The 144,179-nt window shown below is 36.2% G+C and overlaps 1 protein-coding gene and 1 non-coding gene across 7 annotated transcripts; both read left to right on the top strand.

Moving 5' to 3' along the window:
- The first annotated feature begins 33,458 nt into the window (after positions 1–33,458).
- On the top strand, positions 33,459–137,952 carry LRCH2 (leucine rich repeats and calponin homology domain containing 2). 6 transcript variants are annotated; one of them, XM_085008242.1, is made up of 22 exons: positions 33,459–33,684; positions 33,792–34,486; positions 64,662–64,806; positions 68,524–68,650; positions 72,613–72,718; positions 72,802–72,938; positions 81,993–82,126; positions 89,600–89,687; positions 89,973–90,084; positions 90,825–90,922; positions 91,019–91,077; positions 93,499–93,606; positions 101,679–101,744; positions 110,021–110,069; positions 110,146–110,262; positions 118,367–118,408; positions 121,081–121,131; positions 123,649–123,706; positions 124,457–124,569; positions 125,333–125,470; positions 125,634–125,711; positions 135,190–137,952. In XM_085008242.1, the coding sequence occupies exons 2-22, from the start codon at positions 34,060–34,062 to the stop codon at positions 135,307–135,309; spliced, it is 2,373 nt and encodes a 790-aa protein (XP_084864368.1). In that variant the 5' UTR covers positions 33,459–33,684; positions 33,792–34,059; the 3' UTR covers positions 135,310–137,952. The 6 variants fall into 6 exon arrangements, with proteins under 6 accessions (XP_084864368.1, XP_084864367.1, XP_084864369.1 ...); XM_085008241.1 differs by lacking the exon at positions 33,459–33,684 and adding an exon at positions 120,213–120,269 and having other exon boundaries at positions 34,060–34,486; XM_085008244.1 differs by lacking the exon at positions 33,459–33,684 and adding an exon at positions 120,213–120,269 and having other exon boundaries at positions 34,431–34,638.
- LOC146394757 (small nucleolar RNA SNORA35) lies at positions 121,458–121,587 on the top strand. The gene has a single exon (XR_014835943.1). It is a non-coding gene; the product is annotated as a small nucleolar RNA SNORA35 (small nucleolar RNA).
- Positions 137,953–144,179: the final 6,227 nt, after the last annotated feature.

The raw sequence follows: 144,179 nt of genomic DNA, 5'->3' as shown, positions 1-144,179 counted from the left end.
TTTGAACATAATTGCTGAATTTTCTGCAGGAAAGAATGCGGGTTATAATCTTGTAGAAATTACATTTGTGCATATGTTTCAAATGGAATTTTTCTGAGAAGATGAATTTAAAGGCTAATCTTTCTAACAATTACTAATTATCCTATCAGATTTTTTAAAAAACATTTTCTCCTAAGTACTCTTCCTTACTACTTATTAGGTAGCCAAGGAGGTTTTCAAATATATGGCGTATTTGGTAATATATGAGTATACAATCATATAAGGAGAGGATTACTTAACTCTTAAAGAGAATAATACAATTTTACAGTACACTATCAAAGTTCATGTTCACATTTTTCAAAATTGCACGAGTGTTTTCCTAGAATGTAAATCATTTGTTATTTCCTGCTATGTTGCAATTCTACTTTACAAACCTAGCTAATGGTAGATAACAAATAGAACAGAAATAAATGGGACAAGCATTCATTACTCCTATAGGGAATTTTTTTTTTTTTTGTCTTTTGTCTTTTTTGTTGTTGTTGTTGTTGTTGTTATTGTTGCTATTTCTTGGGCCGCTCCCGCGGCATATGGAGGTTCCCAGGCTAGGGGTTGAATCCGAGCTGTAGCCACCGGCCTACGCCAGAGCCACAGCAACACGGGATCCGAGCCGCGTCTGCAACCTACACCACAGCTCAGGGCAACGCTGGATCGTTAACCCACTGAGCAAGGGCAGGGATGGAACCCGCAACCTCATGGTTCCTAGTCGGATTCGTTAACCACTGCGCCACAACGGGAACTCCGGGAATTTTTTTTTTTATGTTCCACTTTCTTATTTCTGACTTTCCACTGAGGGTATTAGTGTAGGGGAATTTAAACTCTGAAAAACAAGAGAAATGAAATAATTCGTATAAATATATACGAGTAGAAGTTACAAAAGAATAGAACTCAACCTTTGCAGTTACACTAATTTTTCCCACACAATTGAATTGTAATATAACATACACTGAAATTTTTTAATTTTATTGCTATTGAAGTTGACTTTTTATTTTATGTCTATTGGCTACTTGCTCCTTCTCCTCTTGCAAAATCTGTTTACTTGTTTTTCAACTGGGATATTTATATTTTCTTGACTTTAGGAGCTCTCTAAAGATATGTATATTAACATTTGATCAATCACATTACTGGGAATCCAGTATTTTATATTCATTTAATTGTCTATAGAATGATGGAGACTTAATACATTTATGTTCTCCATTCCTTACCCACTTCCTTCAGTATCACCTTCTCACATGAACACTACTTATCTAAGAAGCGAAGAGAGCATTTTGATGGATAGCCATGATTTTTCCGATATGCATTAGAAAAATATTTGGATTTGTATTAAGCTTCACCTTTATTATATAGACTTTATATAATATCCGAATTGAACATCACAACTATCTTCTTACCAGGTCACCAGATTGTTATAATTTTCAACTAGTTTACTCCCTAAAAGGGCAACATTGTTTTGTTTTGTAGGAGAAAATGTCCCAATAAAATGTAGAGAGACCCCAGCCATAATGACTAAGCAAAGTCTAGCCAACTGCCCCAACCAGTCCTCCCCCATACATCTGCTTCTGTAAATTTGTTTCCGCATCCACTACCTTGCCTGACGTCACTCCAGTCCAAGCTTGGACCTGGAAGACGTAGCCCATAAAAGCCTTGTGAAACCCTTCTTCCGGGCTCAGACTCTGGAGAGCGATCTTGTCTGAGCCCACCGGCGTAATAAACCTGAGTTTTCCAACTCTCTGTGTGCTCCCTTGGTTTCTCACCGGGTAAAAGAGCTGATCCACTACGGCCACAGAGCTACTGGAGCTGGTACGCTACAGCCACGGGGCTGTCACCAGAGCTGATACGCTGCAGCACAGGGCTGCTGGGTATCTGCTGTAACAGTTTCCATGTTTTTAGAAGGATATACACTCATCGATTTAAATCTGCAATGCTTTTTTTTTTTCTTAGCTAGGGTAATTGTTTAAAGATTGATCTAATGGCATTTCCTTTACATGGAAAAGCCAAAATAAGATTTTAGAGATTATTCTATATTTCGTTTTGTTTAATAAAAGAGAAGATGGTAAAATCATTGATCGATTTAGAAATGTAAACTGTTTGTTATAATAGAATTATTTAGCATAAAACTTACCATCTTAAGCATTTTTAAGTACACATCCACCTCAGTTGTATTAAATGTATTTACATTGTTATGCAATAAATTTTCAGATTTTTTTTTCATCCTGCAAATCTGAAACACTATAGCCATTAAACAACTCTCCCTTTCCCTCTCTCCTCATACCCTGGTCATTATCTTTCTACTTTCTCTCTCTATGAATTTGATTGCTCTAAGTACCTCATATAAGTGGAATCATGCAGTACTTGTCTTTTTGTGACTAGTATATTTCCTTAGTATAATGTCCTTGAGGACATCACCCAACCAGACCACAGTATGTGACAGGATTTCCTTCCTTTTTAAAGGCAGAATGATATTCCCTTGTATGTATAGACCACAATTTGTTTATCCATTTATTTGTTGATGGACATTTGGGCTGCTTCCACCTCTTGGCTCTTATGAAAAGTTCTGCTATAAACATAGATGTGCAAATATTTCTTTGAGACTCTGCTTTTAATTCTTTTGGATATGTACCTAGAAGTAGGATTGCAGGATCATATGGTAGTTCTAAAGTTCTATTTTTACTTTTTTGAGGAAAATTCATACAGTTTTCCATAGCAGATGTACCATTTTACAATCCTAGCAACAGAGCATAAAGGTTCCAATTTCTTCACTGCCTCACCGACAACTGTTATTTTCTGTTCTTCTTCTTTTTTTTTTTTAATGGCCACATCCTTGGCATGTGGAAATTCCGAGGTCAGGGATCCATTCTGAGGCACAGTTGCAACCTGTGCCACAGCTGCGGCAATACCAGATCAAACCTGCATCTCTGCAGCAAACCCAAGCCTCTGCAATGGGATTCCTAACCCACTTCACCACAGTGAGACTTACCTCATCCCTCCCCCTACTTTTTTCTTTTTTGATAGTAGGATCTTACTTGTTGTGAAGAGATAACTCATTGTAGTTTTGATTTGCATTTCTCTGAAGATTGGTGATGTTGAGCATCTTTTGTGCCTTTTGGCTCTCTGTAAATAAGTTCTTTTATTTTTTTAATTCACTGTTTTACAACTCAATAGAACTATTTTAAATTAATGTCTTTGACAATACAGTTGATGGCATTGTTTTTCTACTGGTATGCAGTACAACTGCAAAGTTTTTCTATTAGTATGCAATAATGCAGATTTCAGTAGTTAATTTGTAGATGAAATGTTTTTTTCATATCTAGTTTTAAAATTTATTTTGTTTAAAATTTCTATTGTGGAGTTCCCATCATGGCTCAGTGGTTAATGAATCCGACTAGGAACCACGAGGTTGCGGGTTCAATCCCTGGCCTTGCTCAGTGGGTTAACGATCCGACATTTCAGTGAGCTGTGGTGTAGGTCGCAGATGCGGCCTGGATCTCCCATTGTTGTAGCTCTGGTGTAGGCCGGTGGCTACATCTCCAATTGGACCCCTAGCCTGGGAACCTCCATATGCTGCAAGTGCGGCCCTAGAAGAGACAGATTTCTATCATATATGATATAGAACCTTTGCAAGTAAACCATCTTTTGCATTAGAAAATATATGTAAAATATAAGGCACAGTGGCTAGCATATAAAAGAAATACAATAAATATTATTTTCCTACTAATTAATACTTAACAATTTTATTTATTCTTTGGGATTTTTACAAAATATACCTAATTTTCCTCATGAACATTTTCCATGGTTGAAAGTTCAAAATAGGGTTAGAGGAGTTCCCATCGTGGCACAGTGGTTAACGAATCCAACTAGGAACCATGAGGTTGCGGGTTCGGTCCCTGGCCTTGTTCAGTGGGTTAAAGGATCTGGCATTGCCGTGAGCTGTGGTGTAGTTCACGGACGTGGCTCGGATCCCGCGTTGCTGTGGCTCTGGTGTAGGCCGGTAGTTACAGCTCCTAGTAGACCCCTAGCCTGGGAACCTCTATATGCCTCGGGAAGCGGCCTTAGAAAAAGGCAAAAGACGAAAAAGAAAAAAAAAAGGGTTAGAAAAAGAAAGATTCTTATCACAAATATATATATATATATATATATATATATATATATATATAGAAAATTATATATTGAAGAAAATAAAGTTATGAAAGGCAGGAAAGTGTTTTCCACGATTCTCTTAGGGTCTCTGATTGGGTCTGAAAATTAAACTGACAAAGACAAATAAAAGAAGTTTTACATGACACAGGAGGTTTCACAAGGAAATAAAGACCTAAACAGTTAGAATTGAGTATTTTATGATAGACTTGATGAAGAGTGGACAGTCCTGGAGGAATATGATAGGTCAAGGAATATGAGGTGTTAAAAGATAAACAGAGGCATAGTACACATTTTAAGAACTTATTTGAGCTTTTATCCTTTCAGCATTGTATCAGATGTGGTTAGGGGCACTCCACCAACGGGAGCTAGGGAAAAGATTTATAGAGAGTCAAAGAAAGGAAATTATTTGAATGGCTAGAGCTTAAATCCTGGTTGGTTGTGATTGGCTGTCCTTAGCATTTGATTTTGCAACATTGATGCATTTATAGGCTTAGATTTTGGTTTGCTTATATAGGATGCCATGTCATTAGAGCCGCCTCAGTCTAATGGCCTCCTTGTTTAATTAATTTAACAGGAGATAATTGTAGTAAAGTGAGGGAAACTTAGCAAGGTCTGCTCGTTAGGATTCTCTTTTTGTTTTTGGCGATGCCTGGGTCATGCATAAGTTCCCGGAGTGGAGAAGGGATGGAGCACATGCCATAGCAGCAACCTGAGCTGCAGCAGTAACACCACCAAATCCTTAATTTCTAAGTCACCAGGGTACTCCTGTTTGCTAGGATTCATGTTGGCATCTCTTTGTCTTTGGAGATAAGCATAGGGGTCCTTTCCTCTGGGTATAGAGATGACACAGTTTCATATGAGGGTTTTATGACCTGCTTCAGCAGAGAGACCGTGGTGGTGGTGGTGGTGATGGTGGGGAGTGCAGAATGACATTCCTACTTCTGCCGTTTTCTCAAACACCTTCAGTTTAAAATATTCAATATGGCCAAGGTGCGGTATTTTAGGGTAGTATGTCCTGAATCCCATCAGTTACAAAATGCTTCTTTGTAAATTAGTTCTACATTGGGATCTAACACATTTAAGACTAGTACTATTTCTGAAATGTAGTTTTCTTGGTCAACATGTGTAATGCCATTTTTTGCCTCACTAAGATTAGTTTTTAAATTGAGGTAATGACATGTCTTGTGTGTAGAATAACAAAAATAAGATTTCAGAGGTTATGTTCTATTTCACTTTGTTTAATCCAATTTGTATTGAAAATTTTTTAATTTAATTAAAAAAAATTTTTTTTCTTTTTACAGCATCACCTACAGCATATGGCTTGCCTATGCAAGTTCCTGGGCTGGGGTCAAATAGGAGCTGCAGCTGCAGTCCTATGCCACAGTCATGGCAACACAGGATCCGAGTGGCATCCATGACCTGTCACAGCTTGTAGAAATACCTTATCCTTAACCCACAGAGAGAGGCCAGGGATTGAACTCTCATCCTCACAGATACTATGTTGGGTTCTCAATCTGCTGAGCCACAATGGGAACTCCTTAAATTTAATTTTTAGAAAATAAAATTCCCTAGGAAGATAGTTATAAGTTATTTTTATCTACTCTTAAAGAGAAAAAATTCATTAAACTCTTGAAGACAATTTAATTAGGTTACTATTATTTCAATTGTTACTTTCATTATCTGAATGTCGGAAAAAGTAAGTTATTCAATTTTTCCTTCTTGGCTTTATCCATTTTCATGATGGCAAAGAAACACTTTTTTAAACCCTGGAATTCAAGTCACATTAAGCATCAACTTGTCTTTAGATATCATAGTGCTTTTTATACCAAAATACCAGAAAAATGTATCCCATGACTAAATGTCACAACTGAAGAGTATGGAACGTTCATAGCATGTGTGACTTTGAAAATTCCCTTTTGCTAGGAACACAGGAAAGCAATTCTCAAATGGTACTACTAATAAATATCACATTTGCCATTTAAGTGTTTTTAACAATGTTTTGTACTCCTAAAAGAAGTGAACTTTTAGTAAAAGATTTAAAATTAATCTTCCCCAAAATGGAGGCATTCTGAATATTATAAATTGTATTACAAAATAATGCAATTATATGCTACTAAATAAACAGAAGTTCAAGAAACTATATATCTCTTATGTGCATTTATATGCACTTGTATTAGGAGACCATTGACTGAAACTGCCCACCTTGACCAGACATGCTAACAGCCTCTTGCATGAACTCTCTCACGACAGGAGGTCCTGATAAGGAACAGGGTGCTGCCCTGAAGACTAACTGGGAGGATTTGGGAGGGGCCAATAAGAGGGAGAAGATGACTAACATCCCAGAATCCTTGGTACTGAAACCCGTCTTGGCTGAGAGGTGCATATACCACCAAGAAGGACCTTGGGCCAAACCAAGCATGGGCCAAGCAAGATGATTGGCCAGAGACAACCCAGAAACTAACCTCATTACCAAAAAGCCTGAGATTGTGAGCCATGGCAGAGCAGTTCTCCTGGGTTCCCTTATTCTGTTGCTCTCCACCCAGGAGTTGGGGTTGTGGTTGGGGGGCATTCCCAATAAAGTCTTTTGCTTTGTCAGCACATGTGTCTCCTCGGATAGTTCATTTCTAAGTATTAGACAAGAACCTATTATTGGGCTCTGGAAGGGGTCCCCTTCCTGCAACATTTTGATAATTCAAGTCTACAATTTTTTTTCCTTGAATAACTTGATTTGGATTTTCTAACTCATTTTCTTCTGGGTCTCTCTTTTGATCTACACTAAGTAGGTCCAGCTTAAAAAGAGGAATAATAATTTTTAAAAGGTACAGAAATTTAAAATGGAAAGAGTCCTGTGGATGGTCCAGTCCAACCTTGTCATTTTCAAGACAAAGAAACCTAGCACCAGAGAGATTAGTTCTTTGTCTCACAACACACAGCTAGGAAGGAATTAGCCGAACAAGACTTGAGAACTAGCTTCCTGAGTCACACTATACTACCTATCAGGGTAAACTTGTGAGAGGAAGATGGTAGGATATTTTATTTTTATTTCTTAATTGTCAAAACATACCTAGAGCATCTTAAAATTTAGAAAAGCTAGCCAAGAATTTTCAATTTGGAGTAATAATTTGCTACCATTTTGAAATATCTACCCTCAAATAAATGAGAGGTGAAAATAAATGCATCCAACAAATGAAATTGGACAAATAGTCAGTTAAGCTTGCTCCTTTTCTTATCCCTTGTATTTTATTCTGTGTCATTAAAAATATCCATTTCATAGTTATATTTGTTACATCAATTCACAAATCTTCATGAAGTCATAGTAAGGTTTTTCATGAGCAACATGCTTCACATGTTCTCATGTACTTAAATCTACTGTCTTTGCTTCGTTTCTCTTTCCACTACATGGGACATGGTGTCTCTTCTCCTTCATCACCAATCTTTTTTCTCTCATTCAGATCACAGGTTTATGAGTTCCATTATTTAATCCTAGACACAAGAGAAAAGGCATAGTTGAGGTCCTTCCTAAAGAGTAGAACTCAGAAAAATAGGCATTTCTTCTTTTTCTTCTTCTTTTTTTTTTTTTTTTTTTTTTTTTGGTGCTTCATCTTTCCCATGTGATGAATAGAAATAGTTTGTGGCAGGTCCTCCTGTGCTTACACTGATACACAGCTGGTGAATTGTTTAGCATTTGGCATGTAGCCTGACCTGCACCAACACCCAGAGCTGGGGCCAGGGCACATAGCTTCTGTCATAGTTGCATGCAGAAAACACACAAAGCACAATCTGGAAAATGAGAGTGTCACAATATTATAAGTATCGGATATTCAAATTTCTTTCTTTCAACATGCTTTCTTTATATATGGCAAGTCTTACTTTCCATTATTGACTTAACTACAATTTCCCATTGATTAAGCAGGTTATTTTGCATTTTCATAAAAAAATAAAACCACAATAAATCTGCTGTCAGAGACTTTTTTCCTATTTGTTGACAACACAAGTAAACAAACACAAATTCACCTTCTGTATCTAGGCTACTGAAGAGAGATTATTTTTCACAATGATAATCTAAAAATGTACCACATGTTCAAGCATAAAAAAGCTTCTTTTGGTTTTTATTAATCTAATTCAATTGAATTTGGTTTTATTAATGTTCATTTTAATGTTAATTTTATTATTCAACAAAAATTGGAACGAATATGAATTTAGCTGCATTTCAGCAGAAAATCGATTTGGTCAAGACATCCTTATTCCCTGAGCATTTGGTTCAAGTTTCTTTTTTTTTTTTTTTTTTTTTTTGTCTTTTGTCTTTTTAGGGCTGCACCCACAGCCTATGGAAGTTCCCAGGCGAGGGGTCTAATCAGAGCTGTTGCTGCCGGCCTATGCCAGAGTCACAGCAATGCCAGATCCGAGCTGCATCTGCGACCTACACCGCAGCTCACAGCAACACCAGATCCTTAACCCACTGAGCAAGGCCAGGGATCGAACCCTCAACCTCATGTTTCCTAGTCAGATTTATTTCCACTGCACCACAACGGGAACTCCTGGTTCCAGTTTCATAATTTATTCTATATCCCTTAAGCCATCTTTCAGACATGATATTTTAACAATGAAATTCAAAGAAACTTTCTTTTTTTTTGGTCTTTTTGTCTTTTTAGGGCCACACCCACAGCACATGGAGGCTCCCAGGCTAGGGGTCTAATTGGAGCTATAGCTGCCGGCCTATGCCACAGCCTCAGCAACGCCGGATCCCCAACCCACTGAGCAAAGCCAGGGATTGAACCTGCAACCTCATGGTTCCTAGTCGGATTCGTTCCCACTGTGCCAAGACAGGAACTCCAAAGAAACATTTTTTTAAATAGGAAAACTATTTTTTAGTTCTGCCATATTTTCAATTATGATGTTAAAATACCTTATGTTTGGGGAATAAAAGAATGCATTTAGTGAGAGGTCTATATCCCTCATCAATGTGACTGCTTTATTTTCTGGGCTGCATTGTGTCTGTTTCTCTCCTGCATTTGTATATCCAGATAAGTTATCTACTTTCATAAACTCAGTGAAGCATTACTAGCTGTATACTTAGGCATATATGAGTATGAGCTCTTTGTTAAGAGACTTTTGCAAATGAATAGGAGGGAACACTTTTTAGTTTCTCTACTATTGTACAAAATACCACATAATAATAACCGCAATTATCTTCTTTCATTAAACATTTCACGGAAAATCCATTCATGCTTAAGTACTTTTGTTAAGTTGCAGTCACCATTTGTCCTGATTTTTAACACAAAAAGTTCGCCATAATTGCTGCCTTACATATCAAATTGATGTTTTAAAATAGATGCAGTATCTTTTGGTTTTCATTTTTCAGAACACAGAAACAAGTAAGAAACAAAGGAATTGCAACGCCTTAAGGGATATCAAATCAGTACATTCACCTTGAGCTTTTGAATTTAGCTATAAGGGCCCTTGGGCTTATTCTTTGGTTTTGATAAGAACCAATGCCTGCTTTCTAGAAGTTGCTATTGCTTTCCTTTAAGTGACTCATATTGTGCAGTAGCATGTGTGATGCTATTTGTGCACATACTTTTGTAATAGTACCACGTACCTAGTAAATGTGGACACTCACTAGGACACAGCAACTACTGAAACCGAGCAGGGCCCTGTGGGGGTCCTGGGAACAAAAGCATTTCTGTGTCCCCTATTTCTTGCTTTTAGGAAATGGGCCTCATTCAGCTCCATGGTCTTCCCAGAGTTCCAAGGGGCAGGTTCAGACAGCTGCTGATCAGGGAAGGAAGGGGATGCAAACCCAAGGGAGGAATAGTCAAGAAACAATAGCACAGCCTTGGGACAGGATCCCTCTTCCCTCTCTAGGGATACACACCATGATGTAGGCATCTTATATACCTAAGAGAAAAGTTATATTCCTTATGCCTCTTTTAGAAATGAATACTTTAAAATTGAATAGCTTGGAGTCCTTCCTTATCCTTCTCCCTTGTTTGATTGCACCCTAAACACAATCACTCTAAGTTAAAGACTAGGCACCCTGAGCACAACTGCTGGTGGGTTAAACATTATAAGCACATGATGTTTTTCAGGAACTTCCTAGTTTGCTCTAATCTCTGATCAACATGCCCTTTCCATAAGTATTGTTATTCTAGAAAAAGTTAAGATGCCATAACCCAGAAGACCACCACCAGGATCATACTGAGATTTCCTGACACCAACTTTGACGACTAAAATTCCCTGAAGGAAATAAGAAAGCATGTTTGCCCCAACCCTGCTTCTTATCTGAAACCCCATTTTTCTTCTTTTAAACTATAAAACTCCCTTTAAGTCTTCTCCGAAGGAGGACACAGTCTTTAAGGCATTGGCTTGCTGTGGCCTCCTTTGCCTGGCAAAGCAATAAAAGCTATTTTTTTTTTCTCCTTCACCCAAAACTCTGTCTCCAAGTTTTTATTTGGCACTGGTAGACAGAAGCTGAGTTTCAACAACACTACTCCTAACTCCCTTCACCTGCAAAGGCTTCCTACACGTTTCCCTTTCCCCTAAAAATTGGTGGATTGTTTACAGCTATTGTAGGGGAGGAAAAAATAATTTTCCCTCTACCTTTCTGAGTTCTTGGATGAGACCACCCCCTCTCGTTAATAAAAGGTTTAACAAAAGAAAAACAAACAGAACTTTATTAACATGTATTCATGGGAGATACCCAAGAAAACTAAATAACTCCCCAAGATGGCCCAAGCCTTAAATAAATACCATCTTCAGTTAAATACAAAAGAAAGATTTTGGGTGTGGGGGGAATCAGTTATGGGAGGTGACTGGGAAAAGCACAGTAAACAAGGGTAAGGTTTGTTATGCAGATTTAAGTGGGCATCTTCTCTATTGATGAGACTCTCTGGATTTAGTCTTCCTTCTTTTCCTAGTACAGAAAGGGAGACACAAGTGGAGATTTACTTTATAATTGTAAATTTCCCTACAAAAGAGTAATTTCTCTGCTTTCAGAGCTTCTCCTGATTCTGCTGTTTCTCAAAATAATCCATATGCCAAAGAGGCATATTATGGGGTTGCATGTTCGGCTATACTTCACTACCTTAGTTTATTTTGTGTGGGAGAATTCAGAATCCATTTACCTCTACATGTAGAATTTGACTAACCTCTGAACTGAATATTCAATTTGAAGTATGTTACAAAATGTTCAAATGAAAAGCCTGTGTACACGTACACAATCACTATACTATACCAGGCTTTTCAGCGATAAAGAAAAATTAGTCAGTGATGGAAATGCATCCCAGGAAGAGAAATTAAGCTCTCAGACCTCTCCATTGCTCTGTGTCAGGAATACAGAGCAGGTTATCTGGGTGTTGTAAACTTTGCAATAAGAAGCAATCATTGGCGCATCTTCCTTCGGACGGCACAGCTGTAAAGGTGCACGTGCACATTTATTTAATTTGTTATTATTAATATAGGAAGGCAAAAAAGAGGACACTATAGTTCTGTAAAGACAGAGGTCAGCACTTTGGATTGCCATCAGAAGCAAGTATATGAGTTAAGCACATTATAGTTCACCGTTGTTAGATGCTCCACATTGATAATGCCTAAAAGTAATCAAGCTGCTGTGTCTAGTGTTATTGGAAATTTTTCAGATGCTTTCCAGGAATATGCTTAAGAACAATGCCTAGTGGTAGAAGGAAAAATGAACCCAGAGAATGTTATTTCCCTAATAACATATATGGAAAGGAATGCTCTCAGTCAGAAACATTATCTTATGTGCTTCATTCATTCATTCACTAATTCAATATACACATATTAAGCCAGATACTGTCCTAGGTTGTATGAATACAGCAGTGAGGAAAGAACACAAAAATCGCTGCCCTCATGGAGCTTACATTCTAGTGAGGGAAGATGGACCATGAACAAAACAAGTAAGTAAAATAAATAGTATAAGTGGTGCTAGGGGGGAAAAAATGGAGGATAAGAAGTTGCGTGTGTGTGCGGATTTTGTAATATTAGGTAGGATGATCAGGAAATACCTTGATGAGAAGTGACATTTGAGCAAAGGCCTGAAGGAAATGAGGGCATCGGCTGTGGAGAAATCTGGTGGCAGAATGTCACAGGGAAAGAAAATAACCAAATGTAAAGATCCTGAGGTGGGGAGAGTGGCTGGTGTGTTAGGGGAACAGCTCAGAAGAGTATGGGGTGGGGGTAGGAGGGAAAATTGTGCATAGCTAGGCAGGAACCATCATAAAAGTTTTGGCTTTTTATGTGACTTAGATGGGAAGCCATTTGCAGGGTTTTGAACAGAGGAGTCAAGTAGTGATTTGATTTATGTTTTAAATATAAATCACTCTGGCTGCTGTTTTAAGAAAAGACCTACAAGGGCCAGAGCGGAAGCATGGGAGATCTGTTAGGAGTGTGATAGATGATGGTAGTTTGGAACAATATATTGTAAAGTGGTTGGATTAGGAGTATGTTTTGAAGGAGCCAAATTGTATGTGGAGTGTGAGAGAAATGGAAATACCAAGATTGTCAATGTTCTACATTTTTAAAAGTTACTCCTCACTTTAAGTATTATAAACATTTCTAAAAAGTTGTATATATAACTGATTCACATTTGAAATCTATTAGAGCAATTTATTATTTATAATAAACACACAGTGAATCTATAAGAAAAAGGCTTTAAAAATAATTTAAGAGGGTAAATCATTATATTGTACATCTTTAAAAAATCACATAATAAAAGCTAAATATATAAATTCTTTTTTTTTTGGCCACATCCACAGCATATGGAAGTTCCCAGTCCAGGGACTGACTACGAATTGCAGCTGCAACCTATGCCATAGCTATGGCAATGCCAGATCCTTAACCCACTGAACTGGGTGGGGATCAAACCTGCGCCACTGCAGAGACGCTGCACAGCAGTAACTCCTAAATATATACAATTTTTATTTGCCAATCATCTCTCAATAAAACCAGAAAAATTAAATAAATGAATGCATCTTACATTTTATGTAAAATTTGGTGTATCTTGCTTTTAGAAAAATCAATAGCATATATAAACAATGACACCAAAACCAGAAATTAGGGAATTAATAAATTATTATTATTATTATTTTGATTTTTAGGGCCACACCCATGGCATATGGAAATTCCCAGGCTAGGGGTCGAATCAGAGCTACAGCTGCTGGCCTACGCCACAGCCACAGCAACATAGAATCTGAGCCACATTTGCGACCTACACCACAGCTCATGGCAATGCCAGATTCCCAACCCACTGAGTGAGGCCAGGGATTGAACGGGCATCCTCACAGATTCTAGCCAGATTTGTTTCTGCTGCGCTACGAAGGGACCTCCTGAGTCGGAGTCAGGAGGGAACTCCTTATTTTCTTCATTTTAAAAATTATTAATATTATTATTATTATTTTCAGCTGTGCCCATGGCATGCAGAAGTTTTCCAGCCAGGGATCAATCCCAAGCCACAGCAGTGACAATGCCAAATCCTTAACCACTAGGTTATCAGGGAACTCCCATATACTACATTTTCTTTATCCATTCATCTGTAGACAGAAACTTAGGTGGTTTCCATATCTTGACTATTGAGAAGAATGCTTCAGTGAACATGTGTGTGGAGATATATTTTTGAGATGGTGATGATTTCATTTCCTTTGGATATAGACCCAGAAGGAGGGAGGGTTGTTGCATCATATGGTAGTTCTATTTTTAATTTTCTGCGGAACTTATTGTTTTTGTAATGGATGTACCAATGTACGATAATTTTAATTTCTTCAATACTTTTTGAAAATAAGAAATATTTTTCTTGGGAGTTCCTGTCGTGGCGCAGTGGTTAACGAATCCGACTAGGAACCATGAGCTTGCGGGTTCGATCCCTGCCCTTGCTCAGTGGGTTGAGGATCTGGTGTTGCCGTGAGCTGTGGTGTAGGTTGCAGACGTGGCTCGGATCCTGCGTTGCTGTGGCTCTGGAGTAGGCCGGGGGCTACAGCTCCGATTCGACCCCTAGCCTGGGAACCTCCATATGCCGCGGGAGCAGCCCAAGAAATAGCAAAAAGGCAAAAAAAAGAAAATAATAATAATAATAATATTTTTATTGAATGGAGTTTTAGAAGTCTATTCTCAATGACAGAGCAACAGTTCAAGTATACCTATGTTTTACATAGAGATGGCACAAAGTCTAGCTGACTGCTAAGGCCATATCTTAACAGGATGTCTGTACATGTTAAGGGGGTGGAGAGTCACAGTGAATACAGAGGTCTACTTATCAAGGACTTGAGAGGCAATGTTCACAATGAGGAATATGCTAGATAAAAGCCTCCTTTAGTATAAAGGAAGTGTAGAGGACTGATCTACCATAATGGCCTAGTGTAATCCAATTATAATAATTAGAAGCATCCATTGCTTCTAATAAGAATGGAGCTGTCAAAAAGAATGGAATTCTTGGAGTTCCTGTCATGGCGCAGCAGAAACGAATCCAACTAGGAACCATGAGGTTGCAGATTCGATCCCTGGCCTTGCTCAGTGGGTTAAGGATCTGGCGTTTCTGTGAGCTGTGGTGTGGGCCAGCAGCTGCAGCTCCAATTGAACCCCTAGCCTGGGAACCTCCATATGCCACGGTTGCAGCCCTAAAAAGCAGAAAGAGAAAAAAAGAATGGAATTCTTCTTCAATTCTCTCAATTGCATGGCACTGGAGAAATGGACAAATTGCTGTACTTCCTTACTTTAAATATATCTATCAGTCATCAAGACTTTTCTTCCATTTTAAATTTTCTCATGAAAGAAATATTTAAATGCTCTTGATTATAGTTCATTGTTATATTTAAAATTGATACCATCTTTTAAAGGGGGTACTTCTGACTTAGGGAACTTCTAGTCCAATGTCAGCATGCTCAGAAGTCATCTCTTACATGGGCTGTTTTCCTGAGGTTATTTTCCTAGATGATTAATCTTGTCCATTTTTTTTTTCCTTTTTGATCACGCCTGCAAGGTGTGGAAGTTGCCGGGACAGGGATCGAACCTGCATAACAGCAACAACCCGAGCCACTGCAGTGACAAGGCCAGGTCTTTAACTCGCTGAGCCACAGAGAACTCCCATTTGGTTTTGATTATTTTAATTTTCCCATTCAGACCGTAACATTACCGACCTCATCTAAGAATTTGGGGAAAGGGGTGGATATTGTATTCGAAGCCTAGTTCTTTTGACTGAGAACAGTTCACATGGAGAAATCTATTTTTTTAAATGTATATAATGAATTTCAGACCACTAAAGGATTGAGAAAGACTTTCACATTCTTTGTTTTAGCTAAATACATCCTGAGTTTCTGCCAGGTCTTACCCACAGTAAGGTATGTTCAAAAGCTGTTCCTCTGGGATTAGTCATGTCTCACTGACTTCACTCACTGATTAACGGGCCGAGTAAAGGTCAATTGCTTTCAAGGAGGCCGATGAAGTATTTCCATGCATTTTACCAATTTCTCAAATCGTAATATGAAACCTGCCAAGGAAGGATTATAAGTGGAAAACAACAGAGATTTCTTTAGTTTCAATTCACTACATTAAATCTTGTCTTGCCTCAATTTAGTTAGCTTTTTAATGATGCTGAAAGGTAACCAAAAAGTGTTGGAAATTTTAAAGTTAAAAAATACAACCACTTTTTATTCCTCTAAAATAAAGAACACACAAAAAAACGGCCATTTGAGGACATCAGAAGAAGCACTTGCCCATATTTCTTTATTAACATTTCTATGATTACAGCTTATATTTACTACTTATATTTTGTGAGACTATTTCAGATTTCCAAATGCTCTCATGTTTTTATCTTTTCTGTACTATAATCACTAGTTATACTTTGTAGTACTTGAAAAATTATATTGCTCTGGATTTTAAAAATTAGGTAGTTTTTAATATGTCGATTCCTCTGATAATATGTTCCTGAAGGTGTAGCATGGTTTAAACTTGTTTTGAAGTTCAGAAACTGAACATTACCTAAGTACTATGGCTGACCCATTATTTTTTAATGTGCAAGCCTTTTAATGATGAATTTCCAAATCACTCTATGGGAGTTACCATGGACACTAAGAGGCACTCCAGTGCCAAATCAGATAGATAGAAAACAGTTCTTTTATAATATATTTCAGGTATCTGCAGCCTTCCAGAACTGGTTCTGTCATAAATAAATGGGACTTAGCCTTAATTTATCAGAAATTTTCTGACAGCATTTCGGCTACACATTTTTGTTTCATTCTCTTCTTGCATTCTCCCTCAGTTTGTATTTGTGAAAGGCATTACAGCGAAGACAGGATAATTTCCTAAATGTTAGTTAGCTCAGACAATAAGGCCTGTATTCAGCATTGAACTGACAGATAAGGAAATGAGAGATTTGCTTAGTGTGTCTTCTCCACAGAAAGACCTATTAACTCTTGGAGAGAAAGACTTTTTCTGCCTACACCCTTTCATTTGGTAAGTGTAACACTGCATGCATTCTTTCCCATGTATTTTTGTGATTGTTACTATATATACTCTAAGATAATGAACTTATCTATTTATGTTCTTCAGATGATCTTTGTTAGGGATTTATTATGTACTCCAGCTGATAGACTTATGAAGCCTGTTCTTCTCTGAAGAGGTTTGATATATTGAGAGAATATCATTATGCAATTATTTTTTACTGTAACATGCATTTTGCTTTCTAAAATCTCCTTTAATTAAATATTATGGGATAAGTTAGGACAAAATAGGGCTGGCTCTCTACGTATTATGCAATAATTAGATATTTTCATATATCATCAAATATTTCTCAAGTATTTAAATAAATTTATTTATATATATTACAATTTTGCTTCTATAATAGTGTTCTAAAGCTGATCTATGATGGTGAGCTAACCAAGGTACTGACAAAAATTTATGTCTTTTCCTCATTTAATTATTTTCATCTTTGGACAAACTAAAGTTTTTATTACTCTGTTAGGCCTACCTACACAACTTTAAATCCTGTCTCTATGAACCACTCTATGTTTCTTTTAGAGATTAAGCCTTTAAAGATACATAATTCAGCAAAGTGTTATATAACATTCTTTGTTTTACCATATCAATTACCTTTATTTAGGCCACTTGTTCAGAATTTCACCTCTATTGGCAAGATTATTGTTTGTTTTCACTTCTACAACATAAATGTACCAACAAATACATTAGGAAAATAGGCAGACAGCTGGTAAACAGACTCATTCCCTGCCTCAGGGCTGACAAAGCCATTCACCAAATTCATCTCCCCTTGTTCATTTCACATCATCACTATTTCCAAATCACCTGCTTTTGCCCTCTAAGGATTGGAGGACATCTAATATATAAAAGCAGCTGAAACTAAACTTGTACTTCACCAGTTTTGATATTAGTTGACAGAGTTTTATTGTATGAAATTCTGTACTATGCTTCCTAGTTTTTGATGGCTCATCTAATTTCAAAGATTATTATGAAGGTTGCAAACAATATGTTTCCTAATAAAATGAATTATATGTTTTCAGCATTAATCTCAATACATTAGAATTTTTTTTTCTTTTTTAGCCTCCCCATGGCATATGGGGTTCCTGGGCAGGGATCAGATACAAGCCACAGTGGTGGTCCAGAGGTGGAACCTGCATCCCAGCACTCCTAAGATGCCATCAATCCCATTGTGCCACATTGGGAACTCCTAGAATTTTTAAAATTATATTTTAATTAATCTTTTTGGTTAGGATGAAATCAGAATCACAGTTATAGAAATAGAACATTGAAATCATTACCTAGTGTTGAGGCAACTGGCAATCTCATGCAAAGGAAAAGAAAAGTCAGGTTCAGCGGCATCCAGCCACAACTGCAACTTACATTAGAGCAGGGAGATAAGGTGATGCTCCAGAGCCAACAGTAATAAGGCATCAATGATAATGACAGCCACTATTTGTGGACCTTCGCTATGTTGCAGGCATTATACTTGTTATGTAGTTATCCCTTTAAGTACAAACATCAACAGTATGTGCCAGAGTCCCCATTTTGTAGATTCATTATCCAATCAACAAATATTAACTGAGTAATAAAGATGTACCAGGTTCTAGGGATAGCATAGTGAACGAAACTCTTGTCCTCATGGAATTCATGATCTGGTGGTGATGAACCACTTACTGAGTCTTAGAAAGGTTGTATAACTAGCTTAAGATCAGTCTGTGTGCCTCCACACCCATATATTTACCTTCTACTTTATATTATGATGGACATGGGGAAATAATCAGAAACAAGTGGTAGTCACAGGAATCTTTGTGCCAGAGATCAAAACCAGTTGGACACCAGATAAGCAGGTAAATTTCCAGAATTTTGCTACTGAAAGTCAGAGAAAGAGACTGGTCTGTGTACTAAGGAATGGTTTTTTTTTTATATACTGTGTATTTGATCATATTATTTCTTTTATTAAAACGCTTCAATGGTTCTCTATTGCCTTTGGGATAAAAGCCAAACATTTTATTATAATCTATGTGGCCCAAAGAGATTTGGACCACATAGATTATATGCCATTTCGGTCTCATTGTGTGTCTTCTGGCACTTCTGCTCTAGCCATTCTGAACCACCTTTATTTCCCTGAATGGGCACGCTGTCTCTTGCCTCCTGCCCTTTGTACAAGCTCTTCCCTTGCCTTGCTAACCCCTGCTAATTGTTCAGTTTTCAACTTAGATATGTCTCCTCCAGAAAGCTTTCCCTGACTTCCAAATCCAGTTAGGTATCCTTTCTCTCTCTCTTTTTTTGGGGGGGCCCGCTTATGGCATGTGGAAGTTCCTGGGCCAGGGATTGAACCCACATACAGCAGCAATCTGAGCTGCTGCAGGGACAATGCCAGATCCTTAATCTGCCGTACCACAAGAGAACTCTTAGGTACTCTTTCTCTATGTTCCTTTAACACCTTATATATCCTCCACCACAGTAATAACCACTCTGTAACTGTACTTTTTTTTTTTTTTTTTGGTTTTTTAGGGCTGCACCCACGGCACATGGAAGTTCCCAGGTTAGGGGTCGAATCGGAGCTGCAGCTGCTGGCCTACACCACAGGCACAGCAACGTTGGATCCTTAACCCACTGAGTGAGGCCAGGGATTGAACCCGAATCCTCATGCATAGTAGTCGGGTTCGTTAACCACTGAGCCACAATGGGAACTTCTGTAACTGTACTTTTACCCTTTACTCAGCACACTATAAATTCCATGAAGATAGGAACACTGTTGCCTGTTGACCATCCTAACTTTACAGGTTCGTACAGTGTTCAGCATGTAGCAGTTGCTTATAAATGGATGCTTAAGAAAGGAAATTTCAAAAAGACTAGGATGATCAACTTTGGAGGTCATGACATAACCTTAATGGCTTGAAATGTTTTGTATAAATTCATCAGATATAAGAGATAGAGGGACTCAAAGAGTCACTTTGCTCAACTTCCCACTTAATGTAAGAATCTCTACTACATCATCCCTTAAAGAGAACCCTCTGTCCTCCATATATGAACACTTCCGGAGGTAAAGAATTCACTGTTTTGCAAGACAGTTACTAGATCTATTGATGGCTATGTCTAATTGCTTAAAAAAATATTTGGGCACTTTCCTGCTCCAGCTTTCATGCATAGTTTAAGTTCTGCCTTCCTGAACAACACAAAACTAATCTTTCCCTTTCTTGAGCAATTCAAATTTAATTTTTTCCCTTTTCCATATAAGAACCCTTACAAACAGTTGAAAGCCATTATTATGTACTTTGTAAATCATTAGTTCTCAAGCTTTAGTGTACAAAAGAATTGTCTAGGGAACATGTTAAAAATCCAGATCACCTGGTCCTATCCCCAGAGACTCTGATTCAATAGGTTTGGGATGGATCTTAGGAATCTGAAAATTTAACAAGCATCCCAGATAATTTTCATTCACATGGTCCATAGACTACTTGTCAAGAAATACTGCCCAGGAAAATATATTTCAAAAATTTCCCAATAAATGGTGTTTGTAACACTTGACCTTCAAACTCACCGAATATTTTTATTTGTTCTCTGCAAGTGTAAATCTCATGCTGGAACAAAATATTCAGTTGTAATTTAATTTAAAAAAGTAAAGATATTATTTCCTTTAACCTGATTCATGTACTGCTATTGAAATTGTACACAATTTTGTACAATTTTCAGTAGATGTGTCATATTATTTACTGTGATTTTGTTATTAACTAAAGCCTATTAGGGGAGGAATGAATTATAGGGAATGGATGACCCAGAATCGCAGGAAAGAAAAGAGGGAGTGAGATGAGATGACTGTACATGAAGGTATATCCTGAAGAGGGGTAGCAATATTTAGTATTTCCACCAAGGGTGACACATAGACTTCTCAATAACTCCAGTTTCCCTCTCCCGCAGCCCATGAGGTTTCCTACTGCCAGCCATGTGTAAGAGCTGCTGCTCACTCTCATCTACTGATCCTCTCTCTGAAGTCAGCAGATTAACAATCTGTTGCTCCTTATTAGAAAGCTGGTAGACCTGCTTAACCTACAATAAGAATCTGCATTCTGTAATCAGTCCTGCCACATAAGAAGGAGTTGGAACCTTGGCACATTTCTTTGGAAACATTTTTGATCTCTAACAGACTACTGAGGGTACCTTGGCATATTTGTGGAAGGTGACCTAAAACTCTAAAAATAGCTATGAGCACAATTCTCCCACATGCATACAATTTGAATAGGTTTGGCAAGATGCTTTTAAGCTCATAAAAATGTCATAGAATGTTATGAATTGGCTTTACATGCTTCAGTACACACGGTGTACAGATTAGCACTTTCTGTTATGACACCCAGGCTCTGTGCCCTCTACTCCAAACAGCAGGAAAAATTTATGAGCCAGAAAACTTTTCTTGGATTTGGCCTGAGGGCAGTAAGTGGTGGAATTTAGTCACTCACAAGGCTGGAGTCCGAGGCTCCCAGAAACTGGGGGAGAGGGCAGTCACATTGAGTAAAATTGGCTGTTAGTGTCTTTAAATGGAAATATAAGTCTTAGAAGGTACCAGGGTTGCAAATAATAAAGCTTTGAAACATGGCAACTTTGTGTTAAATGGAAGGATAGAGTTGATCCCAACTATGATGTGGAGAAGGGAGGCTTAGAACATAATTCTGAGAAAAAAGGATCATTTTATTGCAGGTGTTAGGATTAAATGATTTAAATTCTCATACACAGATATATGTGCCTCAAAATGGGTTGGGATTACATTGTTTTAAGTGGTACCCAGGAGCTAAACATAAAGTGTTTATCCTAAGGCTTATATGGTAGTCATATTTGCATTTCTCTATTCTGGAACAAATATTTGGAGTATCTACTCTGTGCCAGGACACAAATATGAATTTGACAAAGTCCCTGTCTTTTGGGAGTTCACATCTGAGTGAGAGGAAGCAAGACAAAAGGTGATAACAGTGAACTGGAGGAAAGCCAACTGATGAGAAATTGAAGAAAGACTTTTTGGAAAAGTGATGCCTGAACTGAATGCTGAAGGATGAGTAGAAGTTAATCAGAGGAGTTTGGGGAGGTTATTTGTGTCAAGAGAAGCTGCATGGCGTGTGTCAGGAAAGGCAGAGCATAAAGTAGAAAGCCAGTGAGTGGTGAGAGATGATATTGGAGAAGCAGGCAGGAACCAAGTCATGAAAGGCCCCTACGCCATGCAAAGGTGGCTGGACGTAGTGAAGCAGATACGTGACCATTTTTGATGAGTCACTCTGGCAGCAGTGTGAACAACAGAAAGGACCAGAAGCAAGACCAGAAGCTGGGAGACTAGTTAGGAAGTTGTAATTATCCAGAAGAGAGATGACTAGGGTCTGAACAAAGGGGTGCATTGTGGATGGCAGGAAAAGGACAGGTTTGAGTTTGAGACTGTGAAGAAGCATTTTGTTGTTCTTGTTTTGTTTTGATCCAAGACCGAGTTTGACCCTGAGATCAAAATTGTTGATGTGGAGGTAGTAGAAAGAGGGTAATTGGATGGTGTGATTTAGCATTATAAAAGCTTATTTCAGATAAGATATTTGTTGAAAATTTCTTCTGAAAGTGTTATTTTCAAAGAATACTCTTTTCTGCTCAGCTTTCAAGGTAACCATTTGCTGGAGATTGGTTGTTTAGCCTGTTGGGGGTTAATAACTCATGTGGTTTAGCCTGCTCTAGACAATTGTGCAGTGGGAATAAAAAAAGTTAAGGTCAAAACGAGGGGTAAAGGCTCTGCCAGCTGTCTCTTTTTCCTGTCTCCAAAAGCACAAATACCCTCTAAGCAATCTCAACAACAAAAAAAGAAGCTTTCTGTGCCAGAATCTGTTTATTTTGCAAAGACAATCCAGAAGACCATACGGAATGCAATTGATGATGATATTCGTTTCAGAATATATAAGAACAGAAAGAAGAAATGACTAGAACAAATGGTAAATTGTTACTGCATAATACTGAATCAGAGAATTAAGTTTAAAATACTAAAAACAGTTTTTAAAATTAAGGCTATCTCTATTTAAAAATGAATCTTGTATAAAAAGAAAAATCAGAATAAACTGTATCAGATTATGATATCAGTATAAGGTTATGATAGAACACAATCATACAAAGCACATTAATGAAACTGAACTCAGAATTCTTAATACTGAATAAATTAATAAGGAAGAATTGGATGATATATTATCCTTGAATAAGAAAAGAACCCAGGCTTAGATTACATAAATTTGACTATGTAATTATTCTTAAATATAGATGCAAATGTTAAATTAACACCAGATATCAATCAAATGTCAAGGAGACAAGGAATAAAACTACTGATGTGAGGAAATAAATATCTAATCCATCTCCAAATCCTGTTGTGTCCTCCTATAAAATCTCTTGAATTTGTCTTTTAAACGTTTCTGATACCACTACCTTAGTCTAACATTAACAGTTTATCTCCCCCCTCTCCAGTTTCCCTCTGCTTAAACTCATCGAGCATAATGCTGCTGGATCCCCTTTGAGAAATTTATCTAATGAATACAATCTAATCCCGTCTTTCTGACTTCAAGACCTTCTGCAATCCAGTTCCATCCTACCTATGCAAGTTTATTTACCATTCACCCTAATGTGCCCCCTTCGCTCTGGTCAGGCCATGGTGAATATTGTTCCTAAAGCACCACATGGTCGTTTCTGTGTTCATCCCTTCCTAAAGCGTCATATCTCTTCTGCTCTGTCTAGGCCATCATTCTTCAAGGCTCAGATCAAGTTTTCACTCCTCCACAAAAGATTTCCTTAACTCTATTCTCTGATTTCCCAGTACAATTATAAATGGAATCACATATTTTATAGTTTAATTATTATTTAACTATTGTGTTCAGGTCTTGCTTCTATAACCACATTGCAAATTCATCAAGGGTATATAATTTTGATTATCTCAATTATCCCAATCAGGTCTAGGCAATTTTTATTCTAACATTTTGGGCCATTTTGATATAGTAGATATTTGGACTCTAAGAACATGTTGATTTCTTAAGTATATGTACAAACATTTGATTCAAAATTACATTTCACTATTTTTGTCAAGAAAGCATATTTAAGAGTAAACTCAACTCATTTAATTCTTTGATCAATTTTATACTAAACGCTATTAAAACATTTAATTTTTATATCAATTTCTATTTTATTGAAATTTAATTTTTTAATTTTTAATTTTTGCTTTTTAGGGCTGCACCTGTGGCATGTGGAAGTTCCCAGGCTAGGGGTCAAATCAGAGCTGTAGCTGCTGGCCACAGCCACAGTCACAGCAACGCAGGATCCAAGCCTCATCTGAGACCTACACAGCTCACGGCACTGGCTCCTTAATCCACTGAGCGAGGCCAGGGATCGAACCCGCATCCTCATGGTTGCTAGTTGGATTCATTTCTGCTGCACCACAATGGGAACTCCCCTGAAATTGTAATCTTAAAAAATCTTTTCCATGTTCATTTTACAATGAATATTTTTTGTCAATTTAAACATTTTTATAAAGGTATAATTTACATATAATAACTACATATGGAACCTGTAAATTTGATAAACTTTGGCATATGTGTACACCACCCATACAACAATCACCACGATGAAGATAGTGAATATACCTATCACCTCCATGAGTTTCCTTGTGCTCTTTTGTGATTTCTCTCCCCATGCTCCCAAACTCTACCTGCCCCCAAGAAACCACTAAACTACTTTCTGCTCATATAGATTAGTTTGCATTTTTTGAGTTTTATAAAAATCAGATTATCTATTATTTACTCTTTTCCCTGGCTTTTTTCCTGTCTTTTTTCATTCAGCAAATTTATTTTCAGATGCATCCTCATTATTATGTTCTATCAATAGTTTATTCTGTTTATTACTGAAAGGTATTCCATTGTATGGACATAATCCAATTTGTCCTTTCTTTTACTGATGGACATTTGGGTTGTTTTCAGTTTTTGGCTATTCCAAATAAATATTCTATTAATATTTATGCATAAGTCTTTGTAGGTATGTAAGCTTTCATTTCTCTTGAGTAAATATCTAGGAGTGGAATATCTGGATCACATATTTGGGGGCTGTATGTTGAACATTTTAAGAAATTGCTGTACTGTTTTCAAAGTAGTTCACCATTTTACATTTCCAACAGCAGAGTATGAAGGTTCCAGTTTCTCCAGATCCTTGTCACCACTTGGTATGGCTAATTTTTTTAATATTAGCAACTCTAATAGGCATGTAGTAGTATCTTGTAGTTTTATTTTTCATTCCGTATTAACTAATGATGTTGAACATCTTTTCATGTGCTTGTCTGCCATCTAGATATTTTCTTTGGTAAAGTGTTCAAATCTTAATGCTCATTTTTTTATTGGGTTGTTTATTTTCTTATTATTGCTTAATATAAATACATCTTTATCTTATACATGATTTGCAAATATTTTCTCTCACTCTGTGGTTTGTCTTTTCATTCCCATAACAGTGTTTTTCAAAGAGCAGAGGTTTATAATTTTCATGAAGTCCAATTTATCAATTTTTTTCTTTTATGGACTGTGCTATTGGTGTCATATTTGAGAAATCTTTGTCTAAATCAAAGCCATAAATATTTCCTCCTATGTTTTATTTTAAGCTTTAGGTTTCACACAAGTCTATACCGTATTACTGGTAAAGTTTTATATGTTATATGAGGTAAGCATCCAAATTTGTCTTTTTTTACATATGGATGTTCAATTGTGCTAGCAGCATTTGTTGAAACTGTCTTTTCTCCACTGACTTTACATCTTTGTCAAAAGTTATTTATCTACAGTAGGAATTTATTTCTGGATTTTCTATTCTGTGCCATTGATCTATTTCTCTATTTTTACACTAGTACCACTCTGTCTTGACTAGTGTAGCTTTGTAATAAGTCTCAAATTTTCGTAGTCTTCCAGTTTGGTTTTCTTTTTCCAAATTGTTTCCACTAATCTAAATCTTCTGCGTTTTTGAATTTAAAGATTAATTTGTCAATTTTTCCAAAAAAGTCCTGCTGAGGCTTTGGGGAGAACTGGCATCATATCAATATTTCTTGCAACTCATGAAGATGATATAACTCTCCATTTATTTATGTCTTATTTAATTTCTTTTACGTATGGTCTGTAGTTTTTGGTGTACAGATCTTTCACATATTTGTCAGATTTTCTATCCTGCAACTTTGCCAAATTCACTAATTTGTTCTTATAGCTTTATTGTAGATTTCATTTGTTTTCTGCATAGATGATCACATCATCTGTGAATAAAGACTCTTTTCCAATCTGGATGCTGGCCTACCTGCCTCCTTCCCCCTTCTTTTCTTCCTTCCTTCATTCCTTCCTTCCTTCACCACTTCCTTCCACCCTCCTACATCCCCTTTCCCTCTTTTCTCTCCCTCATCTCTCTCCCTCTTTACTTCTTCCTTCCTTCCTTCTTTCTTTCCTTCTCTCTCTCTCCCTTTCTTTCTCTCTTGTCTTCTTACTGTCTGGAAACTTTAGTTCAATGTTCAATGAATCAGTGAGAGTGGACACCCTTGTCTTGTTCCTGATCTTAGAGAGAAAACCTTCAGTCATCCACCATCTGGTTTATTGTAGGTTGTAGGTGTTTCATAGATCCTCTTTTTTCCTGTTGAAGAAGTTTCTGGAAACTCTCTCAAAGCACTAAGATTGGGCATTTGCAAGTCTCATTTCATTTGTGTCTCATATCCTAGGTATTACTGTTTTTGTTGGCCGATATTCAGTATTTTAAAAACCACAGTTCTCTATATGTTGTCCAAGTTTTGGGTTGTTTCAGGTAGGAGGGTAAGTCTGCTCCCTTTAGATCATGTTAGCTTAAAGCAGAACCAACCCTCTTTTTTTGTGTGTCAGATGTAACATATTAAAGATATTTAAAAACGGAACATTCCCAATACTGGCAAAAATATTCTTGTTTATATTGCTATTGACAATGTAAATTGGTACGAATATTTTGGAAAGCAAGTTGGTAATGTTTATTAAGAGACTTAAGGAATTCCCTTGTGGAGTAGTGGGTTAAAGATCTGGTGGTGTCACTGTAGCTGTTTGGGTTGCTGCTGTGGCACGGGTTCAATCCCTGGCCCAGGAACTTCCACATGCTACAAGCACAGTCCCCCCACCAAAAAAAAAAAAAAAAAAAAGAGAGAGAGAGAGAGACTTAAATATTTTTACCCTACGATTGAATAACTGAATTTCTTGGAATCTAACATAAGGGAACAGTACATAGGAAAAATTCTTTATTAATAATAATCTTTTTGGGGGGAATTCCTATTGTGGCTCAGTGGGTTATGAACCTGACTAGTATCTATGAGGATGCAGGTTCAGTCCCTGGCCTCGCTCAGTGGGTTAAGGATCTGGCATTGTTGTGAGCTGCGGTGTAGGTCGCTCATGGCTTGGATCCTGTGCTGCTGTGGCTGTAGCGTAGGCCAGCAGCTGCAGCTCCTATTCAATCCCTTGCCTGGGAACTTTCATATGTCACAAGTGCGACCCTAAAAAAAAAAAAACAAAAACAACAGAAAGGTTATACATAATAAAGGAATATTGGTAAGGACCTAAATATCCTAAAGCAGATGTACATATCAAGTAGTACGTGGTTATATAATATAGAAAACTATATAATATGTGGGATATAGTTATAATACCTGTAAAGAATATGAAATAATAGCAATTCTTATATGATTTTCTAAAACAAAATATTGTAAATATTTATAAATAAAATAAATATATAATGAACAAAATAAAATTTTGTGCTACCTAGCAGCTGGTAAGCACTTTTTAATGGATATAGTTTGGGAGGAGTTAAACAGCTAAGAATTTTTGAACTGAGAAAAGATACTAATGCAGATAGATTACTTCCAGAAGTTACAGAGGTTAAAAGCCTCGGCTTAGTCAGGCATGCTTCTCTTCAAATTTTTGCTTTGCCACTTTTCAACTGAGACCTTGAGCAAGTTACTCAATTTCTCTGAATCATAGTTTCCTCACTTATAAAAATGCAGATAATAATAATATCTACCTCACAGGACCTTTGTGCAATTAAGAGAGATCATTTACCTTTCACTGCTAGATATTATTAGTCAGTGGAGTGTGTTAATGATGATAATGACAATGATACTCACTAAGGTTCTTTGAATTCCTACTATGTTCTAGATAATCCTCTAGGGGCTCTACATGTATTAAGTAATTCTAATCTTTACAATATCTCTATAAGGTAGGTAGTATTATTATCCTTATTTTTCAGATGAGAAAACAGAGGCACAAAGCCCAAGGTCACATAATTAAGTGGTTAGAGGAGTAGAAGCAGAAAAGCAAGTTAGGAGGCTGCTGCAATAGTCCAGAGAAAACAGTGACTTGGGTTAAGGTTATGGCAATGGAGATAATGCTAGTAGTCAAAGAGTATGGTGTGATTATATCTTCATTTTTGCCAATCTATTTAAAGTCTATTGCCTATGAACAGTAGAAGTCATAGTCAGCTAAGAAAATTTTAAACTTTTAATCTGGAACTTCATGTATGTGTCCTGGAAAAAGGGATTTATACTAAGTAGAGGTATTTAAGATGGAGATTTTATTAAGAAGTGTTTAAGAAATACAAAACGAGCAGTTCCCACTGTGGCTCAGCGATAACAAAACTGGTTAGTATCCATGAGGTCACAGGTTTGCTCTCTGGCCCTGCTCAGTGGATTAAGGATCCGTCATTTTGGTGAGCTGTAGTGTAGGTTGCACATGTGCCTCAGATCTGGCATTGCTGTGGCTGTGGTTTAGGCTAGAAGCTACAGGTCTGATTGGACCCCTAACCTGGGAACTTTCACATGCCATGGGTGCGACCCTTAAAAAAAATAAGAAAGAAAGAAATACAAAATGGAAGAAGTGGATGAAGTCATCAATGAAAACCCAATTGTTTACTAATTAGTACCTCAGAATTATCTACCCCATTATATAATGACTATGGTTAGAAGAGACTTTTGCGGAGTTCCCGTCGTGGCGCAGTGGTTAACGAATCCGACTAGGAACCATGAGGTTTCGGGTTCGGTCCCTGCCCTTGCTCAATGGGTTAACGATCCGGCGTTGCCGTGAGCTGTGGTGTAGGTTGCAGACACGGTTCGGATCCCGCGTTGCTGTGGCCCTGGCGTAGGCTGGTGGCTACAGCTCCGATTCGACCCCTAGCCTGGGAACCTCCATATGCCGCGGGAGCGGCCCAAGAAATAGCAAAAAGACAAAAAAAAAAAAAAAAAAAAAAAAAAAAGAAGAGACTTTTGGGAGTTCCCTTGGTGGCACAGAGGAAATGAATCCAACTAGTGTCCGTGAGGATGAGGGTTTGATCCCTGGCCTCACTTATGGGTTGGGGATCCGGTGTTGCCATGGGCTGTGGTGTAGGTCATAGACACGGCTCAGATCCTGAGTTACTGTGGCTGTGGTGTAGGCCGGTAGCTATAGCTCCAATTTGACTCCTAGCCTGGGAACTTCCATATGCTGTGGGCATGGCCCTAAAAAAGCAGGAAAAAAAAAAAAAAGAGAGAGAGAGAGAGAGACTTTTAAAACCACAAAAGTGCCAACCAAAAGTATGTTAATTTGTTTCCTACATTAATACATCTGTTAGAGCCTGGAAGTGTGAAACATGAAGTCATCACAACCAATATATTTTCTCCTAATTTGTGGAATCATACCATAATTGTAGACAAAGTACCAAAGCAGAAGTAAATATCTTCTTGCCAACCTAAACCTATAACATAAGTAAAAGTTGAAATTTATGACTGCCTCACCAAAACAAAAGTGATCTAAAAGATCCTGCAGTATTTGACCACACACTCTCTTGTTTAGGGAACAGAACTTTGACCCTTCCTTCTGACAACCCACAAATGGGCTAACTGGGGTCATGATCATGACCATGCTCAAGAAGAAATAGTCTTGTTGCCACAAAGAGAGAAATATTCAATTTTAGGGTCACACGTGACCCAGTTATCACTTGAGAGCTTCAGGTTTACAGATTTAGTCTTTGAAAGAAATTTTGTCATCAATGGCAAACAAAACCCCACCTTATAATTTAGGTGCACCGCCACCAGGCCCAGAGTCATTTCGGAGTCCTACAGAGATTTATGTCATACGTTTATTTTTGTTTGTTAGAGAAACAAACAAATGAAAATAAACCTATAACAATCACACTTTGCATATATAGTGATGAAGATTTGAAGCAAAATTTAAGGTAAACAAATATAATTAGACTTTGGTAGATGCTCCGACTTGATTCTTCATCATTTCATTACAACCTTCATTTTATACACAGATTTTGGTCCACATGTTTCCATTTCATTTTAAGGAAATAGAGAATCTAAACCCTTTTGGGATTTATATTTCCTCCTGGGACTTTAATCTATCTTGATATCGTAATTCCTTTAATAGGCTTTACTGAAATGCCATTAACTTCTGTTTTTCTCTCACAGATATAGCCTGTTCAGAGGTAGTATGATAGTTGCCTAGACTTTCCTTTTCGGAATTTGGATTTTGTTTGAAAAGGCCCTATTTTAGCATACTTTCTCACATACTGCAAGAAGAGGGTGATAATTATATGACAAACTTGCCCAAAAGGTACATGGCATGTTTCCAAGTTTATAAAGAGGAGACTTTCCAATGCTAGAGACCACTGAAAAAGACTAAAAAATTTTCCTCAACATTTTTTTTTCTAATCGGACATAACAGGTTTAATAACTGTGATGTTTTATTTACTTTCTTTTGGTCAAGCTAAACTAAACAAAACTCAGCAATCTCTATCTTCTACACACTACTTTAATACGAAAATTCTTCAGGATTTTTAGTAGACCTGTGTTGCTTACACAAAGCAAACCATTTAAGGTATATTTTAAAGGAGGATTTGGAACAGATATTTCAATGGATTTCATGATATCAGGTTAACATACTAGAAACATGGACTTCAAAATCTGGGATTGCACTAGACATGGTAGACAAAAATTGGAATCAAGTTATTGAATCATATAGTGAAAACACAAAAGTTAGAAGAGGCAGAAACCTGGGGTGAGTCAATGAGAATTTTTTTTTTTTTTGGTCTTTTTAGCTATTTCTTGGGCCCCTCCCGTGGCATATGGAGGTTCCCAGGCTAGGGGTTGAATCAGAGCTGTAGCCACCGGCCTACACCAGAGCCACAGCAACGCGGGATCCGAGCTGCGTCTGCAACCTACACCACAGCTCACGGCACCGAGCAAGGGTAGGGACCAAACCCGCGACCTTATGGTTCCTAGACGCATTCGTTAACCACTGCGCCACGACGGGAACTCCAAGAATATAACTTTTAAGGGCAGTACAGGAAAACATCTATTAGTTCTGGTAGCACGATAGTATCGAGGAATTTAAGAACTACCGCACTGATAATTCATGATACACTCAGCTCAGTTTCTATTGGCAAAGTGAATCTAGAAAAAAAAGATAATAATAACCATTATAATATAGGTGTTTTATATAAATATCTCACATAATCCTCACTAAAATCTTATGAGATAGCTAATAATGTTATGATATCTGGTTTATAGATGAAAAATCTGGGGCTTTGAGAGCTTAAATGACTTGTTTATGTTGCATCTTGAGCCAAGATAGAAAATAATAGTGCTTATTGGCATCAACATTGAAGATTAGGTATGTAATAGCTTCTTTTAAGTAATAGTGATCACACATTTGTCCAATCCCTTTTGAATTAATAAATATTAAATTTAGAATTAATGAGTTGGTTAGCATTGGTTAAAGTAGCACAATGAATTGGTTAGCATTGGTTAAAGTAGCACAAGGGTAGAACCAGGGACCGACAGTGAGGGGAAGGAGGATCAAGGGTGTTGTATATAATGTACTATAAATTACCCTAAAATAAGTTAATGTGTAGTCCTCCAAAGATTCCACACCATAACAGGGATTTTGGAAGGGACTGAATATCAGGTTACTAGAGAGATGAGGGCCAAGTAAATATCTCATTCCCCCATTTCTCTAATCATTTTTGGTGTATTTCTTAGGGCTTTCTTTAATTCAGGACTTGTGCTGAGACTGCAGTGAGCAAAACTTTCCATCATATTCCAACAGCAGATGTAGAATAGTTCAGTATGATGGAAATCAATATTTTTCAGGGTTTCTGATATATGTCTTGGTGATACTCAACATTTCATTGTTTTTTTCCCTCTGTTGAGTTTAGTATTCAATTGAACTGATGCTTTTAGGAAACACACTGCAGAGATTCCCATGGCTTATTCCTGGATCCTGATCAGGATTTAAAAAAAAATTCATATTCTAGTTCAATCTAGTTAATCCCTAAGTTCATTGCCTTGTTCTAGATCTTGAGATAAAACATATATCACTTTTGATTTATAGGCTGGTAAGAATGTCCTTTAGTCTATCCCAATATTTTGATATGTAATAGAAGAATTTGGTGCTTTGGACTGTGCCTTTCCTTACATTATTTATAAATGTTGGGTAACTACCAATTTGCTTGAAATAGTGGTGACTTTAAACTGGCCTGGAATTTCAAAAGTCCCCTCTAGAGTTCTTTTGAATACAAATCACATTTGTAGTTGGCCAGTGCTTTATTTAATAGAGGCAGCATATTTTGTTTAAAATCACTTGTTTTCCTTCTATAATCTTTGATATGTGTCCTTTAGCCCTGGTGATTTGTCGACATTCAATTTGTAAGTTTGGCTTGGATAATTCTGTGTATCATCTGTAATTTAATCAATACGAACATGTTCACATCAGGAATAACACTGAAGTGATTATCACTGTAAAATATCCTCTAGTATAGACTGAAACAAAAAAAAATCATGCAATATGTCAAATATCTCTTTGCCTATAATTATCAAGGAATTTTATGTCTGCACCTGTGGCACATGAATTCCTTCTTAAATTCGTTTGTACATGGCCTTTTTCACTTGACAGGTATCCTGATCCTGAGGACATTTTTCCAACACATTGTTTTATATAATCACAAAATTTTTACTGGGTAATTATTAAATGTTCCTTTCTTAATCTTTTCTCTATCTAATGAATTCCAGTTTCCCCTTTCACCCCTCTTGATTCTCGATGTTCTCAATTAATACTTGATTTGATTTGCCACATAAGAAAGATGAGATATAAGGTACAATATTCTTTCCTGACACCAGTGGGTTTAAATAATTTGATTTGACTTGATAATTCATTACAGAGGTCTGAATCTCAGTTCTGTGCCTTCTGTGGGTTATGCATCTGGCAAATGTAATTGCTTGCAACATAATTATCTTGGTTAACCTATATGGCCACAAAGCAATTCACACAAAGTGTAATTCTTACCTGTATTTTTTTTCCAAAATAGAATTTTTTGCGGAGATTTCTCCAAGAAAATGAGACTGTTGACATATTGCTCAAACTGAAAAGGATGTAAAAGAGATGCCTAGGATATTCAAGTTTATGATAACTGAACATGACCAAGCATTCTGATAGTTTTCTTGTGTAGCTTTTCTATTAGCAAAAAAAGATTTGAATAACTCTAAGTAGGAGTGGAGGGATGGCAGGGGCCTAAATGGTTGGGTTCAGGGTCTAAGAATGAACTGCTAAACATCCAAGACTGATTAGTTTCATATCCCCAGTATTAAACCTTCAGAATTCAACCTAAAACCAAAACCTGCATTTCAAAAATAAACCTTAAGGTTGTTTGATGATCAAAGAGTTTTCCATCAGCCATACTGACATGATGAGAAGAAACTTGAGATATTTTGGAGATCTTGGCACAACTTCAAAGACTTATAGAACAGAATGCAGAGAACTTTTCCAAGTTTTGGAAGGCAGCAGTCTGGCTGAGACCCACACACACTGAAACGAGAGGTTTCCTTGAAGACATTTAAAAAATCTTTTCCTATTTTGGAATTCTTAGTTATGGCAAAATTCATATATGCTTAAAGCTCACTTCTGCACCAATTTTCCTGCTCAAAGTTCCTCTCCGTGTTAACACTGCTAAACGACTCCTGAGACATTTGCGGTAAGCGTTTCAATCAGGTAGTTGAAAGTCCTTCTAAATGCTGTTTCAAAAGATCCTGAAATGAATCTCTTTCATCGCTATCTAATACATTTGCCTTTGTTTTGCAGAACCCAAAAGGTGAAGCGACTTGGAGATTTGGGGGCATATCGCCAAATGACCTATAGTTAAGCTGGTGTCACTTTGCAAGATTTTGGTACCCAAAGCAGCGGAACCGGGCTTTAGCATCCTTTATCTGATCACACATTTCTTAAAGCAAGCGTTCTGCACGCTTGAACATCGTCTTCACCATACCCAACACGTCCTCCCAGCCCGCCCCCTGGTTGCTTCCCACCCTCTACCTCGCACCCCCCCACCCCGCCCGCCCCCAGTTTGCGCATGCGTCCTAAGAACCCCCTACACTCGCGGCACAAGCTGAGAGTATTGTCGGGGGCTATTCTCTCTCCCAGGAACATGGCGGCGAGTCAGGGAGGTGGTGGTAACAGTGGGGGCGGCGGTTGTGGTGGAGGTGGAAATAGCGGTGGCTGTGGCGCGGCCGGAGGGGGAGGCGGCGGAGCCGGCGGGGGAGGCGGCGGCGGCGGCAGCGGGACCCTGGTGGTGCCCATCCCGGTACCGACTCTTTTCGGTCAGCCGTTCCCCAACGGGCCGCAGTGGAACCCGGGGAGCCTGCAGCCTCAACACACGGTGAGGAGCCTGGACCGGGCCCTGGAGGAGGCGGGCAACTCCGGCATCCTGAGCCTCAGTGGTAGGAAACTCCGAGACTTCCCGGGCAGCGGCTACGACCTGACGGACACCACCCAAGCAGGTGACAGGACTGGGAGGGGGAGGGGAAGCGGGGCTAAGAAGGAGGAGGTGGGGGGAGTGGGTGGCTGCGTGGCTGCGTTGTTGGACTTGGCTGGTCCCGGAGGTTGCGTGGGGGCGGCGAGACTGACAAAGTCGGAGCAGCCTGTTCTGAATGTGAGGGGCAGAGAAGGGTATGGGTGGGGGGCGGGAATGCTGACGGAAAGGGTGTATGGAAACCGGGTGGGATGTGAAGGGTGAAAGAGCATTATTGTTAAAAGCGAGTTTCCCCAGTTAGGGGTGGGAAGGGAGGTACTGACACCTTCCTGAATGCACTTCTTCCAACTCTCCTGGATGTTCTTTTCTTTGCTGGAGGGGGAAAAAAGAAGACAATACACATCTTAATGTATACATATTCCTTAAAGGCATACGTGTCTGCAAGAATGGTATATTCCTATCCCTGGTACAGCAGCAGTATTGCCACGGTTTTTGTGTCCTTATTTTGTTTGTGTGTATTTTAATTATCCTAGAATATTCTTGCCTTCTTGTCACGTATGCCTTTAAAACCAGATTTTTCATTTTTCTGGTGTTGGGGGAGTGGTGGTTAAATTAGTATTTGCTGCAATGGCAAATTAAATCATCAATCACTTACGTGTCTGGTTTACTAGGGGGGGAAATCCTTGTTTTGAGTTATGTTAGAGTCTTAATTTTTATATCAGATATAACCAAGAATTTTAAGGGCATTTCTGAGAAACAGAATTAACAACATTGTTTTTGGAGTTGTGGGTTAATGGTTTATCATTTTGGATGAGAAATTTGCTATTGTAATGCTCTTCATATACTCTCTGGCACTCTTTGTTGTGGATGGCATTTTTTGTTATGAACACATTCTCTATCCCCTCTGCCTTATAGCCAATGTTGATTATTTTAGGTGTGTTTTGGTTTGATGAAGGTTTTTTTTTTTTACTTTTCATAATCTTTAAATTTGTTATTTATGTTTTTTTCATCTGCTTTGCTGGTAGAAATCATGTAAAAATTATTTTAATAGATTTAGTGATTTTTGAAAAAATATGGTAAGTAAATTCACTAATAATGAGAAGTAATAAAAGACCTCATTTTCAGAATGACACTATTTCATTGTGTTGCGTTTCCTGCTGTTAAATCAAGGTGTGTGTTTGGATGAGGGTGAGGAGATGAGGAAAACCTCAAATTGAAGCCTTCTACCCCGTTATTCCCTTAGGAATTATCTAAGAACTATGAATGCGTAATTGATCAATGATTTGTATTTTGGGAAGCATGCTTGAGTATTTCGTGCTTCACTCTGAACAGATTTCCTAAACAATATGTTCACATATGCATGATATATTGGCAAAATATTATCCTACTTGGTATGTTCTTCAAAGGCTTCAAGAAAAATAGTTTCAGACTGCATCATTATTAGGGATATGTTGTTTTGCTTGTTGTTATTTATAACCTTAAAGGATTTCTCTATCTATAAGACAAAATTTTAAGCATCCTAGATTGGCATATAGGGCTTTCACTGACCGGCTCCAATTTATTATTACAACTTTACCTCCTCAAATGCTCCTACATAGAACCCTCTGTTCCAACTAGGTCAGATCCCTGTCCCTCAAATATATTTGATGCATTTCTGCCTCATCTTTGCAGAAGGTCATCTACATGTTTGAGATTTCTTTATTTTTTTTTTTTAAAGATTTTTTTTTTTTGTCTTTTTTTGCTATTTCTTGGGCCGCTCCCTCGGCATATGGAGGTTCCCAGGCTAGGGGTCCAATTGGAGCTGTAGCGGCTGGCCTATGCCAGAGCCACAGAAATGCAGGATCCGAGCCGTGTCTGCAACCTACACCACAGCTCACGGCAATGCCGGATCCTTAACCCACTGACTGAGGCCAGGGATCAAACCCTCAACCTCATGGTTCCCAGTCGGATTTGTTAACCACTGAGCCACAACGGGAACTCCTACCGTTTATTTTTGGCCAAATCCAGCCATGAACTAGTTAAGGGCAATGTTCTTATATGTAGAGACTAGTATCCATAAACGAAGGTAGGTACATTGGAACTAAAGAAAAATAAGAGCATGTTTGAGATTGTGCATACATACATACACACAAACATATAAATATGTATACATGGTATATTCTCTGTTTGATAACAGTTCGGTTTGTTGATATACCTAAAATAACTTTCAGTAGGATAATGTTTCAGTACCAAATTGATTAGTTAGACAAGCATATAAAGTTTTATTGGGTTGGGAAGAGACGGGAGGAAGGAAGAATCAGTAGGAAGCTATTTGTTAATCTAGGTGTGAGGTGGTCAGAATCTGGGTTAAAACAAAATTGAATTAGATGCGGCAATTGATAAATTTTGAAGGAATGGGGAGGGCTTTTCAGTGTTATTTTGCTCTTTCTTACATATGCATAAGATGAAATAGACCAATGGTTTTGCACCTTGGCTGCATGTTAAAATCATAAGGGAGTGTTGTTTTTGTTCTTGTTTTTTTAAAAAACATATGTCTGGGCCCCACCCCAGATCAATTAAATCAAAGTCTCAGGGGCCCAAAGAGTTTTTTTTTTTTTAAAAAAAAGTATTCTCAGATGATTCTAATGTGCAGTCAGGGCTGAGAAAACTCTAAAATAGCTCATTTTTTAGGCACTCAAGAAATAGTTATTGAGTGAATGAGAACATTGATAAAAGTTTGTTGATTAACCTAAAGCCACTTGTCAAGAGGGTCTAAACCAAAGTTAGGAACTAAGTGTTCTAGTTCAGTATTCTTTTTTGTATTACTCAATGGATTTTATTACATTTATAGTTGTGCAACGATCATCACAACCCAGTTTTATAGCATTTCCAACCCCAAACCTCAGCACATCCCCTCCACAGTATTCTTTTTGATAGACTTATGTGAAGCAGTTATTTTGTTTTTCATCATATTATGTCTTTAGTGACTAGAAACTTACCAGGAAGCTATAGTTTCTCCAGTTCCCTTGTGTAATTCTGGTTTATATTTAATACTGTTTGATAATTTTGCATTAGGAAAATAGTGCCCCTAAAATGTGCAGCAACAAAATCTTGTTTTCTCTGTTAATAGTCCTCTTGTGAGGAAAAATGGGTAACTGTGCACAAAGTTTATCTTTGGTATCTTTTTACTTCTCTGCCGTTCTTGTGTCTGTTCTTCTTCACTTTTTCCCTCCCTCCTGCTGCCCTCCTTATTTCTGTTACCCTTTTCAGCCTCACTCCCCTTCCTTTCCTAAGATGGAGCTCAGAGCTAATTATGGCAGCCTTTTTAGGTGATTAACATTTAAAAGGGAGAGGTTGCCAATTTACTTGACTCTCCAGTTGTTGGTTTGTGCTCCTGACCTTTTTTGAATTGATATGCCTTGCAGATACTTCTTGATTAAAATCCTCACCCACATAAAGAATAAAAACAGGGATCAGAAAGTTAGTAACCCATTTCAGGAAAGTAGCTGATTCTGGTTGTACTGTCTTGTCTTTGGTGGTCCGTGGGTAGACTTGGCAAGACAAAGGGAAATTGCCTAGAACTTTTTAGTTTGTCTGGATACTGTGATAATTTGACTTTAAGAGAGCTTGAAAATGATTTTAGTGGCTACCCAAAGAAATCCTGAAACTTTACATATTTGGCTTTGTCACCAGTGCTACAATTAAGTCTTGGTCTAGTTGCAGCTGCTCCCTCTGTTTCTTCATACCTCTTTATGTTCATAAACAATAGGTCTGTGAAACAGATTTAGGAATTCTTTACATTAGATTATGCTGTGTCCTAGTTTATCACGTGTTTTCCTGTAAACCTGGAGTCAACTCTAGTATTTCCTACATGTGCTGGCTCACCTCTTCAACTGTGGGGCATGGTGCATTGTGTTGGCTTATAAAATGGAGCCAGATAAACTTTGCAGCATCTAATTTTGTTACATAGGTGAAGGCCATCTTAGTGCATTCAGTGGAATGAGCTTGTGATTTTGTGGCCTGGTTCAAATATCTTCTTTGCTTTATGTAATAAATATCTTACTGAAAAATTGAGAGTGAATGACATTTTGGACGGTTGACTTGGATTTTAATTGCTTTAGATCAAATTTGAGTTGCTGAACCTTGTAGTAATTTATTTTATTCAGTGATTAATTCTTTTATAGCATAAATAGTTGCCCCTTAATTTCTTTCTTTTGTAAGTTCACATTTTTTTATTATTATTATTATTTGTCTTTTTAGGGCCACACTCATGGCATATGGAAGTTCCCAGGCTATGGGATGAATCTGAGCTGCAGCTGCCAGCCCATACCTTATACCACAGCAATGCAGGATCCAAGCTGCATCTTCCACCTACACCTACACCACAGCTCGCGGCAACGCTGGATCCTTAACCCATTGGGCAAGGCCAGGGGTTGAACCCACGTCCTCATGGATACTAGTTGAGTTCGTTACTGCTGAGCCACACCGGAAACTCCTGAGTTCACATTTTAAAATAAAATGTTATCTTTAATTGGAGGGTACATTTATCATTAAAACAATACCATTTATATAGCTCTTTATAAATTCTAAGCACGTTCTTATGTATTACCCCATGTATCCTAACAATGACCCTGTGAGCTCTGCAGAATGCATAGTAATTACTCCTTATTATTGAGAGAGTTAAGTGATTTGCCTAACGTGAAGTGGCTAGTATATGGCAGAGAGTGTGTCAGAGGCTAGGTTTTTCAGTTCTACCACTATTTCAGTGTTATTTCCATTGCAGCACTTTCTCTTCTTATAACAAAGTTATTATTAAAATAAACACTATGCTAATAAATAGGTTATTTAATGTGAAAGATGAAAAACTTATTTAACTTAATAGATTACATAGTTTTTGTTTGTGGTACAGTGTGTTTTGTGCATGGTATTTGCATAGCTTGTCTTCATGAGTTTCAGATGATTTTAGAATAGGTTCATTAAGATTTAAGAAAAGCTTCCACTATTTCTGAACTCCAACATTGGAAACATGATTATGGTCAATAGGAAGAGAAATGTGGAGTTCCCTTATGGCTCAGTGGGTTAAGGATCCAGTGTTGGCACTGTAGTGGCTTGGGTTGCTGCTGTGGCATGGGTTTGATTCCTGGCCTGGGAACTTCCACATGCCACAGATGCAACCAAAAAAAAAAAAAAAGAGAGAGATGTGGTTCTTGTCCTTGAAGCATTTATAAAATAGGTGAATGTGTACAGAAATATGTGTAACAATAGAACAGATTTATAATATATAACACTATTCAAAGTTGTATACTTTTATAAACTGTACAAATAAGTGATGTGAAACTATGACACAAGGCTTAATTTTATTGGGGGTTAAGTTTGGGAAAGTTTCCTATGAAGTTAGGTATTTCTGAATCCTGAGTTAAATGATCAGTATATGATTAGGCAAGAGGGAGAGTTGCAGACTTTCAGGTGAGAAATTGCCTGGATATGGAGTTGAGAATGGTATTGCATGTTAAAGGCAGATGTTAACTGAAGGTTCACTCTATATTTTCTCAAACATACTTGGAAGCTGAGAGGAGGGAACTGGTAGAGAGTTCAGTGTTAAAATGCAAGAGGAGGAGGAAGAGTCTTCATGGACTGGGTGGGGACTTGTTAGCAATGGAAGGGAGGAGTTACCTGAATTATGTGAAGGTGAATGGGAAAGTAGATATCTGGGGACATTAATGTCCTAAATTTTAATCTTAAGTTAGGGAGTGTCATCTGGGAAAAAGAGGTTATGAGCAAAATAAGAGGTACTCAGTAGAGCAAAATAAGGAGTCACTATGGGAGAATAAGCCACAGTTTTAGCATTAGAACTGTGTGGCAAGCAGCTAAATTAGTTGCTTTTGAAAAATAGGAGCTTGCCTGTTTTCTGAAAAAACTATTATATATACTGCATGACAGGTAAAAGAACAGAAGTGGTTGATTGGTATATTTTAGAATTGGGGTTTGCTTAAAGTTTAAAATTTAATATTTTTTTCTTTTTTATTGAAGTATGGTTAATTTACAATGTTGTGTTTCAAGCAGCAGAATGATTCACTTATACATATACATGTATATTTATATAATCTTCTTTCAGATTCTTTTTTCCATTGTAGGTTATTATAGGATATCGAGTATGATTCCCTGTGTTATAGAGTAGGTCCTTTTTGTTTACCTCTTTTATATGTGGTAGTATGTATATGTTAACCCCTAATCTGTAAATTATCTCCCTCGCCGGCCCCCACTATCCACTTTAGTAACCGTGAGTTTGTTTTCTATATCTGTGGGCCTATTTCTGTTTTGTAAAGAAGGTTCATTTGTATCATTTTTTAAGATTCCACATGTAAGTGATACATGATATTTGCCCTTATCGCTCTGATTAGTTCACTTAATATGATAATCTCTAGGTCCATTCATGTCGATGCAGCATTATTTCATTCTTTTTTATGGGTGAGCAATATTCTATAGTATATATATCATCTTTATCCATTCATCTTGATGGACATTTAGGTTGCTTCCATGTCTTGGCTATTGTAAATAGTGCTGCAGTGAACATTAGGGTGCAAGTATCTTTTCAAATTATGGTTTTCTCTGGATATATGCCCAGGAGTGGAATTGTAGATCATATGGTAACTAATTTTAGTTTTTTAAGGAACCTCCATACTGTTTTCCATAATGGCTGCACCAGTTTACATGCCCACCAACAGTGTAGGAGGGTCCCCTTTTCTCCACACCTTTGATAGCATTTAATATTTGTAGACTTTTAAATGATGGCCATTCTGACTGGTGTAAGGTGATAACCTTATTATAGTTTTGCTTTGCATTTCTCTAATATTTAGTGATATTGAACATCTTTTCATGTGTCTCTTAGCCATGTGTGTATCTTCAGATAAATGTCTCTTTAGGTCTTTTGCCCATTTTTTGATTAGGTTGTTGTATTTTTGGATATTAAGCTTAAGCTATATGAGCTCTTTTTATATTCTGGAAATTAATCCCTTGTTGGTAGTGATATTTGTGAAGATTTTCTCACATTTTGTGGGTTGTCTTTGTTTTGTTTATGGTTTCCTTTGCTGTGCAAAAATTTTTAAGTTTAATTAGATCCCACTTTTAATTTTTTTAAATTAATTAATTTTTTTTTGGCTGCACTTGCAGCATGCAGAAGTTCCAAGGCCAGGAGTGGACCTGTGCCACAGCAGTAACCAGAGCCACAGCATTGACAATGCTGGATCCTTAACCAGCTGAACCATCAGGGAACTCCCCTATTTCTTTATTTTTATTTCTATTACTCTAGCAGATGAAAGAAATACTGCTGAGATTTATACCAAGGAGTGTTCTGCCTATGTTTTCCTTTAGGAGTTTTATGATATCCAGTCTTACATTTATGTCTTTAATCCATTTTGTGTTTATTTTTTGTATATGGTGTTAGAGAATGTTCTAGTTTCATTCTTTTACATGTGGCTCTCCAGTTTTCCCAGTAACCAATTATTGAAGAGACTGTCTTTTTTCCATTGTATATTCTTGCCTCCTTTGTCATAGATTTTTTTCTTGGCTGCACCCACAGAATATAGAAGTTCCCAGGCCAGGGATGGAACCTGTGCTACAGCAGCAACCCAAGCTGCTGCAGTGACGCTGGATCCTTAACCCGCTGAGGCACCAGGGAACTCCTAGTGGGGAAACTTAACACCTCACTTACATCAATGGATAGATCAATCCAGATAGAAAATCAATAGGAAAACACTGGTCTTAAATGACACATTAGACAGAATGGACTTAATTAATATTTAGGGAGCATTCCATCTGAAAGGAGCAGAATACACATGTTTTCAAGTGCACATGGAATATTCTGCAGTAGAGATCACATGCTGGGCCACAAAGCAAGCCTCAGTAAATTTAAGAAAATTGAAATCATATCAAGCATCTCTTTGGACTACAGTGCTATGAGATTAGAAATCAACCACAAGGAGTTCCCGTCGTGGCGCAGTGGTTAACGAATCCGACTAGGAACCATGAGGTTGCGGGTTCGGTCCCTGCCCTTGCTCAGTGGGTTAACGATCCGGCGTTGCCATGAGCTGTGGTGTAGGTTGCAGACGCGGCTCGGATCCTGCGTTGCTGTGGCTCTGGTGTAGGCCGGTGGCTACAGCTCGGATTCAACCCCTAGCCTGGGAACCTCCATATGCCGCGGGAGCGGCCCAAGAAATAGCAACAACAACAACAACAAAAGACAAAAAGACAAAAAAAGACAAAAAAAAAAAAAAAAAAAAGAAATCAACCACAAGAAAAGGAAAAAAAAACTGTGGGAGTTCCCTTCATGGCTTAGTGGTAACGAACCTGACTAGTATGCATGGGGACACAGGTTTGATCCCTGGCTTCACTCAGTGGCTAAGGATCCCTTGTTGTCATGAGCTGTGCTGTAGGTCGCAGACATGGCTCAGATCTTGCATTGCTGTGGCTGTGGTGTAGGCCGGCAGCTGTAGCTGCAATTCAGCCCCTACTCTGGGAACTTCCATATGTTGTAGGTGCAGCCCTGAAAAGCACCAAAAAAAAAAAAGAAAAAAAGAAAAAACAAAACAAAACAAAACAAAAAAACTGTAAAAAGCAAAAACATGTAGAAGCTAAACAAAATGCTTACTAAACAACCAATGGATCACTGAAGAAATGAAAGAAAAAATCAAAACATAACTAGAGACAAAGGAAAACAAGACACAATGATCCAGAACATATGGGATGCAGCAGAAGCAGTTCTAAGAGGGAAGTTTATAGCAATATGAGCTTACCTCAAGAAACAAGAAAAATCTCAAAACAACCTAACCTTATGGCTAAAGCAGCTAGAGAAAGAAGAACAAACAAAATCCAAAGTTAGTAGAAGGGAAGAAATTGTAAAGATCAGAGCAGAAATAAATGAAATAGAGACTGAAAAAAAAGAGAAAATATCAATGAAACTGAAAGCTGGGTCTTTGAAAAGATAAACAAAATTAGTAAACTTTTAGCCAGACTCAGCAAAAAAGGGAGAGGGCCCAAATCAGTAAAATTGTAAATGAAAAGGGAGACGTTACAAATATCACAAAATACAAAGAACATGAGAGATACTAAGAACATGAGAGATACTAAGAACAACTATATACCAGTAAAATAGGCAACCCAGAAGAAATAGACAAGTTCTTTGAAAGGTATAATCTCCCAACACCAAACCAGGATGAAATAGATGAAATTATGAACTAGCACTAAAATTTAATCGGCAATTGAAAAACTTAACAAACAAAAGTCCAGGACCAGATGGCTTTACAGGTGATTTCTGCCTAACATTTAGAGAGAAGTTAACATCTATCCTTCTGAAACTATTCCAGAAAATTGCAGGGGAAGGAACACTTCCACACTCATTCTTTGAGGCCACCATTATCCTGATACCAAAACAAGATAAAGATACCACAAAAAACGAAATTACAGGCCAATATCATTGGTGAACATAGATGCAAAGATCCTCAACAAAATGTTAGCAAACTGACTAAAATTTAATATTTTGATTTAGGTTATTTATAGTATAAACTAAGAAGCATTTATAATATAAACTAGGAAGCATTTATTTTTCATTAAAAGAAAAGAGATGGACAAGGTCCAGAACCCCACTGACAGCGTGAGAGAGAATGTTAAGGACACTTTTCACAAATAAAAATAATAGAAGACTTAGAGCATGTTGATTGCCTGGGCAGTGGTATTTAAGTTCCAAGACATACAGTGAAACTTTGCAAAAGGGCACATCATTCTCTTAATCTGTCTCAGCAGCACATTCTAAGGGATACTTATGCTGTGTGATACCCACCCCCATTGTTCAGAAGCTGCTCACCATCATGATCTAGGATGGGAAATCTTTTCGTTTTCCCAGGCTAGGGGTGTAGTCACCTGAGCCACTACTGGAACTCCATGTTTGGGTATTTCTTGAAGCATTGTAATATGCTTATAATCAGTTCTTTGAAAAGTTTCAGAAAGTTTTCTCTGCTTCCTTTACAGAAAAATATACCTTATACTCCAGGGAACTATTTAATGTAATAAAAGAAGACTGTGGAGTTCCTGTCGTGGCTCAGCAGTTAGCGAACCTGACTAGCATCCATGAAGATGTGGGTTCATTCCCTGGCCTCGCACAGTGGGTTAAGGATCCGGTGTTGCCGTGAGCTGTGGTATAGGTTGCAGATGCGGCTTGGATCCTGAATTGCTGTGACTGTGGTGTAGGCCCGCAGCTGCAGCTCAGATTGGCCCCCTAGCCTGGGACCATCCATGTGGCGCAGCTGTGGCCCTAAATGGCAAAAAGACAAAAAGAAAAAAAGAAGAAAAAAAGACTGTACAAATGTTTTATAAGAATAATTTAAGCTTGTTTAGTCTCACTTCATTGTATTCAGTCTGCAAAAGGTCTAACTTTTAATTTGTACATTTTCCTGTTTCAAATAAATTACAAATTGATAGAATTCCACTTACAGAATACCAGTTAATGGACTGTAATGGATAATTTAAGAAAAATATATTGTCTTACGTATTTTTTGATAAGAAATTTTTTTAAAGTTTTTTTTTCCAAATAGCAAAGTAAATTCTTCCCTATTTGTGGACATTGTTAATCTGTATGTTCTTATAATTTGTGACAGAGATTGTTGTCACTTTTAAATTAATTCTCTTTCAGTTGAATTTTATGTATAATAGAGATCCAAGGTGACAAGAAACAGAAATAAAATAACTGTGCCATAAATTTTATTTGAAGTCTACTGAGATTAACCAGTTCTAGAACATTTGTGAATCTGGGTTTCATTCAAAAATGACTTTATTAAATGATTATGTCCCTAAGAGACTCTAGAGTGTGCAGCCTAGAAATTTTCCTCTCTTCAAAAAGTAATTACAATATATAAATTCTTAATACTTTGAGCTAATTGGTTGGGGATGTCTGTGTCAATGGAAAGTCAATTACTTTTAAAACTATTTATAAATTAAAGGAGTTCCCTGGTGGCTCAGTGGGTTAAGGATCTGGTGGTGTTGCTGCTGCGGCTGGGTTGCTGCTGTGGCACGGGTTTGATCTCTGGCCCCAGAAATTCTGTGTGCCATGGGTGTGGCCAAAAAAAGATATTTATAAATTAAAAATAGTAAATTGATCATAGATAATGTAAGAATGGATTTGTCGGAGTTCCCGTCGTGGCGCAGTGGTTAACGAATCCGACTGGGAACCATGAGGTTGCGGGTTCGGTCCCTGCCCTTGCTCAGTGGGTTGGGGATCTGGCGTTGCCGTGAGCTGTGGTGTAGGTTGCAGACACGGCTCGGATCCCGCGTTGCTGTGGCTCTGGCGTAGGCTGGTGGCTACAGCTCCGATTCAACCCCTAGCCTGGGAACCTCCATATGCCGCGGGAGCGGCCCAAGAAATAGCAAAAAGACAAAAAAAAAAAAAAAAAAAAAAAAAAAAAAGAATGGATTTGTCATTATCTGTTTTATGTAGTGGACAAAGTGGTAAAGTTTCTGCCTTGAAGGAATTTATGATTTCATAGTGGTATAAAATAGTGGTCATGTATCTATTATATAGGCTAGATCAGTGGTTTTCAAGGGGTGGGGGAACTTGCCCACAGGGGATATTTGTTATGTCTGAAATCAGTTTTGATTGTCACAACTTGTGGATGCTACTGACATCTAGTGGGTAGAGACCAGGAATGCTGTGAAGCACCCTACAATGAAAAAGACTGCCCACACAGCAAAGACTTACCTAGTCCAAAAAGTCAATGGAGCCAAGATTGAGCAGTGTTGGGCTACAGTAAGATACATGTCATAAATGAAAGCAAAGTTATGTGCAAATTTGAAGAGAGAGAGGTGATTGTGTTGTGTTGTGGTAGAACATCAGAAAGGGCTTTAAAGTGGAGATGGAGGATGGGCTTTGAAGTAGGAAGGATCAGATCTTGTACTTAATCATAAAAAGAGGAAACTACATGATTATGGACATCCCAGAGTCTCTTCAGACTCAAAATATAAAAAAAAAAAAAACCCGAAAAAACCCCAAAAAACCCTCCCAACTTTTGTCATTGACCCTAAGCCCTCTCGTCTCCCAGACTAGAAACTTGAAACTTATTTTAAACTCTGATTTTCCCCCACCCTATATATCTGGTTAGGAACTAAGACCTCTTAATCATAACTCTTTGAATAGCTTTTGGATCTGTTTCCTTTTTCTCAGTTCTCACTCCCATTATTGTTCAGGTTCTCTTCTATTCCCCTTTAAGTAGACCTATCAGCAGTTTTCCCAAATGATCTCTGTGCCAAATGATCTCAGTTTGCTTCAAGTCCAGTTAGTCCTTCTCGCTGTAGCTATTGTGGTCTGCCTAATATGTAAATATGACTGTAAATTTATTGCTCCTAAAACATACCTGTGAGCCAGTTAGCTGACTCCTTAATAATACATTGTTTATTCCTTGTTTTGAACTTTTAAAAACGTAAAAAAGCTCATGGAGTTCCCGTCGTGGCACAGAGGTTAACGAATCCAACTAGGAACCATGAGGTTGCTGGTTCGATCCCTGGCCTTGCTCAGTGGGTTAAGGATCGGCGTTGCAGTGAGCTGTGGTGTAGGTCGCAGACGCGGCTTGGATCCCGTGTCACCGTGGCTCTGGTGTAGGCTGGTAGCTGCGGCTCCGATTAGACCCCTAGCCTGGGAACCTCCATATGCAGTGGGAGTGGCCCTAGAAAAGGCAAAAAGACAACCAACCAACCAACAAACAAACAAAAAACTAAAAAAAAAAAAAATGTAAAAAAGCTCGCATATAACTCTTTGTTACTGGTAATTTTTATATTACTTAATATTAAGTTGCTGTGATTTATCATTTATTAAGTTGTTGCATGAAGCTGTAGTTTATTCTTTTTGATGGCTGCATTATCTTTTGTTGTGTGACTATAGCACTCTTATCCACTTTCTCACTCATGGCCATTTGGGTTCTTAACATATTTTTGCTCTTGTGAACAGTGCTGATATAAGCATTATTATACATCTATTGCACGTGTGCAAGAATTTCTCTTGTGTATATACTTGGGAGTGGAATAGCTGGGCTATATGGTATTTTAATGTTCAGTTTAGAACATAATGCCAAACTGGTTTAGAGTTTACATTTCCATCAATGTGTATAAGAGATGCTATGAATTCATATCTCCTCCAACACATAATTTTGTTAGATTTAAACATTTTGGCCAAACAAGTTTAAAATGGTAGTTCAGTGAAGTCTTTTTTGTTGTTGTTGTATGAAACTTATATTTTATTGAAGTATAGTTTATTTACAATATCTTGTTAGTTGCAGGTGTACAGGAAAATAATTCAGTTATATATGTGTGTGTGCATATATACATATATATATATTCTTTCTAAGATTCTTTTCCATTATAGGTTATTATAACATATTGAATATAGTTTCCTGTGCTATTTATTTACTTTATATGTAGTAGTGAGTATCTGTTAACCCCAAATTCCTAGTTTAGCCCTCCCCCCTCCTTTTCCCTTAGGTAACCATAAGTTTGTTTTCTATGTCTGTGAGTCTGTTTCTGTTTTGTAAATAAGTTCATTTGTATCTTTTTTTTAAACTCCACGTATAAGTGATATCCTATAGTATTTGTGTTTCTCTAACTTACTTCATTTAGTATGATAATCTCTAGGTCCATCCATGTTGCTGCAAATGGCAATATTTCTTTTTTATGGCTAAGTAATATTCTACTGTAATATTCTGTGTAACACACACACACACACACACACACACACGCACACATCTTCTTAATCCAATTATCTGTTGATGGCACTTGGGTTGTTTCCACGTCTTGGCTATTGTAAATAGTGCTGCTATGAACACTGGGATGCATGTGTCTTTTCAAATTAGAGTTTTCATATTTTCCAGATATATGTCCAGGAGTAGCTTTGCTGGATCATATAGTAACTCTATTTTTAGTGTTGTAAGTAGCCTCCATTACTGTTTTCTGTAGTGGCTGCAACAATTTATATTCCCATGAACAGTCTAGGAGGGTTCCCTTTTCTTCAACCATCTCCACCATTTATTACTGTAGACTTTTTTTTGGCTGCACCTGAGATATGCAGAAGTTCTAGGGCCAGGAATCAAACCTGCACCACAGCAATGACCCGAGCCACAGCAGTGACAATGCCAGATCCTTACTCCACTGAACCACTAGGGAACTCCTTTTTGACCATAGCCATTCTGACATATGTGAGATTTTCATTTCTTGATTTACATTTCTTTGATCACCAGTTTTGTTAACATACTTTCAAGTGTCTTGATTACCTGGCCACATGTGTTTCCTGTACTGTGAAATAATTTATTTTGCCCAATTTTTATTGGGCAAAATACTAATACTATATTAATCATTTGTCAGTTTTGTATATTGTAAATATCTTCTCCTAGTTTATAACTTGTCTTTTTGCTTATTAAGGAGTCTTTTGCTGAATGAATGTTCTAAATTTTATTATAATCAAATTTATGTCTTTTTCAAAAAAATTTTATTGGGAGTTCTCATTGTGGCTCAGCAGGTTAAGGACCTGACGTAGTCTCTGTGAAGATGCAGGTTTGATTACTGGCCTTGTTCAGTGGGTTAAGGATCTGGCATTGCTGCAAGCTGTGGCATAGGTTGCAAATGCAGCTCGGATTCAGTGTTGCCATGGCTGTGGCATAGGACTCAGCTGCAGCTCCCATTTGACCCATGGCCTGGGAATTTCATATGCCACAGGTGCAGCACTAAAAAGAAAAAAAAAATTACTGGAATATAGTTGACTTACAAATTTGTGTTAATTTCAGGTGTATAGCAGGGTAAATCAGTTATACATATACATATATCCATTCCTTTGCAGATTCTTTCCCCATATAGATTATTACACAGTTTTGAGTAAATTTCCCTGTGCTATACACTAGGTCCTTGTTACCCATCTGTTTTGTATATAGTAGTGTGAACATATCAATCCCAACCCCCTAACTTATCCCCCCCCCATGTTTCCCCTTTGGTAAACTTAAATTCGGTTTCAAAATCTTTGAGTCTCTTTCTGTTTTGTAAGTTCTCTTGTATAATTTTATTTTTGGCTACACCTGTGGCATATAGAGGTTCCCAGGCTAGGGGTCGAATCAGAGCTGTAGCGGCTGGCCTACGCCACAGCCACAGCAACATGGGATCCAAGCTGTGTCTGTGACCTATACCACAGCTCATGGCAATGCCGGATCCTTAACCTACGTAGTGAGGTCAGGGATTGAACCTGCATCCTCATGGTTGCTAGTCTGGTTTGTTAACCACCGAGCCACTATGGGCACTCCATATTGTATAATTTTTAATAAGATTCCACGTATTAGTGATCTCATATGATATATCTTTCTCTGTCTGATTCATTTCACTTAGTATGATAATTTCCAGGTCCATCCATGTTGCTGCAAATGGGGTTATTTCATGATTTTTCATGGCTGAGTAATATTCCATTGTATATATGTACCACATCTTTATCCAGAACTCTGTTGATGGACATTTAGGTTGCTTCCATGTTTTGGCTATTGTAAATAGTGCTGCAGTGAATATTGGGGTGCATTTTTTTTAGGGCTGCAGGTGCGGCATATGGAAATTTCCAGGCCAGGGGTCAAATTGGAGCTATAGCTGCCAGCCTATGCCACAGCCACAGCAACACTAGATCTGAGCTGTGTCTGTGACCTACACCACAGCTCATGGCAATGCCAGATCCCTGACCCACTGAGTGAGGACAGGTATGGACTCTGCACCCTCATTCATTTCTACTGCACCACAATGTGAACTCCCACAAAATTTAAAAATTTTGATGAAGCCCATTTCATCTGTTTTTTTCCTTATGTTGCTTATGCTTTTCATGTCATATCTAAGGAGCCATTGCCTAACCCAGGATTATGAAGGTTTATTCTTTTGTTTTCTTTTGAGTTTTATAGTTTTAGCTCCTACATTTATATGTATTACCCATTTTGAGGTTTTTTTTGTGTGTGGTGTCAGGGCCCAACTTCATTCTTAAGGATATGTGTATCCAGTTCTCTCAGCACCATTTCTGGAAAATTTCTTTCCACATCCAGTTTTATTGTTACCCTTGTTGAAAATCAATTGATCATAAATGTGAATGTTTACTTCTGGGTTTTCAATTCCAATCCATTGATCTATATTCCTGTTCTTAACTTGGTACCAGTCTATCTTGATTTCTATAGCTGTGTGTTAAGTTTTGTAATCCAGAGGTGTGAGTCTTCGAACATTGTTCTTTTTCAAGATTGCTTTGGTTATTCTGGGACACATGAATTTTAGGATAAGCTTGTCATCTTCTTCAGAAAATGCAAGTTGTGATTTTGATAGGGATTGTTTTGAATCTGTAGATCAGTTTGGGGAAGTTTTGTTGTCTTAGCAATAGTGAGTTGTCCAATCCATGAGTATGGGATGTCTTTTTTTTTTTTTTTTTAATGACTGTACCTGTAGCATATGGAAATTCTCAGGCCGAGAGTTGAATCCAAGCTGCAGCTGCGACCTACGCCACAGCTGCAGCAACACCAGATCCTTTTAACCCATTACGCTGGGCTAGAGATTGATCCTGAGCTTCTGCAGTGACCTGAGCTGCTGCAGTTTGAGTCTTAACCCACTGTACCAAAGTGGGGAACTTTGGGATGTCTTTTGATTTATTTGTATCTCTAGTTTTTTTCAACAATATTTTGGAATTTTATATAGTAATCATATTTGAAAATCATATTTGTAGATGAAATCCAGGAAAAATTGTGAGATGAATGCCCATTTTGTTTTGGGTTCAGCGTTTTTTTTTATCTTTGTTTTTTGTCTTTTTTGTTTTTTCTGGGGCCGCACCCATGGCATATGGAGGTTCCCAGGCTAGGCGTCCAATCAGAGCTATTGCTCCCAGCCTACGCCAGAGCCACAGCAACGCCAGATCTGAGTAGCGTCTGTGACCTACACCACAGCTCACGGCAATGCTGGATCTCCAACCCACTGAGTAGGGCCAGGGATCAAACCTGCAACCTCATGGTTCCTAGTTGGATTTGTTAACCACTGAGCCACGAAGGGAACTCCGGTTCAGCAGTTTTTGCAGTAGTATAGCTCTAACATCATTTCTCAAGTTTTGGTCTAGTTTTCTTGTCTTACACTGGCTTGCTGTCCTTCATTTGTCATAAGCCCTCTCAAATAATCACTCTATATATTCTTTCTTTTTTTAAGGCTGCACCTATGGCATATGGAAGTTCCCAGGCTAGGGGTCAAATCAGAGCTGCAACTGCTGGCCTATGCCACAGCCAGAGCAACTCTGGATCCAGACCGCATCTGTGACTTAAACTGCAGCTTGCAGCAACACTGGATCCTTAACCCACTGAACAAGGCTAGGGATTGAACCTGCATCCTCATGGACACTATTTCTGGCTTTTAACCCACTGAGCCACAGCAGGAACTCCAGTTGCTCTGTATATTCACTGCTTCTCTTCATAAGTCATCACCTCATGATTGAATGTTTTCTCAACATTAATCTATGTAATGTTCCTTTCTTTTAAAGTCTTTCCATTATAGTCTATTGTATACTTTTCCAAATTGTTCTAAGAGTTTTCTTTATGCTACTGTTCCACTGAAGAAATATGTTTTATAACATGATTTTTAACTACTGCCTAATAGTCTGTTGTATGTATGTACCGTATTTTATTTAACCATTCCTCTATTGTTAGATGGTTAAGTTATTATTTAAATATGAGTATACAGCCAGGTGCAATTGTGCTCTTAGCTTTACATTATTTATCCCAAGATGAGTTTAAACTCTTTGAGGGCAGGTAACACTTTCTGTACAAAAATACCCTACAGTTTTCTGTTGGCTGCTGTGTATCTCTGCAACAGTTGATAGTAAATGCTTGTCATATTTCTAAACTTAAAATTATGGCAAGGAGAATGACAATTTTATATGTTGACTTCTTGTTATATTTGTGTGACTGTAAACTAGAGGGACAGCTTTGCCGTGGTATCTTGGTGATCTCACACATTTCCACATAGTCCAGATAGGCAAGACTGTACCATAATCTGACTCAAATCTTGGGAAAAGACTCTCTGATCGATCCTTCCTGGTACATGGCAAGATAGATGACAGGTCATTTCACCTCCCTATTTTGTGGGAGGCTGCCTCAAGATAGTTTATTATTTCCTTCCTTCATTGTGAGACATGGGACAATCTTTTAGATAAAACTGTGAATATAAATTTGCAAAGCTGTCTAGAGTGGTTCTCAATGATAGAGCAACCTACTGTGCATGTTTTCTATCATTTGATCCCTCCCTCCAGTTTGGTTTTGTACTGTGGGACTAGGGACATGGGGAACTGACACCATACTGATCATGCTTTCTCTGTTTGTGTTAGTAATAAACTGTCTGAATCCATTTGGTCTTACTGGTTACTTGCCAGTGTGCTGCTGTGTAGGAGCCGCTTGACCACTTAAGATAAACTAATGGGGTTTTCTTTGGCCTGGTTTGTGGAATTTGTCATTACTTTGTAAGTAGCTTACTGTAACTTGCTTTTGATTTCGGCATCCAGTATTGAGTGCTTTTTTTGTTGAATAGCTCAAGTAGGGATTATCCTTGCTCTATAAGTACAGTATTTTTTAAGGGGCACAGTTGACTGGCTTTAAAATTTGTCATAATCTGGATACATCAAAGAGGAAGCAGTTAGTTTTGTTTAGCATAGTAACTTGCACTTTTTTTTTTTTTTTAACTGTCCTCCAGGACTACTTTTGTTTTGGAATTCAAAACCTGTTAAGAGTTATCTTGGTAAGTCAGTTTGATACAGATAGTTCTCATGTTACATTATACTTTCCTTTCTCATGCAGTAGAAACATACTAAGGTATCATAATTAATGCAAATAAAAAGTATACTGTATACTTGTCTCTTGGTATCCACTGGGCATTAGTTCTAGGATCCCCGGGGGTACCAAAATCCACAGATGCTTAAGTCCCTTATGTAAAATGGCCTCATACAGTTCGTCCTTCCTGTCTGTGGATTCCCCATCTGTATAAGCAGATCCATTTAATTTTCAGTGACTAGTTGATATTGACCTAGGCAGAGAGAACATCAGCATTAGATTAATCATACATCAATTCAGATGTCTTAGGTATGGGCAGGTTGACATATTTTGTCATTGCTTATTTCATTAATCAGACTATAACAATTCAAATTGTATAGTTTCTTGGTTTTTGCTTTAAGAAAATAATTTACATGAGAGCATGATTTTTGGCATTGAAAGTTGCATACTTTCTTTGTAATTTGCATTTAAAAATTATGACATATAGTAGAATAGCAATAAAACATGACAGCACAGTGATAGATGTTTAGTAGCAGACCAAGTTGTGCCCCATAAAAACAAAATAATTGTATAAAATACTAATTTGTAATTAGCTTACAACTGTCTGTATATATCATTCTTATGAATGGAATATATATGGTTAGAATTCAATTTACCTTCTGGAATATAATATTAAAAATATTGTAATATTGTTTTCTTATAACAAAAGCAATACTTGCTTATCATAGAAAATTTGGAAAATAAAAGCATAGAGAAAATACAGGTCACTCTTATTCTACCCATCTTGAGTGAATATTAACATTTTGGTGTATTTCCTTAATACCCCGACACTCATCACCTTGCACATACCTGTAGGTCTTTATTTGTATAAAATGTAAATTTTTTTTTTAGGGCTGCACCTGTGGCATATGGAAGTTCCCAGGCTAGGGGTTGAATTGGAGCTGTAGCTGCCGGCCTACCCACAGCCATAGCCATGCCAGATCCTAGCCGCATCTGTGACCTATACTACAGCTCACAGCAATGTGGGATCCCTAACCCACCACCTCATGGATACTAGTGAGGCCAGGGATTGGACCCACCACGTCATGGATACTAGTCATGTTTGTTACCTCTGAGCCACGATGGGAACTCCCTAAAATGTACATTTTAAAAGGAAATGATTGGCTTATAATGGGATAAAGTTTTTTATATTTTGTGTGTTCTAGCTATTATCCTGTGAGCATTCTTATTTCCATATTAGGAATCAAGTCTATAATATCATTTTTAAAGACTACAGGCTATATTCCGCTTTGAAGGTTTACCATATTTTATTTAGCCTTTATCTATTGTTGGACATTTGTTTCTAATTTTGTACTCTTTTAAATAACTTTAAAATGTACCTAGTTTTTTATGCATCTTTACTTGGTTTTAAAAATTGCTTGTTTGAATCCTTGGATCAATTGCTATGAACATTTTTAAGGACCTTGATTCATATTGCCATATTGCTTTCTAGATAGGTTACCTTATGTTGAAATCACATCAGTGGTGTGTGGGGACGTGCCCAATTCAAAGTAGCCTTGCTAACACTGAATAATAGTTTAAAAAACCTTTAAATTTGATGGGTGAATTTTAGTGTCTTATTCTTTACATTTCTTTTTATTAGCATTGAGGTTGAATGTATTTTTATATACATCTTGGTCTTAAATATACATCATTGATAATTTTCTATTTGAATCTGTTTATGTCCTTGGCCAGGTTTTATCTGTGAGTTTTTGGTATCATTTTTGCATTTTTTCTTTTTATGTAGCTAAATCTAGAAATCTTTTATTTGTGAATTATTTCTTTATTTGGTGCTTTGAAAGTCCTTCCCCAATCGAGAATTTATTTTTGTAAAAGTTATTTGATGAGGTTATAACATTTGTCTTTTGAAAATAGAAGTTTTTCAAGAACTATTTAATAAATAATACTACATGGGTTCAAAATGCCAGATTTACAGTATAATACATTTTATAGGGTTGAAGTATTGTGCCATTCTCAAACATCACTTAAATGTTTGAATGTCATTACACTGCATTATTTCTTGGTGAAATTGAAACATTTTGTAGAATTTCCTATGGACATGGAGCTGCCTCTCCCCCTCCTTTAAGAAAAATAAAGTCTTGTCCTTCCACGTGGCTTAATAGTTGTATGACTCACAGTCCTATTCTCACTGAGCATGAATGTAATCTGCCCTCTGGTTAGCAGCTGTGGTTTCTCCTTGCAGCATCTGTTTTTGTTTGTATCCTTGCTTCTCTAAGTGCCTCTGCTCAAAAGGAGCCTTCCATTATTGGTTGCTGCAGGTCTGCTTGTTATTATTTCTCATAACTGTTGCCTTTAAAACATTTTTGTTCACTTTTTCTAGTATCTACTTCACACTTTTTTCTTTCCACTGTACTTATGGTTAATATTTTAATTCATCATAGAGTAGCCTAAAAGTTCTTTAGCTATAAATCTTAATCATTCAACAAGCCCTCAATGTTATAGTCTGATTTTTCACTATCTTGTTTTAAATGACAGCCCAACACCCTTTTAGGGAATACTGAATCAAGAAATCGCCTGTCTTTGCAGAAGGCATCTGTTGAAAGCAGATGCCAGAGCCATGGGGTTGTCATTTCCCATCAGGCTCCAACATCAGAGTCAAAGACGATCTCCATTCTTGCATTGACAGACAGCTGTGGTGCCTCCTGTTTTCTTGTTGTATGTGTTTTTAGTCCTGAAATTTCTTTTAGATGGAAAATAGATAAGGAATCCTTAGTATTTGAGAGCATATTAATCAGATTTTACGTATTGTAACTGCTCGCATTTGAATAATGGCAATTACTGAAGAGCACAGAAAATTAATTTTTTCATTTTCATGTTAGGTAATAAGTATCCTAGTTGGTTGATTTTATGCACTCTCCTAAAGACATATAATTCTAGCATATATTTTCCATGTCATAAGACCTAAACGTAATAATCAATTTCCATCACTTTGTTTTGTATCTTTATGAACAATTATATATCATCAGGTGCAAATTGCTAATTTTCCTTTCTTTTCTATTGCTTACTTCCTTTAGGAATTTTATATTTTTGCAGAATGTTTATTCATTTCCAATAGCTTTGAGATAGTGGGAGTAGTAATTAATTGATTTTGGCAATGTTTTATATTTAATCATCAGTAGAATTAGAATATAGTTCAGATATAGTCTAGTGCTCAGCTACCAGTTATCCCTCATTTTTCAGTATGTAAGACTTCTGTAAACTATAAGGTATAACCCCAAGATGATAAAGAATTGGTCCCATCACAATAGCTTTGTAAAAATCACAATTTTAGTTGAAGTGGAGGTAATTTTGGGGGGTATAGTTCCTTTCACTGAAGTGTTATTATCTAAGCAAGTAATATTTGGTGCTAGAGTGGAACAGTAATTGGGATTGCTTAGGGTTGGTATCTGACTGGCTTTTTACCTACCCTAACATGTAGTGCCTAATTCATGATGCTTAATGGAATTTTGAATGAATGACACAGGCTATAAGTCAAGTCAGGATGCTGGCTGGGAAATAAGAATGAGGCTTGGAAGGTGAGAATCAGGATTAGCCTGCCTCTGTCTTAGAGTCTAAGTGCAGGACCACAGAGAATTTGATGCTTATGATATTATTTTATCTTGTATATTTTCTGTGATGAGGCTACAACTTCTAATCCCTGCTCAATAATATGTTCATGATATGATAGGGAGATAAGTTTTCCATGGGTCTCATGTTTCTGAATATCTTGTACGTGAGACACTAGTTGGTGCCCTTTGTTCAGGACTGTCTTTTGGAAGAATGAGAGTTTTTTCCTCTGGAGCAAAGGGCAGTCATTACTTCTCTCTGGTAAAATAGTGTCTCCCTTCAAACACAAAGTGCAGGCATGAATACTGTTTATTATAAAAGATTTGTGTTCCCTTACCTCAGAGTTCCTCTCGAATAATGTGATATAGTGCATGTGCAGGCATCCATCTATACCCATATATGTTGCTCCTGTGACATTTGGGAAGCAAGGGGAACTGATACAGATATGCTGCTCATGCCACTTGCTATGCTGTGAGTAATAAAGTCCTTTGACTCACATAGGGGTCTCATGCTTTCTGCCAGTATCCTCTCAATTTATTGCTAATTTGTTTGTTGGGTTACAAAGTAGACAAAAGTCTCAGATCTTTTAGAGTTCTTGACAGGTACCCATCACAGTGGTTTTGCCTGTAAGATGTTCAACTCTTTTGAAGAAACTTGATTTATTTTCTTTAATACTCGTTTATTGAATTGGTCAAAAATATTGAAAAATTAGTAAAGGTCCACTCTTTAAGCAGCCAAGAAAGCTATGTGTTGGTTCAGACTAAACAGTTCTGAAATGGTAAATTGGGAATAGCTGAGAGCTTTATAATGGAGTTATTTACTTAATTAAAAATTGACACTTGGAGTGAGGTTTATGTTCTGCTTCCTAATGCAAGATGAAACCTAGGATGTGAATGTAGTTAGAAGATTTAGAATTTATCTGACCCTGCTACGTGGTTCCAGTGGAACAGAATATTTGAAATCTGTGAGTGGAAAAGCACACATAGAACATGGACTTCGAAGTCACATATGAGTTTACAACCCCTCTGCTGTCACTTATTACTAGTTTTTTTAATTTATTTTTTAATTTTATTATTATTATTATTATTTTGGTCTTTTTGCTATTTATTGGGCCGCTCCCTCGGCATATGGAGGTTCCCAGGCTAGGGGTCAAATCGGAGCTGTAGCTGCTGGCCTACGCCAGAGTCACAGCAACATTGGATCCAAGCCGCATCTGCAACCTACACCACAGCTCACGGCAACGCTGGATCGTTAACCCATTGAGCAAGGGCAGGGACCGAACCCGCAACCTCATGGTTCCTAGTCGGATTCGTTAACCACTGCGCCACGAAGGGAACTCCGTAGTTTTTTTTTTAAAAAAACATTTAAGGTTGCTATTCAGTCTGTCTTTGATTCATATGCATAATGAGAAATAGTAGCTACCTCATAAGGTTGTTATGAGGATTAGAAATAATTATTCAAAGCCTATAGCCTTCTGATCTAGCATGTGTGGAGTGTGTGTGTGTGTGTGTGTGTGTGTGTGTGTGTGTGTATATGTGTATGAGATAGTTAACTTCAGTTCCATTGAGGTTATTGTTGATGTGAATTTAAAGTTCTGATTTCAAATTATTTCTCCACTTAACTGTCATTTTTTATGCAGAATATTCTCTATCTGTGTTGATGAGGCTGTGTTCCAACAACATACTTAATTGTTAGAAGCTTTTCCAAAGGTGAAAATGTGACAGATTTTCAAACATTATCTAAGATTTTGTTTTAAAAAATAGGAGGAAATGTAACAATCTATATTATTAAATAAAACCCAGAGAAGACTCATGTGTCTTAGATTAATAATTTGTCACAAAAGTCATATAGCCTTTTTGTACACTGAATAAGATAAAAACTGTAATTAATTAGTACAGTATAGTAGTATACTTTCTGGAAGTCATTTTCTGTACTTTGGCAGAAATGCTAGCCAGTGGGCCAGGAATTGCACTGGGCAACAGATGGACCTTTCTGTGGCACTTGTGGCTGCAGCTTGGGAGGCAGCAAACAGATTTCCATTCCATCTGACTTCTCTCCTCCCTTCTCTAGCTTCCTTGACCTCTGAAGCTCAAGAGTGATACAGAACATAATTTAGATCAGATTATTTAAAATGATCTATCAATACCTCTTAATGGGCCCCCAGCAGTTTTACCAGGAATGATTTTAAGGAAGGTAGGAAACAGAACACAGCAGTCTGTTTACTGTTGAGTTATTGCCAGTACTGCTTGATAGAATTTATGACAAAAACCAAGACAAAAGAAAAATAGTTCAGTGGTTATAAAGGTGCTTAAGAAAAAAATGCACAACTAATAATTAAAATTTTTTGCAGGGATTCTGTTATTCTGATAAACTGTTTTTGAGAAATGTGTTTCCTGTGACATTTGTAACAAATGACCGCAAACTTGGTGATTTGAAACAACAGAATTTGTCTAGTTCTTGAGACCGGAAGTCCAAAATAAGGCTTTTGAAGCTAAAATCAAGGTTTCAGGAGGGCTGTAAATCCTCTGGAGGCTCTAGGGGAGAATCCGTTCCTTGCCTCTTTCAGCTTCTGGTGACTCTTGGCATTCTTTGGCCACATCATTCCAATGTCTGTCTCTGTCTTCACATTGCCTTTTTTCCTCAGTGTGTCTGTCTCATTTCCCTCCGTCTTCCTCCTATAAAGATACATGTGATGACTTTTAGGGCCCACGTGAATGATGCAGGGTAATCATCATTGCAAGATATTTAATTACATCTGCCAAAATTGGACCATATAAGCCAACATTCACAGGTTCCAGGAATTAGGACCTGATACTTTAGAGGGCCACTGTTCAGCTCACTACAGGAAGATAAGGAGCAAATTTCTTTTTTTGTTGTTGTTGTCTTTTTAGGGCCGCACAGCGGCATATAGAGGTTCCCAGGCTAGGGGGTCTAATCGGGGCTGTAGCTGCTGGCGTACACCACAGCCACAGCAACACCAGGTCTGAGCCGTGTCTGCGACCTGCACCACAGCTCACTGCAAGGCTGGATCCTTAACCCACTGAGCAAGGCCAGGGATTGAACTTGGGTCCTCAAGGATACTAGTCAGATTCGTTTCCACTGAGCCATGACTAGAATGCCAAGGAGAAAATTTCAATTTCCTTTTTTTTTTTTTTTTTTTTGTAGGAGAGGTGAAACATCTTTATAATTGTCTTTTCCTGAGTCCTACTGGTCCCTTAAGAAGAGAAACTTTAAAGCTGTTGTGAAAGGAATCTCCCCATAAGGAATAAATTAACAGTTTGTTTTCCCATCTTTAGATGGAACTGTATTAAACAAAATACAAATTTGCATGTATTTCTTGAGTATAATATGTTCTTTTTTATTCATATCATTCTAGTTGCCCTAGTGCACATTTAATTAAATGATTTTTAATGTTACAAAAACTTCCTTATGGTTTAATTGTACATCACAAGATAAAAAATTTAGAATTTAGGAGTTCCCTAAACTGGCAGCTGGGGACTCAGTGAAGGTGCCTGGCAATTGGGGACTCAGTGTTGTCACTCTGTGGCTCTGGTTCCATCCTTGGTCCAGGAACTTTTGAATGTTGCTGGCGCAGCCAAAAAAAATTTAGAGTTTAAATTTTATGCATTATATCTGTAAAAGTTAATTTTCATTTTTTCGAAGGAAAATATGATATACTGTTAGTGTGAGATAGTGCAAGAAATTAAAATACAGACCATTTTGTGTTATTGCCTATCTTTGGCTTCCATATTTTTCTCTTGGCATTGTTATTCTCTTTACCCAATTCTTTTTTCTTTCTTTCTTTTTTTATTCGTGTGTGTCTTTTTAGGGCCGCACTCACAGCACGTGGAGGTTCCCAGGCTAGGGGTTGAATTGGAGCTTGTAACCACAGCCACAGCCATAGCCACAGCAACACCAGATCCGAGCTGCATCTGCGATCTATACCACATCTCACTGGAACGCTGGATCCTTAACCCACTGAGCGAGGCCAGGGAGCGAACCTGTGTCCTCATGGATGCTAGTCAGATTCATTTCCACTGAGCCATGACGGGAACTCCTACCCAATTCTTTTTTTTTTTTTTAAATGTTTTTATTATTATTTTTTCTTTTTTACAGCTGCACCCACAGCATATGGACGTTCCGGCCTAGGGGTTGAATTGGAGCTGCAGCTGCCCGCCTATGCCACAGCCACAGCAACACTGGATCTGAGATGCATCTTTGACCTATGCCAAGGCTTCTGGCAACGCTGGATCCTTAACCTGCTGAGCAAGGCCAGGGGTCAAACCCGCATCCTCATGGACACTCTGTCAGATTCTTAACCCCTGAGCCACAACAGAAACTCTGCCTTTACCCAATTCTTAGAAAGGATGTTTATACAGTTTTAAAATCTGAAAAAGCCTAGAACGAGATTTCCTTATTAGAGGACTTGTAATAGTTTGAATTTTAATTTCAACTTTATTATGTTTTATTTGCTTTAACTCAGTTAAATTAGAATAATAATTGTAATCTTAAGTGGTGTTTACTAAATATATTAGCTCATTCAGAAAATAGTTTATAAATGCAAATTTAATTAAATTCCCTAAGAGAACTTATATTACTTTGAAATTTAACTAAATAATCTTGGTTTTGGAGGGGAAAGAATGTAAAGCATCACACAATAATGTATAAATTATTAAAGTAATATATCGATATTATTTTAATTACTAAGATCACTCTTGTTATTAATTCTGATATTTTGGCTTTTTCTCCAGTTGCTTCTCTGAATATTCTCTTTATTGTTATTATTGTGTTTTCTCTTGACCATTATTTTCAGTCTTCTCTGCTTGCTGTTTTTTTTTTTTTTTTCCTGCTCAGCTTGTAAATGTTGGTGTCTGGATGGGCTAGTCTTGAACTTTCTTTCTAACTCAGTGCTCTGATTCAGGTGATGTCTTCCATTTCTATGATTTTATAGTACTAACCACATTCCCACAACTTTCAGTTTTCTCTTTCTATCCCAGACCTCACATCTGAGATCCAAAATGATCTGATTAACTGTCCATTTCACAATCCCCTATTGGATCTCTTTCAGACATCTCAGTTTTATACAAATATAAAATTGAACCCTTTATTGTAAACTCTGCCTCAAAAAACAAAAGAAAAGCCCATCAGCAAAACCAAGAACAAAAATGCTGTTTCATTCCTCACTCTTAATCTTACTTAAATGATTAAGTAGCATCATTTAGTTGCCTGGGCCAGAATCCTGGGTGCCATCCTTGATTATTACTCCTTATGTATCTCACCTAGACAATCACTTGCCCAATTCTTATAAGTACTCATATAAAATATATTTCAGATTCTATCTACTTTTTTAAAAAAAATTGCCATTCTTGCAATATCAAGGCAAGCTGCCATCATCTTTCTCTAAGACCACCGTATTATTTATGAATATTTACTAGATACCATACAGAGTAAAAAACTGGGCACACTTTTGTTTTTAGGATTTCAAATTAATTGTAAGCAGTAATTTTCAACTCCCAGGATTCTGAAGTTATATGAATAAGAGGTAAAATCCAAAAGTAAAAGAAGCATTCTAAACTTAAAAAAAAAAGTGACTTAATTTTTCCCCTTCATTGGAACTTCATGATGCTTGGGTGTCTAGATGAGGAGAGTCAGGAAATTAAAAACTTCTATTTCAAATTCAGATTTTGGTTTCTGATAATTCTGTCTGTCCTTTTATTTAGTTATTCAGAATCTTTTTTTGTCTTTTGTCTTTTTTTTTTTTTTTTTTTTTTTTTTTTAGGGCTACATCTGTGGCATATGGAGGTTCCCAGGCTAGGGATCGAATCAGAGCTGTAGCTGCCAGCCTTCACCACAGCCACAGCAATGCTGGATCCAAGCCGCGTCTGTGACATATACCACAGCTCATGGCAGTGCTGGATCCTTAACCCACGGAGTGGGGCCAGGGATCGAACCCGCGTCCTTGTGAATACTAGTTGGGTTCATTAACCACTGAGCCACAAGGGGAACTCCTAGTTATTCAGAATCTTATGGTAAGAGAAAGAAGAATCTAAATTAATTTTTATATTATATAATCCTAACTAATGTTTTCTTTAGCCAATTAAAAAATTTTATATTGAGTAAGTGTATATGTATATACACATATATAAAACATATTAATACATGTATATTAAGATTCTGAGTAGGGAATTTACTATATTGCTAAGTAAATAGGTTTCATCCCTCAGAGTGGGGGAGATGAGTATTGGTAGGTAGGAAGCTGTTCTTATGAGGGCAGACCAGATGCTAAATGAAGTACAGTGGGCTAAGCTACACCGTAGATATTTTTCTTGAGAAAGGTAAATGATATTCTTATGTTTTTAACCAAATAAGTATAATTAAGTAATGTAAGCAAAGTATATTCCTATGATAAGATAACCACTTTGATAATTGTTCAGGCAGTGGTTCTTAACTGGGGTAGGAGAATTTGTACTTCAGGGGACATTTTTTGGCTACCGTGACTAGAGGGTGTTACTGGCATCTAGTAGGGGTGCTACTAAATATCCTACAGTGTCCAGGATAGCCCCATGTAACAAATAGTTATGCAACCCAACAGCTCAGTAGTACTTTGGTTGAAAAGTTCTTAGCGTATTTTTTTTCAATCTGCCACATGATGTCCTAAGTATTTTTCAAAATTTTATAAGACAAATAAACCTTTACTGGAGATATAGTGATTATAATAATTCCACGATTTTTGTTAAAACTTGAATGGAAGTGTATTTGTGTGTACTTGAAATAATTTAGGAGAGGAGGGAATCAAGGGTGAATGCCAGGTTTCTGGCTTGGAGCATCTTGCCAGGAGGATATTGGTGACGTCATCTGAGATGAGGGAAACAGATGTGTAAAAGATCTTCAGTTCAGATTTTATACTTGTGGAGCTTCAGTTCAGATTTTACACTTGAGGAAGTCCCAAAGATCAGAACATAGTTGTTCAAATATATATTTAATTTGAAATTTGTCAATATATGATTTTACACTTGAGGAAGTCCCAAAGATCAGAACATAGTTATTCAAATATATATTTAATTTGAAATTTGTCAATATATGAATACTAACCCTGCTATTGGACAAAATCACCTACTGGGTTGTTTTGTTCGTTTTTAAGGAAAGAGTACCTTAGGTCACAGCTCTTAGTAACACTAACATTCATAGCATGGGTAGAGGAGAATCTAGCAAGAGACTAAGAAGTAGCCAGGGAGATAATAGGAAGTGATCCAGAAGTGAGGTCTTCCAAGCCAAGGGAAGAAAAATATTTCCAGATGGATGAGTGGTTATTGATGTGCAGGCTGTTGGTGACCTTGGTGGGCATCACTGAGAGTGAATAGGAAGCAAATTACACTGGGTTTAGAAGTTCATGGTAAGTAAGAAATTTAGTTATATTGCAGATTTATGTAAGAGAGTCTGTGAAAGAGGAAGTGGATGAAGGGGTTGTGGGATCAGGGAGGTTTTTTGTGTCTTTAAATATCAGAGAGAATCCCTCATTGGTATTTTTAAAGATAATGTTGAAAGATATTGAAGTATATTAAGTACAGTTTGTTAATAAACAGACTTCCCATGAGTATATTTCTGTGGTTTTTTTTGCTTTCAAGTTTACGGTGACCTTGAGGGCAAAAGATCAAGGTCAATATTTTAAATTTTAAATAGTTGCTTCAATTCTAAGTGATTCAGCAAGTATGAAAATAGTTCTGTTAATTACCATGGATACAGGTATATGTTTGATACTCAATTATTATTTTTGTTTTTCAGATCTTTCAAGAAATCGTTTTACAGAAATTCCTTCTGATGTCTGGTTATTTGCACCTCTTGAAACATTAAATTTATATCATAATTGCATCAAAACCATTCCTGAAGCCATTAAAAACCTGCAGATGTTAACATACCTTAACATTAGGTAAGGAAACAATTTTGGGGAGGTAAATTTTGTTTTATATTACAATTTGAATCCTTTTTAGTTGTAAAGAAATGTGTTTGGTTTGGCTATGTAGCCTATATCTCAACAATATCTTATTTGTGTTTTTTATATGTCCTCATTACTTTATAGGCTTTTGGTCTTATTCTTGAGAGTGCTGCTTCTCAAACTTTAATGTGCACTGAAATCAGATGCAGATTCTGATTCCATAATCTGCAGTGGGGTCAGGCATTTCTAACAGTCCCCTGGTAATGCACATGCCTGCTGGTCCTTAGATCACTTTGAGTTGCAAGGCCTTTAGATTAGAAATATTTCACTGAAATCTTAGCACCACAATACAGATTTAATTATATACATTATCATTTAAAGTGAAACATTATAAAGAAATAGTTCTAGAGTTGTATTTTTCACTCTGGTGATTTCTTGTTGCTACTTCAAGGATGGATAGATTGGGATGGGAATATTAGAACATTAGGAAGTAGGTAACAGTTGATGTTAATAAGTGCTTACTGTGTGCCAAGCAGTGTTACAAATACTTTACCCCTATTACCTCATCTTGATAACAGCATTTTGAGGTACATGGTTATTATCCCTGCATTGCAGATGAGGAAACTGAAGCACAGAGAGAGGTTAACTATTTGTACAAACACATATATATACACACACATATATATATATATACACACACACACATATATATATGTATCTTGCAAATGGTAGAGCCAAGATTCAAATCAGAGCAGCAATATGACTGTAGAACTCTCATTCTTAGCTATTACCTTGTATTTATAATAGAGCGAACATTTAGTAAGTATAAGAAAAAAATTCCCCTGACATTGAATGGAGACTGGTATATGTGCCTTAATTTTAGAATCATTTTCTTATTTTTCTTTTTTGTTTTGAGTTGTAAGGGATAATTTCTTCCCCCCTTCCTTAACAAAGTTACTTGTCTAAATTCTCATGTAGGAAAGTTGTAAATATAATTAGTATATATAAATAATAATGTTTATTTTTCTCTGTGATATATTAATTATTATGAATATCTCCCCCAGTGGTGTCTCCTGGCATTACATACTACTTTAACTGAAACCGCCTTAAAATGTGTGAGAGGAATTTTCTTCCATAGATGTTGGTCATTTGGGTTACTCATTTCTCTCAATTGGGTACATAATATCCTTGGCTTGGCTTGGGAGAGCTTTGAGGAAAGTGAGGTATTTTAACATTTTTATCTTTGTTTTTTGGTTTAGTTTTTTTCTTTTATGGAAGAACAAGATTTGTCAAAAATTGAATTGCATTTCTATATACATGTATGGTATAGCTTAGAATAATTTTACTACAACTTTCTGTGATTCTTTCCCATTTTGATCTCTAAAAGTTGACTCCTGATTTTTATTTACAGTCACAAAAATTTTTGAACACACTATATTGAAAATAGCATTTGTTCTAGTGGCTGACTTTCCTTTGACTATCTTTAAAACATGTAGCAAAAAAGTGAAGACTGATGACTTATTAGTTATGTATAAAGAAATCAGATTCTGAAGAAGGTTGACTGCTAACTCAGGAAATCTGCTTCTTAAGGGAAGAAAAGAAGCCAGTTTTTTTGTTTTTTGGTTTTTTTTGTTTTTTTGTTTGTTTGTTTTTTTTTTTTTTTTTTTTGGTTTGTTTGTTTCTTTTTTTGCTTTTTAGGGCTGCACCCATGACGCATGGAGAGTTCCCAGACTAGGGGTCAAATCAGAGCTACAGCTGCCACAGGAAAGCAGGATCCGAACCTCGTCTGCAACCTACACCACAGCTCATGGCAATGCCAGATGCCTGACCCATTGAGCAAGGCCAGGGATCAAACCCACATCCTCATGGATACTAGTTGGATTTGTTTCTGCTCTGCTACAACGGGAACTCCAAGAAGCCAGTTTTTAAATGTGTTTTGGTCTGAGGGAGATTAGAATGAGTTTGTATGTTCCAGTATTTTCCTATTTATTTTTTATTTTGGTGGAAAATATCTTGATAAACTTGTAAGACAATTTTTAATCTGTCTTTCTTCCTGTATACTATTCTCTTTTTCAGTGAAATCTGCAGGAAGATCCTTGTATCTCCAGATAGACCACTTTCCCAAAGATCCTTCTTGATCCTAAAGTGTCAAGTTGTGACAAGCTCCTAGCATATTTGACAATCCAACAGTCTGGCCAGGATTGCTGGTCTAGGGGCATTGTCCTTTTTTATAAAAGTCTGTGCCATGTGATAAAAGCCAGTCTAATGTTTCTGGACATCCTCTGCAGGCATAAAATTGTGTGAAAGGTCTTAAATTCCCCTTTTGGTGTAACATTGATGTACATATTATACAAAATGCTAGGTACAAATCTATAAATATCACTTTGAAAAGCAGGAAAAATAATAAGTAATTGCTCGTGCATGCTTGATAATATGTAAAAGTAATGGTACACTTTATATATTTTGGTAGTAGGATTGTCTAGTCTATTCATGCTGCTATAACAGAATATCACAAACTCGGTGACTTGTAAATAATAGAAATTTATTTTTCCCAGTTCTGGAGGCTGGGAAGTTGAAGATCAAAGTGCCAGCAGATTCAGTGTCTGGTGAGGACCTGCTTTGTGGTTCATATTACTGGCTGTGTCCTCACATGGCAGAAAGAGCAAGGGAGCTCTCTCTAGGGTCTCTTTTATAAGACCGCTAATCACCTCCCATCCCACATTGGGGATTAGGTTTCAACATGATAGTTTTGGGGGAGGACACAAACATTAGGTGATAGCAGGGGTCATTTGGGTCAGTCTGTACTGGCATGTAAATTTGACCAAAATTAGTTTGAGAGTAAGGGACCCAGAGCCAAATTGCCTGGATTTGAATCCTAGCTCTCCCACTTACCAGCTCTGTGACTTTGAGTATTTGACTTAATCTCTTTTAGACTGTTTCTTCATCTCTAAAATGGGTACCATCATAGTTATCTATCTTCCTAAAGTAGGTTGTTGTGAGGGTTAGTCAAATTAATCATGTGAAGTACTTTGAAAGATGGCCTGACACATAGTAAGCACTCAGTAAATGTTAGTTGTTCTTATATTTAAATGTATTCACAGAGACAGGAATATTGTATCAACTCTGAGCTGAGATTAAGGTGCTAGTAGGCTGTTCTACCATAACCCCCCCCCCAAAAAAAGAAAGAGAATAGTTTAGGGTAACTACATGTTTTTAAAGATATAATCTTATTCATTCTTTCATAAGTTTGAACATAGTGCATGCAAATTTATCCTTGGAGCCTTTCCCTGGTTAGAGGCATAGATGTATTAAACATAGTAAAACTATACCAGAGATCAAGGTTCTGACATTTTCTAGCTCAGAAGAATGATTCTGCATCTTGAGGACTTGGGGCATGTAGGACAATATCATAGGTAACAGCACAGATTTGCAGTCTGCTCTGCATGGTCAAGCCACTTAACCAATTTTAACCTTTGTTTTTTTGTTTGTATAATGGAGAGAATAATACCACCTGTCTTGTGGGGCTAATGTGACAATTAAATGAGATAGCACATGTAAAGATTTTAGCCTGTTACAAAGTAAGCACTCATTAAATGATAGTTATTATTTACTGAAAACTTTTTATTTACTTTTGAGGTGATTTGTTCTTTTTCAACATAACATGTCAGGTTTCAGACATATTTCTCATGAGACTTTTCTTATTCTTTTCAGTCGAAATCTTTTATCAACATTGCCAAAATACCTATTTGATCTTCCCCTTAAAGTTTTGGTCCTCAGTAATAATAAACTGGTATCCATTCCAGAAGAAATTGGGAAATTAAAAGATTTAATGGAATTGGTGAGTAAAATAGTTACATTGATTGTGTATAATATGCATAATACATACCTTTACATTTTGAGCTTAATTCCTTTATGGAATTTCACTGCATAAAAAATAACGTGGTGTATGCCTAAGTTCATTTTAGTGAAATTGTGAGATATTATTGCTTATGTCTGATTTTAGCTCATAGCTACAATAAAAACCTAGTTGTTCTTCAGTCCTAATGAGGTCAGAAGTCTTGCTTACAAGTCTTAAGAAATGCTTTCAAATGAATAAGCATTTGTCCATCTGTTTTGTGGGCAGTAAAGATCTTAGACCAGGAAAAGATAAGTTTTTTTTTTTTTTTAGATTTTACAAGGCTTCTATCCCACGAAAAGGCAGATAAAAGAAGAAAGTACACTGCCTGAAAACAGTAGAATTAATACAATAGCCTTCCTCTCCTCTATCCTCATGTGATTTTATAACACTTGTGGAGCCAAGATAAATGGAAAGGGTGCTATTATATGTAACTGATTATAGAAATATAGGAATAATTTAAAGTAATTTCTTCAAATATGCCATTTTAGGTATTAAAGGACATTGAACTCTGAGAGAAACATAATTAAATCTTCAAAGCATTGAGCTATTTTCACATCTTTCTCTTATTTCTACCTCACACAGTATATACCATGCTATTTATTTTTGTGTTCTTTTTTATCTTCAGTAGTGCTTTCCCAATACATAGATGTTTTAAAAGTGTTCATAAGTATGACTTTATAATGTGCGGAGGGCCAATAGTTTTCTTGAGGAACTTATGTACAATTTTATAATGGGAAATTAATGTGAAAATAGAATGTAATGAACAGAAATTTCAGTGATGTCTTTATTTTTCATTAAAGAATACCTACATGTGTAGTTGTCATGCAAGGAAACTTCCTTGAACTTAGTCTTATTATGTTTTAAACAGAAGTTTATTAATATTGTAAGGGATCTTATAAGTGATCAGATATAACCACTTCCTAATGCAGGAATCCTTGATACTCTAGTTGTATATTTTTAGTGGTGCACACATCTTCATGTGTGTGCGTGTATCTGAGGTAGCCCTAATTCTCTTTTATAAAACTCCATCATCTTTCTTATTTGGAACTGAGAATACATGCCCCTATCACTTATCCATTGGTCTTGGGACCAGCATGTGATGAAGTATAGATAATGACAACTTTTCTTCCCTTAAGATATTTGTAATCTTTTGTGTGTTTACTCTCCATTTTACCAAACTCTTAAGACCTGTTTTTCTGTAGCTTAAACATATTTATTACTTTTATTCCTTTTTATAGTATATTTTTCTTCTTTATTACTTTTTATTTTTAGCTACTTCTGTGCTGAAAATGTTCCCTTTTTTTAAGGTCTCTTTTAATGTTACACTCACAAATTTTCAGAAGATGCCAGATGTGATCTATTCATAATAAAAGGGGACCATTACTTTCTTTGATATGGACACTGTTAATATTTTTAAAGATTTTATGAATATTCTACTTTAAGATTCTATGGCTCCATAATTCCTTTTTATTTCTCTTTCCTTCAGTTTTTGGCCCTATGTTCTAAATTATTTGACATAGTTTTTGGATAAATGAATTTCAAAAATAGGATTTTTAGATTTAGTCTAGTGTTTTTAATTTAAATAGAATATTAAAAATATTAAAAATCATTATTTTACTAGGCACTATAAAATTACTGTACTTTAAACTCTCAAAATCAGTTAACAGTGGATGGCATTAGGATAGCTAAGTGACGCTTATAAATTATGCAATGAACTTGTGGGTATTACCTGTCATTGGAATGTTTTCCTATGACACTAGTCCATAAGAATGTGGTAGCCAGCTATAGTGGAATTCTGTCATTAGACCTAGGAAATATTCTCAAGCCTACATACAGTCCGTAGCAAAATATTTTGTAGAGTATCTGTTGGTGAGTGGGTCAGTTTCCCATGCCTGGATTTATTTCTTCTAGGAACTTGTAGCTACCTATCAAATTTCTATGGTTTTTCTATATGGAAATCTTTAGTATTCGGTAACTTTGGGAGGACACTGTAGTATTTACTTTAAAGGGCATGTTCCCCCAATTTTATTATCCATCATTTGGATAATAGCCTATCCTCAGCCCAACAGCTAAGGTGGTCCTTCAAAAAATAAGTCAAATCATGTCTTACCTCCGTTTAATAAAAGTTTCTGGTTCCTGTCTGCATCATTGAGTAAAAGACAGTCTTACCCCCACCCCATCCTAGTATTCCCCTTGCCCTCTTCCCACTAGTTAGTTACATTGGATTCCTTCCTATTCTTTTTTTTTTTTTTTTTTTTTTGTCTTTTTGCCATTTCTAGGGCCGCTCTCGCAGCATATGGAGGTTCCCAGGCTAGGGGTCTAATCGGAGCCGTAGCCACCTGCCTACACCAGAGGCACAGCAACACAGGATCTGAGCCACGTCTGCAACCTACACCACAGCTCATGGCAACGCCAGATCCTTAACCCACTGAGCAAAGCCAGGGACCAAGCCCGCAGCTCATGGTTCCTAGTCGGATTTGTTAACCACTGCATCACGAGAGGAACTCCTCCTTCCTATTCTTACTAAATGTCAAACAGGCTTTGCAAGAGTCTTTACATTTATTGTTCCTTCTGTGTGGAATATTCCTTTTATTGGCATGGGTTTCATATATATTGGCATGGCTCAGACTCTCACCTCTGATAATACTGCTCAAATATCAGCTTCTTCATGAAACGATCTAAATTGCTAATATCCCCACTACTGCTAGCACTGCCATTTTCCTTTACCCTGCACTTTTTTCCCCCATAGCACTTATCACTTTCTAGCATAGAGCATAATCTACTCCTCTTGTTAGAATGTAAGCTCCATAAGGAGCTATGAGGACAGGAAATTATGTTTTGTTCATTGATGTGTCCCCAGTACCTAGAACAGTGCCTAGCAAATAGTTTGTATTTGATAAGTATTTGTTGTTAAATGAAGATGCCTTAGATACAGTTTGAAAGAAGTATGAAGGATATTGTTTTCTAATTATTTTATAGATTAGATGATTATGTGTTATTTAATGTTCTTCATCTTTTGAATTTACCCTCCTGCCTTTTTTACTTTTGATAAAACTATATATGTATGTACCACTCCTCTCCCTTCAAGCTAATGTCATTTCTAGTGAAAGTTGGAAATTGGGGGCAGTTGCAGTAGAATATGAATCTCATTTGCAGTGTGTCTGAAATGACTGCTACCTGAGATCTTGTTGCAGGTTTTTCTTCTATTTTTGTTGATGTAGTAATAAGAAAGGGGAGGGAGAGGGGAGCAAAGATAACTTAAGCTGTTCTCTTATTCCAGAAATGTGGTGTTGTTTACCTTTAAATTGGGGCTTGCCTTTTAACTTAAGCCTGAGTCATTTCTGATTTAGAGCTCCTAGAATGTCTTTGGGGTATGATGTGAGCCACAAAATTTTGAGCTTGTAATCTCTCATATTTTATATTCCTTTGAGAAAGAGATTTAGCTAAATGATTCTGACCATGGTCTTGAGTTCTCCAGTTCACATCCATAAATCCTTGACTTTCTCAGCTTCTGCCCAACCAGTATCTCAAAACAGCTATTATAATTGAAAAATTACCACAGTGATTGATAGTTGCCTTTTATTTTACCTCTGACTGGAGAGCACCTGGATCATCCTTACCTCTGGTTTTGGTTGGTAAGAGTGGTCTTTGAGATTTTCAAAAGGCTGACTTAGGTAGTACTAAATTACAACCTCACATTTTTACACAGAAAAATTTATGGTAACTGTGCTGGGTTGATTTCATTATGTAATATATATAGAAATCTGCCATGTAATCAGTGTTTAGGGAAATGACATTAGAGGTGACTTTTTGCTAGTCATTAGCCATGTGCTTTAATTTAAAAATTGATATACATTTCTGCTTCTTAGTTTGTTATAATTTTATTTTCTTATTTTCCTTAGGATATTAGCTGCAATGAGATTCAAGTTCTTCCCCAACAAATGGGAAAATTACATTCTCTTAGAGAGCTAAATATAAGAAGAAATAATCTTCATGTGTTGCCAGACGGTAAGATGCTCACTGTCTTTACTCACATGAGTAAGAGAGTAACTATGTAGAATTTAATTTAATTATTTTTCATTTCTGAACAGAATTAGGAGATCTTCCCTTAGTCAAGCTGGATTTCTCTTGTAATAAAGTGACCGAAATTCCAGTTTGTTACAGGAAGCTGCATCATTTACAAGTAATAATTTTGGATAACAATCCATTGCAAGTACCACCAGCACAGGTTTGTAATAAAAATATGATACTTGTTTCTACTATTTTTATTCAGAATTATATCTGTTACTGGTAAATCAAAAAACATCAAAATGAGTCAAACTGTTTTTGAGGTATTGTCTAAAAGAGTTTTTATGAGAAGTGACTTTTTTACTTTGGTAGGAGTTTCAGCTTAGTTTCTAGAGAATAGGATTTGAAAAACTCAGATATCAACTTTCTGCTTGTGAACTGATAATTCTGGTTGTCTGTGTTATTTTAAAAGAATAGACTGCTGAGTCTCACTACTTCTGTCTTACTCAGGTATATATCTACTTGAGATTTGTTGTGTGATTGATCAGAGCATGTTTTTAGCACTGATAGGTGGAGTCATAACAAAGAATGAGATACAAGTGGAAAAGTATTAATTCATACTATTAGTTTAAGGATTAAATCCATGTGGAATCCATTAAAATGATAGCAAAGGAATACACTAAGCTATAAACCCATTAAGGACAAAGTATGAGAGAGAAGAGGATAGCAAGGGAGAGATGGCAACAGAATTTTGTAAAATGGAAAATGTGTGCAATAGTGGTAACTAGGATCTCTAGTTACATTGCACAACAGTGGCTGGGGAGGCACATGGTAGTGAAATGCCAGCCTGCGCTTTACTTTTATGTGCCCTGGTATTGGGTATGTATACATCCAGAAGACGGGTTGCCTTTTTCTTCCTACAAAGATACATTCCACTCATTGAAAAGGAGGTGCCTTTTCTAAATTCAGGTAAAGGTTGGTTGAGGTCCTGGTAGTAGCTGCCCTAGCAGGATGGGGAAAAATGAAATTTGCGTCTGCTATGAGAGAAGGCAACAAGAAGCAAGTTGATTTTACTATGTTAAACCTAGGAATGGCTTGAGTATTTCTTTGGTGATTACTGAAGGAAACATGTAACTCTGAGTAAATGGGTGAAAGACTGAAAACATGAAGGTCTGTAGAGTATCTAGGACTGTGCAATCCAGTAGAACTTTCTGAATGATGGTAATGTTCTGTAATTTGTGATGTCCAATACCTTAGCCACTTGCCACTTGTAACTACTGAGTACTTGAAATATAGCTAGTATGACTAAGGAACCAAAATTTCAATTTAGTTTTATTTTGATTAATTGAAATTTAAATAGTTTCACATGACTTGTGATTAATATATTGGACATTACAGGTCTAAGACTGATACTCTGATTCTTGCCTTTAGCTCCACAGCCACTTGACTTCCCTTCCCTTGCCCCAACAGAAGCCGAGGGTTTACTCTGAGGAGTACGTAGATTCTCTTATTTCTCTTCCTCAACTCATCAGCCAAATGACTATTGTTCCTGGCCTCACCACAAGCCTGCATTTTACTCTTTAGAGCAGTCCTGTCTGTTAGAACTGTCTGTGGTGATAGAAATGCTCTGTATCTGCACTTTTCCATGTGGTAGCCACAAGTGGCTATTGAGCACTTGAAAGTATATATTGTGGAGTTCCCATCGTGGCTCAGTGGTTAACGAATCCAACTAGGATCCATGAGGTTGCGGGTTCGATCCCTGGCCTTGCTCAGTGGGTTGTGGATCCAGCGTTGCCATGAGCTATGGGGTAGGTCACAGATGCGGCTCGGATCCTGCATTGCTGTGGCTGTGGCGTAGGCTGGCAGCTAGAGCTCTGATTAGACCCCTAGCCTGGGAACCTCCATATGCTGCGAGAGCGGCCCTAGAAAAGCCAAAAGCCAAAAGCAAAAAAAAAAAAAAAAAGAAAAGAAAAGAAAAAAAGGAAGTATATAGTGTGACTGAAGAATTGAATTTTTGGTTTTATTTAGATTAAATTTGCATTTAAGTAGCCACATGTGGCTAGTGACTACTGTGTTGGACAGCACAGCTGTAGAGAGACTCAGCCATCCATAGTCAGAGGCTCTAGGTACAGCTATGGGCAGGAGCGAGACTCCAGATGGAAAACAATGAATGCTAATAACATAGTGAATGTTGTGACCCTCTAGTAGATTTCTCTTTCTTGGCTCCCAGAATGCTTTTCAGCCTGTCTTATAACTCTTGGGCAGGACTGGCGGATTTTTCTCTTGGTAAACTGATTGAACTAGGAGAAAAGACCTATAGATAAACTGATTATTGGGCAGTCCCCTGATGAAATGTGCAGTCCCTGTCTGATATCTAGACATGAGACTTAGCATTGATAAACTTGTCCCTCATACATAGAGCTTCCATTTGGCTTCTTATTGTTTGACTTTTGAAAATGAACAGACAGCTACTGATCACTAGATATTGCATAAATAATTTTTAACATGAAAAACAGAGACCAAAACACTGAAGGGCTTCCACTGAAACAAAATGGGTAACATTCATAGTAGTGGTAATCAGAATGGCTTTTCTGCAGCAGCACAAGATGCTAGAAGAGGTTAAAATGATGCCTTCAAAGACTGAGTGAATATTTCCAACTTTATATGCTCAAACTATCAGTCAGATGTGAGGCAGAAAAAAGACAATGTCAGACACGTGAGGTCTCAGAAATTTTGGCTTTCCTGTACCCTTTATTAGGGAGCTAGTGGAAGTGTACTATATTGAAATAAGGGAATAAATTAAGAAGAATTCTTCATGTCCAAAATTGACAGATATGCATAGAGCTAGAGAGTAACCAGTCAGTTAGGAATAGGAAGGTTGCCTCCAAAAAGAAAATAGAAAAAGAAGAAAGAAACTGATATATGACTTGGTGTGTTTGTCAATATGAAGAGGTGATTTACAGTTCTTTCAGAGTTAGGAATAAATTAGTAATAGGCATATAGAAAATTACACAAAGGAAAAAATAGGGCATGTAGTCACTTTAGGAAAAACAAAAACTTATAGGAGAAACGAAATGTAATCTAATTAACCTGTGTGGTTCATTGGCAAATATTTTCATGATCAGAGTATTGTAAATACTAGATTTTGATTTAATGAAAAATTGACATAGTTATAAAAATAGCAGATTTATATAGCACTTACATACTCCAGGCACTGTTGAAAATGCTTTACATGCATTAACTTATTTCTTATAGCAATCCTATATAAAACAGGTACTGTCATTCCTCATTTTGTATAGGAGGAAACAGAGGCATAGATGTTTGGTGACTTGTCCAAGGTCATATGACTAACATGTAGTATAGCCTGGTTCCAATCCAAGGCAGTCTGTCTCTGAGTCCATTCTCTAACCACTATGTTATGCTTCTAAAGAGGGAGGAAGTCTGTTTATATGAGTTGATAGGGATTATAGATGGGAGAATGGTAGTGGTAATTTTGGTGATACCTGATAATGGTGGTCATAGTAACATAAGAAATCCAAGTCCTCATTTTCCTTAGTAAGACCTCAGTAAATAAAATCTATGATTAAAATTTTAGAAAATAGCACTAGAACCATGTTATTTATAGATATGAAGTTAAAAAGCAGAAACCAAGTAACAGTTGATTATGGGGACTGGGTCTTAGAAATTGAAAGGGATGGAATAGGAGATTAACTTTTTTCTTATAAGTTTTATAGTTCTCTTTGATTTTTAAAACTACAGAAATTTATATAAAAATTAAATTTACAAAAGAAAATAATTAACACTTAATTTGGTTGAAAAATAATTGTTTTCTTAGTTTGGACAGAGATAATAGGGTACATTTTAATTGATTATGTTCTAATAGCTCAAAAGTTGCTTTTTTAAAGAAATAATTTATTGCTTTTTTTTTTTACTGTTGCACCTGCAGCACATGGAAGTTCCCGGGCTAAGGGTCGAATCAGAACTGTAGCTGCAGGCCTACACCACAGCCACAGCAATGTCAGATCCAAGCCTCATCTGAGACCTATGTGTGTGGCAATGCTTGATCCTCAACCCACTGAGTGAGGACAAGGTTTGAACCCACATCTTCATGGACATTATGTCAGGTTCTTAACCTCCTGAACCACAACAGGAACTCCAAAAGTTTAAAATTTTCCTTTTATTTGTATTAAAAAAAATTATTATTATAGTTGACTTAAAATGTTCTGTCAATTTCTGCTGTATAGCAAAGTGACCCGGTTACACTTATACATACATTCTTTTTCTCACGTTATCCTCCATCATGTTCCATCACAAGTGACTGGATACAACAGGATCTCATTGTGCTACACAGCCGGATCTCATTGCCCGTCCACTCCAGTGCAGTAATTTGTATCTACCAACCCCAAACTCCCAGTCCATGCCACTCTCTCCTCCTCCCCCTTGGCAACCACAAGTCTGTTTTCCATGTCCATGAATTTTTTTTTTTCTGTAGATAGATTCATTTGTGCCATATATTAGATTCCAGATGTGTTATCGTATGGTATTTGTCTTTCTCTTTCTGCCTTACTTCACTTAGTATGAGAATCTCCAGTTCCACCCATGTTGCTGCAAATGGCATTATTTGTTATTTTTTATGGCTGGGTAGTATTCCATTGTGTATATGTACCACATCTTCTTAATCCATTCCTCTGTTGATGGAAATTTGATTTGGTTCCATATCTTAGCTGTTGTGAATAGTGCTGCGGTGATCATAGGAGTGCATGTATCTTTTTGAATGAATGTTTTGTCTGAATATATGCCCAGGAGTAGGATTGCTGGGTCACATAGTAGTTCTATATTTAGTTTTCTGAGGTACCTCCATACTGTTTTCTGTAGTGGTTGTACCAATTTACATTCCTACCAACAATGTAAGAGGGTACCTTTTTCTCCATACTCTCTCCAGCATTTGTTATTTGTAGACTTATTAGTGATAGCCATTCTGACCAGTGTGAGGTGATACCTCATTGTAGTTTTGATATGTATTTCTCTGATAATTACTGATGTTGAGCATTTTTTTCATGTACCTGCTATCCATCCATATGTCTTCTTTGGAGAAATGTCTATTCAGGTCTTTTACCCATTTTTCAATTGTTTTTTGTTGTTGTTGTTGGTTTTTTTTTTTTTTTTTGCTGTTGAGTTGTAAGAGCAGTTTGTATATTTTGGAGATTAAGCCCCTGTCAGTTGCATTGTTTGAAACTATTTTGTCCCATTCTATAAGTTGTCTTTTTGATTTTTTTTTTTTATGGTTTCATTTCTGTGCAAAAGCTTGTAAGTTTGATTAGATCCCATTGGTTTATTTTTGTTTTTATTTCTATTGCTTTGGGAGACTGACCTGAGAAAACGTTTGTATGGTCGATGTCAGAGAATGTTTTGCCTGTGTTCTCTTCTAGGAGTTTGATAGTGTCTTGTCTTATATTTAAGTCTTTCAGCCATTTTGAGTTTATTTTTGTGTATGGTATGAGGGTATGTTCTAGTTTCACTGATTTACGTGCAGCTGTCCAGTTTTCCCAGCACCACTTGCTGAAGAGACTGTCTTTTCCCCATTTTATATTCTTGCCTCCTTTGTGGAAGATTAATTGACCATAGGTGTCTGGGTTTATTTCTGTGTTCTCTCTTCTGTTCCATTGGTCTGTATGCCTGTTTTGGTACCAGTACCACACTGTCTTGATGACTGTGGCTTTGTAATAGTGCCTGAAGTCTGGGAGAGTTATGCCTCCTGCTTGTTTTTGTTCCTCAGGATAGCTTTGGCAATTCTGGGTCTTTTGTGGTTCCATATAAATTTTTGGATTGTTTGTTTAATTCTGTGAAAAATGCCATGGATAATTTGATAGGGATTGCATGGAATCTGTAGCTTGCTTTGGGTAGTACAGCCATTTGAATTTTTTTTTTTCCTTTTTAGGGCTGTACCCATGGCATATGGAAGTTCCCAGACTAGGGGTCGAATTGGAGCTGTAGCTGCCAACCTACACCAGAGCCACAGCAAAAGTGGGATCTGAGCTGCATCTGTGACCTACACCACAGTTCATGGCAATGCTGGATCCTTAGCCCACTAAGCAAGACCAGGGTTCAAACCCATGTCCTCAGGGACACCAGTCAGGCTCATCGCTACTGAGCCATGATGGGAACTCCCATATTAGCAATATTAATTCTTCCAATTCAGGAGCATGAAGTATCTTTCCATTTCTTTGAATCGTCTTTAATTTCCTTGACTAATGTTTTATAGTTCTCAGAATATGTCTTTCATCTCGTTGGTCAGGTTTATTTGAGAAATCAAAAAACTATAAGAGAATACTATGAACAGTTGTATGCCAACAAATTTGACAACCTAGATGAAATGGACATTCTAGAGACATACAGCATGACAAAACTGAATAAAGAAGAAATAGATCAGTTGAATAGACTGATCACTAGAAATGAAATTGAATATATAATAAGAACCCTCTTGCAGACAAAAGTCTGGGGCCAGATGACTTCACAGGCGAATTCTACCACACATACAGAGAATTTATACCCATCCTTCTTAAACTTTTTCAAAAGGTTGAAGAAGAAGGAACACTCCCAAAGATATTATGTGAATGTTACCATAATACCAAAACCAAAGATACTCCCAAAAAAGAAAATTATAGGCCAATATCTTTGATGAATATAGATACCAAAATTCTTAACAAAATTTTAGCCAACCAAACCAAACAACACATAAAAAAGATCAACACATAAAGAAGACCAAGTAGGATTCATCCCAAGTTCACAAGGAAGGTTCAACATATGTAAATCAGTCAGCAATATACACCACCTTAACAAAAGTCAAAAACCACATGATCACCTCAATAGATGCAGAAAAAGCATTTGACAAAATCTAACATCCACTCATGATAAATACTCTTACCAAAGTGGGAATAGAAGGAACATAACATAATAAAAGCCATTTATGACAAGCCCACAGTGAATATAATATTCAATGGAGAAAAGCTGAAAGCTTTCCTGCTAAAATCTGGAACAAGACAAGGATGCCCACTCTCACCACTTTTATTTAACATAGTATTGGAAATTCTAGCCGCAGCAATCATACAAACAAAAGAAATAAAAGGTATGCAGATTGGAAAAGAAGAGGTAAAATTGTCACCCTCTGCAGATGACATGATAATATATATAGAAAACCCTTAGGATTCCTCACAAAACTACTTAAACTGATCAATGAATTCAGCCAAGTAGTAGCATACTAGATTAACGTTCAGAAATCGGTTGCAGAATTCCCATCGTGGCTCAGCAGAAAAGAATCTGACTAACATCCATGAGGACGCAGGTTCGATCCCTGGCCTTGCTCAGTGGGTTAAGGATCTGGTTGCCATGAGCTGTGGTGTGGGTCACAGTCGCGGCTCTGATCTGGCATTTCTGTGGCTGTGGTGTAAGCCAGCAGCTACAGCTCTGATTTGAGCCCTAGCCTGAGAATCTCCATGTGCTATGGGTGTGGCCCTAAAAAGACAAAAAAAAAAAAAAATCGGTTGCATTTCTGTATACTAATAATGAAATATTAGAAAATGAATATAAAAATATAGTATCTTTAAAAATCACACTCCCTAAAATTAAATACCTAAATTTTCTTTTTATTTATTTATTTTATATTTTTTTTTATTTTTTTCTCTTTATATCTGGTTTACAGTGTTCTGCCAATTTTCTACTGTACAGCATGGTGACCCAGTTACACATACATGTATATAGATTCTTTTTTCTCACATTATCATGCTCCATCATAAGTGACTAGATATAGTTCCCAGTGCCACACAGCAGGATAGCATTGCTTATCCATTCCAAAGGCAATAGTCTGCATCTATTAACTCCAAGTTCCTAATCCATCCCGTTTCCTCTCCCTCCCCTTTGGTAACCACAAGTCTTTTCTCCAAGTCCACGATTTTCTTTTCTGTGGAAAGTTTCCTTTGTGCTATATATTAGATTCCAGATATAAGTGATGCCATATAGTATTTGTCTTTCTCTGACTTACTTCACTTAGTATGAGAGTCTCTAGTTCCATCCATGAATACCTGAATTTTCCTTTCTTTTTTTTTTTTAATGTTATTTTATTTTTTATTTTTTGTCTTTTGTCCTTTTAGGGCCACACCCGCGGCATATGGAGGTTCCCAGGCTAGGGGTCTTATAGGAGCTACAGCTGCCAGCCTACGCCAGAGCCACAGCAACACCAGATCCAAGCTGCATCTGCGACCTACACCACACCTCACAGCAACACCAGATCCTTAACCCACTGAACGAGGCCAGGGATCAAACCCACAACTTCATGGTTCCTAGTCGGATTCATTTCTGCTGTGCCACGACGGGAACTCCTGAATTTTCCTTTTAAATGAAGTTTTTCAATGGTCAGGTCAGAGCTGATATCTATTAGATTTATCTAAGAAACATGTTTCCTTCATACCTGGAATGATAATTTATGTACTTTTCTTACTGGTTTCTTTGTTGATTGTTTTCATATGTGTTCTTGGTTACATGAGCCCATAAAAACATAACATTTTTATGCTAATTTTTGAGAAATATTTATTTGTAACATTTAACGATGACTACACTTAAACTTTGTAAAGTTTCCCTATCACTTGTTGTCTATCTTTTTTATATAGAATACTTTCTTTTATAGAGTATTTTTCCTCCTCATTACTTATCATCAGCAAAAATAACTTTCCAGGTATTATCTTATTTGAATTTACCATTTTAAAAAGTTGTTTTATTTTAACTGGCCTACCAGTACAACTTTCAATAAATTGAGTTTTCCTGTATTAACAGTCTTTTATTGGCTTTTTTTCTAGTATTTAAACCAAACAACTTAGTGGTTCTGATGAGATTACTCTAAATATTACATTATTTTTTTTCTGTTCTCACCAGTACAATGAATATAATTTTTACTTTTTTCTAATAAAGGCAACTTTCATGAATTATAAATTTATATTGTTTAGTGGTTTGTATGTTGTGCTTTTAACAAAAAAGCTTCAATGAATTATAGAAAAATTAATTTATTTTTAAATAAGAACATAAGACTGCAATAGAATTTTAGTTGTTATCAGGGTTGTCATATTTTTTTTCACCTAGTGTCAGAAGTACAAATTATTTATATGTGCAAAGTATCTATCATGATTGTGATGGCTCAGAATAATTTGAGATTTTTAAAATGTATAAATTGGTAGATGATATTTATTTTTGGACCTATATAATTAACTCTGTTATTTTTTGACAGATATGTTTAAAGGGTAAAGTACACATATTTAAATACTTAAATATACAAGCATGTTGCAGAATGGATAAGAAACCAGATTCTCTGGATCTTCCATCATTGAGTAAAAGAATGCCCTCCCAGCCTCTCACAGACAGGTAATGTAATACTCTGACAGTCTCATTTCATGATTATCATGTCTCTTTTCTCTATGAAATATATTAATCTTGAGTATACTGAGTATTTTTAGGCTGATTGGCCCAGTATTAAAGTCAGTAATTGGCCGAAGTGAAATGTCATCATCAGAGAATGAACTTCTTAAATACTAGAATAAATTTAGAATTTTCTCAATAAATTTATTATTAAAGCTTTTAGTAGTAAAATGTAGACATTTTACATTATAGAACAGAAACACTAATTTCTTAGCACTTGACAACTATTAATTTACTCCTGTGATCACTCTATTGTACATTTGTAATAAGATGTAGAATTTGACTTTTGAACAGAGGTTAGTGGAAGAGCAAGACATTTGGGTGTACCTTTCACCTTCATATTTTTATGTCTGGATCAAAGATGATTTATTATTGATGTTCTGTATGATACTGGTGTTTTTCTCCTCCTGAGATTTGGAAATGCTAGATTTGATATTCTATTTTTAGTTCATCCTTTTTTAATAATGATTTTTATTTTTTCCATTATAGCTGGTTTACAGTGTTCTGTCAATTTTCTATTGCATAGCAAGGTGACCCAGTCACACATACACATATACATTCTTTTTTCTCACATTATCTTGCTGCATCACAGGTGACCAGACATAGTTCCCAGTGCTATACCAGCAGGATCTCATTGCTCATCCATTCCAAAGGCAAGAGTTTGCAGCTGTTACCACAAATTCCCAATCCATCCCGTTCCCTCCCCCTCAGCAACCACAAATCTTTTCTCCAAGTCTATGATTTTCTTTTCTGTGGAAAGGTTCCTTTGTGCCATGTATTATATTCCAGATATAAGTGAAATCATATGGTATTGTTCTTTCTCTTTCTGACTTACTTCACTCAGCATGAGTCTCTAGTGCAAATGGCATTATTTTGTTCTTTTTTTTTATTCCATTGTGTATATATACCACATCTTCTTAATCCAATCATTTGTGGATGGACATTCAGGTTGTTTCCATGTCTTGGCTATTATGAATAGTGCTGCAGTGAACATGCGGGTGCATGTGTTTTTTCCAAGGAAAAGTTTTGTCTGGATATATGCCCAAGAGTGGGAATCCTGGGTCACATAGTAGTTCTATATTTAGTTTTCTGAGATACCTCCATACTGTTTTCTGTAGTGGTTGTACCAATTTACATTCCTACCAACAATGTAAGAGGGTACCTTTTTCTCCATACTCTCTCCAGCATTTGTTATTTGTAGACTTATTAGTGATAGCCATTCTGACCAGTGTGAGGTGGTACCTCATTGTAGTTTTGATACGTATTTCTCTGATAATTACTGATGTTGAGCATTTTTTTCATGTACCTGCTATCCATCCATATGTCTTCTTTGGAGAAATGTCTATTCAGGTCTTTTACCCATTTTTCAATTGTTTTTTTTTGTTGTTGTTGTTGGTTTTTTTTTTTTTTTTTTTGCTGTTGAGTTGTAAGAGCAGTTTGTATATTTTGGAGATTAAGCCCCTGTCAGTTGCATTGTTTGAAACTATTTTGTCCCATTCTATAAGTTGTCTTTTTGATTTTTTTTTTTTATGGTTTCATTTCTGTGCAAAAGCTTGTAAGTTTGATTAGATCCCATTGGTTTATTTTTGTTTTTATTTCTATTGCTTTGGGAGACTGACCTGAGAAAACGTTTGTATGGTCGATGTCAGAGAATGTTTTGCCTGTGTTCTCTTCTAGGAGTTTGATAGTGTCTTGTCTTATATTTAAGTCTTTCAGCCATTTTGAGTTTATTTTTGTGTATGGTATGAGGGTATGTTCTAGTTTCACTGATTTACGTGCAGCTGTCCAGTTTTCCCAGCACCACTTGCTGAAGAGACTGTCTTTTCCCCATTTTATATTCTTGCCTCCTTTGTGGAAGATTAATTGACCATAGGTGTCTGGGTTTATTTCTGTGTTCTCTCTTCTGTTCCATTGGTCTGTATGCCTGTTTTGGTACCAGTACCACACTGTCTTGATGACTGTGGCTTTGTAATAGTGCCTGAAGTCTGGGAGAGTTATGCCTCCTGCTTGTTTTTGTTCCTCAGGATAGCTTTGGCAATTCTGGGTCTTTTGTGGTTCCATATAAATTTTTGGATTGTTTGTTTAATTCTGTGAAAAATGCCATGGATAATTTGATAGGGATTGCATGGAATCTGTAGCTTGCTTTGGGTAGTATGGCTGTTTTTACAGAATTAATTTTTCCAACCCAGGAGCATGGAATATCTTTGCGTTTCTTTGAATCCTCTTTAATTTCCTTGATAAATGTTTTATAGTTCTCAGTGTATAAGTCTTTCACCTCCTTGGTCAGGTGTATTTTCCAGGTATTTGATTTTTTGGGGGTGCAATTTTAAAGGGTATTTTTGTATTCCTTTTCTAATATTTCATTGTTAGTATACAGAAATGGGACTGGTTTCTGAATGTTAATCTTATATCCTGCTACTTTGCTGAATTTGTTGATCAGTTCAAGTAGTTTTTGGGTTGAGTCCTTAGGGTTTTCTTTATATAATATCATGTCATCTGCATACAGTGCTCTTCTCTTCCAATTTGGATACCTTTTATTTCTTTTGTTTGGGTGATTGTTGTGGCTAGGACATCCAGTGCTATATTGAATAACAGTGATGAGAGTGGGCATCCTTGTCTTGTTCCAGATTTTTGCAGGAGAGCTTTCAGCTTTTCTCCATTGAGGATTATATTTACTATGGGTTTGTCATAAATGGCTTTTATCATGTTAAGGTGTGTTCCCTCTGTACCCACTTTAATAAGAGTTTTGATCATGAATGGATTTTGGACTTCGTCAAATGCTTTTTCTACATCTATTGAGATGATCATGTGGTTTTTGACTTTTCTTTTGTTAATTCATCCTTTTGAGATATAAATTGGTCTGAAAGATTTTATAAAAATGTAATTCTATGCAGTAGTATGGAAAAATAATTTGGAGTTGGGTGGGACTACAGAAAGGGATTCTGTGCCCCTGTCTAAAGTATTTAAAGGTTTGTCATTGTACTTATGACGTAGTTTAGACTACTCGGAATGGCAGTGTGTAAGTATTCTTGTTAACAGTGCAAGTTCTTGAATTCCCAAATAGGACCTTTTTTGAATTTTTTTTGCCTCATTTGAATTAAGTATCTGAACATTAAATTTAGTTCCCAAAGATTGTTTTATTTAATATCATAAATGATAATAGACCAAACAATTCTACAAAAATTAGAGAAATTCATATACTAATCTCTATTAGTCTGCTTTATATTTATTTAAAAATTAATTTACTTTTGTGACAGCATTCATTATATTAGTCATTTATTTATTTTAAAAAATATCAGTTGAATGCCAGCTGGTAGGTTCAGGGCATGTTTTGTTGAATTAGGTATGCATTGATGGTGACCCTCTTGGAGCTCAATCTTTGAACCCTGTAGTGGAGGAGGAGTTTGTCAGTAAACAAAGCGAGAAAACACACACACACAGATACATGTATAATTTCACATTGTGGTGAGTGCTTTGAAGGAAAGGAACATGTTTCAGGAGTGTGATTAGGGAATGTCTCTTTGGGAAGGTGAGGTTTTAAATCAGGATTTGAAAGGAGAAAAGCTAGCTGTGGACAAGTGAGGGGAATAACATTTCAGACAGAAAGAATGACATGTGTGAAGGCCTTAAGTTAGGAAGAAACTTGGTGCATTGAAAGTAAAAACTGAAAGGAGACCAGCATTGTGGTATAAGTTGATTTTGGAGAGGTAGTCAGGGCTTAGATCATGTATGTAGGAGCTTTGAAAGCTGTAGTAAGGAGTTTGAATTTTACTTAAAGTACAGTGGGAAGTCATTGGACAGTTATAAACAGGAGAATCACATGATCTGAATTATGTTAAACTATTTTAGCTCTTAAAAAGAGAGGAGTTCCCGTCGTGGTGCAGTGGTTAACGAATCCGACTAGGAACCATGAGGTTGCGGGTTCAGTCCCTGCCCTTGCTCAGTGGGTTAAGGATCTGGCGTTGCCGTGAGCTGTGGTGTAGGTTGCAGACGCGGCTCGGATCCTGCGTTGCTGAGGCTCTGGCGTGGGCCGGAGGCTACAGCTCCGATTCGACCCCTAGCCTGGGAACCTCCATATGCCGCGGGAGTGGCCCAAGAAATAGCAAAAAAAAAAAAAAAAAGAGAATATACTGGAAGTGAATAAGAGTAGAAGAACAGGGACTGGTTAGGATATTGTGATAGTGCCAAGAGATCAAGGGATCTTGAATAGGGTTGTTGCAGTAGAGATGAAAAGGAGTGAACAGAATTGAGATATGTTTTGGAGATGTTCTGTAGCAGTTCTGTCCAATAGAAATGCAATGTGAGCCATGTAAGTCATTTAAAACTTTTTTGTAACCTATTTTTAAAAAGTAATAAACAGGTGAAGTTAATTTAAATTAATTTAATTTAATTTAGTTTTTTACTTTTAGGGACGCACCCTCAGTATATGGAGGTTCCCAGGCTAGGGGTCGAATTGGAGCTGTAGCCGATGGCCTATACCATGGACACAGCAACGTTGGATCCAAGCTGCATCTGCAACCTACACCACAGCTCACGATAACAGCAGATCCTTAACCCACTGAGCGAGGCCAGGGATCAAACCTGAGTCCTCATGGATCCTAGTCAGATTCATTTCTGCTGAGCTACGACGGGAACTCCAAGTTAATTTTTTTTTTTTTTTGTCTTTTGTCTTTTTGTCGTTGTTGTTGTTGTTGTTGCTATTTCTTGGGCCGCTCCCCCGGCATATGGAGGTTCCCAGGCTAGGGGTTGAATCGGAGCTGTAGCCACCGGCCTATGCCAGAGCCACAGCAACGCAGGATCCGAGCCGCGTCTGCAACCTACACCACAGCTCACGGCAACGCCAGATCCTTAACGCACTGAGCAAGGGCAGGGACCGAACCTACAACCTCATGGTTCCTAGTCGGATTCGTTAACCACTGCGCCACGACGGGAATTCCTCCAAGTTAATTTTAATAATACATGTTATTTAACCCAATATATTAAAAATGTCATTTCAACATATAATTAAACATAAAAATTAGTACATTTTTTCACATTATTTTTCTTCCTTTTAAAACTTTGAAATCTAGTGTGTATTTTATGTTATAGCATGTTTTGGTTTGAACTAGTTACATTTCAAATGCTCAATAGCCATATATAGTTAGTGGCTATAGTATTGGACAGTGCAGGTCAATAGAGTTTATTTATGAATTGGCTCTTGGGTATGCTAATCTCTCAGTCACAGTATTGAGAGTATTGAATTACTTAGAAAGTTCTTGTATCTACTTTCTAGTTTAAAACTAATGTTCTTGGCTATATGGTTCTTACTCCTAGAATTCCTTTCCATGGCTTGACTATTTTGTAAACTCTTTATTCTACATAGTTAATTATACTTGTCATCAGCTTTAGAGTCAGACATAGTATGCCTGTGAAGCTCTTCTCCAACTCTTAATAACTGTATGTTCTTGTGCATAATATCTCTGGTCCTCTTCTTTCTGATATGTGAAAAGGAAAATAATGATATAGATGTTGTGAGGATTAAATGAAGTAGTGTATATAGAGTACTTAACACAGTGTCTTACTCATAATTCCTCAACAAATACCTTATTATTATCATTGTCATCTATTACTAGTATACTGATGTATTTTAATATAGTTCATGGATGTATTATTGTGCAGTGGATTCAGATGGAATTTGTTTCTAATCATGGTTTAACCTTTTAATTCCTCTGTGGCCTGTGTGAGTTACTTAATCTCTCTGAGCCTGTTTCTTTATTTAAAACGTTAACAATACACACTTCATGAGCTTGTTCTGAGAATTAACTTTTGTTTGGCAATTAGCTCAATAAATGAAAGGCAGTAAATGTCATAATTTTTCCCCTTGGGGTGTGAACTTTTATAAGCTTTATTATCTTCATTTGTAAAAAAGATATAATTATATATAAATTGTATAATGTAAGGATTATGAATAAAAGATGAGGTACACCTGGCACAGTATCTAACACAATGTAGACACTCAACAAATGCTAGCAATCACTGCCTCTTTTCATCCTTCAAGATTAATCTCAAATGCCACTATCTTGGGTGAAGTCTTTCTTAACCTTATCAAGAAGAATTAGTTAATCTCTCTTTTCCCACGCCCTTTATCTTTACCTTTGTCATATTCTTCAAAATATGTAAACATACTCCCTTTTCCTCTGGGCTGAGAACCCTTTGAAGCCAAATATTTTAAAATTCATTGTATTTTAGGCATTCGGCATAGTGCCTGACACGTAGTAATTGCTTCCCTACATTTGTTGATATACTCCTGAAAAGTATAAAATCAATACTTGGGGAGGCATAGTGATTAAGATCAAAGACTTCGGTGTCAGATAATTTTTGGATCAAATTTAGGCTGACATTTGCAAGTTGCATGTCGTTGGGCAATTTGTTCAATCACTCCTGGCCTCAGTTCCTCTTTTGTAAAATGAGAAAGCATTAACAACCTGCTAGAGTTTTCACAAAGAATGTATAAGGTATTATCTTTAAAGCACTTATCCCAATTCTTGGCATATAATCAGTGGTCAATGTAGAGTATATGGTAAATTTGCATTTTAAGGTGAAGAATATTTTGCACCCTGGGTGGCATACTGTAATTCAGAAATTTACAAAGACACCTCTATCCTCATACCAAAGCAATTGCTTATTCAATGCTTTGCAAGTTTTTTTTCCTTGCCTTTTTTCACTTTTCTTAGTTATTAGATGGACATTATTTGTAAAGCCAAATATATATTTTAAAGATAATGAAGAAGAAACTATGATTTTTTTTTTTTTTTTTTTTTTTTTTTTTTTTTTTTTTTTTTTTAGAGCCGCACCTGAGGCATATGGCGGTTTCCAGGCTAGGGGTCAAATCAGAGCTGTAGCCACCAGCCTACGCTACAGCCACAGCAATGAGGGATTTGAGCCGCATCTGCAACCTATACCACAGCTCATGGCAATGCCGGATCCTTAACCCACTGAGTGAGGCCAGGGATCATACCTGTGTCCTCAGGGATACTAGTTAGATTTGTTTCCACTGAGCCATGAAAGGAACTCCGAAACTGTATGATTTTTTAAAGTTAAAAAATATTTCAGTATTCTATGGTGAAATTTGTCAACTGATAAGAAAAGTAGAAAGGTTTTTATCAAGATGATTTTCTAGCAGGACTATCTGCTTTTCTGAATCTCTCAGGAGAAATAGTAGGCTCTTATTAACAATTTTTACAGCAAAGCATATCAAGCACATTATGAGGGACATTAATAAAGTGATTTATATGATCTGATATTTTTCTCCTCATGTTTTTAAGGATCTTAGACATCAAAGGTATATATTCTATATTATCTAGGGAAATTTTAGGTCAGTTCTGTAGTTTCTATTTAAGAAGAAAACCCTGACTGCCCTTAGAATTTGTATTTCCATAGTATGGAAGATTTTTATCCAAATAAAAATCATGGCCCTGACTCTGGAATTGGAAGTGATAATGGAGAGAAACGATTGTCTACAACAGAAGTGAGTCTTTTCTATGTTGATCTGTTTTATTTTTTAAGTTTTATTAGAGTTTTGACATAGACATTCGCACACATTGATTTGTTTAAAAATATGATCATTACATTTTATGATTTCAAATGAAAAAAGACATGTACATTTTTTAAAGAATAGTAAACCTTATATTAATTTTTGTTTTGAAATTGGAGTCAATCAGATGTTCTGTACTTCATATGTGAAATTAAGGCAACTTAATCCTCATCATATATATGAAATGCCTCATTTTTACTTTTTGCTTATTCCTTTCAGCCATCAGATGATGACACAATCAGCCTTCACTCTCAAGTCTCAGAATCAAATAGAGAGCAGACATCAAGAAACGACAGTCACTCAATAGGAAGTAAACTTGATTCTCAGAAGGGTAATTCATTTGATATCTGCTATTTTAATTTCATGTACGTAGTAGCCCTTATTAAAAATGAATATTAAGAGTGGGCTTTGAGGAGTTCCTGTCATGGCTCAGTGGTTAACGAATCCAAGTAGAAACCATGAGGTTTCGGGTTCGATCCCTGGCCTTGCTCAGCAGGTTAAGGATCCAGCGTTGCCGTGAGCTGTGGTGTAGGTCGCAGATGAGGATCCTGCGTTGCTGTGGTTCTGGCGTAGGCTGGGAGCAACAGCTCCGATTGGACCCCTAGCCTGGGAACCGCCACATGCCGCGGGTACAGCCCTAGAAAGGACAAAATAAAAGACAAAAAAAAAAGAATGGGCTTTGAAAAATTATGGTATCTTTGGCCAACTCTTTCTTCCTTCCTCTCTTTCTTTCTTCTTCTCTTTCTTTCTTTCAAATGGCTGCACTCACCGCATATGGAAGTTCCTGGGCCGGGGATTGAATCCAAGCCACAGCTGTGATCTACACTGCCGCTATAGCAACAACAGATCCTTTTAGGTCGATTCTGTATTTTCTACACTGCACCGGGTTGGGGATTGAACCCATGCCTCCATAGCGACCTGAGCCACTGTAGTCAGATTCTTAACCCACTGTTCCACAGTGGGAACTCCTGGCCAACTCTTCTATTGAGAAAATATACATTTTTCTAAGCACTTCAGTTCAGAGCACACTGTATTATTCATATTTTCTAATAAATATTAATCTATACTTAGACCAGGAGGTGTATGATTTTATTGACCCCAACACAGACGATGTAGCAGTTCCTGAACAAGGAGATGCACATATTGGATCATTTGTCTCCTTCCTTAAGGTAAACAAAACTTTGAACAGATATTAATAACATGTTCTCCTTGATCTCTCAAAAGTGAGCCATACAATTTTAAATGACAACTTTCTTTTATATAAGGGAAAAGAAAAAGGTCCTGAAAAATCTCAGAAAAATGAAGAATTGGGAGGTGGAAAAAGGTAAGTATACCCAAATTCTTGATTTGAAATGTTACTTATTAATACTTTAAATATTTGTTAGATATTTCTACTTGAAAGAGTACTTGAAAGAATGTATTTTCTCTTTTTTTTTTAACCTAAGTTCAGATAGTTAATTTGTAAATATTTTATTTGTCTACATTTCTCAATTAAAGTGAAAACTATAGTAGGCATATAAGTTGAATGTAGTATATGTATATATTACACTGTTTTAATACCCTCTAAATTATTATTGAAGATGACATGGCTGTACTTCCTGTACATTGCCTCATTTGAGCTATTTAACAACTTTTTTTTTTTTTTTTTTTTTTTTTTTGTCTTTTTGCTATTTCTTTGGGCCGCTCCCACGGCATATGGAGGTTCCCAGGCTAGGGGTCGAATCGGAGCTGTAGCCACCGGCCTACACCAGAGCCACAGCAACGCGGGATCCGAGCCGCATCTGCAACCTACACCACAGCTCACAGCAACACAGGATCCTTAACCCACTGAGCGAGGCCAGGGACCGAACCTGCAACCTCATGGTTCCTAGTCGGATTCGCTAACCACTGCGCTACGACAGGAACTCCTTAACAACTTTTAAAAACAGATGGTAATTGATATAATTTGACCAATAAGGGAATTAAGACCTGGAGTTTTGATTGTCTGAAACTCAGATGTTCTGACTCTTGGTCTAATACATTTTCCATTTCATCAAACTGGTTATGGTAATTTTAAGGTTATTTACTTCTCTATTTTATTAAAATAATTACACTTTGGAGTTCCTGTTGTGGCTCAGCGGGTTACGAATCCAACTAGTATCCATGAGGATGCGGGTTTGATCCCTGTCCTTGCTCAGTGGGTTGAGGATCTGGCATCGACCTGAGCTGTAGCATAGGTCATAGATGTGGCTCAGATCTGGCATTGCTGTGGCTGTGGCATAGGCTGGCAGCTGCAGCTTTGACTTGACCCCTAGCCTGGGAACTGCCATATGCTGCAGGTATGGCCCTAAAAAGAAAAAAAAAATTATGCTTTGAATCTTTTCTTTAGCACTTTATGAAATGCTGGAATATGATCTACCACATTTTTCACTCCTTCAAGTTACTTCATAGCTACAGGAAGGAAGGAGCATTTGTTGAATAACTAGCATGTACCAGAATCTGTGCTACATCCTTTCCCATGTTTCTTAATCTTCATTGAATCCTTCAGAGTCAATATTGTCTGCATTTGTCCAGATGAGGTAAATGAAGAAGCTCAGAGATTCTCAAGTTTCTTGTCTAGAACCACTTAACTTGTGTCTACTAGAACCTCAGATGTGAACCTAGCTCTCTTTGATCCCCAAGTTTTTTCTCTTTACTGCTTCTTCCAAATGACCTCAGTACTTTTTAACAGTCATTAATTAATCATCTCTGGTTTCCCATAAGGAGATACAATGCTTTGTCTTGTACTTTATATTTCATTCTTCTCTTACTTTCTTACCTTATGAGGACAGCTGCCTAAACTTGAGAGTTTCCAGTGGCATGCCAAATATGGTAAAGATATAGAGTCTTAGGCTTGATACCATTTTTTAAATAAAATACTTTTGGAATAAAATTACTAGAGTTTGGAGAATAATTTTAAAATTTCTTCATTCTTTTTAAATGATAAAAATTATATATTTTAATGAGTATTTTGGGGCAAATTTGCCATTCTTACCTGAACTTATTTTGCATTCCTACTACTTAAACATTTAAAAATCAAAATGAATAAACTAATTAAAGCAAGTGGTTTGATAAAATGAGACATTTTCATAACATTTTCTGTGTCTTTTTTTGCTGCACCTGTGGCATATGAAAGTTCCTGGGCCAGGGATCAAATCCGAGCCACAGCTGCAGCAACACTGGATCCTTTTAACCCACTGCACCAGGCCAGGAATCAGACTGATGCCTCCACAGGACAAGCTGGTTTCTTAACCCACTGAACCAAACCACACCAGGAACTCCAAATATTCTTTCTTTCTTTTTTCTTTTTTTCCTTTTTTTTTTTTTGGTCTTTTTAGGGCTACACCCGCAGCACATGAAACTTCCCAGGCTAGGGGTTGAACGGAGCTGTTGCTTCTGGCCTACACCACAGCCACAGCAATACCAGATCCAAGCTGTGTCTGCAACCTACACCACAGCTCACTGCAGTGCCAGATCCTTAACCCACTGAGTGAGGCCAGGGATTGAACCTGTGTCCTCATGGATACCAGCCAGATTTGTTACCACTGAGCCATAACAGGAACTCCCAAATATTCTTTATTTCTTATTTTAACATTTTAAATATAAGGACATTAGGATTTTAGCTTTCACATACTATTAAAAATAAAATATGGTTTCTACTTCTGAAGCTGGCATAAAATATCATCTGCCTTACTTTTTGGATAACCATGTTTGTGTCACCTTTCAGATTTGGGAAAGAACTGCTACTTGCTGAGGAAGAGGATGATGATTTGAAGGAAGTAACTGATTTGAGGAAAATAGCCGCTCAGTTATTGCAGCAAGAGCAGAAGAACAGGTATTTTTTTCAGTAATAAGATTTAAATAGGCAAATTTTATAATCATTAAATCTGAGTATTTAAAGATCATCAAATAAACAGTAAGCAATAGGACCATCTTAAGATCTGTTTCAAGGGACTATTAAAAGACAATAGAAAATACATAGGAGAGAAGTGTAAAGAGTTACATATACAGTTAACAAAATGCTTTATACTCACATAGTTATATTTAATTATTGGTTTAGTATCTTATTCCTGTGTGCTAAATAATAATAATTGTTGATATTCATTTTAACTCCCAATAGCATTAGATATGTTATAAGCATATTTTCCAAGTATATGTCTTAAGTATATAGTGTGCTTTTTATTGAATTACCTGGGATATGTGTAACTCCTTAAAATTGAATTTAATTGTATCATGGTTGATTAAATCACTGTGATGATTTGAGAGTCACAGGTTCACTGTTTCTTGGTCAACAAGCATTTCTCCCTCTGGCTAGGCTTTCTCCAAATACATGTTATTGGCAATGAGGAGGACACTGTGTTAATGAATATAAAATCAGTGCAAGTCCTTTTTTTTTTTTTTTTTTTTTGGCTTTTTGTCTTTTCAGGGCTGTACCCACGGCATATGGAGGTTCCCAGGCTAAGGGTATAATTGGAGCTGTAGCCGCCAGCCTACACCATAGCTACAGCAACCCGGGATCTGAGCTGCGTCTGTGACCTACACCGCAGTTCATGGCAATGCCGGATGCTTAACCCACTGAGCAAGGCCAGGGATCGAACCCACAACCTCATGGTTCTTAGTTGGGTTCATTTCCGCTGCCCCACGATGGGAACTCCCAAGTCCGTTTTTAATACAGAAAAAGTTCTAGATGCTGCTGAGAGTCAGCTATTTTTGCCATCTTCATGTACCGAGAGTACCACATTTATAGTTTTGAAGTAATAAAGAAGATCTGAGGTTTTTTTGGATTTGAGAAAATTAAAAGGATGATTTTGGTGCATTTAACATGGATACCTAACAAGTAATTTAATTATTCAAAACATTAAATGTTTATGGATCACTTGACCATGTTTTGAAAAGTATAAAAAAAGTATATTGACATTTGCTTAAAGATGCTTTGAAAAATAATTACTGTTAAAACTTATTCAGTGACAAATGTATGATTTTAGGGGCCACTATTTTTTATTTTTTTATTTTTATTTTTTAAAATAGTATCTTATTTTGCACATACAAATATAAGCTCTTTTTGGATTAAATATTGTATGCAGTGATATTAATGTAATAACTGTCTAATTTTTGAAGGAATTAAAATTTTATGATATCTGGTCATAAAGTAAGGTGCACATTTTACTTTTAAAATTGTAATAGACAATTTAAATTAGGTCCCTATCCAGTTATGTTAATAATTGAACTTAAATTGATCTCAGAATTTTTATAGAACTAAAAATCATGCTAGAAAATATTGTTTATTTTATCCCTTCAATATCTAATGTATCCTCATTTCCAATTCACATTTTTCTTCTACCATAACTTCCTGTCACCTTTTTCTGTGAAGTTTATCTTCTAATATTTTCCTACGATTTATTTCTAATGGATATTTTTAAATTTGCTTCTTAGGAGGTTGTGTGTGTTCCCTCCACCTTTATTATAATCAAAGTATTGATCCTCCTCATGGTTTAAGGTGTGTGATGAAGCAAGCCATCACCTGCTCCGTGTAGCTTAAAAAATAGTTTGATGTCTGTCTCCTCTACTGGACAGGTGAAAGAATGTACTTACTATTATGGACAGAAAGTATTGATTTTATAAGAAGGCACAAAAATATCCATTTCTCTCATTGTGTTAAGAATAGCATTTGAGGAAGTTCCTTTGTGGCTTCGCAGGTTAAGGATCTAAGTATTGTCATTACCATGGTTCATGTTGCTGCTGTGGCAGGGATTTGATCCTTGGCCTGGGAACTTCTGTATGCCACAGGTGCAGTAAAAAGGAAAAAAAAAAGAAATACCATTTGAGTACATAATTTTAACATTTGCATATATAGCATTTCTATATTTTCAATTTTTCTCCTATTGTTATATTAGTTTTTCATCTATCCTTGTGACTTAAATTATTCTTGCTAGCCTAGATATAACATCAAATGATGTTTCATAGATCTTGTTTTTGTGATAGTTTTGTAATCAGTGCAAAACATGCCTTGTACATAGTATGTACTCAGTAATATTGTTACTGGTTAATTGATTACTTGAAAATGAGATCAAATACAAAGTTAATAGGAACCATTAATTTAGTTAATATGTCCTTTCTTGAGATGTATGCAAAAATTATTTCTGTCTTTCTGTTTTGTCTTCTTTCTCCTTTTCAGATGTAATACATACAAATATAAGCTCTTTTTGGATTAAATATTATATGCAGTGAGATTAATGTAATAACTATGTCTAATTTTTGAAGGAATTAAAATTTTATAGTATCTGGTCATAAAGTAAGGTGCACATTTTACTTTTAAAATTGTAATAGACAATATAAATTAGGTCTCTATCCAATTATGTTAATAATTGAACTTAAATTGATCTCAGAATTTTCTTACACTGAATCTAGTATTTTCTAGCATTAGGTAATCTTGTCCTTCCTTCCAAAATATGTGCTGTTGCTTACATCTCTTAGATGTAGATAATTAATTTTTTTGTTTACTGTTACAACACTTGAGTGAGTCCAAAAAGTCAAAAGTAAACTTGTATAAGGATATATTCCTTAGAAGATTTAAGTTTTTATACCTTCTCTGGTAGTAGAATTTTCCTTTCACACCGTACTGTTTTAGATTCCAGCTTTATTAATGAAGAGTCTGAAATGCTATTGAAAATTGCAAGTCAACCAGAAGTTGTAACATTTCTTTCTAGGTTTAAATGTAATCATTTTAAAGTTTTTGTTTGTTTGTTAGTCCTTTTAGGTCTACACCCGTGGCATATGGAGGTTCCCAGGCTAGGGGTTGAATTGGAGCTATAGCTGCCGCCCTACATACACCACAGCGACAGCAACGCCAGATCAGAGCTGTGTCTACCCACAGCTAATGGCAACACCGGATCCTTAACCCACTGAGTGAGGCCAGGGATCGAACCCGCAACCTCATGGTTCCTAGTTGGATTCGTTTCTGCTGCGCCACGATGGAAACTCCATGTTGTTAGTCTTGATTTAAAATAATTTATCTAGAGTAAGATTATCTTTGTATATCAGGACTTCTACTGTGACTCTGTGTTTTCTACTTAACTGTTCTTTAGCTGCTAGTTGAAGGTAAATGCAGTGTTAACTCTCAGCTAAAAGAAGCCATGCATGTACTCCAAAATTAGAGGCAATTTAAAAAACTGCTTAGGAGTTCCCGTTGTGGCGCAGTGGTTAACGAATCCGACTAGGAACCATGAGGTTGCGGGTTCGATCCCTGCCCTTGCTCAGTGGGTCAAGGTTCCGGCGTTGCCGTGAGCTGTGGTGTAGGTTGCAGACGCGGCTCGGATCCTGCGTTGCTGTGGCTCTGGCGTAGGCTGGCAGCTACAGCTCCGATTCAACCCCTAGCCCGGGAACCTCCATATGCCGCAGGAGCGGTTCAAGAAATGGCAAAAAGACAAAAACAAAAACAAAAACAAAAATAAAATAAAAAAAAAATAAAAAACTGCTTAAATTGAGTTCAGTGATGATTTTTTTTTATTTCCTTTTTTTTTCTGTCTTTTTTGTCTTTTTAGGGCCACACCCATGGCATACGGAGGTTCCCAGGCTGGGAGTCGAATTGGAGCTGTAGCTGCCAGCCTACACCACAGCCACAGCAATGTCAGATCTGAGCTGCGTCTGTGACCTACACCACAGCTCATGGCAATGCCAGATCCTTAACCCACTGAGCGAGACCAGGGGTCGAACCCGAGTCCTCATGGATACTAGTCAGGTTTGTTAACCACTGAGCCACAATGGGAACCCCCAGTGATGATTTTCTTAGAGCAGCTTTGCCACTTGCTTAATTAGTTCATACTGTTTTTTTTTTTTTTTTTTTTTTTTTTTTCAATTTCTTGGGCCACTTCTGCGGCATATGGAGGTTCCCAGGCTAGGGGTCAAATCGGAGCTGTAGCCACCGGCCTACGCCAGAGCCACAGCAACACGGGATCCGAGCTGCGTCTGCAACCTACACCACAGCTCACATTAATGTCGGATCCTTAACCCACTGAGCAAGGCCAGGGATTGAACCCGCAACCTCATGGTTCCTAGTCAGATTAGTTAACCACTGAGCCACGATGGGAAGGAACTCCAGTTCATATTCTTTTTAAAAATGTCTTTGATTCTTTAAGGAAATTTTTATTCTTTGGTGGATGAAACTATCCTAGGAAAGTAACAATAAGATAATGCACAGAATTAACATTCAAAAAGGGTGGGAAAAGAGATCAGCAAATAAACCATCAAGTAGATGACTCATAAGTGTTCAAAGTATGAAGCCTAATTATTTAGAAGACTGCCCCTTCTTAGTCTAATTGACATGCATAGATTAAACTACTTTGTGTTGACTTTTTTTTGTTAAATTTTTTAAAAGCTAATCTGTATTCCCTTTGTCAAAATATTAGATTATTTCTACTTGTTTTTGAGTATATTGAAGTCTCCTTCAGTTAGTGACCTTGTCTACATTAAAAGAGCTTTTCTTTACTGTACAGCAACAATGTAAATCAACTATAATGGAAAAAAAATAAAAACCTAAAAAAAATAAAATAGCTGTTCTACAAATCATGATTTTATCTTCATTATAAATCGGGAAATTAAATATTTATTATCTTAAAAATCATTATCTTAAAATAATGTTGCTCTGTAAATTGTTAAGCCAGTTTTTCAAATTTCCACCAACTCTACTTAAGTATGTTAGTATTAGAGAAGTGCCTACTGATACTGGTTTTCTTATTATGTGGCTTAATAAGTAGATGTTTAGCTGGCTTCTTAAAATCTGTTTGATTATCATGCTAAAGAAAGGATTATAATATAAAGGGCTTTTCCAATGAATAGTTTCAGTTGAGTGGTTCCCACTGTGTGTTCATTGCTACTAGCTTATTTTATAGTATTTTCTATTACATCTTTCCTTTTAATAATTATTTTATTTGATTTTAAGTGTGTCCTGAAAGATTTTACTTATTGTGGAAACTTGTGCTTTTGAGTACTATGTAATATAGCTAAATTGAAAAAAGTAATTATGTAAAATTAATTGGGGATCATGGAAAGCAAAATTAGATTTTGAACAGTTTTTTATTTTGGTTTAGAATCACCTTTTCATGTGATTTTTTTTTTTTTTCTGATCATATGAACATTCTGATTTGAGGAGCATCATTTTACCCTCTAGCTTGTTATAACTAATTAGGTAGTTCTCTCAACCCTGGAAATCTATCCATTCTTTCTTTTCTGCTTGCTTTACTAATGACTTCCCTGTCCTCTCCCGAAACATCTTACTTCTTCCATCTTTTGGTTTGGTTGATGTACGTGAAATGTGAATACAGACGGAGGCCCTTATGTTATAGAGCGTCATTCAGTGAAAAACTCTTCCAGAGGACCAGAGCAGCAGGACGTGCATCAAGGTATCTAGAGTTTGTGGAAGCTTTGAGTATTAAGGGGTCAGGTTAATACAGCTGAATTATATAGGATTATAATTATATAGTCTTTTACTTAAAATTCAGTACTGGTACCTGGATTAGGGAAGTGTGTTAATCTAGAATAGATATTTAGATAAAACTGATATTTATTTTGACTTTGAGTATCACAGAATAAAACATTAAATACCAGTGTACACAGCAAAATTTTACATAGGAGAATTTTCAAGAACATAGCATTTATTTTATAGGTAAGTAGATAACTTTTTTTCTTCCACTCCAGTATGACTCATACAATCAATAGTCTCAATATAAGTGAGTGCTGTGGTGGGAGAATTCAGAATTTACTGCAGTGAAGGGCATTGTACTTTGACCTCCCTCCCCAGGGAATAATTTTGACGTTTCCCACAGGATAGCAGTGCAGGATAGTTTGCACTGCCACATCTCCTTTTTATTTTTTATTTTATTCTATTTTTCCAGGTGGCATATGGAAGTTCCTGGGCCAGGGATTGAATCCAAGCCGGAGCTGTGACCTATGCCACAGCTGCAGCAATGCTGGAGCCTTAACCAGCTCCAGGCCAGGAATCAAACCAGTGCCTCCACAGGGACAAGCTGGATAATTAACCCACTGTGCTGCAGTGGGAACTCCTATCTCCTTTTTTAAATAAAAATTTTTTTCTCTTTCAGTTTTATTGAGATGTAACTGACATACAGCATTGTATAAGGTTAAGGTGTACCATTAATGATTTGACTTACATACATCATGAAATGGTTATCACATGAAGTTTGATAAGCATCCATTGTCTCATGTAGATCAGAAGTAAAGAAATAGAAATTTTTTTCCATGTAATGAGAACTCTTAGAATTTAATTCCTTTAAAAAAAATCACTCATTTAAAAAAAAAATTCTTTTAGTCATTTATTGTATCTTTTTTTGGCCACACCCACAGCATGTAGAATTTCCTGGGCAAAGGATCAAATCCGCGCCACAGCAGTGAGCTGAGCTGCTGCAGTGACAATGCCAGGTCCTTAATCTGCTGTGCCACAAGGGAACTCCCCCATCACTCTTTAAAGATGTATTTTTTTCCTAATAGTCTTAGATATTTTATTACTTCTGTTCTTCTGTGTTTGAGGATTCAGTACTCTTTTAGTGCCTGCCTATACAAAGAAGAATAAAGGAGTTATTAATCTCTAAATTGTTTGGTGCAAAATCTACACTGCTTTGCCTATGATACTTGTCCTTTGCCAACCTCACTCTGACTTTCTCCTGATGAGGCTCTACTAGATCCAAGGTAGTGAGGAAACTGGGCTAATGCAAGTTGGTATCTTTATGTAAGTCATCTTTCTGGAATTACCAACTTATATTTATTTCATTACATATTTTGGTAATCAATATGTAGCTTTAAATTTAAATTCTTTCCTATGTATTCTTTTGATAGTTGATATGTGAAGATATTATTTTGAATAAAAGGCAGATATTTTATTCCTTGTAAGACTGATCTTTAAATATTAAAAATTGTTACATTTATATCTAGAGTAAATAGATAAATATTAAGAACTCTTAAATATGTTAGTTACACATATTAAAGAAAGATAATTTCTTTTTAAATGGCTTTTTTTTTTCTTCGTCTTTTGGTCTTTTTCTAGGGCCGCACCCACGGCATATGGAGGTTCCCAGGCTAGGGGTCGAATGGGAGCTGTAGCCACTGGCCTACGCCACAGCCACAGCAACGAGGGATCTGAGCTGCGCCTGCAACCTACACCACAGCTCACGGCAACGCCGGATCCCCAACCCACTAAGTGAGGCCAGGGATCAAACCCGCAGCCTCATGGTTACTAGTCAGGTTCGTTAACCACTGAGCCACGACGGGAACTCCAAGATAGTTAATAATTTGCTACTTTTGACTTTGAGATTAATACTTAGAATTATATAAAATTATGGACAAATAGTTCTCTCATGCAATGGTTTATCATTATTTTTCTTTTTCCTTTGGTTTTCTTTGCATACTGTTTCATTTGATTATTAAAAATTTAATAAACTTGGGTTTTTTTAAAGAATTGAACTTTAGCACTGGCTTTGCACTTTGAATTAAGGTTTATTATTTGGCTTTTGGCAAAATGATTATTATATCAACATGACACTATCATTTGCTGTGCTGGGAAAACTACATCAGTTATGATAGTACCTAAACAATCTGCATCTCTCTATCTTCTGTCTCAGCCAAAAGTTAGATATGCACAGGGAAATAGCATGGTTAGAAGATATCCAAGCCTCAAGAAAGGGTTTATAAAAGAAGATGTATGGAAGATTGGTGAGCTTCATTCCTTCATAACAGCCAGTGTGCTTATGGGCATCTGATCTAAATAATATTTAAATATTGTTTTCTAGCAAAGATCTTCATGGACCAGATGCAGTTTATTATGGAGATCTTTTATATAATGTATATACATTATTCTCTTCAATATATTATGGAATTAATGTGTTCATTTACTTCTAGGATTCTTAATCATTCAACTTCTGTCACAAGAAACAAGCCAAAACAAACTGTGGAATGCGAAAAGAGGTATAAAAATGTCTTAGTTCTTATATTTAGTATCTTATGACAGAGATCTTGTATGTGAGCTTTTATTGAATAAATAGTATCAATTTAATATTACTAGATAGTTTAAAGGGCAGATGTGTTATACAGCATAAGGTAAATTGACTTTTGGTATAAACAAATCCAGAAATACTGATCTGATCTTTTTGTGCTCATACCTACATTTTGTCTTGATGGTAAAATAATTTATCCATTTAGAAAACACTTATTGTATTACTCTTACTGTCAAGAATAATAAGTTTCTTCATCACTGATTATATTTATTCTCTATGTTATTCCCTTTTTTATTTCTTTATAATTGGGTTTCATTAAATTCTTCTATATGAGTACACATTCTAAGTCTACATATATGAATTTCAGGAAACTTGAAGACTTTGAAACTTTGTTTTCTCTTTATTCTTTTTGATGGTTTGAAAATCTGCATCAGACTCAACTCTCGAGTCATTCCTATGGGAGTGTAAAACTCCAAGACTAGGGCATGGGTTCAAAAGAATATGCAGAGAGAGTTAACGTTTTTTGAATGCTTGTTATATGTATACTGTTCTTAGTGCTTTAGCTGTATGATCTCATTTAATCCTCATAATAATTCTATGAAGTTGTTACTGTTGTCAGCCCCATTTTATATGTGAGAAAATATGAGCAGTTGTAAGTGAATTTCTGAGAAAGAGAAATTACCATAGCTTGTTCAGAGTCACACAGCTAGTAAGTGGTGCAGTGAGGATTTAAACCCAGGTTGTCTTGCTCAAGAACCCCAGGTCTTAATGTATGGTAACAAGAACACTTTGCTTCCTCCAGATGCATACATTTCACTAATGTCTTTTCTTAACTACCTCACAGTCCAAACTGAATTTATTTTTTCCCAAACCTATTTCTTCTCCTATATAGTTTGCCTGAGTGAAAGTGCCACTGTTTATATATAATCATCCAAGTCAGCAACTTTAGAATCATTGGAAATTCCTTTATCTTATGCACCGCAGCCAATCCAATCAGTCACAGAAAAATAGAACTTCTTAACATTATTTGCATCTATCCCAACCTTTCCATTCCTACTGCAGTTGTGTTGGTTTGGGCCCCATATTTTCCACCTCAATTGCTATAGCAGTCACCAGGCATATCTCCTTTCTTCAGTTTGGCCTGCCTTTAAATCTGTTTTCTTTACTGATGTAAGAGTGATGGTTCTAAAACACAAGCCTGACTGTGTGACTCCCATTTATTATCTTCTAATAGTTCTTTCTAGCTTTTAGGATACAACTTAAAATGTTTGGCTTACCACAAGATTGAAATGAGTTTCTGCCTAGCTTGAGGGCCTCACCTCATATTCTTCCACTGGCACCTTTTGCAGCTAGGAACAGTACTCCTTTCTTTATTCCAACAGGGTTTCGCATCTCTGTGTTTTGTATCCTAGTCTCTCTGTTAGAATTGCCCTTTCTTCTTTTGTTTTTCACTTAGGCTTTTTAGAATTCAGTTTGGGCATAAGATGACTTTTCATACCCGTCTAGAAACATTCATCTCTCTCAAATTTCACATAACTAGATTTAACCCACTCCCTCCATTTTCAAATACTGATTCTGTTCTCTTAGATATCTTTTGTCCTTGAAGTTTCTGTTGTTACCTTCTCTCTTAGTTCCTTTCATTTCTGTCTTAAGCTAATTCCTCAGGTTTCTAACATTCTCTTGAGAAAGCCCCAGCTGCCCAAACTTCAAGATTGTGATGTCCAGACCTGGCCTTTCCTTCACAGAACTATTCTACTTTTCTCATTTTCAAAACAATCACCCAATTACTTCTTTAAAAACAAAAAACCTTGGGAGTTCCCATTGTGGCTCAGCAGAAATGAATCAGACTAGTATCCATGAGGATGCAGGTTTGACCCCTGGCCTCGCTCAGTGGGTTAAGGATCTGGCATTGCCGTGAGCTGTGGTGTAGGTTGCAGACGCGACTTGGATCTGATGTTGCTGTGGCTGTGGCGTAGGCCAGTGGCTACAGCTCCGATTCGACCCCTAGCCTGGGACCATCCATGTGCTGCAGGTGTGGCCCTAAAAAGACAAAAAAAAAACCTTTTAGTTTTATCCTGATTATAAGAATAATGCAGCTTTAGTAATTGGAAAATTTTATCACAAAGAAAAAAACTCTTCTATTACCCTACTGCCCAGAGATGACAAGTCTTAATATTTTGATATTTTCCCCTTTAAACCTGTTTTCTATGTTATGTACATAAATATTTGCATATGTATATGTGTGTTGTCTATATATATGTGTGTGTGTGTACATGTAATGTACAATATAAAAACACACATGCACACACTGCAGAGTTGTATTACTTGTTACCTACTCAGTACCTCCTCTTGGAAGTATAATAGGCATATGAAATTTAACTTTCCAGAACCACACTCTTAATCTCCCTCCTTGTGTCTCTAACCCTGTTCTTCCTGCATTTCCCCCCATTACAGAAAATGTCTACTCCATCCTTCTAGCTGTTCAGCTCAAAAACCTCAGAGTCATCCTTAACCTTTTATTTTCTTTCACACCTTCAAAATCTTATTCATTCTACCTTCAAAATATGCCCAGAATCTGATCACATCTTACCACCTCCACACCTACCACCCTAGCAATCTCTTACTTCAGTTATTATAACAGCCTCCTAAAAGGTCTCCTTTCTGCTTTTGCTTTCCTGTAGTCTGTTTTCCAAAAAATGTCAGATTGGTATTTTTAAAATCTAAGTCAGATAATGGCATTATTCAGAATTCTCTGATGATCTCCCATTTCATTCAGAGTAAATGCTAGATTCTTTTAAGGACTTGTGAATCTCTACATTACTTGGCTCCCTACTGTGTTCCTCTCTTGCCTCACTCTTCCTGCTGGTCAGTTGTCTGGTTATACTGATCTCTGTTGACTCTTAATACACCAGCTGTCTCTCACCCCCTCAAAGTTTTTGCCTTTGACTAGAATGATTTCCCCTCAGATAACCATATGGCTTGTTCCCTCGTCTTCAGGTTTCTGCTCAAAAGTCAGTTCATCAGCTAGGGGTTCCCTGAACAACTTATGTAAAAGACCATGCCTCCCCCACTCCTTTGTCCTTTTCCTAAACCCTGCTTTGTTTTTCTCCACAGAACTTAATACTGTGTGACGTTGTAAATATATGCTTTTCCTTATCATCTGACATTCTGATTATGTACTTCTTTATTTGTTTATTGTTTGTTCTCACCACTCCACCACCCCATGGGTATACCACCTTATCTGTTTTATCAGTTATTAAGAGAAGACTACTTAAAATCTCCAACACCAGTTGTGCTTTTATTTTTCTCTTTAGAGATCTATCATTTTCTTTCATATATTCTGATCTATTTAGATACATACATGTTAGGATTGTAATGTCCCCTTGGTGAATTTATACACTCAGTCATTATAAAATGACTTTTTATTTTATTTTTTGTCCTTTTTTAGGGCCGTACCCGCGGCATGTGGAGGTTCCCAGGCTAGGGGTCGAATCGGAGCTGTAGCTGCCAGTCTATGCCAGAGCCACAGCAATGCCAGATCCAAGCCGCATCTGCAACCTACACCACAGCTCATGGCAATGCCGGATCCTTAACCCACTGAGCGAGGCCAGGGATCGAACCCGCAACCTCATGGTTCCTAGTCAGATTTGTTAAGCACTGAGCCACGATGGGAACTCCTAAAATGATTTTTTAAATGATCCTGATTGTAGTCCATGTTCTGAAGTATACTTTTCTGATATTATATAGTCAACCCAGTTTTCTTTTTTTGTTGGTTTTTGTTTTTGTTGTTGTTGTTTTGTTTTTTGTCTTTTTAGGGCCATACCTGCGGCATATGGAGGTTCCCAGGCTAGGGATCAAATCGGAGCTCTAGATGCCGGCCTACACCACAGCCACAGCAATGCCAGATCCGAGCCACGTCTGCGACCTACACCACAGCTCATGGCAACGCCGGATCCTTAACCCACTGAGCAAGGCCGGGGACCGAACCCACAACCTCATGGTTCCTTAACCCACTGAGCAAGGCCAGGGATCAGACCTATGTCAGATTTCTGCTGAGCCATGATGGGAACTCCTAAGTTTTCTTTTCATTAGTGTAAATATTATCTATCTTTCCCTTTCCTTTTATTTTTGACCTATTCATGTCTTTATGGAGAAGGTGGGTTTCTTGTTGTTAGCATATTGTGGCATTTTCCTTTTCTGTTGAATCTGACAATCTGACTTTTAATTGCAGTGTTAAAATGGTTAATATTTAATTGAAACTCTTGGTATTAGTGTATTTAAATCTACTGTATTATTATGTGTTTAATTTTTGTCTTATCCATACTTTGTAGCTATCTTTCCTCTTTTTCTCCTGTCTTTTAAATTACATTTAAAAACTCCTGTTTATCTCCTTTGTGGGCTTATTAGCTATAAATTTTTGTTATATCAGTCATTGTTTTAGAGCTTAAAGTATACTATTTAACTTATGACAGTCTACCTTCAAGTGCTATTATGCCATTTTATACACTGCATAAGAACCTTAGAAGAGTATACTTCTGTGTCTTCCCTCCTGGCTTTTGTGATATTGTTGCTGTACATTCTCCTTCTGTGTTTTACAAACCCCATATTATATTGTTATTATGTTTACTTTAAATAGTCAATTATCTCTCTAAAGATATTTAAATAAGTATAATATCTTTTATCTTTACTCCCTTAGTTACCATCTCCGGTGCTCTTTGTTCTTTCTTGTAGCTCTGTGTTTCCATGTCATTTTTCTTCTACCCGAAAGAGATACTTTAATATTAACTTTTTCTGCTGGTCTGCTATGTTGAATCCTTTCACTTTCTGTATGTTTGAAAAAGTCTTTATTTCACCTTCATTTTTGAAAGATATCTTTGCTAGTATAAAATTCAAGGTTGACATTTTGGGGTTTTTTTTTTTTTTTTTTGGTCCCTTAAATAGTTTTTCTACTGTCTTCTGTATTGTGTTTCCTGTGAGAACGCTGTTGTCAGTGTTTCACTGAACCTAGTGTGTCTTTTCTTTTCCTCTGGCTGCTTTTTACATTTTTTGTTTGTTTTGAATTTGATTATGATGTATCTTGCTGTAGTTTTCTTCATATTTCTTTTTCTTTGAGTTCAATGAGCTTTTCAAGTTTGTAGGTTTATTGTTTTCATGAAATTTGAAAATATAGGGTCCCTATTTCTTTTTTTTTTTTTTTTTGTCTTTTTGCCTTTTTTCTTGGGCCGCTCCTGTGGCATATGGAGGTTCCCAGGCTAGGGGTCGAATCGCAGCTATAGCCGCTGGCCTATGCCAGAGCCACAGCAGCACAGGATCCGAGCTGCGCCTGCGACCTACACCACAGCTCACGGCAACGCAGGATTGTTAACCCACTGAGCAAGGGCAGGCAGCCTCATGGTTCCTAGTCAGATTCGTTAACCACTGCGCCACCACGGGAACTCCCCCTATTTCTTTAAATATCTTTTCTGTCACCTAACCTATTCCTCTAGAACCCCAATTACATGTGTTTTAGGCTGCTTAAAGTTTCTTGCAGATCATTGATGTTCTTACTCATTTTTCTTTGATATTTTTCTTTCTGTGTTTGATTTTTTGCTAGTTCTTTTGCTATGTATTTATGTCCATTAATCGTTTTTTTTGAAATGTCTAATCTGCAATTAATCTCATCCAGGTTACTTTTGATTACAGATGTGCTTTTTATCTCTTAAACTTTGATTTTTATTTTATATCTATCATGTATGTACTTAACATATTCAGTCTTTTCCTCTAGTTTATTGAGCATTGCCCAGTTGAATGCCAGAGTTTGAGATCTTTACCTTCTTGGGTGCTGGATATTGTGGTATTCCTGTTAAATATTCAGAACTTTGTTCTGAGATGTGGTTAAATTACTTGGCAACAATTAGATATTTTGGAGACTTGGTCTTATGGCTTTAAATTATGTAGGATCAGTGCTGCATTTAGTCTAGGACCAAATTTGCCCCCCTGCTGAGGCAAGGCCTTTCCTAGTACTCTATCTGATATCCCATGAACTATAAGGTTTTCTAGTCTGGCTGCTGGAAACTGGGTACTACTTAGTCCTCTGTGATAAAATTATTCTCTCTAGTCTTCTTGATGATTCATTCTTTTGCCTAGGGTAGTTCCTCACATGTATGATCAGTGTTTATTACTCAGTTGAAAATTTTAAGGCTGCCTCTGCAGAGCTTTTAAATTCTTTTTCTGCACATAGCTCTTTTCTTTGTTACTTTGTTATGTTAACTCCATCTACTTTTCTCCCTGGTTGCCAGCTTTGTCTCCTCAATTCAGGGTGCTTCCTTGGCTCTGCCTTCTCTCTCTGGGCTGCAGCCTAGAAATTATTTTTCTGCAGCAGCCTGACTCACTTGTTGGGTTTGCCTTATTTGTTACCCATCTGTAGTGGATAAATGTCTTTTTTTCTTTGCCTGTTATTCAGTGTCTCAAAAAGCATAATTTTTAATATTTTGTCTGTTCTTTTTGTGTCTTCCTCTGTTGTTCTATCTGGCCAGATGCAAAGTCTTTTATCTTTTATGTACTTTGTCACTGTTTTGATTGTTTCTTCTATATGCTCTCTCCATCCCAACATTGTAAAAATTATTGACCACATTTTTCAGATGCTTACATGATTTCATCTTTATTTATATTTAAATCTTTTAATTGGTTACTTTTGTTATTTGATAGAGGTAAAGAATCTAGTTTTTTTCCGCCCTCCTTTCCTCTCTTGTTTTTTTTTTCTCACTCCTTTTCTTTTTTCTTTCTTTTTCTTTCTTTCTGAGTGTATTCTACAATTGGTTAACCAGTTGTCCCAACATTGTTACATAACCCATCATTTCCACAGTGATTTTAAATTTCATTTTCATCGTAAGTTGTTGTACTTGTGGTCCTCCACTGAAAAATCTATAGATTCTGAAACTAGTACTGTTTTACTACTGTAATTTAATAGAATATATGTCATTTCCTAGTAGAGAAGTCCCCTTTATTAATATAACTTTTCTAATCATCCATTCTTCCAAATTAATTTTGAAACTTTAAAAATCAGATTTCTCAAGTAGGCCCCAAAATACTTCTTGGATCTTTAATATTACAGTTTATTTTAGTTATCAGTTATTTTGAAGGGAAAGTTATGCCTATAATATTTAGTCTTTTGTGAGTGAGATTTTTCCTAATATCTTCTATAATTTGTTATAGTTGATATGTAGGAAAGCTATCAATTTTTGTATATTTTTCTGTAACTGGTAACCTTACCTCTTTTAATAATAATAGATTTTTTGTGTTTTTTTCCCTTGGGCAATCATATTTTCTACAAATTCTGCAAATTTGTTTCTTTCTAACTTTTTAATGTTTCTTTCCACGACATTGTTGAATAATAGCAGCTCTAGTGGGCTTTTGGTTTGCATGTTTTTTCCAAAGAAAGGCCTTGTTCAAATCTGCCACTAACAACAACATGCTCTGGCTACCTTATCCCATAAAAAAAATTAAATGAAAATAATTTCTACCATAACCCCTGTGTGTAAGAATGAAAGGTTCGAGACTCATAATCACTACTTACTTCAGAAGGCAGAAAAAAATTAGTTCCCAAAGCACTTTGGCATTTAGACAAAAGAAAGTCATCTAAAATTTTTTTTAGTTTTTGGTAATTATTTTAATATACTAAATATCCTATCTCTTTTTTGACTGTATATCATAGATATTACATTTTTGGGGGTCTCTAAAAAGTACTTAGAGTACGATGGTATTAAATAAGCCCATTTTTAGTTGTGTTTTTTGTTTTTTGGTTTTTTTTTTGTTTGTTTGTTTGTTTGTTTGCTTTTTAGGGATGCACATGAGCATATGGATGTTCCCAGGCTAGGGGTCGAATCGGAGCTGCAGCTGCTGGCCACAGCCACAGCCACAGCAATGCCAGATCTGAGCCATGTCTGTGACCTACACCACAGCTCATGGCAACACTGGATCTTTACTGAGCAAGGCCAGAGATCAAACCTGCATCCTCATGGATGCTAGTTGGGTTTGTTACTGCTGAGCCACAAGGGGAACTCTAATTTTGATAGGTTCTTTTTTCGTTTTTTTTTTAAAGAGCATAAGTGTATTTTTGTCAAATTTAAGTTTAGTGTGATTAGTTCAAAGCATGGGCATGGGTAAATTCTTTAGATTTTTGATTAAAAAAGATAACTGTATAATGTTAATGTATACCTAGGTCAATTCTAAATATTTTAACATATTAAGGCATCTTTAATTTTTTAGTGTCTCAGCAGATGAAGTTAATTCACCATTATCACCTCTCAGATGGCAGGTAAGAAGAAATTGTTACTGTTATATCTAAAGTTTTGTTCTCATTTATTTAGTTAAAAGAAATTATCTTATTACAGCCCTTAGAAAGTCAGAAGGATCAAATAGATGAACAACAGTGGCCAGAATCTCAGCCTATAATCTGGCAGAGTGAAGAAAGGAGGCGGAGCAAACAAATTAGAAAAGAATATTTCAAGGTACTTTATTAAGTTTTTAATTTTACTTTGTAATGATTAGTTTTGATTTTATTCATTTTACATTAATGTTACAGAATATAACTCTCTAGTTAAATATGGTATATGTGTTGTTATCTTGATTTCCTACGTGTGTGGTATAGGTATATGATCCAGTTATTTCCATAAAATTTCAGTAATTCAAAATAATTAAGAGTAGATCAGTGTGAATTGTAATTTGCCAGATATTTACAAGAAAGATGAATGTTTGCTACACTGCTACTTGTAGCGATATATAAATAATGTTTTAAAAGAATTGCCCCCAAAGAGTCTTTCTTTGGATTTGTTTCAATGAAGAGTTGACACATTTTAAATAGTTAAATTAGCATGTAACTATTTCTGTGTAAGTAAAGGTTACTTAGGAGTTCCTGTTGTGGCCCAGCAGAAACAAGTCCAACTAGGAAGTATTAGGTTGTGGGTTCGATCCTTGGCCTTGCTCAGTGGGTTAAGGATTCGGCGTTGCCGTGAGCTGTGGTGTAGGTCACAGACGTGGCTCCGATCTGGCGTTGCTGTGGCTCTGGCGTAGGCTTGGCAGCTACAGCTCCGATTCGACCCCTAGCCTGGGAAGCTTCATATGCTGCCAGTGCAGCCCTCAAAAAAGACAAAAGACAAAAAACAAACAAACGAAATAAATAATAAAGGTTATTTACATGGTTCTAAAAAATGCCTGAAAACATCTCCCCCTTCTGGTTTTCTTATTACCTTTATGTATTTCATTTATTTATTTATTTGCTTTTTAGGGCCTTACCCGTGTCATTTACCTTTATATATTTCTTAGGTTGGTCTTTTATCTTAGCTAAATTAAAAGCTCAGAGCACCTGAAGTATCTCAGATTTCTAATTAGCAGGGTTTTAATGAAATTTTATTGTGTAAACCTTTGTAAATATTGTAATATTGTCTATTTGTTGTTAAGGTCTGCTCTGTTTGTAGTGACCAGTCATTAGAATGGTCTTCAGTAGTAGTCAGAATTTGTTTTTCAAACTTCTGACTCAAATGAACCGTGCAAACAAGCTCCCACTCTATGATCAGCAATTTTTGTTGTCTTTATGGACCTTTTCTGTTTTCTAAAACCTAATTTTTTCTAATAATATATATCGAAATACATTGTTCTAAACTAAGTTATAGGTAATTCAAAGTTTGTATCACTAATACATAGGATTATATTTCATACTTTTCTCAGTTTGCTTATTATGGGATTGTAGCATATTTGGAAGTAGTATAAATTATTATATGTCTTAGTGAGTCTGTGAAAAGTTTACTCCTTCAACAAATAATTACTGAAACCTTTAATGAGCCTTATGTTACCTGGTCAGTGAGAAGTAATGACGAAATAAAATACATAGGGAAAAAGGGAGGGCCATTCTAAGCATAACCCTGGTCAGTACTCTCTGCAAATCTGCAGTGAAATTTACATTTAGGCATTTCTTAAAGTTCTCTCTTTTTATGTGATTTGAACAAAGGCACTAAAGGAAATTTGTTAATAGATAAAACTTGATGAATGACTGATGATGTGGTAGAAATTTTAGTATTTCTAACTAATAAATGAGATTTTATATTTATTTGATCTATTAATATAGTAAAAGCATATAAATTTTGACTGTCAAAATATTTATATAGTACTTAGTAAGTGCCAGGCACTATTCTAAGTGCTTTACAAATATCAATGCATTTAATCTTTATAACAACCCTATAAAATAAATGCATTTATTATCATTCCTATTTTATAGAGGAGAAATTAAGGCACAGAGAGGCTAAAATATGCTTCAGATCACTTAGCTATTAAACAACCAAGTTAAAGCTGTAACCCAGAGTCTGTGCTATGCTACCTATTGTTCTACTATGGATATAGCCCTCATATAAAACCTCTTTTTTTTTTTTTTTTTTTGTCTTTTCTAGGGCTGCACCCACGGCATATGGAGGTTCCCAGGCTAGGGGTCTAATCCCAGCTGTAGCCGCTGGCCTGTGCCACAGGGACAGCAACGTGGGATCCAAACCGCATCTGCGGCCTACACCACAGCTCATGGCAATGCACTGATCCTCAACCCATTGAGCGAGGTCAGGGATCGAACTCGCAACCTCATGGTTCCTAGTCGGATTCGTTAACCACACCACCACAACAGGAACTCCCAACTCACGTAAACTTCTTCATGAAGTCTTAAGAGGTCTCAGTGAACCTTTAAACAATAGTTCTTTGATTTAATAACAATTTCTGTTAAATATTTTTATGGCTTAAGTATATATTCTATAATATATCTCTTTTATAAGTTGCTAGGAGATCAAATGAATATTTGAAGAGTCCATAACCATTGTTCCACAAATGTTAATTTCTTCTAGAGTTAATAAAGGAGGTGCAAAGATAAGCTTCAGGAGTTCCCATCGTGGCGCAGTGGTTAACGAATCCGACTGGGAACCATGAGGTTGCGGGTTCCATCCCTGGCCTTGCTCAGTGGGTTAAGGATCTGGCGTTGCCGTGAGCTGTGGTGTAGGTTGCAGACGCGGCTTGGATCCCGCGTTGCTGTGGCTCTGGCGTAGGCCGGTGGCTACAGCTCCGATTTGACCCCTAGCCTGGGAATCTCCATATGCCGTGGGAGCGGCCTAAGAAATAGCAAAAAAAGACAAAAAAAAAAAAAATAAATAAGCTTCAGTTACTGGAAAATGTTTTAAAGAGATATGTAGTTCTCCTCAATAGTCAGAAGATGTCAGTGTTGGGACACTGTAAAAAATTGAATACGTCAACAATTTTTCCTGACATTCTTAAAAAAGTATAAAATTGAGATACTACTCTATAAGTGAAGTCCAAACTTTTTTCAGATGTGCCAGTATTTTCATGATTAAAATATCAATTTCTGTGACGTGTCTTTCATTCACAAAGGAAATTTCTCTTAATCACTTACTTCTCAAGAATCAAAGGTGTATTCATAAGATATAGTATTGAACTTAGTTTAAATTTATAGTTAATGTATACTACTCCAGAGATATATATCAAATTATCACTAAACCCCTTCAGTGATGACTCCTTTAGCTTTGCTGTGTTGTGAAACATACAGAGCTTTTATGCAGTTTTATCCTAACACATATAAATGACTGAACCACAGGATTTCTTTGTGTTTCATGGTAAAATATTCATGATGCTGTTATTCAGATTTATGGAAAGTGTGTGCATGTGTATGAAATCCAGTTCTTCAGCTTCTTAGTAGCTAAGACTGATTTTGGATAGTATGTTTTTCAGGTAAGCCCTTGAAACCAAGTAAAAGAATATTTTAGCATAATTGGGCAGATTATGTGAGTAAGAAGATAATTTAGGTCAGATTATATGAGTAAATAAATCATTGTAGGAGAGTTATATTAATGCCTTTAGACTCCTGGTCACTCTTATGTAGATTAGTATTCCAGTAAGTAAAATTTAATATCATTGTTGCTGAATTAAAATCACTGCATTTCTCAAAGTGAAGATATTCCAGGAAATATATTATTTTATTAAAAATCTTTTACAAAATTTTTTAATATTATTTGAATAAGATACATAACAGAGTATGAAAATGTAATCTTCATAATATTTGTTGTAAATTAGCCTTAATTTCTTTTAAGAATGATAACATAAATTTCTAAATGCATATGATAATTGATTTCTACATTAAAAAGTTAAGCATTAGAATAACTATACCAAATTAGTTTTAAGGATTATTTGACTTACTTAAATGCCATATATGTTTGTCATCAAATGTAACTGATTATTTTTGTGATGAAACATTATAATAACTCTTAAAATATAGATCTGATTTCATAAATATAGCCTTTAATTTAAAGGCTAACCCCAAGGAAAATATTTTTATGTATTTTCTCTGACCATGGTTAATTTTATACTGTAATAGGGAAGGCCACTGAGCTTGTGAAATAATGTGGTTTGTTGATTCAGGGTTTATGCACACAGGTACTGTCTCTCCTGTGAAATTAGTATAAGCTTCAGAGATGAACTGACCTTTTTGTTTCTGAATAGGCCTTTATTGTAGTATTTGAATTTAGATATAGTGAAACATCAATTATTCAGACTAATATTAATTGAGGACAGCTGAGTTGAATTAGTAAGATGTTGGGTTTAGGGAATGTGTTAAAATCTGTGTGTACATTCAGATTTGAGTTTTAGAGCCTTTAAATATGTACCGTAATGCAAAACTAAGTATTTTTGTAAGTTTTCGTGTATATTTGAAGTTAGAATAGCAATTGAGTAACAGTAATACGTCTCATTGCTGCATCATCCTATTTCTTTCCTTTATCAACTATCCACTCCTCTTCTATGTCTTTTCTCTTTACCTGACATCTTATAAATGTTTTCAGACTTTTCCCATTATCCCTCACTCCCCTTTCAGCTGTTGCCTTATCTCTTTGCATTCTTCTAGGGCTAGGTTTGCCATTTCTGATCTCCAGTTTTTAATCACTCCTTAACCCACTGCAGACTGGCTTTCACCTCCATTTCTCCTTTGAAATAGCCTCTTACTAGAGCCTAACATGAACCTACTAATGGCAAAATCCAGTGTAGCCTTTGGCAGTGATGACTGTATCTTTCTTTTTGAAACGCCTCTCTTGGTTTCAGCCTAGTTCCCTGAATCTTCTGCTTTCTTGTTGATATTCCTGGCTAACTTTTCTTTTACTTGCTCTTAGAGTCTCATCCTCATTTGTTACTCTGTCTAGAGTTTTCATGACTCCAGATGTCTCATATTCTGCTAGGTCTAAATTTACATCTCATAACTTTTTTTAATTGTCTAGATGCCATGTATTTCAACTTCAGTATGTTTTCTCCTCCTGCCCCACCACCATGGAACTTGTTCCTCCTCTCTGTTCTTTATTTTAGTTAATAGTGGTATTATCTACCCAGTTCTCTAAGCTCCATACTTGTCATCCTTGATCTTGCCCTTTTTCTTTCGCCTTACCTCATTGATCACTAGGATGCTAATCATGCATCTTTCTCCAGTTCATCACCTCTTCATATATACTACCCTTGCTTTTGTTGGACCCTTCATTCTTTCATATCTGGGCATTTGTGGTAACTTCTTCACAGTCCCCCTTTCTCTAGTTTTTCTAGTCCTTAGAGAAATCGCTGGCTTAAACTTCTTTACTGGCTCCCCATTATTAATAACCCAAAATTTGGTCTTTTAAAAAACTTTATGGCTATCCTTAGCTACTTCTCTAAGTTTCATTACGTACCACAATTGACAATTGACTGTCCTCACTAGTTATTCTTTGTTTTCTGTATGGGCTGAGCTTTTTTATTCCTTTGTGCTTTTCTTCTTCTGAACATACTCATTCTTTTATTCCTGGAAAATTCCTGCTAATCATTCAGGCTTTAGCGATGAGAGTATAGCATAGTGGTTAAGAGCTCTGGCCTCAAAAGGTAAACTACTTTGGTTCCAGTTTTTTACTTAGGTGGGTTTTTTTTGTTTTTTTGTTTTTGGCTTTTTAGGGCTGCACCCACAGCATATGGAGGTTTCCAGACTAGGATTTCAGTCAGAACTACGGCTGCCGGCCTACATCACAGCCATAGATAGCAATGCAGGATCTGAGCCGTGTCTGTGACCTGCACCACAGCTCATGGCAACGCCAGATCATTAACCCACTGAGTGAGGCCAGGGATCAAACCCGCAACATTATGGTTCCTAGTCAGATTCATTTCCGCTGTGCCATGATGGGAACTCCCCAGTTTTTACTTAGATATCTACTAACTGAGTGACTTTGGCAAATTACCTAATCTTGGTGAGCTTATTTTTTTTTAATCTTAAAATGACTGTAATAGTATCTTCTTTCACAGAATTGTTGTAACTATTGAATTATTTAATAATATAAAGTGCTTAGAACAGCACTTGCCACACAGTTTACACTTAATAAAGACTAGCTAATAATTCGCTAAAATGTCATTCTTTTGTTTTTTGTTTTTCTACCAGTTATCTTTGGTCAGGTGTTAATTAGGATATGAAAGGATTCAGCAAAGATCAGGGCTGCTGGGCAAAGAAGGTCATAGTCAGGAATGCAGACTGTGACTTCTTCTTCAGTGGTACTTATGTAAATGGTCGTGTATGAGTTCTTTGTAAAGAAAGGCAGTAGCTGAAAAGCATGTCAGCATAGAAACCCCAGTGATGCTTCCTTTCTTCACACTGACATAGTTGTAATCCTGGGTGTAATCTCTTTGAAACACTCCGACAGGGCCTTTAGCGGTGAAATCCTGCATCAGTATCAAGCTTGAGCACTTCCTGTTTTGACATCCATGAGTTTCTTCTTCACTAGTACGACTGATGCCAACTTGGGGACCTGGCGTTCACTGTCCAAATGTCATTCTTTTATTGATGTAGAATAGAACAAGAACAAGTGGTATCAGCAACATTGTGCCTCAGGATGACAAATAGGTTTATTCACATATGTCAACTACATTCAGTGGCTATCTGAAATGTTGGGTTAAAAGCATATTGAGACTATGTCTGGGATCAGCTGGGAAGAGCACCTTGGTAGATTAGTGATAGTTGTCATAAAGAGAGAGTGGAGGAATTTAGGTTTATATTTGTAATCTCTAATGCTGCCCATCTTCTAGTTTGTGGTTGAGCTTTCAGGTATGTTATCTGTTTTTCCAAGAGTTATGGAAAATAAAGCTTCATCAGTGAAGAGGGCATTAAATAGAACCTTGAAGGCCAGGCAGAAAAATTTGGACATAATCTGAAAGTTAGGTTTTATTCAACAGAAGAGTCGTGAGTTGCACATAGGGTTTTGAACAGGTCAGTCTGCAACTGATTTGCAGTATTGTTTCCTTTTTTTTTTTTTTTTTTGTCTTTTTGCTATTTCTTTGGGCCGCTCCCGCAGCATACGGAGGTTCCCAGGCTAGGGGGTCAAATCGGAGCTGTAGCCACTGGCCTACGCCAGAGCTACAGCAACGCGGGATCCGAGCCACGTCTGCAACCTACACCACAGCTCACGGCAGCGCCGGATCCTTAACCCACTGAGCAAGGGCAGGGACCGAACCCGCAACCTCATGGTTCCTAGTCGGATTCGTTAACCACTGTGCCACGACGGGAACTCCTGCAGTATTGTTTCTGATGAGGAAGAATCAGTAGAACTTTAGTGGTTGTCATAACTGTATTTCCCTGATTCTTGTTCCCCAGAACAAGCACTTTTTCACATTCTCGTATTTGCGATATTAAGCATATTACCTCTGTGCCTCATAAAATGGAGAGAATAGTATTTACCTAAGGGTTGTTAAGAAGACTAAGTGGGTTGATACATGTAACACAATTCAGTCAGTGCCTGGTATATAGTAAGCACTAGTAGGAATGTTAGCTGTTACCACTATTATTGTATAGTCAATATATAATTTTTTTTTTTGGCCATGCCTGCAGCATGCAGAAATTCTGGGGCCAGGGATCAAATCTGTTCTGCAGCAGTGACCCAGTGACAGTGCCAGATCTGTATCACTAGGCCACCAGGGAACTCCAATATGTATACCTTTAATATGGTACTTTAATATGGTACTTTAATATGGTACTTTTTATACCTTTAACATGGTACTTTTAATATGGTACTTTTTTAACCTAAAATCAGTAGGTTTCTTAAAATGGATGACCTTTTTGAATGGTGAGATTACAGACTAGGCATGAGAGGGCCTAAAGTACAATAGTAGTTGAGAGAATTCAGAAGTTAAGTCTGAGAGAGATTATAGGAAGAATTAACTTGTTGTTTTGTATGTAGTGAATTAAGAAAAAGGAGGATTTAAGACAACTCTCACATAGCAAACCTGAATGAATGGGAAATGGATTGATTTAGAAAGGAAATGTTACTTGGTATTTACTTTGAACAGTGCCTCTCACATAGAAAGTACTATTTGTGTTAACTGTTAGTTAAGTAGTAGGACTATTTAAACTGGTTATGTAATTAAACAGTTTATCTATTTTTACATATAATTTACGTTTTGTATATAATGTAGACAATTGAATAAAAGTACCAAATGTGAATATACCTTACATATATTTTACTAGTTAGAGAATTCATATGTTAAAGGAAAAGTAAAGTATGTGCTTTATATATTTTTCAGTATAAATCATCAAGGAAGAGTTCAAGTGGCAATGAAAACGAGGTGAGAAAAGGGGGTAATATAAATTATTTAAAATGTTCACTTTTCATATGTAGTTGGCTCAGAGTAAAATGTAATCTATCAGTTTGTTATTGATTTGATGCATGGGTTTTCTCCAAAAATAAAAGCTGGAAAATATTATACAGTTATTAATTTAATCATGTAATTTCCATATGTCCTTTGTAGTTCAGCTTTAGAGTTTTATTAACATTTATCTTGAGGAGTTCCTGTTGTGGCACAGTAGAAACTAATCCTGAGAATGTGGGTTCCATCCTTGGCCTCACTCAGTGGGTTGGGGATCTGGCATTGCTGTGAGCTGTGATGTAGGTGTAGGTAGCAGACGCGGCTCAGATCTCACGTTGATATGGCTGTGGTGTAGGCTGGCAGCTGTAGCTCCGATTTGACCCGTAGCCTGGGAACTTACATATACTGCAGCCCTAAAAAAGAGGAAAAAAAAACACATTTGTCTTGAAACCTAATTCATTAATTTAAAATTATTTTATTTTCCCATATTTTATCTTCTTAAATTAACCTGATCAGTTGAGATTTTTTCCTTTGGAATTTATTAATCTCTTCTCACAACCCTGTATACTATTTTAATATTTAAAATTAGACATATGATTTATGCATTACTATAAATTTTTCTACTTTATCATTTTAAGCTATGCATCAGTCTGGCATTTTTGAAATGATGCAGTCTATCATCATAAATACTTAAGCTTTGTGTATTTTTGTTTGGAGGAATTGGTAGTTAATTTGAGTTGAATATTTGGCAGGGCTTCTGAAAAGTCCTTTAATTTTAGGAAATGGAATCTCCCCAAAAATATTTGTTGTACCCTGAGCTAGAGGTTCAGCTTGGCTGTTCTCCCTTTATATTTTATATTCACATTGGTCTTGCCTGCTTCAATATCTAATCAGTTAATAAAACCTACTTTTTTTGATACTGTAATATTTTGAATATATTCTCTACCTGCATTTCTGCTGTTTCTGCTCTGGCACAGGCCCTCATCATTTCTTGCGTGTACTACTCCAATAGCATCTTTGTTTTTCTCCCTTTCTTCAGTCCATTCTCCTCTCTGATGCCAGTGATTGTTTCAGAGAACACAAATATAATGAGGCCATTCTCTTGCTTAGAAACCTTTAGTGTCGCCTCATCACTTAGAAAGTAAATTCTGGGTCCTTATTGATTAAGTTCCTGCTTACCACATCAGCCTCAACTCATGATTTGCCCTTCTTTCACTGTACTCTCCCAAAATACAGAACAGCAAGGTTTTCTGCACACATCCTTTCGCTTATTGCTTCTGTGCCTTTGTCCTTGTTGTCCTCTCATCTTAAAATATTGTTTGCTTCTTTCTCTGGTAAACATCTACTCAGTTTTTCACTTTCTCAGGAGACTTGCCTTTCTCCACCACCCCCATCATTTTCCCCAAGTGCCCCTTATCTGTACCTTATAAATATGGTATATATACAGCTTTGTTATTGTAGTGAAAAAATTGTATTACTTGTGTAATGAATGATACTATCTCCCCCTACACACACACTGAGAGATCCTTGAGTAGATGACATTTTACTAAATTTCAGTGTTCCCAGTGTCTAACACCAGTGTCTGACATACAGCAGTCAGTAATCATTTGTTGAATGATGAATACATGTCTTATGTGGTATGCACATTCTAGGTTAAATGTTAAGATTTTGTATTTGTTTAGTAGTAGTCATCAAAAATACGTGGATCATTTCATTTTACTTTATGCCATCCAATTCTTTGTCCTTATTTCTAAGCCTGTGTTACATGTACATAATTTTCCAGGTAAACGTTATTGTTTGGGTTGATGGAATTTTACACGCCTCCATGTGCCTGTCTCAGGTTGTATCGTATTTTTGCCATTTCCCGTCAGGAATTAATCTTAACACATGGACATTTTCTAAGAACTATAGAAAGGTTTTTCATTTGTAATATTTAAAGGAAATAAATTTATAAGAAAATATTTGAGGAGTTCCCGTCGTGGTGCAGTGGTTAACGAATCCGACTAGGAACCATGAGGTTGCGGGTTCGGTCCCTGCCCTTGCTCAGTGGGTTAACGATCCGGTGTTGCCGTGAGCTGTGGTGTAGGTTGCAGACGCGGCTCGGATCCCGCGTTGCTGTGGCTCTGGCGTAGGCCGGTGGCTACAGCTCCGATTCAACCCCTAGCCTGGGAACGTCCATATGCTGCGGGAGCGGCCCAAGAAATAGCAACAACAACAACAACAACAACAACAACAACAACAACAAAAGACAAAAAAAAACAAAAACAAAAACAAAAACAAACAAACAAAAAAACCCACATCCTCATGGATACTAGTTGGGTTTGTTTAAAAAAAAAGAAAATATTTGATATGAGTAGATACTACTTCTGAAATTTTAAGTGCTTATGAATCACCTGGGGATCTTACTGAAATACAGATTCTGATTCAGTAGGTCTTGGGAGGGGCCTGAGCTTCTGCATTTCTAACAAACTCCCAGAGGATGCTGATGCTACTGGTCCACAGATCACACTTTGGCAAGGTGGTAGATGGTATTCTCCAGATTCTTCCTTGAGTAGTTAGTTGATCAGAAAATTTTCAGTTTTCCTTTTATGTGTCTAAATCATCATTCATATTTAAATTTCATTTTTCATATTTTTATTTTTATATTTTAGCAAGACAGTGATAATGCTAATATGTCACCACAATCTCCAGTATCATCTGAGGTACAAGTTCTGTTTTTTAATGTGTTTATGTAGGTTTATTTGTCTCTTCTCTCTAACTTCATCTCTCTTTTTTTTTAAATGTAATTTATTTACCCATATTTAAAAGTTGATAGGTTAATTTGTACAACTTAGCCTATAAAAAATTCTAAGAAAACCATATTTTTGTACAAATATTCATTACAAAATCACTTAAATTACATATTGGAAAATGCCTATAAATCACAGAAAATAATTCAGTTTATAAATAACTTATGTTTTAAAATTCATCCATATTTTGAAAAAATGATAAGAACAGCTTTCAAATTTGGAATTTGAAAAAAGTATTTCAGCATTGTGCAATGGCCTTTGGTTTTTTCTCATAACCAATTAGGTCTGAAAGCAATGCAAGAAAAACTTCCTTTTTCCACGAGAAACATCCCTGAAGTGGGTTGTTCCTATCGACAAGAGGGTACATACTTCCTAGCATCTTAGACCTAAGGCAGGAGTGTGGGGAAAAGGGGTAGACAGAAGTTAGTATTTCTGAGATCTCAATTAAAGACTCTGGTGGTTTGAATAATTGACTCTTCTAATTTAGTTAAACCTATTGCTTTGAAATAAGAGATAAATTTAAAAAATTCTAAATAGTCTCTCTTCTACTTCAGATTATCTTATTTAGTATTCTAAAAGTGTATTGGCATTAGTAAATAAATGATTATGCATTCATTTGGTGAATTCAGGACTTTGTCTAAATGTTTGGATGATCCAAATTTACTGTATAACTTTGGTTAATTAGGTAGTGCTTCATTTTATGTGGGTGGTGTTAATTTTTTGAAAAGTCAGGAGTCTTTGTTATTTTGATTGAGTTGCATTATAAAACTTTTAAATGGATTTGGGCATTGTTTTATAAGCATGTTTCTAAATTATATGGCAGGTAAAATGGTTTATATTCTTTTAGAAAATAATTTAAATTAAGATATCCTAAAATTAGTTTTTGTCACATGCTTTTGTAAATCCTTTCTTTTACTTTCAGTTATAATAAATGTAAGTGATGACTTATTTACCTAGTGGCTTTATGATTTTAAGATCTATGCTCATAAGGAGAGTATTAATGCCAGTTTTCTCAAACAAATTATATTGCTTTTATAATACATTTTTCTTGCATTTGGATAAATGAAATTTTTGTCTGGAAATTCATAACACTTTAACCGAAATAATCAAGACAAACTGTGAGGCTTGTGGACAGATAGAGTAGTGAGTATGTATTTTAGTAGCTCAACTGACATTCAGCTTGAACTACTTATCACATGCTAATCAGAAGATTCAGAGTCAACAGAATTCTAATTGTTTCAGTTTCATCTGTGAAAGAAAAATGTTAAAAACAATTAGTATAGTGCTTTACTATTAACAAAGTGCTTGTCTATACGTTTAAACCTAAGAGCAGTCCCGTAAACTGGGTATTATCTTCATCATTTTATAGCTAAAGAGACTGATAACTTCCTAAAGACTCCAGTCAGTATATGATAGAAGCCCATACTTCGTTGTACAGATTAAATAAGATGCTGCTAAAATTGCATTATCTTCCATTTTGTAATTTACAAAGTACTTTCTTTTAGTCATCTGTTTTAATTTTCACAAACATCCCATTTTAAAGATGAAGGAACAGTAATAGAGAAATTAAATGTTTTGTTCAAGACTTAGGCTAAGCTTTCTGACTCTAAGTTCAGATTTTTAAAATATGGAACTCCATAGTCAGAGTTCCCATCGCGGCTCGACAGAAACTAATCTGACTGGTATCCATGAGGACGCAGGTTTGATTCCTGGCCTTGCTCAGTGGGTTAAGGATCCGGCATTGCTGTGAGCTGTGGTATAGGTCACACATGTGGCTTGAATCACGTGTTGCTGTGGCTGTGGTGTAGGCCAGTAGTTATAGCTCTGATTAGACCTCTAACCTGAGAACCTCCATATGCCGCGGTGCAGCCCTAAAAAAAGACAAATAAATAAAATAAAACATACCACAGTTCTTTCCACAGCATACTGTTGTGTGGAAGCGCTTTGAAATAATGTGCATTCAGATAGAAGAAATAATACTTTGTTATCTACCACTTTGCAGCCCCAATTAGTATGAATGTGTGTATTTGCCTCAGATTATACTGAGTGTGAAGTTCATAGTAGATACTTGAGTAGGTGTTGCTAATTTCACTTATCTTCTCATTGCAACTTTTTTTTTCATTTTAAGTGAGGCTTTCATCTGGTTCTTCATTTAAAAAGTAGTATCTGTTTATTTTATATGCTTTAATGATTTTCATTTTCCTTATGCTGTGAGAGAGAAGTATATAAAGGCTCAGGTCATTTAGCAAATATTTATAGACCTTTTAAAAGTAATATATCTATTTGAATTGAAATGTAGTTTACCTTTCTTTACTCCACTAATCATGGAAAAAATAAATACTTCTCAAATTGGGATGGATATGAATTACTGCCTTGATTATTTTGAAAGAAAAGAGGTTTTATTTGTTTTTTGTTTTGTTTTGTTTTTAGGAGTATGATAGAACTGATGGTTTTACACATGGTCCCTTTGGCTTGAAGCCTAGATCAGGTAAATATATACTCTGTAAATATAATTTATTGATTATATATGAAACTAGAGTTTCTGAGCTTAAATGGGATTGATTCCATAGTTTTAAGTACACATAGATTCTTTCCCCTCTCCTAAAAGTAATTTTCTCTTAACCTTATTTGTTTTTCCAATTCCCATTCCCCATTTCTTTCTTCCTCTTTACCTTCAAGCTCCTGAAACCTCAGCTTTTTGCCTTAAATATACTGCAGTCTTATTTCTACTCTACTGTGACTGCTATTAGAATGACCACTCTGCCAGCAGACCAAACACTGTTTGAAATTATAGCACTCCATTATATTGTGGTTTTAAAAAGGGATCTTTTCGAATTTGGCAAGCCCAAAAGAAAATGGATCCATGTTACTTGGCAAGGTATTGAATTATAGTTTTTATTCCTGAATAACTGTATTGACCTTCAAGAATAATTTCCTTTTTCTTTAAAGATAATAAAGGTTGATTTGTGTTCAATAATAATTTTTAACCTGGATCATAAGTTTCTAATAACGTATTTTTAAGTAAGAACATATATAGGTGGTAGAAATCATTACACCTGTCTTCCCTTTTGCTTTCAGTTATGCAAATAAGTATGCAAAAAATATTTAGAATTAATTAATAATAATAGTGGTTTATGTAGTTTTATACTAGTTCTTTTTATCATACCTCTTTCCTCACTGATGGTTGATCCTTCCTATTAGCTTTGTAATAAGCTAGGAAATTTTGGTTTTTTAATAGCTTTTAGCCGCTCATCTCGCCAAGAATATGGGGCAGCAGATCCTGGTTTTACAATGAGAAGAAAGATGGAACATCTACGAGAAGAACGAGAGCAAATACGACAACTTCGCAATGTAAGTCAGATTGACATTTCAAGTATGCTTTGTAGAAATGAGTTCAGCTTGGAAAATTAACAGATATTTAAAAAAAATTTTTTAATTTTTAAATTATTTTATTGAATAATTGATTACAATGTGTTAATTTCTGCTGCACAGAAGAGTGATTCAGTTATACATATATACATTCTTTTTGGGTTTGTTTTTTTTTATTAAGGTATAGTTGACTTGCCATGTTGTGCCAATTCCTGCTGTACAGAAAAGTGACCAAGTCATACATATATGTACATTCTTTTTCTTTCTTTTTCTTTTGTGTGTTTTTAGGGCTGCACCTCGGCATATGGAGGTTCCCAGGCTAGGGGTCCAATCGGAGCTATAGCCACCGGCCTACGCCACAGCCACAGCAACGCCAGATCTGAGCTGCGTCTGCGACCTACGCCACAGCTCATGGCAACTCCATATCCTCAACCCACTGAGTGAGGCCAGGGATTGAACCTACAACCTCATGGTTCCTACTCGGATTCGTTTCCACTTCACCACGACGGGAACTCCTATACATTCTTTTTCTCATATTATCTTCCATCATGTTCTGTTGCAAGTGATTGGATATACATAGTTCCTCGTGCTGTACAGTAGGACCTCATTGCTTATCCATTCTAAATGTAAATAGTTTGTATCTTCCAGTACTCTTTAAAATTTTGGATTATGTAATGATAATAATATAAATATATAACATGTATTTAGATAGAATATCTGTGATTTATATTCATTTCTTTTATAGAATCTCGAATCCAGGTTAAAAGTAATTTTGCCTGATGACATTGGAGCTGCACTGATGGATGGGGTTGTTCTTTGCCATTTAGCCAATCACATAAGGCCACGTTCTGTAGCTAGTATTCATGTGCCATCACCAGCAGTGGTAAGTTTTGTCTACAATTTGTCAGTTCTCTAAAGGAAGATAGAGCTTCTTGAAATAGTCTTTAAATAATACACCTCAATAAATTTAATTTTCAGTTTTGATTAATATTTATAAATAAATATTCCTGAAAATATACTTTTTTTTTTTTTTTTTTACTTTACAGCCTAAACTGAGCATGGCAAAATGTCGAAGAAATGTAGAAAATTTTCTTGATGCTTGTAAAAAGTTGGGTGTCTCACAGGTAATTATTTTTCTAATAAAATAATCATTTAAATGTTAATTTATTACATGCAATCTGAATTCTTCTTCACATAGGAATTAATAATGCTTTCTGAATATTAAAATGAATACCTTCCCTTGGTTCCTTTTACTGAGTTCCAGCTTTAACTGTAACAGCTATCTAATCAAGGTTTTTAAGCTGCTTTTAAAGTGATTATAAAACAGCTTTATATATAGAAAAATGTACTGATCATATACATCATCAATTAAGCATAAGTTAGAGACCATATGACAAGTTGGTTTGAAGACATTGCTGCTTATATTTTTCCTCATGGAGGAAATTTGGAGTCCTTTAATAAATCTATGGATAAACTCTGATTAGAAAATTTGCATTCAGTGGGAACATTTTCTTTCTCTCTCTCTGTTAATGCTGCAGCTGCAGCATATGGAAGTTCCCGAGCCAGGAGTCGAATTGGAGCTGCAGTTGTGGCCTACACCAATCCAAGCCACATCTGTGACCTGTGCTGCAGCTTGTATCAACACCAGATCCATAACCCACTGAATGAGGTCAGGGATCAACCCTGCATCCTCACCAACACCTTAACCCACAATGGGAACTCTGGGTGTGAACAGCATCTTAAACTTTATAATATTCAAATCGGAAATCTTAGTAACATATAATACCTCAGTGAATAAACTTTTCTGACTTGTTTATGTTTCATGTAATAATTGCAATACTATAAAATTATAGTATACCATAAAGCAATATTGTAAATATATAATGAAAATGAAAAATCAAAATATTGCTTTTTTTGAAAACATTGTAAGCCGAACATCAACATGACTAACTATTGAGAGGACATGGAATTGTTAGCAGACCACAATCTAGTTGTACTTTTTTTTCTTTTATTTTTTATTTATTTATTTATTTATTTATTTATTTTTTCTCTTTTGTCTTTTTGTTGTTGTTGTTGTTGTTGTTGTTGCTATTTCTTGGGCCGCTCCCGCAGCATATGGAGGTTCCCAGGCTAGGGGTCGAATCGGAGCTGTAGCCACCAGCCTACGCCAGAGCCACAGCAACGCGGGATCCGAGCCGCGTCTGCAACCTACACCGCAGCTCACGGCAACGCCGGATCGTTAACCCACTGAGCAAGGGCAGGGACCGAACCCGCAACCTCATGGTTCCTAGTCGGATTTGTTAACCACTGCGCCACGACGGGAACTCCTCTTTTATTTTTTAAAGTTTAGATTTTTGAGATATAATTGACAACATTTTGTGAGTTTAAGGTATACAGTATGTTAATTTGATATTAACATATATATTGAGTTGTGCTTATTTAAGTTATCTTTTCAATAGTGTCAAAGCAATGTGGTCTACAAGTTCTACTTTAACGTCTTTCCTCAAGTGAATATATATAATTTATAGAGAAATCAGTTGAATTACTCTGTAAGTTGGAAATCTCATGTCGTTGTCCTCTAGTTACTTATCTGTGCTTGACATGATGTTTTAAAAATTTAATTCTTAAAATTTTTATGTTCTTTCTTTTTTGTACTCTTAATCTCTTAGTGTGAAAATAGAACAGTTAGGAAGGCTTTTTAGTTATTGCATTGTATACATTTTGTCATTTTAAGAATTTTTGGAGGAAGGGTTCTCAATAAACATTTATTGAATGAATGAGGGAACTTGTTCAGTCACACTTTTAGTAAACAGTGGAGGAGCCAAACTCTGAACCCTGCTGTTCTAATTCCAGAGCCTACCCTCTAACATGTATACTTTCTATTTCTGTTCTTTTTCTTGAAAGAAAATACAGTCCAATATATTTCTGATACCTGCTTGATACATTAGGCAAGGAGGATAAAAGGGAAGGTCTTACAAAAACTATTTTACTTAGCTTACTCTTCTCTCTCCAGCTTGTTGTTCTAGGACAGGGTTAGTAGCTTACCTATCCTCACCATAAGGGGGGCAATGGAGGGGCCATTCAAAACTCCCTGTATTTTTAACAGTTTTATTGAAGTATAATTGACGTATAGTAAAGTGCATGTAAATAAATTATACAGTTTGATAAGGTTTGACATATGCATACACCATGAAATCATCACTTTAGTCAAGATAATGAACACATCCTTGTGTCCCTTTGCAATCCTTTCTTCGTCAGGCATCCACTAATTTGCTTTCTATTTTAGTTTGCATTTTCTATCTGGAGGTGTATAAAATTGGAATGATAGAATATATACAATTTTTTTCCTGCCTCTTTCACTCAGTATAACTATCCTAAGGCTCAGCAATGTTGTTGCATGTATAAATAGGTCATTCCTTTTTATTGTTGTGTAGTATTTCATTATATGAATATACCACAGTTCGTTGGTCCATTGACCTGTTGATGGCCATTTGGATTGTTTCCAGTTTCATGGACTACTACAGATAAAGCTGCTATACAGTTATGTGCAAGTCTTTGGATATATGTGTTCTTTAATTTGGGGTAGATACGTGGGAGTGGAATGACTGGAAAATATGGCAGGTGTATGCTGAACATTATAAGTATAAAACTTTATTCCAAAATAGTTGTACCGTTTTTCATTCCCATCAGCAGTGTATGAGAGTTCCAGTTCCTCCACATCCTCAATAACATTCAGTATGGTCAGTGTTTTTTTTTTAATTTATCCATTCTAATAGGTATGTACCGATTTGTCAGTGTGCTTTTAATTTCCATTTACCAGAAGACTGATGATACTGATCATCTTTTCAAAGGCTTATTTGCCATTTGTATGACTTCTTTTATGAAGTGTCTGTTCTAATCTTTTGATCTTTTGTCTATTTTTTCTTTCACTTTTTAAAGCTTTATTGAAGTATAGTTGATTTACAAGATTGTGATGATTTCTGCTATACAACAAAGTGATTCAGTGATATGTATATGCACATCCATTCTCTTTCAGATTCTTTTCCCACATAGATTAACACAGTATATTGGGTAGAGTTCTCTGTTCTATACAGCAGGTCCCTTTTGGCCAATCATTCCATATACCTCAGTGTGCATATGCCATTTCCAAACCCCTAGTCCGTCTCTCCTCCTACTCCCTGTCCCTTTTGGTAACCATAACTTTTTCAAAGTCTATGAGTCTGTTTCCATTTTGTAAATAAGTTCATTTGTATTCTTTTTTTAGATTCCACATATAAGTGATATCTTATGATGTTTGTTTTTCACTGTCTAACTTCACTTAGTATGATAATTTCTGGGTCTATCCATAATGCTGCAAATAGCCTTGTTTCATTCTTTTAATGACTGAGTAATATTCCATTGTATATGTGTATATCTTTTTTATCTATTCTTGTCCAGTAGACATTTAGGTTGCTTCCATGTCTTGGCTATTGTAAATAGTGCTGCAGTGAACATTAGAGTGCATATATCTTTTCAAATTATAGTTTTCTGTGGATAGATGCCAGGAGTGGAATTGCTGGATCATGTGGTAATTCTATTTTTATTTTTTTGAGGAGCTTCCATACTGTTTTCCATAGTGGCTGCCCTGATTTATATTTGCCCCAACAGTGTAAGAGGGTTCTCTTTTCTCTATGCCCTCTCCAGCAATTATTGTTTGTAGATTTTTTGATGATGGCCATTCTGCCTGGTGTAAAATGGTACCTCATTGTAGTTTTGACTTGCATTTTTCTAATAATTAGTGATGTTGAGCATCTTTTCATGTGTTTTTTTGGCCATCTGTATGTCTTCTTTGGAGAAATGTCTACTTAGATCTTCTGCCCATTTTTTGATTGGATTGTTTGGGTTTTTTTTTGCAATTGAGCTGCAGAAGGTGTTTGTATATTTTGGAGGTTAATCCTTTATCAGTTGCTTCATTTGCAAATATTATCTCCCATTCTGTGGGTTGTCTTTTTGTTTTGTTTATGATTTCCTTTCTGTGCAAAAACTTTTAAGTTTAAATACATCCCATTTTTTTAATTTTTGTTTTTATTGTTATTACTCTAGGAGGTGGATCTGAGAAGATATTGCTGCGGTCTATGTTAGAGAGTGTTTGGCCTATGTTTTCCTCTAAGAATTTTATAGTATCTGGTCTTACCATCAGTGTGGTTTTAATTTCCATTTCCCTGAAGATTCATGATGTTGAACATCTTTTCAAGGGTTTATTTGCCATTTGTATGATGATTTGCCATATGTAAAATGAAGTGTTTCTAAACTTTTGTCTTTTTTTTTTTCTGTGTTTGTCTGCTTTTTAAATTGAGTTTTCTTAATTACTGAGTTTGAGATTTCTTTATAAATTACAGATAAAATTCTTTATCACATGTGCGATTTAAAAATATTGTATCCTAGTCTTTGACTTGTCTTTTCATTCTCCTTACAGTATTTTTCAAAAAGCAGAAATTTTGATGCTTTGGAGTAAAATTTGTCATTTAAAGAAATCAGTTATGTTTTTGGTGTTAAATCTTTGCATAACTTAAGGTCACAAAGGTTTTATCCTATATTTCTAGAAGTTTTACAATCTTAAGTTTTACATTTAGGTTTGTAATCAAGTTTTAGTTATTTTTTAACATGTTGAAAGATATAGGTTGAAATTATCTTTTTTTAGGCTTGGGATTGGGCACATGCATTGCCTTTTTAAAAAAAAACTTTATTATTGAGACATATTTAACATACCAAAAAATTTACCCATTTAAAGTGTATAATTAAATTGTTTTTTCTTATAGTCGCAGAGTTGGGCAACACTAAGTGTAGAATATTTTATCACCCTAGAAAGAAACCACTTACCTGTTAGCAGTCCCTCCTCTGTTCTATCTCTATGAATTTGCCTATTCTGGAGAGGAGATATTAATGATATCATAAAATATGATATCTGTTATCTTTTACTTAGCACAGTGCTCTCTAGGTTAATCCATGTTGTAGCATAAAGCAGTACAGACATACCTAGTTTTATTGCATTTCACTTTACTGTGCTTCACAGATACTGCATTTTTTTTATGAATTGGAGGTTTGTGGCAATGCTGCATTGCCAGATGATGATTAGCATTTTTAGCAATAAGGTGTTTTTTTTATAACGGTTTATTTTGTTAGACATAATGCTATTGCATACTTAGTAGACTATAGTATAGTGTAAACAAAACTTTTATATGTACTAGGAAACAGAAATTCATATGACTCACTTTATTGCAATATTTACTTTATTTTGGTGATCCAGAACTCAACTCTCAATATCTCTGAGGCATGCCTGTACTTCATTTTTTCAGGGCTGAGTAATATTCCATTGTATGTATATACCGTGGTTTGTTTACTATTCATCAGTTGGTGGATATCAGGGCTGTTTCCACTCATTTTTTATTATGAATAATGCTGCTATGAACATTGATGAAATGTTTTTGTTTGAATACTTGCCTTAATTCTCTCAGGTTATATGGTAGATTGTATAGTTGCTTTATGCTAGGTTATATGATAACTATATATTTATCTTTTTTGGAACTGCTAAATTATTTTCCAATTTACATTCCTACCATCAATATATCCTCACCAACAATGATTATTGTCAACCTTTTTTATTTTAGTCATCCTTGTGGGTGTGAAGTGATATCTCTTTGTGGTTTTGATTAGTGTTTCCCTAATGGCTAATGATGTTGGGCATCTTTTTGTGTGCTTATTGACTATTCATATATGTTTTTGGAGAAAGGTCTTCAAATGTTGTGACTTAATTGAATCAGTCACATTTTTATTATTAAGTTCTTTATATATTCAAAATATAAGTTCCTTATAAAATATATGATCCTAGTTTGCTGAGAGTTCTTATTAGGGACAGATGTTGAATTTTGTCAAGTGCTTTTTCTACACTACTGAGGCAACATTTTTTTTTCTTTTACAACATTGTTAATTACATTGGTTGATTTTCAGATATTAAGTCAAACCTGGACTCTTGGTATAAACCCCACTTGGTCATGATAGATATTGTTGTTATCTTTATGTTGTTGGATTCAATTTGTTAAAATTTTGTTTAGACTTTTTGCATCTATATTAATGAGGTTCTTGGTCTTTAGTTTTAATGTTTTTGCTTGGCTTTGGTGTCAAGGCAATGCTAACCTCATGGAACATGTTAGAAAATATTCCCTGCTCTTCGCTTTTCTTGAAGATTTTGGGTAGATTGATGTTATTTCTTTATTAAATATTTAGTCAAATTCATTATTGAAACTTGAATCCTTCTAGGCAATGGGTTTTCTTTGTGGGAAAGTTTTTAACTACAATTTCAGTTTCTTTAATAGATAAAGAGCTATTCTAGTTTTCTGTTTAGTCTTATATGAGCTTGGATATGTGGTGTCTTTTGAAGAATTTGTCCATTTCATCTAGTTGGTCAAACTTATTGTTATGATGTTGTTTTTAATGTCCTCCATATTATCATTTTAGTGTTTGTAGCATCTCTTGTGATGTCGCTTCTTTTATATCTGATATTGGCAATTCATGTATTTTCTCTCTTTTTGCTGATTAATCTAGCTAGGTGATTTATGAATTAAAAAAAAACTTCTCAGTGAACCAATGTTTGGTTTCATTGATTTTTTTTTTACTATTATTTTCTGTTTTTTAATTTTATTGTTTTTCTCTCTCACCTTCATAATTTTCTTCTTTCTGCTTACCATTGGTTTAATTTGCTCTTTTTACAGGTTCTGTGGTGGGAGCTGATGTCGTTGATTTGAAACCACCTTTCTCTTTTCTAATGTATACTTCAGGGGTTTTTGAATAAATAAGCCAAATATTAGGAGGACAACAAATGTTGCAGTAAAAATGGAATGAGAAGATAATTTTTGAGAACTCTTTTAATAAATGGGCATATTGGAGTTCCCATTGTTGCACAGTGGGTTAAGGATCCAATGTTGTCTCTACAGCAGCTCAGGTCACAGCTGTGGCTCAGATTTGATCCCTGGCCCGGGAACTTCAATATGCTGCGGGTGTGGCCTAAATAAATACATGGTAATATTATCAGTAGTATTTGGTGATTGAGTTATGGGAGTAAGGAAGAAAGAGACTATTATGATTCCCAGGTTTATGTTGAGAGAGACTGAGTGATATATTACTGACTGAGGTATAGAATACAGAGGAGAAGTTAATTTAGCGAGGAAGTAGTTCTCTTATGGACATGTTGATTTTGGTATGTCTGTTGGACATCTGTTTGGCTGTATCAGGTTGACATTTGTTTCTGGAGATGAATAGAGAGATATTGGCAGGAAAGTAAAGATTTGAAAGTCATCAGATTGAAGATATGGTTGTTACCATTTGCAAATAGGGGCCCATTCTTGCCAAGGCTTCTAATGTTTTGAGAAACACGGGATTTAAAAAAAAAGGAATGTTTCTAGACTTGTAAAACACTATGCTAGCCAACTTGTAAAACAAGTTATAGACCAGATGGGGCCTGTAGATGCTCTGTCACCTACTTTATACATTGCTAGCTTATTTTCCTGAGATGAGTGGGTGTCCCAAGTGAAGCAGTAGACCGCATTACTTCTTCAAAAATGCTACCAAATTTATTTGGTGTTGTGCACATGCATGCAGTGTTTCAGTTGAAACCCTTACAGATTTGATATGGCTTTGAGAATACCAAAGAGAGGATATAGTGTAAAAACAGAAGAGGGTGAATACAGAACCCTTGAAGACATTAAGGTTGTTAGAAGAGGATCAGGAGTTCCCCTTGTGGTGCAGCGGAAACGAATCAAACTAGGAACCATGAGGTTGCAAGTTCGATCCCTGGCCTCGCTCAGTGGGTTGAGGATCAGTGGGTTGCCGTGAGCTGTGGTGTGGGTCACAGACGCGGCTTGGATCCCACATTGCTGTGGCTCTGGCGTAGGCCGGTGGCTACAGCTCAGATTAGACCCCTAGCCTGGGAACTTCCATATGCTGCAGGTGTGGCCGTAAAAGGACAAAAGACAAAAAAAAAAAAAAAAAAAAAAAAAAAAAGAGGGTCAGTGAAGGCTAATGAAACCTAATGTAAAGTTGTTTCTAAACCCTCTTTTTCATATAGTTGTGAAGATCATATGACACATGTGATGACTTAGAAGAGGAGGCAGTTATTATTTATCAAATTCTAACTGTTGGAACTAAGAATAAGAAGCAACACAACCTCACTAGAAGCTGGAGGGGAGTAACCTTAAGACAAAAAAAAAATACTGAAGTGCTGTATACATCACAGACCACAGTACCTCAGAACTCTGGTAGAAAGAACCAGAGTGACCAGTTTTATACAGGACAACAGTTTACAAAGAACTTCCATATATAGACTGTTCTGCTTCTCACATAGTCCTATTTTCAGGATGAAGAGGGTCTCAAGGAATTTTAGTACCTTTAGTACTTTGTATGGCCCTTAGATCTCTTGGCTGGAAATAAAGTGCTCTTTCTGCTCTAGCATGAGAGATTAGGGAATATCTAGTACCACCACTTCAATTTAAAATATTTGCTTATGAGTTCCCGTCGTGGTGCAGTGGTTAACGAATCCGACTAGGAACCATGAGCTTGCGGGTTCGGTCCCTGCCCTTACTCAGTGGGTTAACAATCCGGCGTTGCCGTGAGCTGTGGTGTAGGTTGCAGACGCGGCTCGGATCCTGCGTTGCTGTGGCTCTGGCGTAGGCCAGTGACCACAGCTCCGATTCGACCCCTAGCCTGGGAACCTCCATATGTCGCAGGAGCGGCCCAAGAAATGGCAAAAAGACAAAAAAAAAATTACCTCTTCTTTAAAAAAATATATGGCTTCATCTTCAAATAAATAAATAAATAAATAAATAAATATTTGCTTATTATGTGGATCAAATCAACCTCAGATCAAAACACACCCCATAGAAGTTCCCTACGTGGTGCAGCAGAAACGAATCCGACTAGGGACCATGAGGTTGCGGGTTCAGTCCCTTCCCTTGCTCAGTGGGTTAAGGATCCGGTGTTGCCGTGAGCTATGGTGTAGGTCGCAGACGCGGCTCGGCTCGGATCCAGCGTTGCTGTGGTTCTGGCCTAGGCTGGCAGCTGTAGCTCCGATTGGACCCCTAGCCTGGGAACCTCCATATGCCCCTGATGTGGCCCTAAAAGGACAAAAGACAAAAAACAAAACAAGACACAATTCATGAAATAGAATTCCATACCATAAAAGTCTATTGAAACAGACATTTTAAAATTAAAATTTAATTAGAATTCTGTACTTTTTACTTGAAGTTTTCTAAAAAATGTGTTTTAAAAACCCAGTTCTGGAGTTCCCGTTGTGGCACAGTGGAAACGAATCTGACTAGGAACCATGAGGTTGTGGGTTCAATCCCTGGCCTTGCTCAGTGAGTTAAGGATCCAGCGATGCTGTGGCTGTGGTGTAGGCTGGCAGCTGTAGCTCTGATTAGACCCCTAGCCTGGGAACTTCCATATGCCGCGGGTGTGGCCCTAAAAAGACAAAAACAAAAAAACAAAAACCCAGTTCTGACATTTAAGCTTTGCTGCACTGTTAAAAAGTGAATGTTCAGATGTTCAGATATCATTTGTTTTGTTTTTCAGGAAAGGCTCTGTTTGCCTCATCATATTTTGGAAGAAAGAGGTCTTGTGAAAGTTGGTGTCACAGTTCAGGCTCTTCTTGAATTACCCACAACCAAGGCATCTCAGCTTTCTACAGCTTGATATAACATTTGGAAATCATATGTGTCTAGTTTCATTTATTTGAAGTGATTTCAAATATCTTAAATTTATGAGTAAGGATGTCTAATCAAAAATACTTTTATTAAATCAGGCCTTAGGCTTAAGAAAAATTATGTTAAAATATCAAGATTAAATTTCCAATTGCCCAAACTTCTTTTGGGGGAAAACTGGATCAACTTAATAAGAGTTTTTGATAAATTCAAATTCTGTTTTTACTAAGTCAGTTGATAACCTTGATTATTTTAACAATCAGATTAATACTAAATTTAAAATGTGGTTTCAATTTAATTAGGTTTTTTATATCATAGCATACTGGTAAATGTCTGCATAATGTAATCATTTTTACCAATTTAAAACAATTCTATATTTGAGTTATTTAATATACTTGTAATTCTAGTTTATACATAATTTCTTCAATCTTTGGTCTTAGTTTTCTAGAAAAAAAGTGAGTGGAAATTACAGAATTCTGGCTTTATATTAAATTCTTTTAGTATTATAGGTTGGTGCCAAAATATTTTCAGTTGTACTGTAGATTGTTTACATGTGAAGTGCCTGTGTAATTGATAACTCATATAGTCTTAAGCATTTTTGCAATTTCTTTTTATGTATTAATGGAATCAATGGAATTTTAAAATATTTTAGTAGATTTTGTAAGTTCAGTAATATGTGAGGATAAACCTCCCTCACATTGTGACATTTGTGTCTTTATTTAGTCCATTGCATTTTTCTTAAATTGGTTATTTCATGTCTTCAGATAAACAATGTTAATATGCTTAATTTATGCTATTTAATTTTGCAAAACTTAATCATCTTTTAAAGTTATTATTTGAAGAGTATTTTATTTCTGTATTGAAAATCTTACACAAAGCAGTAAGGTTTTTGAGAACTAGCAAAGTACTTAATTGTCAAGGACATTTTGATAAAACTGCCAAAGTTTGGGTTTATGTTGTGACTTTCAAGAATGTTATATCAGTGTGCTGCCTTTGGTTATATTCAGATTCAGAGAGCAGCAATTGAGGAGTAGGTTTTTATTCAAAAATAATGTCCATTTTTGGATCCAGTAAATCTCAATGGATCCTCAACATGATGTTGAAATAAACACAAACCATTCTATAAATCTTTTCATAAGTATACTGTGTTATATAAAGTCCTTGTTTAATTTAGAGATGGATAAAATTTATGTTGGTAGTAGTGCAGGAATTTTTCAAAAACATTACTGTAATAACTCAGTTTCCTATAGAAGAATCTTAGTATAATTACTTTTGTACTAGTCAGGCAAGTATCATATCTTACATATGTGATTATTTGCACTTGTTACCTCTTAATATGGATGCAACTTATTAAAAATGTTGGCCTGGGTATTTCAAAGGTATATATAAAAAGTAAAAATTATTGTGCCAAATGGTATAGTAAGAGTTGGTTTAGCATCAACTCTACTTTTTTTGATCAGTTGGCATGAAGCCATATAATTATTTTGACTTTAGGATGCAGATGTGTTCTTTACATTCCCCAAGGGTCAAATTGGAGCTTTTAAATAATTAAAGCTTCTTAAGACTAAGAGGTTTAAAAGTTAAATTATTAGTAATTTATTACTTTACTTGAGCTAATTAGTTACTATTTTTCAGTTGGATCTTAAAAAAAAAAAAAAAAAGCAAACCTCTTTGACATAATCAGTCTCCCCTAGTGAAAGCGTGGGTAATAAAGGTAAGAAATGACAAGTAAATACCTTAGTTGTTAGTTTTTAAGATAAAATTTTGACAGTGTTACAAATAAAGTGATCATCAGAAGCTACAGCAATCATTCATACTGCTTTAATAGTTATCATGCTGTAGGATTCCTCTTGTTAATCAATCTAGATGTTAATTATTTTACAAGTATTTTCATGTTTCATATCATTGAAATATTAGTGAAATTATAGGCCATTTCCTTAATGCATTTCACTTACTTGTCAATTAATTATTGCTTTAAAAGGAAAGTACACCAGAACCTCTGTAGCATTCTTTACTGCATTTAAGATGGATCTATTTGATTTCCATACCATGGCCATTTATTTACTGTAGTGGCAAAAGGCAACACTGTCTCCATGGCAGTTTCATGGCATAGTCCCCAAGCACATATTATACTAAGGCTCTGATGTATTTCTTTTTAGTAGTTTTTAAATAAGTTTAAAATTTATTCTAAATGGTTTTTATGGTTATTATATATTTACTTCATCAGTTATTGAAATAAGAACAATTATCATTATTTGAATTGGATTTGAGATTTGAAGAGGGTTAAGTAATCAAACTAAAATATTTTATTAGGCCCTAAAACATGAGTAGATAGCTACTTCTGCTCAATTTTATTCCTGTATGGCACAAGAAAGAGGTGATGTTGGATATGTTAGAATTGAAATAAGGAGTAAAAATACATTACCATTTGTTTAATAATTATCTTTACAAAATGCTAGTTTATTGACTTTTCTAACTGAATTTTTTGAAGAATTCAGAAATGTTTGTATGGGTCACAGATCTATCATGATTGATTTTTATGATACATTTAAAAATAAATGGAACACTAAATGTATATTACCGATGTAAACTGTGGATAAAGTTGAATGAAAAAATTAAATTCAGATTTCATTTCTCCCTTTCTATCTCTTTTCTTAACATCATGGCATTCATTTTTTGTAGATATTTGATAGCTTGTGTCTGTGTTCTCTAGTGTGGAAAAATAGACTTCGAGAGGATATTCAAAGTAAGTTGAGTCTAGATTCTCTTTACATCATGATATTTTTAGTAGGCAATGTTTTCTTAAAAAATTATTTTCTAGGATAGCTTCACAAAATGATGTCACCTTTATATAAGATAGACTGTGTAACATAAATGTCAGATAAACCTTTACATAAAAGGTAGGACAGGTCAAATTCTGATTATTTTTATTGTGGATTTTAGTGCAGGCTATATGATTGAATTATCCTTAAGCTATTTCCTAATAAATTTAATCTTTCAGGAATTCCCTAGTGGCATAGTGGTTAAGGATTCAGCATGTCGCTGCTGTGGCTCAGGTTCAGTCCCCAGCCCAGGAACTTATGCATGCTTCAAGTTTGGCCAAAACATTTAATCTTTCATTTTCAAGTAATTCTAATTTTTAAAATCACATATTTTATTAAAATGATTTATTTATCTATAATTGTTATTCATCCTAAAAGGAGAAAGTTATTCAGGTAACTATTATTGAAGATAATTGCCCCGTTTTATAGTTACTCACTTTTGTCTCAGACTTGAAGAAGTACTTAAGTTGTTTGAAAACTAAGTTTATCACAGAATTTTGAATTGTCTTTAGATAATGATACTAAACTTGTTATTTGCTTTAGTAAATTTTGATATTCTACATGGAATGGTCATAAAATTCTCAGGAATCTGTCCCAGTGTCCAGAGCACTCCAAGGGACTGGGTTGCCTTTGGTTCATTACTGTACATTAGATCAATTTAGAAATGCCCAGATAATCTTCTCTTCCTTAAGGTATAATCTTTTCTATCCTTGTACTTTTAAAACATGAAAAATATCTCTATGCTTATGGTGTTTAAATAGTTAGATTTTCTGTAGGTGTGTATGTGTGTGTTCAGGAACGTTTAATGCAAGGCTACAGCTGTTTTAGTGAAGGAGAACCTTACTGTGTTGGAAGACCAGAGTTTAGACGTTAATGAGAATTCTGACATCAGTGTTAAGAATGGAAAATTGCTGATTGAATCATTTGAAAGTTAGCGTAACTTATAAAAAGAGATTCTTTAAAGTGTGATCTTTTAAAAATGTTAAAGAAATTATTGCATACTATTTTTTGATTCTCAAATACATAATTTTGATTACTCTGCCATTTAGAATTAGGAATAGATTGACTTTTTACTGCACTCCATTAATAGGCATCAAGTATCTACCTAAATAGGTGAGAAATGCATTAAGTACATATGTAAATACATAAAAAGAAATAGCTTTTTCAGATAGCAAATTGAAGTTTTTAGAATTTAGTTCAGATTATCTCAGTTTCTTCTAATGCAAAAAAATATGAAGTGATGTATAATTTATAAAATAGTAATTACAATTATACCTTAAGGCAGTGATTGATTTTTTATTTTATAAGTTTCAGGTGTACAGCATTATAATTTGACATCTGTATGTACATACTACAAAATGATCACCACCACAAGCCTAGTTATCCATCACCATAAAATTTACCCTTTTCACTTCTTTGTCCTTCTTCATTTACCCTTTGCCCTTCAACTCCCTTTTTCTCTGGTAATGACTAATCTGATCTCTCTAATCTATCGGTTTGTTTTTGTTTTATTTTCTTCCCTTTTTTTATATATATATATTTTTTTTGTCTTTTTACTATTTCTTTGGGCCGCTCCCGCAGCATATGGAGGTTCCCAGGCTAGGGGTCGAATCGGAGCTGTAGCCACTGGCCTACGCCAGAGCCACAGCAATGCGGGATCCGAGCCGCGTCTGCAACCTACACCACAGCTCACGGCAATGCCGGATCGTCAACCCACTGAGCAAGGGCAGGGACCGAACCCTCAACCTCATGGTTCCTAGTCGGATTCGTTAACCACTGCGCCACAACGGGAACTCCATTTTTTTAGATCTCATTTAGCAAAATACCTTCAAGGTCCATCCATGTTGTTGCAGATGGCAGAATTTCATTATTTTTATGGCTGATATTCCACTGTATATACCACATCTTTATCCATTCATCCATTGATGGATGCTTAGTTTGTTTCTATATCTTGGCTATTGTAAATAATGCTGCAGTGAACATAGGGGTGCATATGTATTTTCAAATTAGTGTTTTTCTGTTCTTTTGGTAAATATGTAGAAGTGGGATAGCTGGGTCATATAGTAGTTCTATTCTTAATTTTTTAAGAAATCTCCATACTGTTTTCCATAGTGAGTGCACCAATTTATATTCCCACCAAGAGTGTACAAGGGTTCTCTTCTCTCCACACTCTCTCCACATTTGTTATTCTTGTCTTTTCAGTGATAGTCATTCTAACAGGCAGGTGATTTCTCATTGTAGTTTTGATACACATTTCCTTAATAATTAGTGATGTTGTACATCTTTTCATATATCTGTAGGCCATCTGTATGTCTTCTTTAGAAAAATGTCTATTTAGATCCTCTGCCCATTTTAAAATCAGGTTTTTTTTTTTGTTGTTGAGTTGTATGAGTTCTTTATGTATTTTGGATATTAACCTCTTATATATGTTTTGCAAATACCTTCTCCCATTCAGTAGGTTGTCTTTTCATTTTGATTATGCTGTCCTTCACTGCGTGGAAGCATTTTAGTTTGATGTGTCTCATTTGTTTATTTTTGCTTTTGTTTCCCTTACCTTTGGAGTCAGGTCCACAAAAACATTGCTAAGACTGATGTCAGTAAGTTGATCACCTATTGAAATTTATCATTTTGAATTTTCATATTTTGCAAGCTAATTTTTAAAATTTACCTCTCAGTGCTACATGTCATTGAATATTCATTTCTGCTTCTTGGTAACAATGATCATGTTTCTTTGAAAAAGAATTCTATTTATTTTGAATTACTGTATATTACATTTGCATGGATTAAAATTGATATATCCATTCCATAGATTTGTAAAATATTCTATTATAGAAAACAATATTTCATAAATTTTGTTTTTTCTGAAATTATTTCTAAAGCAATTACCTTTGAAATCTTTATGTGAAGCTTTAGAATATTTCATGTTAGTTTAAATGTAATGCTTTTATGTTTGTTTGTTTGTTTATTTATTTATTTATCGCTTTTTAGGGCCACATCTGTGGCATATGGAAGTTCCCTGGCTAAGGGTCGAATCGGAGCTACAGCTGCCGGCCTGTGTCACAGCCGGATTGGAGCCACGTCTAGGATCTAAACCACAGCTCATGGCAATGTCAGATCCCTGAACGAGGCCAGAGATTGAACCCGCATCCTCACAGATACTAGTCAGATTTGTCTCCGCTGTGCCAGTGAGAACTCCAGTGCTATTGTGTTTATGGTTCTGTTGTAGATATAACATTAATACAAAGCAGAAGCTCTGGTAATTTTGGCCTATGGAAATGTTAAAACTATTTTTTAAAACAAATTATAAATTACTGGGAAATTTTTCTCTATTTTCTGTACTTGTTTCTAGGTGCTTTTGATATTATTTGAAAATCATATTCATGAGATTTATATCAGTAGGGATCTAATTCTTTTTAAAATTTTTTTTTTATTTTTTATTTTTATTTTTTGCTTTTTAGGGCCGCACCCGTGGCACATGGAGGTTCCCAGGCCAGGGGTCCAGTCAGAGCTACAACTACGGGCCTATGCCACAGCTGCAGCAACACCAGATCACAGCCATGTGTGTGACCTACACCACAGCTCATGGCAATACTGGATCCTCAACTGACTGAGGGAGGCCAGGGATCAAACCCGCAACCTCATGGTTCCTAGTCAGATTCATTTCCACTGCAGCACATGGGAACTCCTCCGGGATCTAATTATTTAATTGATCTTTTATTTATTTGACTTGTCAGTTATTTCCAATTTTTTTTTCTTTCTTCCTATGGCAAAGTTGCAGGTGATAAATGCAAATGGAAATGTTTTGCTTTTCCCTAGGTCTTTTCATAAACCAAGGTATCTCTTTAAAGTTGCTTCTGTACTTTCAACCTAGTTTATCCACAGGAATGAAAGAGGAGACTATCACAAATGATCTTTTTTTGCCCTGAGGCCTAGACCCCTGTGCTTTCTAGCCAGACTTGATAAAATAATATTTTGTTGATAAAGGGATGAGGTGGGACTCTAAATAGTAAAATGTAATATTTAATGAGGTCTTAGTATGCGCATGACATTGTTCTAAATGTTTTCAAGCATTATATAATGTAATCCTCAGAATAAACCTGTGAGATGGGTACTTTAATTAACCCTGTTTTACAGATAAGGAAAATTAGATCAGGGGTTAAGTGATTTGCCCAAGTTTACCTGTTTCATGGGTGGAAGATACAGGTTTCTAATTCTGTCCAACATTAAAGAATGTTTATTCTACCTTATCACCAGTAGGAAATAAAGTTCTTTATTCCTTCTAAGGAATTAACAGTTATGAATCCTTCACTTGCTTATTTTTGTAGTTTAAACTATATTTTCTCGGTGGCATATGTATATATCTGTTTTCTGTGAATACCTACACAAGACATTAGTCTGAGTACATGTTTGCATTTTAATTATTTTTCTTGTATTGAGAAATATGATGAGAAATTTGAAATAATAAACACAGGCATGATAGCACTTGAGTTTTAAATCACTCAGGAAATGCTGTCTATTACTTGCCAAAGCGTTGTGTCCTGGATGCCAGGTATGCAGGTGAATAAGACAGACATTCATACCCTAAAGGGGCTCGCAGTCATCGCACTATTCCATATATAGTGCCTTGTTTAATAGTCCTGATTTCTAAGCCTTCTGTGTCTCTTAAAAATATAAATACAGAGTTTATCACTTACTATTTGACTTACACCTTACCTACTCTTTAATATCATGGTTTGCAATAAAAGTAATCAATAAAAAAAACTCTCATGTATCCAGTTGATAAAGAATAAGAGCCAAGTAATGAATGGGATGGTTGAGCAATTATAGCAGAAAACCCAGAATCAAGTCAGTTACTACAATTTTATTCAAAAGTTAGCTCTGAGCCTCCTGCCAGATAAGGAATACATTAATATATCAAGATTGTTATTTCTTTAGGCTTTGGAAATCATTCATTACTGCATTTACTTAACCTTAAGTTCAATATACTCTGTTATGTATTGAGCACAGGCTTTGCAGGACAGACCCTTTAATTCCCAATTCCTTTACTAGTTATGGAGCTTTGTATGTACTAACTTCACCTGTCTATATGGCTACTACATAGAGTTGAGTAGATGAAATGGGAATTGTGTGATTTGCCTTATCACAGCACCTCATGCGAAGTAGATTTCCTCCATTTGGATATTAAACATGTAGATAGAGATACTTCACTGTGAAAATTATTTTATCCTAATTCAGGTGGAAGCCTTATATTGTTGGTCACAGGATTACCTGTAGGTAGATACCAAAATTCCTTTATTAATGAGTATCATCTATTTGAAAGTCTAATAGTTGCTCATTTGAAATCCCATATATCCCCTGCAAAGCAGAAGAGATGGCTTTAAGCCAGGAATTACTAATTATCTTCCTTAGCAATGAAATAACTTTAATATAGTTCCTACAGAACACTTGAGTTTTGAGCTGGAATGCTATTCCATTGGGCCAACCAGAGGTAATTTATACCATTTCCTCGAATTTCTTTCTCACATTCTCTCTGTTGATGAATTTGTTATATACTTCATTGAGAAAATAGAAACCATGAATTGGGAACTCTGTTATCTTTCTTTCTGTTATCTTTCTTGTAGCCTTAATCAACCTTGCACCTATTAAGGATTATTTAATACTGTTAAAATGGAAGACATGTCTTTCTACTTGTAAAAGGCCACGTCTTCTCTGAGGGGAAAAGAACCTTCCTATGTACTTCACTTTTTTGGTTGATTATTCTTCATGCGTCTTTGATTTCTGCCTCTCTACATTGATCGTTATTACCATTAACATAAAAGCACATGCTAGTATTTAATTTGAAAACAACCATAAAACTCCTTTGGTATTCCCAGCAACTGACCATTTTTTCTTCTTGGCTATGAACCCACATCTCTTAGAAAGGTACTCTATTTATGCTGTCTCCACTTCCTCACCTTTCACTCATTCTTCAATCCACTTGTTCTAGCTTCCTTCCTGATGTCTTCACTGGCATTGATTGCTCTTATCAAAATCACCATGA

Source organism: Sus scrofa, chromosome X (genome assembly GCF_054392235.1).
Source record: "Sus scrofa isolate SSC_HxYL_T2T_F1_AM1 chromosome X, Sscrofa_HxYL_maternal_Yorkshire_Landrace_v2.0, whole genome shotgun sequence".
NCBI classification, from domain to species: domain Eukaryota; kingdom Metazoa; phylum Chordata; class Mammalia; order Artiodactyla; family Suidae; genus Sus; species Sus scrofa.
This window is presented reverse-complemented; position numbering and strand designations above follow the sequence as displayed.

What these genes read in the sequence shown, in the direction of transcription:
- LRCH2 (XM_085008241.1), top strand. Translation starts at nt 34,060, where the DNA reads ATGCGTCCTAAGAACCCCCTACACTCGCGGCACAAGCTGAGAGTATTG. An exon ending in CAAGTGGCAATGAAAACGAG is followed by an intron (nt 118,409 to 120,212) that starts GTGAGAAAAGGG and finishes ATAATTTTCCAG; the next exon opens with GTAAACGTTATTGTTTGGGT. An exon ending in ATGTGCCATCACCAGCAGTG is followed by an intron (nt 125,471 to 125,633) that starts GTAAGTTTTGTC and finishes TTTACTTTACAG; the next exon opens with CCTAAACTGAGCATGGCAAA.